Source organism: Callorhinchus milii, unplaced genomic scaffold (genome assembly GCF_018977255.1).
Source record: "Callorhinchus milii isolate IMCB2004 unplaced genomic scaffold, IMCB_Cmil_1.0 Scaffold5, whole genome shotgun sequence".
NCBI classification, from domain to species: Eukaryota; Metazoa; Chordata; class Chondrichthyes; order Chimaeriformes; family Callorhinchidae; genus Callorhinchus; species Callorhinchus milii.
In genome coordinates this window covers 68,642,302-68,784,109 of record NW_024704746.1, presented here as the reverse complement: position 1 = coordinate 68,784,109, position 141,808 = coordinate 68,642,302, and the positions used below count along the sequence as shown (strand labels likewise).

The 141,808-nt window shown below is 50.5% G+C and overlaps 6 protein-coding genes and 2 non-coding genes across 14 annotated transcripts in view; 4 read left to right on the top strand and 4 right to left on the bottom strand.

The window, feature by feature from the left end:
* Positions 1–3,555: 3,555 nt before the first annotated feature.
* On the bottom strand, positions 3,556–31,908 carry LOC103190184 (inosine-5'-monophosphate dehydrogenase 1). 6 transcript variants are annotated; one of them, XM_007910879.2, is made up of 17 exons: positions 31,607–31,908; positions 26,605–26,703; positions 16,177–16,225; positions 15,276–15,377; positions 14,028–14,102; positions 13,267–13,473; positions 12,945–13,032; positions 12,309–12,410; positions 10,374–10,573; positions 10,150–10,240; positions 9,297–9,392; positions 8,988–9,131; positions 7,159–7,303; positions 6,572–6,715; positions 6,275–6,358; positions 4,956–4,972; positions 3,556–4,141 (listed from the first exon to the last, which is right to left on the bottom strand). In XM_007910879.2, the coding sequence occupies exons 1-17, from the start codon at positions 31,813–31,815 to the stop codon at positions 4,035–4,037; spliced, it is 1,959 nt and encodes a 652-aa protein (XP_007909070.1). In that variant the 5' UTR covers positions 31,816–31,908; the 3' UTR covers positions 3,556–4,034. The 6 variants fall into 6 exon arrangements, with proteins under 6 accessions (XP_007909070.1, XP_007909074.1, XP_007909071.1 ...); XM_007910883.2 differs by lacking the exon at positions 31,607–31,908 and adding an exon at positions 27,439–27,541; XM_007910880.2 differs by lacking the exon at positions 12,309–12,410.
* Positions 31,909–72,706: 40,798 nt separating this feature from the next.
* LOC103190185 (interferon regulatory factor 6) lies at positions 72,707–82,829 on the top strand. The gene is made up of 9 exons (XM_007910885.2): positions 72,707–72,874; positions 77,001–77,201; positions 77,582–77,786; positions 78,291–78,325; positions 78,910–78,949; positions 79,318–79,626; positions 79,939–80,328; positions 81,534–81,652; positions 81,908–82,829. Exons 2-9 carry the CDS (start codon positions 77,028–77,030, stop codon positions 82,103–82,105), a joined length of 1,470 nt encoding a protein of 489 aa, XP_007909076.1. The 5' UTR covers positions 72,707–72,874; positions 77,001–77,027; the 3' UTR covers positions 82,106–82,829.
* Positions 82,830–83,845: 1,016 nt separating this feature from the next.
* Positions 83,846–107,443, bottom strand: tnpo3 (transportin 3). Its single transcript, XM_042335511.1, has 23 exons — positions 107,286–107,443; positions 102,530–102,730; positions 101,690–101,763; positions 101,110–101,266; positions 100,336–100,479; positions 99,572–99,747; positions 98,945–99,083; positions 97,952–98,098; positions 97,379–97,486; positions 96,114–96,205; positions 95,447–95,586; positions 94,937–95,128; positions 94,120–94,211; positions 93,149–93,225; positions 92,537–92,597; positions 91,846–91,986; positions 90,744–90,860; positions 90,504–90,598; positions 87,424–87,580; positions 86,790–86,957; positions 86,309–86,421; positions 84,551–84,649; positions 83,846–84,265 (listed from the first exon to the last, which is right to left on the bottom strand). The coding sequence occupies exons 1-22, from the start codon at positions 107,403–107,405 to the stop codon at positions 84,589–84,591; spliced, it is 2,772 nt and encodes a 923-aa protein (XP_042191445.1). The 5' UTR covers positions 107,406–107,443; the 3' UTR covers positions 83,846–84,265; positions 84,551–84,588.
* A 1,685-nt stretch (positions 107,444–109,128) lies between these two features.
* Positions 109,129–109,216, top strand: trnap-ugg. The gene is given in 2 exon segments: positions 109,129–109,164; positions 109,181–109,216. It is a non-coding gene; the product is annotated as a tRNA-Pro (tRNA).
* A 1,653-nt stretch (positions 109,217–110,869) lies between these two features.
* On the top strand, positions 110,870–110,957 carry trnap-agg. The gene is given in 2 exon segments: positions 110,870–110,905; positions 110,922–110,957. It is a non-coding gene; the product is annotated as a tRNA-Pro (tRNA).
* A 959-nt stretch (positions 110,958–111,916) lies between these two features.
* On the bottom strand, positions 111,917–128,013 carry LOC103190186 (calumenin). Of its 2 annotated transcripts, none has more exons than XM_007910887.2 (7): positions 127,906–128,013; positions 122,154–122,390; positions 119,341–119,534; positions 116,814–116,980; positions 116,283–116,343; positions 115,625–115,824; positions 111,917–115,404 (listed from the first exon to the last, which is right to left on the bottom strand). In XM_007910887.2, the coding sequence occupies exons 2-7, from the start codon at positions 122,375–122,377 to the stop codon at positions 115,300–115,302; spliced, it is 951 nt and encodes a 316-aa protein (XP_007909078.1). In that variant the 5' UTR covers positions 122,378–122,390; positions 127,906–128,013; the 3' UTR covers positions 111,917–115,299. The 2 variants fall into 2 exon arrangements, with proteins under 2 accessions (XP_007909078.1, XP_007909077.1); XM_007910886.2 differs by lacking the exon at positions 119,341–119,534 and adding an exon at positions 119,069–119,262.
* Positions 128,014–129,241: 1,228 nt separating this feature from the next.
* LOC103190191 (protein FAM71F2-like) lies at positions 129,242–134,795 on the bottom strand. The gene is made up of 5 exons (XM_042335471.1): positions 134,640–134,795; positions 131,874–132,043; positions 130,895–131,392; positions 129,914–129,993; positions 129,242–129,360 (listed from the first exon to the last, which is right to left on the bottom strand). Exons 1-5 carry the CDS (start codon positions 134,793–134,795, stop codon positions 129,242–129,244), a joined length of 1,023 nt encoding a protein of 340 aa, XP_042191405.1.
* A 1,934-nt stretch (positions 134,796–136,729) lies between these two features.
* The window catches only part of rbm28 (RNA binding motif protein 28), a 13,139-nt gene continuing 8,060 nt past the window's right edge, over positions 136,730–141,808 (top strand). Inside the window, exons 1-10 of the mRNA XM_042335470.1 lie at positions 136,730–136,938; positions 138,565–138,708; positions 138,974–139,068; positions 139,404–139,479; positions 139,971–140,063; positions 140,177–140,248; positions 140,408–140,570; positions 140,806–140,927; positions 141,346–141,430; positions 141,603–141,712. Of these exons, the coding sequence (XP_042191404.1) occupies positions 136,752–136,938; positions 138,565–138,708; positions 138,974–139,068; positions 139,404–139,479; positions 139,971–140,063; positions 140,177–140,248; positions 140,408–140,570; positions 140,806–140,927; positions 141,346–141,430; positions 141,603–141,712 (1,147 nt within the window). The 5' untranslated portion in view covers positions 136,730–136,751. The remainder of the gene's footprint in view (positions 136,939–138,564; positions 138,709–138,973; positions 139,069–139,403; positions 139,480–139,970; positions 140,064–140,176; positions 140,249–140,407; positions 140,571–140,805; positions 140,928–141,345; positions 141,431–141,602; positions 141,713–141,808) is intronic.

Here is a 141,808-nt window from a genome sequence, read left to right as displayed (position 1 = left end):
CCCCTCGAGCTTGTTCTGCCATTCTATTCTATTCTGCTGATCTGTACCTCAACTCCATTTACCCGCCTTTGCCCCCCGTATCCCCTGATCCCCTGACCTAACAAACATCTCTCCACCTCAGTCTTGAAAATGTGAATGGATCCGGTCATAATCCACAGCCTTTTGGGGGAGGGAGAGGGTTCCAGATACCCACTAGCCTTTGGGTGAAAACCTGCCCCTGATTTCACTCCTCAATGGTCTAACTCCGATATTAAGATGATGCCTCTTGTTCTGGATTCCCCACCAGTGGAAGTTTCTACCCTAACAAATCCCTTTATTATTTTAAAAAGCTCGAACAGGTCAGCCTCAACTTCTGAACTCCGGGGGATACAGACCAAGTTTTTGCCACCCGTCCTCAAAATGTAACCCTTTAAGTCCTGGTATCATTCTGGTGAATCTGAGGTGCACCCCCTCCAGAGCCAATATATCCTTCCTGAGATGCAGTGCCCAAATACTTTTGACCTCTTACTTCCCCGAGTGAGAGAAGTCCAGTGGGGAGGAAGCACCAGCTCAGACTTGATAAGACAAACGGCCACCCCTCATTCTGTTAGCACTCCTTGTCATTCCAGGAAATGGCTCTTTGATCAGGTGGAGTGGTGGGGCCCACACATAGCTTTAGATGTGTGTTTCACCTTTAAGAAGACTAATCTGATCTATTTATACCTTAATCAGAAGCTGAGGATTACCTTCAGCCCAAAACTACTGATTCAGCAGTTTAGACACCTGTGCAAAACCGAGCCAGCAAGGGAGACAGTGTTTGGTCAGCCGGGTGTCTGACACAGGTGGAAACCCATCATCATGCTTGAACAGTCTCCAAACCGAGCTGAGAATTCCATGCATTCCACCTACACATGGAAATCCCAGAGATAGATTGTTTGAATTGAACATACACTTTCTTCCTGCTTCCCTAATTCCAGAAAGTATTAGGCGCAGGTTGGCAAGGACCAAGGCCTGGGGACCCTCGTGTGTGCGTTGGGGTAACTGCTGGAGTCTCACCAGCTAAAACCATATAGCCTGCCATTGATATCACTGTCTGGCCAGCTTTCCCATTGCTTGTCCAGCTGGGACCACTCTAACCCTTAGGGCTTTGGCTGCAGGGTTAACAGTAGATGAGTGTGGAACCTGGAAGGGCAGGACCTGGAAAGGCAGACCAGTCACTGGGGACAGGGAGTCAACCCACTCAACATCAACAACAAAATTACATTTGTATAGCCCCTTTCACGTTGGGCGGACGTCCCAAGGCTCTGATCAGTCAGGGAATTGACCCGAGCTGGATCAATTCAACTGAAGAACATGACAAAATGCTGTAAACTCTATTCAATTTTTTTGGCTTTTTTTATTACGAAAACACTGCCAGAGGAGTACACGGTTGAGGTTCAGGTGCTACACACTGGTGCTATTAAGCGGTTGGGCAAAGGGAGTGTAAAGAGCTGGGTTTGGGCTGTAGGGGGGGGGTGGGAATCAGGGAGCCCCCAAAAGCAGCCCCTTCCCCAGCCCATCCCCTCCCAGGGATATCCTGTGCGGGTAGTTTGACTACAGGTTAGCTCAGTGCTGTTGCTTTCTGGGAGGCTTTGTGCATTACTGAAGCTAATTCAAGCTGTAAAGTTTGGTCCAAAAGCATTGAGGGGTCGACACAATTCTCCATCCACTTCCCCTCCCCTCCCCCACCCGCACCCCAATTCTCATCAGAAAGAACATTCACTGAAGATGCACTAGGGGGCTCCACCAACACAGGCGAGCGTGTCCCAGCGCCACCTGGTGGTAACAATCAGCCTCTACGCTTACGGCTCATTTTCCTCCATGTATCCAAATGGCTCCCAGGACACTGTTCACTGCAGAGAGCCAGGAATATTCTGACACTTGGTGACGCCCACTCTTCAGTCTCACTCCTTCACCGGGAACAATCCTAGCAGATGGAAGAAGCTCCGTTCTCTAAAAAAAATTCCTTGCCTTTTCCTTCAGCTCCCAGAGGGTTCCTGGTGGAACAGACCGTTCCTGGTTTGTGCGGGGGGAGGGGGTTAGACCTGTCAGCATGTTGTGGGGCTCATGCTAAGGTGGAGGTAACCACCTTGTAAACACAGCACGATCGGCGAGATGCTCTGCAGAGACAAGGTGAGGAGACACAGAGAGCAAGACAAACACAGACAGACATACATACATCACAAGGAGTTGTGCCTTTCTTCCTCTGGCTTACTCTCGCCGTGTGTATGAGTATCAAGCTTTACCAGTTCTGCTCCAGAGTCACAAACACGTCAATGTTCTCCCCACAAAGGGTGAAGCCACAAGGTAATGTCCACAGCGAGAGCCCAACAGTCAACAGCTCTGAGAGTCACACAAAGGTGAGGAGGAGGTGAAGGAAATCCATTGGACCCGTGGAGTAAACTGAAATGCTGTAATTGAGGGGGTAGGGGACAGGAACGAGGTCAGATCAGGAAGGTCTGGAGTTCGTATATGAGGAGGGAGAGAGAGAGAGGGGGAGTGGACAGGGGAGCACACGTGCGTATCACCTAATTCTGGAGAGTATTAGGTACAGTCTTAAGTAAGAGCCAAGGTTTGGGGATCCCAGAGTGTCTATTGGGTGACTGAGCACAGACAGTGACTGACTGAGCCGGGCTGACACCTCAATGGAATGTGTGTAGCACACACAGAGCACACACCTACCCTCGCTCCATACCAGCCAACTACAGAGTGTGAGTGACTGTCCACACAGCTACACAATCGTTCCTGAGCGGAGCCAATCTGTGTGCTTAGCCGCTGAGCAGCCTCTCGTTCCCCTCCTCCCCCCCACCGCCCCCAATTATAAAATCTGGGGCTTCACAATGTGGTGTGAAACCAACACCTCACAGGTGAGGCTCTGTTTTCTTTACAACTTTCACAAGGCAGCCCTGCCTCTCACACAGAGACATTGCACCTGAAACTCAGTCCACACGTTTAACACGCACCTGCCTCTTCCTGTCCCCTTGCCCCGAGTTACCCTGAGAACATACTTAACACACTCTCCTCTATTCCTCTCCCTGTTACCCTGAGAACATGCTTAACACACACCGTCCTCAGCACCCTGAGGACAGTGACAAAAGCTTCACCTCCCGTGATCCAGGAGATGGGTGGAGATTGGGGGGAAAGAGAGGAAGAGGAGGGGGAAAAGCGGGAGATGAGTGGGTACGGAGGGGAGTTTGTGGAGACCAGTCCATTTCTGGGCGGCTGTGTGTCTCAGGACTCTGATTTCTGCCGCTCCAAACCAGAGGAAAACTGCTTCAATGCAATTTAAGTGTCACAGCTCCCCCTCCCGCTCCTCTCCCCCCACTGATTATTACTCCTGCAAAGCGATCCACCAATCGACAAACAAGTGGGTTCCTTTTCAGCGCAACATTACAGGACTCCACACGAAGTACAACTCCAGACAAAGCGTTGAAAGGCTGTTAGAAGGGGCTCAGTCACTAGAGCGCTGGTGAACAGCAGGACGGGGGGACGGGGGGAGAGCGAAAGATACAAAGCAGAACAAACGTTATTCAGAATGTAACCTCTTTCCAAAACAACAAACAGCAACAAAAAACAATTCTGGCAAAAAAAATCATTAACGGAATAATCTCTGAGTATCTGAGCCGAGCCGGGACAGAGCAGCACGTTCCCAGCCTGGGCTTCAGGACTCCTGCTCCCGACCACACCGGCTTGTAGCTTCATTACCACGTTTCTCTCCTCTCCGCAGCCTCTCAGTCTCCAATGGTTTAGGTTGAGGTTAAGTGTCAGGAGCCGGTGAAGGTGAGTGGGGGGTGGCTGGTGGGTGTGGGAAGGGGGAGTTGCCCTCTATCTGTGTGTGTGTTTGTGTCTCCCCCCCCCCCGGTTGGGGAGCTCGGTGGTCAGGTGTGTGGAGTGGGGTTGATTGTCAGACACGTGAGGTGGGATTGATTGCTATTGGGATGGGGATTGTTGGTGGGAAAGAGGGTTGCCCCTTTGGGTGTGTGCATCTCCCCCCCATCCCTGGGGGGGGTGGATGGTCAGACGTGTCGTGTGTGCGTGATTGCCATGGGGGTGGGGATGCTGGGAGCCAAACACTGAGACCCTCGGCTCCCTCCTCCACCTTCAGAACAGACGCTTTTCGTAACTGAAAAGAAAACCAAGGGAAAAGAGGGGGTGAGGCATGGCTCGGGGTTCTCTCTCTCTCTCTCGCTCACTCACTCGCTCGCTCAATGACCGATCTCTGTGTTGGCTCACCCTGTCCATGCGCAACCACAGCGTGTGTGTGTGTGTGTGTGTGGTGAGGGGTGGTGGGAGAAGACCACCGGCGATGGTCTCAGTGGCACAGTGTCCAGTACAGTCACAAGCAGAGACCACCACACAGTCAGCGACCGACACCCACCGACTCCCAGTCCATCCCCACCTCTCGCTCTCATTGGGATCGGGTTCTGATGCTCTACCCTCAACCCCCAACCCCACCCCTCCCGAAACCCAGAGATCACACCGTGGGGGGGAAACTCGCTCTCTGGTAAAACACATTACTTCCTGAGATGGAGAACAGACATTGAGAGTGAGGTCGGTGGAGGGTTTGTTAACACGGTTTCTAGCTTTGGTTCTGAATGAATTTGGGTGGAAAGGATTTAGATGTGTGTTAGTATCGTTAGCCCAAACCAACAGAGACCCTACACATCAGGGCAGGGACATCCACTGACCATTGACTGGCACTGTGAGAGAGTGCATTAACTAGTTCACCATTATTCACCCCCTCCCCACCCAGTGACCCGCTCACTCCCCCACCCAGTGACCCGCTCACTCCCCCCACCCAGTGACCCGCCCACTCCCCCCCACCCAGTGACCCGCCCACTCCCCCCACACAGTGACCCGCCCACTCCCCCCACACAGTGACCCACCCACTCCCCCCACACAGTGACCCACCCACTCATGGGTATCCCAATACTTACATGGTAGAAATGTGTACCTGACAGGTGACGCAGAAGTAAAGAGAGAGAAGATTGTGGGTGAAACAACCAGTGTTTTACAGTTACTCTACACAGCACTGGCTACAGCAAAGCATAGAGATAGCAGGCGAGGACAGCACATAATAATCCTTGCATTTCATACAGCGCCTTATCACGTCTTCGAGACGTCTCAAAGAGGTTTGCAGACTGTACTGTAAAGTGAATTGACTACATATTTTGTGGGCAAAACACAGCAGCCATTTGTGTACAGCAGCGTCCCACAAACAGTCGTGGGTTGAGTGACCAAATTATTATTATTTATATAGAAAATTTTTGAAGGGATTATTACGCCCAGAAAAGCGATCCGCCAATCGACTAACAACAATCGGGTTCCTACTCACTGCTGCTAAACAGAGGAGTGTGGAGTAAGGAAACTCGCTCTGCCCGGGAATCAAACCCAGGTTCTCTCGCTTGCGAGGCCAGTCTCTAACCACCGAGCTACTGGACTCCACATGCACTGTGCTGGGTCTCTGGGTTCTACATAGTCAGGATACCCACCTCCCCCACTGGAAGCCTCTTCACATTCTGGCACCTCTCTACCTCTCTGACCTGCTCACTCCCCACTCCTCCACCCACCGCCTCCGTTCATCCAGTTCTGGCCTCCTGCACCTCCCTCATCCCTTCCGCTCCAACATTGGTGGCCATGCTTTCAGCCACTGCACCCCAAAGCTCCGCAATTCCCTGCCTCAACCCCTCCCTACCAGTCTTCAAATCCCACTTGAAGACCTTCCTCTTCAATGGTGCCTTCAGTTCCCCCTCTCCCCGCCCCTTCCAGCTCGGTGTCAAACCACACCGCTGTTAGTGCCTTGGGATATCTTTCCGATGTGAAAGGCGCTATATAAATGTAATTTGTTGTTGTTGGTTGTTAAGTGCTCAGAGACTCTCCCTGCGTGAAGGTCACTGTATAAATACAAGTTGTTGTTGTCTTCAACACCCAAACCACATGCTCGAGGCTGCCCTGCCTGGCTGAACGTGTGGGTCACAACCACTGTTAAACAGCCCTGGTGAACAGGTGGTTATAGCTGGAGGCCATCTGCATTTCAGTGCTGGGTCCTGTCAGGAATTGGGGGGAGGCTGAGTGGAAGCTGTTGTGTGAAAGAGAATTTGAAGGAACTCCCACCCCCACTGGCATTGCAGTGAGTGTCGGAGGCTGAGCTGGGAGGAGGGAGCTATTCTGCCAGAAGCTGCCCTAAGACTGTGTGTGTGGGTGGGTGAGTGGGGGCTGGGATGGCGAGTGGAGAAGGGGAAGAACAGAGACTTACGAGTGCAAACCATGTACACCTCCTTCAACCTGAGCAGAAATGGTTCGTTTCTCAAACTTGAGCTCTCCTGAGTACATCATGGACCTGAGAGAGAGGGAGACAGGACACACAGGGTCAATGCACACATACACACACAGCAACCACACACACACACACACACATCACTCCCACACAGCACTCCCACACCCCACACAGTGTAGAGGGAGCTTTACGGTGTGTCTAACCCTGAGGCAGTGTGGACGCACAGTGTAGAGTGGGGGTGAGAACATGGGTGAGGTTGCAGTCTGTGTTGCTCACCGTAGTATGGACAGGCTCTTGGCTCCGATGTCCTGGCAGCCGTGCTGGATGCCTGTGATCAGGTAAGGAGCAAACTTGTGGATGGATCCCTTGTCCTGGACCGAGCCTGAGACACCCTGCGCCACTTTCACCTTATCGCCTTCGCTGGAAAAACACAGATCCCAGAGTTCAGCCATGAGGGGCGGCGGGGGGGGGGGGTGGGGCAGAGATATGTGTGGAGGACAAGGTGGGAGGCACTTCACAGGATACACTGTAAAGTGAATTGATTGTTTTTTGTGGACGAAACATGGCAGCCAATTGTGCACAGCAGCGGCCCCACAAACAGTCATGGGTTGAGTGACCCTAATTTTTTTTGTTACCCCCAGAAAGTGATCCACCAATAAAATAACGACCAGGTTCCTACTTACTACTGGTGAACAAAAGTGTGTGGAGTAAGGAAACTTCGCCCGGGAATCGAACCCAGGTTCCTCTCGCTTGCGAGGCGAGTGCTCTAACCACTGAGCTACAGGACTTCAGATGGGGGTGTGTGTAGGTTGAGCCAATAACCGGGTGGAGGTGGGGGGGGTTTAGGGGGTCTCCATCCTCACCTGAAGTAGCGTTTCTGGCTGCTGGTGTTCCTCTCCATGGCGTCGAGTGAGCCCATCCCCCGATACTTCTTCAGCCTCACACCATCTGAGAAGAAATATTCTCCGGGGGCTTCTGTAGTGGCGGCCAGGAGAGAGCCCATCATGACTGTCCGATGGCACAGCACAGAGGGGCACAGAGAGAGACACAGGCAGGTGTCAGTACCCCATCATCCTCATACTCCACACACACACTCACATCAAACCGTCCCGCGCCCATTTTTCAGCCAAAAAATTACACATACGGAAACCCATCACTGAGCTTAACAGTCTCCAAACCCAACTGAGAATTCCCCACATCCCACCTACACATCCCAGAGATAGAATGTTGGAATGGAATGCGCTCTCTCTCTTTCCTTGGAGGGACACATCCTGATTACCCAATTCCGGAGTATTAGGCGCAGGTTTGCAAAACCCAAGGCTTGTGGGGGGGCCCAGAGTGTGTGTTGGGGTAACTGCTGGAGTCTAACCAGCTAAACCCACACAGCTTGCCAGTGAGAGAGAGAGCGCTGTCTGACAAGCTTTCCCGCTGCTTGTCCAGCTAGGACCCCCCTCCCTGTTAGTTAAGGCTTTGGCTGTGGGGTTAACAGGAGCTGAGGGGGAGGATTTCCTGCCCCCAGTGACTGGTCGGCCCTTCCAGGTCCTGCTGATGAGGAAGGCCAGGCCGGGCTGTGCTGTCATCAGCAGTGAGTGGCCTGGAATTGGCCACCACTACCACAACAACAACTTGCACAAGTCTCAGAGCGCTTGAAGGTGACGGAGCCTGACTCCGAGCCGCGGGGTGGGGGGGAGGTGGCCGAAGAGGAAGGTCTTCAGGTGGTACTTGAAAAAGGGGTGGGAGAGGGGGCAAGGCGGAGGGATTGAGGGAGAGTGTTCCAGAGTTTCGGGGTGTAGTGGCTGAAAGCGCAGCCATCGATGGTGGGGTGGAGGGTACGAGGGATAATAATAATAATAATCCTCGCATTTGATATAGCGCTGTTCACGTCGGGAGGACGTCCCAAAGCACTTCACAGAACACAGAACAGTAAAGTGAATTGACTGTATATTTGTGGGCGAACTCAGCAGCCAATTGCGCACAGCAATGTCCCACAAAGTGTCGTAGATTGAAAATGACCAATTTATTATTGTTTTTTGTTTTGGAGGGATTATTATTAGGCTCTGTGTGGAGTAAGGAAACTTGCCCGAGGTTTCGCCCTCTGCCTGGGATTGAACTCAGGTCTCTCACTTGCAAAGCGAGTGCTCTAACCACTGAGCCACAGGACTCCACATGAGCAGGAGCCGGTGCCAGTCGAGCGGAGGTGCAGGTGGTGAATTGGGGAGTGAGGAGGAGGAGGTCGGAGAGGGAGGGAGATGCCAGAGAGTGGGTACGGAGTTGGTCCGGGTAAGTTTGCGGGCGGCAGAGTTCTGAATGTGCCGATCCTTTGAATTGTGGAGCTGGGGAGACCGGCGAGGAGTGCGTTTGAATAATCCAGGGGCAGCGTGAGGCCCAGACTGGCCACCAGGGGGCAGTGCGAGAGCACGGGGCAGCGTGAGGCCCAGACTGGCCACCAGGGGGCAGTGCGAGAGCACGGGGCAGCGTGAGGCCCAGACTGGCCACCAGGGGGCAGTGCGAGGCCCAGACTGGCCACCAGGGGGCAGTGCGAGAGCACGGGGCAGCGTGAGGCCCAGACTGGCCACCAGGGGCAGTGCGAGAGCACGGGGCAGTGTGAGGCCCAGACTGGCCACCAGGGGCAGTGCGAGGCCCAGACTGGCCACCAGGGGGCAGTGCAAGAGCACATGGAGGCTCTGCTCACCTGTTGAGGCTCCCAACGCCAGCGCCTTCACCACGTGTCCCACGGTCTGGATGCCGCCGTCCGCGATCACCGGGACCCCGAACCTCCGGGCATACTCTGCCACCTTGTACACCGCTGTGCCCTGCGGTCTGCCACACGCCATGACTGTAAATAACACACCAACACATCACTGGGTACTCTACCCCCACTCCCTGCTCTCTCCCCATGGTGACTGTGCTGGGGTTCGCTCCCCCACTGGAGCTCTCTAACCCCATTCCCTGCTCACTCTCTCTCTCCCCATCGTGGCTCTCCCAACCGCTTGACACCCACCTTCCTGAGTGATGCAGATGGAGCCACAGCCCATCCCCACACGGAGCGCGTCCACTCCAGCGTCAATCAGGTTCTTGGCCTGGGCTGCTGTTACCACTGGGAGAGAGAGGGGGAGCGAGAAAGGGAGGGAGGGCATGAGGGAGGGAGGGCATGAGGGAGGGAGGGTGGGCACGAGAGAGGGAGGGAGGGAGCGAGAGGGGGAGCGAGCGAGGGAGAGAGGAAGGGCGCGAGAGAGGGAAGGAGGGCGCGAGAGAGGGAAGGAGGGCGCGAGAGAGGGAGGGAGGGCGCGAGAGAGGGAGGGAGGGAGGGTGCGAGAGAGGGAGGGAGGGTGCGAGAGAGGGAGGGAGGGCGCGAGAGAGGGAGGGAGGGCGCGAGAGAGGGAGGGAGGGCGCGAGAGAGGGCGCGAGGGAGGGCGGGAGGGAGGACGCGAGAGTAGGAGGGAGGGAGGGCGCGAGGGAGGGAGGGCGCGAGAGAGGGAGGGAGAAAGACAGAAGAGAAAGAATCAGTCATTTAACACCAACAACAACAATGTACATTTACACAGCATTCCTCACGCGTGACAGTGTCTCAGAGCCGTTGAATTCACAACTCTGTTACTGACTGAATCCATTTCTTAAACGCCCCTCTCGCTACTCTGGGAGGTCCACAGTCTGCCCCCACCTCCCCTCCCCCCTCCCGCTCCGTCAGCGACTGTGCCCCAAACCTTTGGAGCCCCCTCTCTCCGTTCCATCCATGGATGACATTAAGCTCTGCTCTGCGCTGTGTGGACACTATAAACCAGAGCCGGTGTCCATCCACACAGCGCAGAGGGCTGGAGCGAAAGACGGGGTGAAACGTGGGGCTGAGCACTCACCGTTGCCGCCCACCACTTGCAGTTCGGGGTATCTCTGTTTGATGCAATGGATCATGTTGATCTGGAACACCGAGTTTCCTTGGGATGAATCCTGGAAACCAGGGAGTCAGGAGGTCAAACCCCGGCTGGATCTTGAACGACGCTTCCCTCCTCGGCACACACAGGCCCCCCTCTCCCACATACGCGACCCCCCCCCACACACACACACACACAGACAGACTGACCAGTACGATGACGTCCACCCCCGCCTGCACCAGCAGGTCGAGCCGGTACTTGTCGTCTTCTCGGGTGCCAATGGCCGCCCCACACAGCAGCTGTTTGCGGGAATCCTTGGAGGCCAGAGGATAGTCACGGTTCTTCTTTAGGTCAGTCCTTGCGATGATGGCGATCAGTTCGTCAGCGTCATTCACTATTGGCAGCTTCCCTACCGGGGAGGGAGGCAGAGAGGTAGTGTGTGAGAGGGATGGAACAATAGGGAGAGGGAGAGAGGGAGTGTTTGTCAGGGAGAGAGAGAGAGGGAGAGGGCGAATGTGAGACGGAGAGAAAGGGAGGAGAGAGTGAGTGTGTTAGAGAGAGGGTGAGAGAGAAAGAGTGAGAACGCGAGAGAACACATAAGAGAATCAGAGCCCAAAAATGAGAGAGAACGAGAGAAACAGAGAGAGAGAAAGAGAGAGGGGCACACACCAGAGAAAGAGAATCAGGCCCCAGTTTGATGAATAATCTCCAGTCCCAGCACACAGTTAGTGTCAGGTACCGGGTGGTGGGGGGGGGGGAAGGAGGGGGTACGGCATAAGTAAACACACCAGCGAGCTGGTAAAATACAGGCAATGCAGAGCAGACATTAACCCTCAGTAACTCAGGTAACACAGCAACGCTCAGGTAAGAAATGTCTCAAAGTTTGGCTCAACCTCTCCGGTCTGTCCCACTGACAAACACCCACACACCACACCGCCACTGTCAGAGGCACAGAGCCACGCACAGAACCGTCCCATCGAGCCTGAGCTGGCGCTCTGAAGGAGTTACCAACCGGTCCCGCCCTCCTGCTCCAACCCCATAGCTCTGCACGTTTTTTCCTTTTTTTGTACATATCCAATTCCCTTTTGAAAGCTGCTATCGAATCTGCTTCCACCAGCCTTTCAGGCGGCGGTGGGTTCCAGACCGTAACAACTCTCTGGGCAAAAAATGTCCCCATGTCTTCCCTCTGGTTCTTTTGCCAATGATCTAATTAAATTTAATTTCAGCAAACCCAAACTCTGTGACAACGACTCAGCCTTACAGCACGGGGAATCAATGGGAAACCTATAATAACTAGTCCTGTAGCTCAGTGGTTAGAGCACTCGCCTCGCAAGCGTGAGGACCTGGGTTTGATTCCCGGGCGGGGTGAAACTTTGGGCAAGTTAACTTACTCCACACACCTCTGTTGGCCTAGCGGTGAGTAGGAACCCAGTTGTTAGTCGATTGGCGGATCGCTTTCTGAGGGTAATAATCCCTTAAAAAGAATTGGTCATTAAATTCATGACTGTGTGGGATGTTGCTGTGCGAAATTGGCTGCTGCGTTTTGCCTACAAAATACGCAGTCACAACACTTTACGATATATTCTGTGAAGCGCTTTGAGATGCAATAAGGCGATATATCAACTGCAAGGATTCTTATATTATTACCTCCGGAAAGCAATTCCCCATTTGACTGACAAGCGGGTTCCTACTGACTGCTGGTAAACAGGCGTGTGCGTACGGAAACTTGCCTTAGGTTTCACCCTGACCTGGGAATCAAACCCGGGTCCTCTCGCTTGTAAGGCGAGTGCTCTAACCACTGAGCTGCGGGACTTAATGTTGATCAATCGAAGATTCTTTGAACCCAACACTGGAAGGAGACTGATCAGAAATGGGCCAAGGTTTTTAATTGTATTGATAACACAAACACATGCAAGGAGGGAGGGTTAGTCCACTCGAAAGAGGAGCAACAGGGAATGAAGTAGCTCGGATGTGAGCATGTGAGATAATTAATGGGATTATTGGAAGTTATTGTATTAATAAAAACCACACACACACGAGGAGTAAACCGGCTCCTGATTACCAGGGCCGGGGGGCTGTGTAGCGTTAGGCACAGACAGCAGTGAGTGGCCCCCCCACCCATCCCGGAGCTCCGCTCCGCCTACCGGCAGTGTTGAGCGGGAAGTGCAATCCTTCTGCTGGTGGCCCGCTCCCACGCTCTATTCCACTCCGCTCCGTGCTTTGTGACTGTCCATTGTTGCTTCTTCCTGGTACCATAATCCTTACATTTGACCCAATGCCTTATCCCGTCAGCGAGACTCACAGCCCTTCACAGTGTAGTGACTGTGTGTTTGTGGGCAAAATAGATTTGGGTTGTTAAGTCAATTGTGTTCAGATCCCCAGACACAATACTACAGAGCTCTGGCCAGCCCGACTGGTCAGTGCCCGCCTGGCGAGTGCCAACCCAGCGAGGGTCCGACTGATGAGTGCCCCCCCGGCGAGTGCCAAGATGTTAAACAGGATTGAAAAAATATACTCAGAACAATACTTTGGGACACAGCAGAACAAGAGAACACAGAGGGATTCGAGGTAATTTCAGGACAGACAGACACCAGGAAGTGGTTGTTTACCCAGAGGGTAAATATTGACTGGGACAGGGTTGGCAGGAAGGGTGGTTGAGGTCAGGAAACCGGGAATTATTTACAAAGCAGCTGGATGTTGTGATGAGGAGATGGGGATTATTCCTCAATATAGAATTCCCACAGCGCCCCCCCACCCCCACACCCCGTGGCAGGCAGTACCTTTCTTGCTGCGCTGGAGGATCTCATTGGCCTCTTTCAGTGTCACACCAGCCGGGGCCACCACCAAATCTTCCCTCTTTGTCATCACCTGAGGACAAGCAACACGTTACAGACAACTCCGCTCCTCCACTGGAGCTCTCTACTCTAACCCCATTCCCTGCTCTCTCTCTCTCTCCCCCATCGTGTCTGTGCTGGGGCTCGCTCCCCCACTGGAGCTCTCTAACCCCATTCCCTGCTCTCTCTCCCCATCGTGTCTGTGCTGGAACTCCTTACGCTCTAGGTCAGGTCTGTCACTATATATAAACCTGCAACAAAGAGCTACCTCACTCAGTGCAATGTCGTAATCTTTCTCGGAGAGGAAGTCGATATCCCGGGAGGTAACGATACCCATCAGCTTGCTTCCCATCTTTCCCGTTTCCGTGATGGGAATGCCGGAGAATCCGTGGCGCATCTTGGCTTCGAAGAGGTCGGCGACCGTGTGGTGGAGACTCATGACCACGGGATCCGTGATGAACCCCTGCTCGAATTTCTGTAAGAGACCATGGCTGACAATGAGGGGAGAAGCCATGATAACAACAGCAACAAGTGACATTTACACGGCGCCTTTCACATCGGGAGGACGTCACCAGATGCCCGACAGTCAGGGATTTGGACCCGAGCTGGGAGTTGGGAACAGGAGGGGTGGAGGGTAGGGAGAGGAGGGTGGAGGGCAGAGAGGGTGGGGGTAGGAGGGTGAAGGGCAGGGAGGGTGGCGGTAAGAGGGTGAAGGGCAGGGAGGGTGGGGGCAGGAGGGTGACCGAAGGCGCAGTCGAAGATGACTGGGCCACACAGGGGCACAACTCACACAACAAGAACTTGCATTGACACAACGCCCTCCACGCAGCGTAGAGTCCCGGAGCGCTCGACGGTGGCGGAGCTCAGCACCAAGCTGGGGGGAGGTGACTGTAGGCACCGTCGAAGAGGTAGGTCTTCAGGTGCGATTTGAAGTTGGGGAAGGAAGGGGGCAAAGCGGAGGGAGGGATAGAGAAAGAGTGTTCCATAGTTTCGGGGCGTAGTGGCTGAAGCTTTCTGCTGATGCCTCACCTTCACTTTCCGTACTTCGTTGGCCTGGAACTCGGGAGTACAGTTATGGTGAATGATTCCAATGCCCCCCATCAGCTGCAGGAAACAAAGCAGTGATCAGGGCCTCCATCTTAGACAACGGACCTCCAGCTTAGACAACGGACCTCCAGCTTAGACAACGGACCTCCATCTTAGACAACCGACCTCCAGCTTAGACAACCGACCTCCAGCTTAGACAACGGACCTCCAGCTTAGACAACGGACCTCCAGCTTAGACAACGGACCTCCAGCTTAGACAACGGACCTCCAGCTTAGACAACGGACCTCCAGCTTAGACAACGGACCTCCAGCTTAGACAACGGACCTCCAGCTTAGACAACGGACCTCCAGCTTAGACAACGGACCTCCATCTTAGACAACGGACCTCCAGCTTAGACAACGGACCTCCAGCTTAGACAACGGACCTCCAGCTTAGACAACGGACCTCCAGCTTAGACAACGGACCTCCAGCTTAGACAACGGACCTCCAGCTTAGACAACGGACCTCCAGCTTAGACAACGGACCTCCAGCTTAGACAACGGACCTCCAGCTTAGACAACGGACCTCCAGCTTAGGCAACGGACCTCCAGCTTAGGCAACGGACCTCCAGCTTAGGCAACGGACCTCCAGCTTAGGCAACGGACCTCCAGCTTAGGCAACGGACCTCCAGCTTAGGCAACGGACCTCCAGCTTAGGCAACGGACCTCCAGCTTAGGCAACGGACCTCCAGCTTAGGCAACGGACCTCCAGCTTAGGCAACGGACCTCCAGCTTAGGCAACGGACCTCCAGCTTAGGCAACGGACCTCCAGCTTAGGCAACGGACCTCCAGCTTAGGCAACGGACCTCCAGCTTAGACAACGGACCTCCAGCTTAGACAACGGACCTCCAGCTTAGACAACGGACCTCCAGCTTAGACAACGGACCTCCAGCTTAGACAACGGACCTCCAGCTTAGACAACGGACCTCCAGCTTAGACAACGGACCTCCAGCTCAGACAACGGACCTCCAGCTTAGACAACGGACCTCCAGCTTAGACAACAGGTCCAAACAGCCTGTACAGCTGGATGAGGCTGGGATAATTACCCCCAGAAAAGTGATCCGCCAAACGAATAACATCTGGGTTCCTATCTACTGCTGGTAAACAGAGATGTGTGGAGTAAGGAAGCTTGTCTAAGGTTTTGCCCAGCCCAGCGAGTGCTCTAACCACTGAGTATGTGCGGTGACTTACCCCCATGGCGATGGCCATGCTGGACTCGGTCACTGTGTCCATGGGAGAGGAGATTAGTGGGGTCTTCAGAGTGATTTTTTTGGTGAGGGCAGAGGTCAGGTCCTGCAAGTGAGGGGGAGACAAACACACAGATAAACAGCCTCACATTTCCCGCTGTCTCAACAAAACCAACAACTCCCCCCAGCACACAATCTCACAGTACACGGGAGCCAAGACAAATTACTAATGGGAGGGGCATGTAACACATCCTCAGGAGTGAGTGGCTGGCTGGAATCTTATCCTGGTGGATGGGGTTACATATAGAATAACACATCCCTAGATTGAGTTACAGACTGATATCTGATCCAGAGGGTTTGTGGGTATATAATAATTATCTTTGCATTTGATACAGCGCTTTATCACAACGTTGAGACGTCTCAAAGCGCTTCACAGAATATACTGTAAAGTGCAGTGACTGTATATTTTGTGGGCGAAACATGGCAGGCAATTGCGCACAGCAGTGTCCCCACAACAGTCGTGGATTGAGTGACCGCATTATTATTTTATTTTGTTATTTATTTTAAGGGGTTAGCTGTAGAATAACACACCCCTAGAGCGAGTTGCAGGCTGGAATCTTATCCAGAGGGTTTGGGGATTATATATAGAGTAACGCAGATTAACACCACCAGGGATCACCACTAACCCGCAGAGATGTACCATGTCGAGTAAGGAAACTTGCCTAAGGTTTTGCCCTGACGTGCCCGGGAATCAGACCCAGGTCCTCTCGCTTGCGAGGCGAGTGCTTTAACCACTGAATTACATACGTGGGGGAAGGAGACACACATGCACACTATAGGAGTGGTTAGATCCTTCCCTCCCCACCACCTCAACAACGCAACAACCTGTTTCTCCGCTCACTCACCACCTCCTCGGCTGAGAAGTCAATGAACCCGGGAAGAATCAGGAAATCACTGAGAAGAGAACAGAGAGAGAGAGAGAGATTACTGGGGGGCAAGTGGACAGTTCCCCCCCTCCCCATCACACAGGAATCCCCCCATCGTCCCTGTATACAACAACAACAACAAGATTCCATTTATTGAGCGCCTTTCACGTCGGGAGGACGTCCCAAGGCGCTGTACAGTTGGGTCAGGACCCGAGCAGTGGGGAAATGGTCAGGGTGAGGGGAGGGAAGGGAGGGAGCGAGGAGGGGGTAGAGAGTCGAGAGCGGAGCTGAAGGCACAGTCAAAGAGAAAGGTCTTGAGACCGGCCTTGAAGGAGGAAAGGGAGGAGGCGGCGAAGGCACTGGGGATGGAGTTCCAGAGCCTCGGGGCTAAGAGGCTGAAGGCCACCGATGGTAGGGTGGTTGGGGCGGGGGATGTGGAGCAGACCGGAGCCGGAGGAACGGAGGGTACGGGCAGGTAGGGAGGGGGATAGTAGGTCGGAGAGGTAGGAGGGAGCGAGGCCGGGAATGGCCTTGTAGGTGAGGATCTTGAATTGTGTGTATACAGAGAGACACACACCGTCACAAAGACAGACACGCAAACACACACCCCATCACACAGAGACAGACACCCACCCCTTCGCAGGGAAATCACCCCCAGGGCAGCCAGCGGGGGGCGGGGCAGAAAGCTCCTCTTCCCACCCTCACCCCACCCACGGACATGAACCACAGCACCCCACTCACACCCCACCCCTTACCCCACCCAAGGCCACCACTCCTCCAGCCAAAATACAGGCGGAGCGGACTGCAAATAGTGTTCCTCTCCCCATATGAATCGTCCCCAGCGGAGTGTGAAAATAACACACAGCAGAAACATTTACTGGCTTGAGATAAGATAAGATAAAGGAGAGCGACAGCAGTGTCTGTGCTCTCACAGCCCGGCTCACACTGCTCTCTCTCCTCACCTCCACCCCGAGGGGCAGCTCGCATTCCCCTCTCCCTCATCTCCTAAAGGAGTGCCGGAGCGGAGTCCTGGATTGAGTGACCGGATTATTATTATTGTCTTTTTTGAAGGGATTATTCCCCCCGGAAAAGTGATCCACCACCAAATAACAACCGGGTTCCTACTCACTGCTGTGGTGTGTGGAGTAAGCAAACTTGCCCAAAGTTTCGCCCTGACCCGGGAATCAAACCCAGATCCTCTAACCACTGAGCGACAGGACTCCTGTAATCACACGGGACGTGTTTTGAATCACCGAGGTCACAAGGTGTTAAAAAGCAGAGGATTTCTCCCTTTTAAGGGATTAGTGTAATCTAGGATCTCTCTCTCACTCACTCGCTGAGCGCTAAACACTGTATCTGCTGTCTCTCTCACCATCATCCAAAACCAGCAACACAGCCACCCCTCAACCCTGAGCCACACAACCTGTTCTACCCTCAGACCCGCTCCCTCTTTCATTCACGTACTTAGATACAATATGGTATAAAGTTATAACATAGGAAGCCATTCAGGTCATCATGACTGCACTGCCACTCTAACCCCATTCCCTGCTCTCTCTCTCTCTCTCTCCCCCCATGGTGTCTGTGCTGGGGCTCGCTCCCCCACTGGAGCTCTCTACTCTAACCCCATTCCCTGCTCTCTCTCTCCCCATGGTGTCTGTGCTGGGGCTCGCTCCCCCACTGGAGCTCTCTACTCTAACCCCATTCCCTGCTCTCTCTCTCTCTCTCTCCCCCCCATGGTGTCTGTGCTGGGGCTCGCTCGCTCCGCCACTTGCTCCACAATTATAATGCACAGATTATGATAGCAGACCCTGGAATGGGCCTGAAGTAGGTGGGAGCAGATGGCAAGGTCTCCCACTCTCTTTGAGGAGGGGACGGAGGGAGAGACCTCAGTGTGTGAGTCGCTGAGAGACAATGAGTTAGACCAGACTTCAGTGAGTGGTGGCTGTGTGTGACAGCACCTTCTGTCAGCTGTCAACAACACACTGGAGAAACAGGCCCGAGTTCTCCAGTCACAGACGCTTCCGTGCCCCCACTCACCGCGCACATAGCATCACTTTCCCCCCACCCACCCAGACAGCTCCCCCCACCCCCACGGATCCGTTAATAGGCGGATGGTTTTCCTGGGGTAATAATTCCTCCAACAAAATTGTGGTCACTCAAACCACAACTGTTTGTAGGGCACGACTGTCACTACAATGTAATAATAGTAATCCTTGCATTTGACATAGCGCCTCATCACTCTGTTCAGATGATGTCTCAAATTGCTTTACAGAAAGTGTAGTGACTGTGTATTTTGTGGGCAAAACGTGGCAGCCAATTGCACACAGCAGCGTCCCCACAAACAGTCGTGGATTGAGAGACCAAATAATTTATTTTTTTTGAAAAGAGATTATTACCCCCGGAAAGCGATTTGCCAATCGACTAATAACCAGGTTCCTACTTATATTCTGTATATATTTATTATATATTATATGTGTGTGTGTATGTGCTATATATCCTGTGAAGTGCTTTGAGACGTCTCAACAACGTGATAAAGCACTGTATCAAATATAGAGATTATTATATGATGATGTTGTTGTATTTCATACCACTCCTCCTTCTGGACATCGTGGCTCACAGTAGGGGGGGCCCCATGGCTGGGGCAGAGGCCAGGGTGTGTACATGGCTCCTGGCCACAGTTCTTATCTCAGGCCCACAGCTCTGCAGTCACACAAGGTGAGGCCACAGTGTACACTAGAGCAGGAATTCTCCATATTCCACTGCCCCACCTGATAACCCAGCCACCTGCCCTACCCTGTCACACAACAACAACAACTTACACTTGTATATAGTGCCCTTCACGTTGGAAAGATGTCCCAGGGTGCTGGACAGTCAGGGATTTTTGGATTTGGACCCGAGCTGGGAGTTGGGGTCTGGAGGGGTGGAGGGCAGGGGTGTGGGGCTGGGAGGGTGCCCGAAGTCACGGTCGAAGAGGAAGGTCTTTTAGACGGCACTTGAAGGAGGCGAGAGAGGGGGTGAGGCAGAGGGATTGCGAGATAGAGTTCCAGAGTGTGGGGGAGAGATGCTGAGTGCCCGTCCACCAATGGTGGGCCGGAAAGTGTGGGGCACCTGAAGCAGCCGGTGTCCGCCGAGCGGAGGGTGGACAAGCTGACACAGCACAGCGCTCAATCACCAGAGAGTCAAAGCCGCACATTGGGATTCTGCCCACACAGTCCTGGCTGACACTACCACATCATCATAATAATAATATTCCCTGCATTTGATACAGTGCCTCATCACGTCTTCGAGATGTCTAAAAGCGCTTCACAGGATACACTGTAAAGTATTGACTGTGTATTTTGTGGGCGAAACGCAGCAGCCAATTGCACATAGCAGCGTCCCACAAGCAGTCGTGGATTAAGTGACCAAATTATTATTTTTTAAAAAAATTTTTGAAGGGGTTTTTATCGCCGGAAAAGTGATCCGCCAATCCACTAACAACCGAAAAACAGTTGAGGATTGGGTGACCACTTTTTTTTAAGGGACATAAAGGCAATTTGTTGTTGTTGATCTCAGTCAGAAATCCCTTCTCTTCTGAGTAGTGCTTAACATGGTGACCTTAACGTTCACCTGAACGGACAGACAAACGGAGCTGAGTGTCAGACACTGTGTACAGCAGTGCTAACAGGCGCTGAGTGTCAGACACACTGTGTACAGCAGCGCTAACAGGCGCTGGGTGTCAGACACTGTGTACAGCAGTGCTAACAGGCGCTGGGTGTCGGACACACTGTGTACAGCAGTGCTAACAGGCGCTGGGTGTCGGACACACTGTGTACAGCAGTGCTAACAGGCGCTGGGTGTCAGACACACCGTGTACAGCAGTGCTAACAGGCGCTGAGTGTCAGACACACTGTGTACAGCAGTGCTAACAGGCGCTGAGTGTCAGACACTGTGTACAGCAGCGCTAACAGGCGCTGGGTGTCAGACACTGTGTACAGCAGTGCTAACAGGCGCTGGGTGTCAGACACACTGTGTACAGCAGTGCTAACAGGCGCTGGGTGTCGGACACACTGTGTACAGCAGTGCTAACAGGCGCTGGGTGTCAGACACACCGTGTACAGCAGTGCTAACAGGCGCTGAGTGTCAGACACTGTGTACAGCAGCGCTAACAGGCGCTGGGTGTCAGACACACTGTGTACAGCAGTGCTAACAGGCGCTGGGTGTCAGACACTGTGTACAGCAGTGCTAACAGGCGCTGGGTGTCAGACACTGTGTACAGCAGTGCTAACAGGCGCTGAGTGTCAGACACACTATGTACAGCAGTGCTAACAGGCGCTGGGTGTCAGACACACTATGTACAGCAGTGCTAACAGGCGCTGGGTGTCAGACACACTGTGTACAGCAGTGCTAACAGGCGCTGGGTGTCAGACACACTGTGTACAGCAGTGCTAACAGGCGCTGGGTGTCAGACACACCGTGTACAGCAGCGCTAACAGGCGCTGAGTGTCAGACACACCGTGTACAGCAGTGCTAACAGGCGCTGAGTGTCAGACACACTGTGTACAGCAGTGCTAACAGGCGCTGAGTGTCAGACACTGTGTACAGCAGTGCTAACAGGCGCTGAGTGTCAGACACACTATGTACAGCAGTGCTAACAGGCGCTGGGTGTCAGACACACTATGTACAGCAGCGCTAACAGGCGCTGGGTGTCAGACACTGTGTACAGCAGTGCTAACAGGCGCTGGGTGTCAGACACACTGTGTACAGCAGTGCTAACAGGCGCTGGGTGTCAGACACACTGTGTACAGCAGCGCTAACTGGATGGCATCTCCCAGCCTGACCTCTCTGTCACTGGTTTGTGCCACTAATTGCTGAGGAACATTTGCTAATCAGATTTGTTAGAAGATCTGATTAATCTGAAACAAAATCCCTTTCAAGAGCGGCCACAATGGATGAGTCACAACCAGGAAAGGGGGAGAGTGTGTGAAGGTTAAAACTTCATTAAGGCACTTCACACTACACACACGGACGCACACTCACACGCACGCATGCAGACACACGCACGCACATACTCAAATGGTTGTAAGTGGCTGGAGACTGGGTAATGCCTACCCCTCTCGCTTGCTTTACCCACAGACACTGCCCAATGACATCCTGTAGCTCAGTGGTTAGAGCACTCGCCTCGCAAGCGAGAGACCTGGGTTCGATTCCCGGACATAACGAAACGTTGAGCAGGTTTCTTTACTCCACGCACCTCTGTTTACCAGCAGTGAGTAGGAACGCGGTTGTTATTCGCTTTTCCGGGGGTAATAATCCCTTAGAAAATTTTCTGGAGGTAACTATCCACGACTGTTTGTGGGACACTGTTGTGTGCAATTGGCTGCCTCGTTTTGGCACAAAATATAGAATCAATTAACTTCACAGTATGTTAAGGTGCTATAACAAATGCAAGGATTATTTTAATTAGTATATTACACTGGAGTGTCAGCCTAAACTGAGTTGTAAGACTTAACATGGGGGCTTGAACCCACAACCTTCTGACTCCGAGCCCAGAGTGCTGTGACTGAGTCAGGCTGACATGAGAGGCTGACAATTGTAAGTGGGATGGAAAGGAAACCTTCCAAAACCTATAATCTTATAAACAACTCTCGAGTGTTCAAGGTTAGGAAACCTCTCCTCGGAACTCAGTCCCATATGTTGAGAATCCTCTGGGAAACCTCCTCCGCACTCGCCTCGCTCCAAGTGAACAAACACTGTGTCCTTCCGTAAACAGCCAAGTCAAAACACAGTAGCATACTCAAAGCCACAAACAAGTTCACTCCAATCCTCTCACTGCCCTGATTAACCTTCCATCTCAGAGAGGAACTGAGGTGGGGAACTCTCGAGATAATCAGGGAGCTGACAGGAAGCACTCGCCTGGTCCCTTCCACATGCTTCAAAGTGCTTCACAATTACTGTCAGGTGTTGGAGCTGGTTTTGCAGCTAGTGTACTAGTGTAATAATAATAATCCTTGCATTTGATATAGCGCCTTATCATGTCTTTGTGATGTCTCAAAGTGCTTCACAGGACATAAAGTGAATTCACTGTATGTTTTGTGAGCGAATCGCAGCAGCCAATTGCGCACAGCAGCGTCCCACACACAGCCGTGGATTGAGAGACCAAATCTCATCAGTCGCACCATTCAAATTGTTAGGACCAGGAGGAGGCCAGTCACTTCTCTTCACAGCAGAAGCATCTGGTCTCTCTTTGTAAACAATGGCATGAGATCTTTAACTCTCACTGTCAACAGCCAGGCCAGACCTGAGGTCAAATGAAAATGGGGAAAAGACTAGAGATTAAGATTAAAATACATAATTATAGTGGAGAAGATGGTATTAGCACAGACACGATGGGGAGAGAGAGAGCAGGGAATGGGGTTAGATTAGAGAGCTCCAGTGGGGGAGCGAGCCCCAGCACAGACACGATGGTGAGAGAGAGAGCAGGGAATGGGGTTAGAGTAGAGAGCTCCAGTGGGGGAGCGAGCCCCAGCACAGACACGATGGTGAGAGAGAGAGCAGGGGATGGGGTGAGAGTTGAGAGCTCCAGTGGGGGAGTGAGCACCAATGTAAGCCTGATGGTTAACAGTTCCATGTCTGGTTCCTGTGACAATCCCCCCTGCCCACATGTCACACACAGCTCTGGGACACGGGATTCTCCTCAGAGACACTGACTGCAGATGATGCTGATTAGACACTCACATGACACACACCCAACACAGTTATTGAGTTACACGCTTCAGAGAAACTCAATTAACATTAACATTCCAGTACTCAGCTCAACTTCACCAGCAGGAACCTTTAAACCCAAGTCAGATGGTGAGAATTAGGATCAACTTCAATAATAATCCTTGCATTTGACACAGCGCCTCCAGATGTTTGAGACGTATATATACTGTAAAGTGAATTGATCGTGTATTTTATGGGTGAAACAGTCAATCGCGCACAGCAGCGTCCCACAAAAATCGTGGATTGAATAACCAAACTATTATTTACTGTGGAGTCAGTCCTGCAGCTCAGTGGTTACAGCACTCGCCTCGCAAGCGAGAGGATCCGGGTTTGATTCCCGGGCGGGGCGAAATGTTGGGCAAGTTTCCTTACTCCACAAACCTCTGTTTACCAGCAGTCAGTAGGAACCCAGTTGTTATTCGATTAGCGGATCACTTTTCCGGGGGTAACAATCCCTTAAAAAATATAATAATTTGGTCACTCAACCCACGACTGTTTGTGGGGACGCTGCTGTGCCCAATTGGCTGCCGTGTTTTGCCCACAAAGTATACAGTCAATTCACTTTGCTGTATATCCTGTGAAGCGCTTTGAGATGTCTCGAAGACATGATAAGGCGCTATAGCAAATGCCAGGATTATTATATAATTATTATTATCATTGTGCCAGGCAGTCTGAGACGCTATACGGGAATGGTATTGTGCGATTGCAAACTGTTGTACGAGTCACTGATTTCAGGAGACCAGAAACACGAGCACGGCCACAGGGCAGGGAGAAAGGCCATTTACCCCAACCAGTTGCTGCTGGTATTGATTTACTAACAGCCTTCAAACCGCAGCCTTTCTAGATTGGGCTCTGCTATTATACTGTATTTCCCAACATTGCATCATCTCACTGACCATTTTTGTCAGTGTGACATTTATCACCATTTATTTTGATAGAAACACACACAGGAAGGAACAGTTTCTAAGACAGAGACGCAGACCCCACACAGACACAGCCCCTCCCCTCCCCCACCAGTAGGAATGGGCTGGAGATGCAAAGCTGTCCCTTTAAATCCATGTTCACAGCCTCACACACCACATCTCACACACGGAGTTAACTTCACAGCGTGAACTGTGGTTATCGACAATAATAATAATTCTTGCATTTGATACAGTGCATTATCGCGTATTCTAGACGTCTCAAAGCACTCCACAGAGTATACTGTAAAGTGTAGTGACTGTGTGTTTTGTGGGTGAAAGCGGCAGCCGATTGCACACAGTAGTGTCCCACAAACTGTCGTGGATTAAGTGAGCATATATTTTTCGAAGGGATAATTATCCCCAGAAAGTGATCCACCAATCGACTAACAGCCAAGTTCCTACTTACTGCTGGTAAACAGGTGGACACACACACACACACAGCCAGATACAGACAGACACACACACACACACAGCCAGATACAGACAGACACACACACACACACAGCCAGATACAGACAGACACACAGCCAGAAACCCAGACACATGGACACACACACACAAACAGAAACCCAGACACGTGGACACACACACACAGCCAGATACAGACACACACACACAGAAACCCAGACACGTGGACACACACACACAGCCAGATACAGACAGACACACACACACACAGAAACCCAGACACATGGGAGCACACATACACACAGCCAGATACAGACACACACACACAGAAACCCAGACACGTAGACACACACATACACACAGCCAGATACAGACAGACAGACACACACAGAAACCCAGACACGTGGACACACGCACACGCACACACACATAGCCAGGCACACACATGCACACAGCCACACACACACACACACACACAGAAACCCAGACACGTGGACACACGCAGACATAGTCAGACACACACACAGCCAGATACACACACAGATACACACATACACAGCCAGATACATACACACACACACACAGCCAGATACATACACACATACACAGCCAGATACATACACACATACACAGCCAGATACATACACACATACACAGCCAGATACATACACACATACACAGCCAGATACACACACAGATACACACACACACAGCCAGATACACACACAGATACACACACACAGCCAGATATATACACACATACACAGCCAGATACGCACACACAGCCAGATACACACACACACACAGCCAGATACACACACACACAGCCAGATACACACACACACAGCCAGATATATACACAGATACACACACACACAGCCAGATATATACACACACACAGCCAGATACACACATACACAGCCAGATACACACACACACAGCCAGATACACACATACACAGCCAGATACATACACACACAGCCAGATACACACACACACAGCCAGATACATACACAGATACACACACAGATACACACACACACAGCCAGATACACACACAGATACACACACAGATACACACACACACAGCCAGATACACACACACACAGCCAGATACATACACAGATACACACACAGATATACACACACACAGCCAGATACACACATACACAGCCAGATACACACACACACACAGCCAGATACACACATACATAGCCAGATACACACACAGATACACACACAGATACACACATACACAGCCAGATACATACACACACAGCCAGATACACACACACACACAGCCAGATACATACACAGATACACACACAGATACACACACACACAGCCAGATACACACACAGATACACACACAGATACACACACACACAGCCAGATACACACACACACAGCCAGATACACACACAGATACACACACAGATACACACACACACAGCCAGATATATACACAGATACACACACACACAGCCAGATATATACACACACACAGCCAGATACACACACACACAGCCAGATACACACACACACACAGCCAGATACATACACACACACACAGCCAGATACATACACACACACACACACACAGCCAGATACATACACAGATACACACACAGATACACACACACACAGCCAGATACACACATACACAGCCAGATACACACACACACAGCCAGATACACACACACACAGCCAGATACACACACACACAGCCAGATACACACACACACACACACACACAGCCAGATACACACACACACAGCCAGATACACACACAGATACACACACACACAGCCAGATACATACACAGATACACACACAGATACACACACACACAGCCAGATACACACACACACAGCCAGATACACACACACACACCCAGATACACACACACACACACACACACAGCCAGATACACCACACACAGCCAGATACACACACACACAGCCAGATACACACACAGATACACACACAGATACACACACACAGATACACATACACAGCCAGACACACACACACAGAAACACAGACACGTGGACACACATACAGACAGTCACTGATGGAGCATTTTCATGGCAGTTTCCTGGAGACGATAGTCTTGGGGTTTGGTACCCGGGACAGAGACAGAGACACTCCCGACCCTCAGGACCCGTCTCCTCTCCATCACAGCCACTCAACCCGACCTCCCTCACACCCACACCCCACCCCCAGGTCCAAGCCTCTCTAACCCCCCCCCCCCGGGCCTGTGGCGGCCCCCGGGCCTGTAGTAGACACTTACTTGTAGGTGAGGCCATCGGCGCAGGCGAAGAGCTGCTGAGCTGTGAGGCCATCCTCAGGAACATAACCTGTCCCTCCGCTAATCAGGTAGTCAGCCATACTGTGGGGCACAGACACAGAGTGAGACACAGAGAGAGATACACAGAGAGAGACAGAGAGAGACACAGAGTGAGATACAGAGAGACACAGAGAGAGACACAGAGAGAGACACAGAGAGAGAGACACAGAGAGAGAGACACAGAGAGTGAGACACAGAGAGAGAGACACAGAGAGAGATACAGAGAGAGAGAGACACAGAGAGAGACAGAGAGAGATACAGAGAGACACAGAGAGAGATACAGAGAGAGACACAGAGTGAGACACAGAGAGAGAGACACAGAGAGAGATACAGAGAGACACAGAGAGAGACACAGAGAGAGATACACAGAGAGAGACAGAGAGAGATACAGAGACACAGAGAGAGACACAGAGAGATACAGAGAGAGAGAGACACAGAGAGAGACAGAGAGAGATACAGAGAGACACAGAGAGAGATACAGAGAGAGACACAGAGTGAGACACAGAGTGAGACACAGAGAGTGAGACACAGAGAGAGATACACAGAGAGATACAGAGAGACAGAGAGAGACACACAGAGAGAGACAGAGAGACACACAGAGAGAGACAGAGAGAGAGAGACACAGAGAGAGAGACAGAGAGAGAGAGACACAGAGTGAGACACAGAGAGAGAGAGAGAGAGAGACAGAGTGAGAGACAGAGAGACACAGAGAGACAGAGACACAGAGTGAGAGACAGAGAGTACAGTGTATATATACACACATCAGTGAGTACATACACAGTAATAATCACCACCGCACACTGTGAGTGTGAGACACAGAGAGAACAGTGTATACACAGTAATAATCAGCAGCTAATCAGTCCCTCCGCTAATCAGCTCCTCAGCCATACTGAGAGGGGGGGGAGAGAGGGGGGGGGGGAGAGAGGGGGGGGGGGGGTGAGAGAGAGAGAGGGGGTGAGAGAGAGAGGGGGGGAGAGTGTGTGAGAGAGAGAGGGGGGGGAGTGTGTGAGAGAGAGAGAGGGGGGGGGTGAGAGAGAGAGAGAGGGGGGTGGGGGAGTGTGAGAGAGAGAGAGAGAGAGGTGGGGTGTGAGAGAGAGGGGGGAGTGTGTGAGAGAGAGAGGGGGGAGTGTGTGAGAGAGAGAGAGAGGGGGGAGTGTGTGAGAGAGAGAGGGGGGAGTGTGTGTGAGAGAGAGAGAGGTGGGGTGTGAGAGAGGGGGGGGAGTGTGTGATAGAGAGAGGAGGAGTGTGTGTGAGAGAGGGGGGGGGTGAGGAGAGGGGGGGAGTGTGTATGAGAGAGAGAGGGGTGTGTGTGTGAGAGATAGAGGGGGAGTGTGTGAGAGGGGGGGCGTGGAGAGAGAGGGGGGGGAGTGTGTATGAGAGATAGAGGGGGAGTGTGTGAGAGGGGGGGCGTGGAGAGAGAGGGGGGGAGTGTGTATGAGAGAGAGAGGGGTGTGTGTGTGAGAGAGAGAGGGGGGGGAGTGTGTGAGAGAGGGGGAGTGTATGAGAGAGAGGGGAGTGTGTGTGAGAGGGGGGAGTATGTGAGGGAGATGGAGGGGGAGGGTTTGTATGGGGAGAGCTGCATTATCGGAGGTGCTGTCCTTTAGATGAGATGTTAAACCAAGGTCCCGTTCGGGTGGATGTTAAAGATCCTGTGGCGCTATTCTAGAAGAGAAGGGACTGTGGGATGGAGATCTGAAGGGGGGGCAGAGAGGCTGAAGGCAGCGATGGTGTGGTGGGCCGGTTGGGGGACGTGGAGCAGGCCCCTGAGCAGAGGGAGCGGTCCTGGTGTCCTGGGGGATACCTGGGAGATAGCAGTGGACATCAATGGAGCACTAAGAGTGAACTTTCTCCTGGTGTTCTGGCCGACAATCCCTGGCCAACTCTGTCAATGGCCTCCTGCCTGGCTGACTCTCTCTGCACATTCACTTCTATCTTCCTCCCAAGATAGTTCTTACACTTGACACTTGACACTTGAGTCATGTTGATATGTCATTAAAGTATGAGAGAAATCAACATCAAATCACTACCTAATCAAATGAAAGTCAATGGCTAACAGATCTGTCCGGTCGCGCTCTTTCCAACCCCCCCCTCCCCGACCTCTGCCTTCTCCCAGCCCAAACCCTTTCACTCTGGTCACTGCTCATTCCTCCCTCCATCTGTTGGTGTCCCTGCTCTCTGCCCTTTCCCCACACCCCTGGAGCTGACTCTGTTTAAGGTATCTGTCTCGTTCCCTCTTGAATCCTTCTGCTGTGCGCAATTGGCATGCTGCGGTTCGCCCACAAAATATACAATCAATTCACTTTACCATATATCCTGTGAGGCGCTTTGAGACGTCTCAAAGTTGTGAATAAGGCGTTCTATCAAATGCAAGGATTATTATTGTTATTATTAATATGGATTCTGTCTCAATCACTGCTCCCGGCAGAGCATTCCACATCCTAACCACTCTGTGTGTGAAAACATCTCTCCTCATTTGCTCGTTTACTATCTTAAGTTCATGCCCTCTAGTTACTGACTCACTGACCAGTGAAAATAATGTCTCCCTATTGACTATCAAACCCTCATCATTTTAAAGCCCTCGATCAGGTCACCCCTCGGCCTGCTTTGTTGCAATGCAAGAATCCCAGTTTCTCCAGTCTTCGCTCATAAGCCAAACCCCTCATGCCTTGTGCCATACTTGTAAATCATCTCCTCTGTGCCCCCTCTGTCACCTTGATATCCTTCCTAAAATGGGGTGATCAAAAGAGGACACAATATTCTAGCTGTGGTCTAACTAATGATTTATATAAGTGAAGCTTTTCCTCTTTGTTTTTATATTCTCTATCCCTATTTATAAACCCAAGATCCCATTAGCTTTTTTGACAGCTTTGTCCACCTGCTTTAAAGGTTTATGTACATTGACCCCCAAATCCCTCTGCTGTTCCTCTTCCTTTTAATATTTTACCCCAACATACACTGTTCTCCTTATTCTTCCTCCCGAAGTGTAGAACCTCACATTTGTCCACATTGAATTTTATTTGCCATTTCTCTGCCCAATAAACTCATCTGTCTGTGTTCCCTTGATGTTTCTCACAATCTTCATTGTTGGCAGCACTCCCTATTGCCATGCCATCTTCCCCTTATACCAGAATCCAGATCATCATCCATATAAATAGAGAAAAGCAATGATCCTAACACTGGCCCCTTGGAGAAGATCCCAGAGGGAGGGCAGGACAAGGCCATTAAGAGCTTTAATAGTGAGGACGAGGATTTTGAACTGTATTCTATGAGGGATGGGGAGCCAGTAGAGCCGGGCAAGGATAGGGGTGATGGAGTCTCGGAGCTTAGTGTGGGAGAGGACACGAGTTGCAGAGTTCTGAATAATCCGCAGTTTGTGGAGGGAAGAGTTGGGAAGTCCAGTGAGTAGGGAATTATCATAATTAAGGCATGGATAGGGGAGAGGCAATGGCTGAGGCGGGTAATATTATGGAGGTGGGTGAAGGCAGAGAGGGTCATGGCACGGATAGAGTTGGGGGTTATCTGCATTTACCCATAAAACACAGTCACTACACTTTACAGTATATCCTGTGAAGCTCTTTGAGACGTCTCAACCACATGATCTGGTGCAATATCAAATGCAAAGATTATTATTATAAACATGTGGAAGTTAACGGTCAGTTAATCAGTTAGTTAGAATGAATGTTGGTGAAAAGATGCGACTAGTTAATTAGTAGGTCTTAAATACTCTACAGACACACCCATAAATATACCTGTAAAGTATGCATATATATATATATACTCTACAGACACACTTTCTCATCACTAGTTGCTAGCTGCACTGTAGTCCTTAATTCATTATCTTATGGTGATGAGGCTGAGACCTGGTGAGTGTGAGCTCTGGGATGAGCTGCCTTTAACCTCCCTGTTATCTGATGTCCCTTCTTCTCCCACTCCTCTCCCGCTGCTTGTGCTGTGACTTCCCCTTGCTGGGACTAGGGAGAGAACATTACAGACCTACAGCAACTCACAAGTTCTAACTAACTAACTAACTAACTAACTAACTAACTAACTAACTAACTAACTAACTAACTAACTAACTAACTAACTAACTAACTAACTAACTAACTAACTCACCCACCCACCCACCCACCCACCCACCCACTCACTCACTCACTCACTTCCCAACCCACTACCCGCTGCCTCCGCTCGCCTGGCTCCAGCGCTGTGCTTTGTACCCTCACACCCTCCGCGCTATCAGCCACTACACCCCGAGACTCTGGAACACTCTCCCTCTATCTCTCTGCCTTGCCCCTTCTGTCCCCATCTTCAGTTCACGCCTGGAGACCTTCCTCTTTGACCGTGGTTACGGTTACCTTCCCCTCCCCCTGGCTCGGTGTCTCGCTCCACCACTGTCAAGGGCTCCGGGGACCTGCCCCGCGTGTGGGACGCAGTGTAAATGCAAGTTGTTGTTGTTTTCAAATCTCAAGCTAATCATTGCCAACACAAGAACCGGCATTTTTACAGCATCTAAAATGTCGTAACGTCAAGCGAGTTACTGTCTGGTGTAGTGACTGTGTGTTTTGGAAGGCGAACGCGGCAGCCAATTTGCACACAACAACGTCCCACAAACAGCCGTGAAGTAAGTGATTTTATCTCATGAGGATTGTTGACCAGGATAGAGAGAGAGAGAGACTCCCTTCTCTTTCCCAACCACGCCGCTGGGAAATCTTTAAATGTCCACCTTAACAGGGCCCAGGCGGGGAGGGACGTTCAACATCTTATCTGAAGGACATCGTCTCTGACAATGGGGCGCTCTCTCTCCCCACTCCCACATGGAGCGTCAGTCAGCCTGGACTGTGAGTGCAAAGTCTCTGACGTGGGGGGGGGAATTAAACACCCCACACGCACACCCACACACTCACTCTCCCACACATGAATGAACTGAGCTTGAGCCGCTGTCGCTCACCTCTCTGGCTCGTACCCAGCCTGTATCCTGGTGGCACTGTAGCGCTGGGCAGCAGTCTCGTGTCCGTGAAGGTGGTGATGGGCTCCGCTGATTGGGCTGTGAAGCAGCTGCTCGGTGCAGGCCTTCAGGCTCTCCATATCCCCCACGATGGTGCTGTAGTCAATGCCGTTCCCGTCTCGATCCAAACCCCCAAACCCCTGCCCGTCCATACCCCCCTTGGAGCAGACCCTTCACAGGTAACCTGCCCGTCCAGCATTCAAACTCCCCGCTCACCCCCTTCCTCCCTCCCTTTACCTTACCGTTCCCTCCCACCCCCCCACCCTGTATTAACGGGGCCTCACTCCCCCTCTCCCGCCCACCCGCCCGCTCGCAAGCAAATCCACACCCTCACAGCACTGCCCCAAACTTTCACTGGAAATTCATGCCCAAAATTCCCTCCTTGACCTCTCCCACTCCCTTTGCGAATTCCTGAGCCTCGGACACTCACTGACAACTCTTCGCCTAAAAAAAAACTCCCGGCCAAAAAATTTGCAAATTTGCCAGTGAAATAGAGATCTATAAATAGAAGGTCGTCAGTGACATGGAATAGAGACTGCTCTTTCTTGCTCTCCTCCACCCTCTCTCGTTTTCTCTCTCTGTCTCACTCTTATCGCTCTTATCTGTCTCTCTCTTTCACTTTCTCGCTCTCGGTCTGTCTCTCTGGAGCTCTCAACTCTCATTTTCACTCTCTCTCACTCTGTCCATCTCTCTGGAGATCTCTCTCTCTCTCTTTCTCTCTCTCTCTCTCTCGGGGGCTCTCAGCTGGTGCTCTGAGATTACTGTGTGCCTTTGCTGCCAAAGCACTCCAGCCCAGAGGAGATTAGCCTTATTCTGACATAACCAGACGTCACCTCACAAGTGGATTGGGGGAGCGGAGGGCAGGGCTGCCTACAGCCACCTCCCAACACACAGCCACGTATGACCTCCTTCAGACCCCCAACGCCCCCCACCCGACTCACGCTGCCCTCAGCGACCACCACTCTATTTCCTTCCCTCACTCCCCGCGCCCAGGAAACTAACAGCACCTCATGTCTCAGCCTGGCTCAGTCACTCACACTCTCGCTTCGCAATCGAAAAACTGTGGGTTCAAGCCCCACCTCAGGACTTGTATGGCCCACGCTGACTCCCCAGCTCAGGTATGGGGGAGCTGCATTGTCTCACTAATAGATAATCATATTCCTTGCATTTGATCAGCTCCCTATCACGTCTTTTTGATGTCTCAAAGCGCTTCACAGGATACACTGTAAAGTGAATTGACTATATATTTTGTCGGTGAAACGCAGCAGCCAATTGTGCACAGCAGCGTCCCACAAACAGCCGTGGATTGAGGGATCAATTTATTATTATTTGTTTGAAGGATTTATTATCCCCGGAAAGGTGACATGCCAATTGACTAACAAACGGGTTCCTACTTACTGCTAGGCATGTGTGGACTAAGGAAACTTGGCCAAGGTTTCGCTCAGCCCAGGTCCTCTCGCTTGCGAGGTGTGTGCTCTAACCTCTCAGATACAGGACTCCACATAAATCTGAAATAATTGAGATGCTTGCGATTGGCTTTGATTCTCCTTAGTGCAGTCAGGGCGGCCGGTGTCACTGTCTCTCAATCTCGGACTGGCCACAGGACGGATATTGGTCTCTCTCACTCACTCACTCTCTCTCTCTCTCTCTCACTCACTCTCTATCTTGGTGTGTGGTTCCCACCTCAGCTGCAAGAGATTGACTTGTGCTGACAGCAGCTCAGATTAACTGTGAAAGCCTCTTACTGACAGCAGCGTGTCTGTGGGCAGCCAGCTGAGCAACTGTGTGTGTATTTGTGTGTGTGTGTGTTTGTGTGCGTGTATCTATGTGTTCGTGTGTGTGTGTATATGTGTGCGCGTGTGCATATCTATGTGTGTGTGTATGTATGAGTATGTGTATATATGTTTGTGTGGTATGTATAATTGCATTTATCGTTATGTGATTATATATATATGTGTGCACATGTATGCACTAGGCATGTATACATGTATGTAGTTGTCTGAATGGATGTGAACACACACATACCCACACATATACATATATTCACACAGGTACACACATGTAGACATGCACATCCATGCACAAGGATGCATTTGATATTGTCCAAACATCACACGCACACAGGGACAGACACGCACATTTGCATGCACACACACACACACACGCACGCCCACACTCAGCAGTCATGGAGGCATTTGGTTGATAGAGGAGCTGGGAATGGATGAGGAGTCAGGCAGCCCTGGGGGCCCACACGGGTCCTGACATGTCTGAGCGGTAGTGACAATAACAGCCTGTGCCTCGCGAGACACCACAGGATTAGTTTTCTCTCAGAAACAAACCAGTGCAGAGTGTCATACTGCCACATCTCACAGCGCTTCACAGGACTCACTGTAAAGTGTAGTGACTGTGTTTTGTGGGCAAACACGGCTACTAATTTGCGCACAGAGAAGTCCCGCAAAGAGCCATTAAACGAATGAATTTACACCTAAAAGAGCTTTCAATAAAATAATCAGCACAATAACCTGCAATAGTTTTTTCAAAGCAAAAGCTGGGTGGCCAACTCACGTGGACACCCATCACCGTGACCAGTCGGGTGTCTGACACACACGGAAACCCGTCACCGTGACCAGCCGGGTGTCTGACACACACGGAAACCCGTCACCGTGACCAGCCGGGTGTCTGACACACACGGAAACCCATCACCGTGACCAGCCGGGTGTCTGACACACACGGAAACCCGTCACCGTGACCGGCCGGGTGTCTGTCACACACGGAAACCTGTCACCGTTGCTTAAGAGTCTCCAAACCTCACTGAGAATTCCCTGCATCCCACTTACACCTGGAAATCCCAGAGATAGACTGTTGGAATGGAATGTGCTCTCTCCCTGGAGGGATGCACCCTGTTTAGCTAATTCCAGAGAGCATTAGGCACGGTTTGGCGAGAGCCAAGGTTTGGGGACCCGAGAGTGTGTGTTGGGGTTAACTGCTGGTGGTGTGTGGGCTGAGGAGCATACGATGTGACTGGTTACCGGGTGTAATATAGCTAGTCACCGGGCAGGGTGAGGTGATGGGTTACCAGGTGTGAGGTGCGGAGCTGTTGATGTTACACTCAGTTTCCAATCACGTTAGTGTCCTACAATGGACGTGGGTGGACAGTTTTGCTAATCTCTTAAAGCCAACCTGCTAATCTGTGCGGTCGGCTAGTCACACACTGTCCAGCTCACACAGCGGGGGTGGGGGGGAAAGAGGGCAAAAGTGCTCAGTCTCACTGGTCAAAGAGGAGGCAGTGGGTGGGGGGGTGATAACATCACTGAAACTGGGTGGTTAAGGCCAGGTTCTGCGGTGGGGACTCTGAGCTCACAGCTCCAGTCCAGCGCAGTGTTGGGGGGGGAGAGAATGCTGCATTGTCAGAGACACCATCCTTCATATAAGCCATTAAAGCAAAGTTCCATCCGTGTTAAAGATCCCATTGGGAAAAGAGAAAGGGGTTAGTTTCTCTCTCTCTGCCCCCCCACCCGGGTTTCCTGGCCAACAATTCCCCAGATACAATCACTCACTCACTTCACGACTGTTAGTGAGACGTTGCTGTGCACAAATTGCCTGCCACGTTCACCCAGCAAAATACGCAGTCACAGCACTTTACAGTGAATCCTTTGGGACGTTTTGGGTGATGTGATATTATTATAAGCAGCATTTCTGTACTCACTGCTCATCCACTGCTCCCCAGTGGCCAAGAGCTGGTCACTGCAACACTCTCACTGCACCTGTGTGTCTAGAGTTTGTGTGAGTGATCCCCCCCCCCTCTCGCTTTAAATCCTGTCTCCTTTTTGAACACTTATGGTCACCTCCACCCCCTTACCAGCCCCGTATCTGACTCCCAACGTGTGGGAACTCACTCACTCTCTCACACACAAACACACACTCTGACACCAAGTCACTCACACCGAGACACACTCTCACACTCATTCTCACACACACACACATTGAGCCAAATGCACTCTCATTCTCACACTCACTTTCACCTGTTGAGCTGAATGATCGGGGGGGGGGGGGGGGGGGCGCGGGGGCATGCTGAGTGCTGCAGGAGCTCACACTCCCCACCAGGTGATGCACTAACCTGGCTGAGCTGCCCTCATTGATGGCTCCCACTCTCACAGCCAATCTCATCCCCACTTCATTTGCTCTGAGCTGTGAACCTGAGCCTCTTTCCCATCGCTGTAGGTCAGGGGACACAGGACATGGCCAGGCCTGGATTAACACGCTCACATCCAGCAAATCGCATTACAGTCACAGCAGCTTAGGTTGAAACAAGGCCACCTCACACACTTACCAGACTCCACTCCACTAGCTCTGAGACCTTGTTCTCACCTTCAAATTCCTCCATGGGGTCTGTGGTCAACTCACACCTCACAAACCTGGCTTCTCCCACCACTCAGCAGGCACCGGCCTGCTTCACGTCCCCTCTCCCCTTGACCGTACCCTCTATCAGTCATTCCACCCTAGAACTCCATCCCGGAGTCTCTCCACTTCACTCCCTCCCACCCTCTCCGCATTCAACACGCAACTCAAGACTCACGTCTTTAACTACACTTTCAGACATCTTGGAGTCCCGTAGCGTAGTGGTTAGAGCACTCACCTCGCAAGCGAGAGGACCTGGGCTCGATTCCTTACTCCACATGCCTTTGATTACCTAGCAAGAAGTGGGAACCTGGTAGTCTTGTCGATTAGCGGATCATTTTTTCGGGGGGTAAGAATACCTTCAAAAAAAAATAATTTAGTCACTTCAATCCACGACTGTTTGTGGGACACTGCTGAGTGCAATGGCTGCTGAGTTTTGCCCACAAAAATACACAGTCACTTCACTTTACAATACATTCTGTGAAGCGCTTTGAGAAGTCTCAATGACGTGATAAGGCGCTGTATCAAATGCAAGGATTATTGTTATCTTTTCCCCCTCCCCACTCCAATAGCCTGGCCCTGCCAGCAGTGTGAAGCATGTTGCAATGTCTCCCAGTGTGAAACGTGCTTTACAGAATATACTGTAAAATGGAGTGACTGTGTATTTTGTGGCGAAACGCGGCAGCCAATTACACACAGCGGCGTCCCCACATACAGTGCATTTCTGTCAGGCCGTCAACACTTGTCAATGTCACAAACGACATTCTCTCTATCTGTGACCAGGGCTCCCTCTGCCTCCTCGTCCTCCTGGATCTCTCTGCCGGGTTCGACACAGTCGACCACTCCATCCTTCTCCATCGGCTCTCCTCCCTCATCCACCTTAGTGGGACCACACTCGCGTGGTTCATGTCCTACTTAACCAACCGCCTCCATTTCATCTCGGCCAATGGTTTCTCCTCCCACCCCTGTATGGTCACCTGTGGGGTATCCCAGGGCTCCATCCTTGGCCTCTTCTTTTCCTTATCTATATACTCCCTCTGAGCGATGTCATCTGCAGACACGGGGGAAACTTCCACATGGTTGCGGATGACACACAAATCTACTTTGCCTCCAGCACCAACTCCAGGTCCCCGATGTTTTATCAGCTTGTCCAGCAGATATCAAGGCCTGGATGAGTGTAAGCTTCCTGCAGCTGAATATGGACAACATGGAAGCCATACTCTTTGGCTCCTGTCAACATCTTCACTCCTGTGGATCTAAACTCCTCAACCTCCTCCCTGGACTCTCCTTCACACTCACCGAACCAGTGTGCAATCTAGGCGTCCGGTTCGACCCTCAGCTGTCCTTCCCCCCTCATATCCGAAACTCTGGAACACTCTCGCTCAATCCCTTCACCTTGCCCCCTTTCTCCCCTTTTTCAAGTCCCGTCTGAAGACCTTCCTCTTCAACCATTCTTACAGCCACCTCCCCCTCCCCCGGCTCGGAGTCAGGCGCTCTAAGACACTAGCCTGTCTAGAGGATGCTATAAAGTGCAAGTTGTTTTTGTTTCAATGATATGGCGCTGTATCAAATGCAAGGATTATTACCGTTATTATTACTATTATTATTAATATTTATCACTCATTGCTACCGTTGCTATTGGCTGTCGCGCTTGCCTAAAAATACACAATAATAATCCTTGCATTTGATAAAGCACCTTATCACGACGTCAAAGTCTCAAAGTGCTTCACAGGATATACTTAAACCTTAGGCAAGTTTCCTTATCCACATGACTCTGTTCACCGAGCAGTAAGTAGGAACCCAGTTAGTCAATTGGCAGATTACTTTCCGGGGGTAATAATCTAAAATGAATAATCATGTGGTCACTCAATCCACGACTATTTATTATTATCCATTACTATTATTTATTATATTATATTATTATTTATTATATTATTATTTGTGGGACGCTGCTGCGCGCAATTAACTGCTGTGTCTCACTCACAAAATATACAGTCACTCCACTTTACGATATATTCTGTGAAGTGCTTTGAGACGTCTCGAAGACGTGATAAGGCAACAAGAACAAATGCATTTATATAGTGCCCTTCATGACGGATGGCGTCTTGGAGTGCTTGCATTTCCTTACTCCACACGCCTCTGTTTACCAAGCAGTAAGTATAAGGCGCTATATCAAATGCAAGGTTTATTATTATAGGATTATTATTACTGTAAAGTGTAGTGACTGTGTGTTTTGTGTGCAAAACACAATTACAACAGTGGGCAGCAATTGCTTGTGAAGCACTTTGAGAGTTTTGGGATATTGTAGACAGTGTATAAACACATGGATTATTGTAATGAAATGCTGATCTCTGCCCAGGACAGCCTCCCCTATAGCCTTTCATGCTATAGTAAATTCCTGCTAAGCCTCTCTCTCTCTCTCCCCAGACATGTGACAGGTTTGGTGAGGCAGGAGACACAGGACAGATTATTCATAAACACTCGATGGATTCATTGGTGCGAGAGAGGAAATGCTGTTAAACACACAGGAGATCACTACACCTCCATTTCAGTCCACAATTAGTCAGGAACAGTAGTTACGTCCAGCAATATCCTCCCAGGTAAGTGCTACAGCCCCGGGTTTAACACTAACATTAATACTAACAGTAACAATAGCAGTAATACTCACACTATCTGCACTCCCACTACCCACACATTATACACACTCACACAGTACACACACTACACATATTTAGACACAGTCATTATACATACACACACCCACAGTACACACACTCACGCATACACACAGAACACACATGTATACATAATACACATATACTCACACACACACAAGTACAGATTCATACACGCTTACATGTGCACACAAGGTGCTATATCAAATGCAAAGATTATTATATATACACACTATTCATGTACACACTCACACACACGCATAATACAGGTATCCACATGCATGTGCACACACCATACAACTGTCTGTGGGCCTTTGGCATGCACAAAATGGCTGTTGAGTTTTCCACAACAAAAACAGTCACTACACAAGACAGGAATCACTGGGAAATGCTTTGACAAATATTCTTAACAAATAGTTCTGTGTTGCCAGTCTATGAACTCCACCCACCCCCAGCAATGTGTCTAATCTAAAGTCTCCGGGAGGAGTGGGTGTGGTGGGCACGAATGAGGGTGTCTCCGCCTCTTACATGCCAACAACATGCTGAAAGCGTGTATGATCGTCTTGAGTCTGGTGGTGATTGGCTTTTCACACTTGTCGGCGTTCACAGCAGGTAATGTCACACTCACCTCCTCACACACCAGTGTGGACTAGTGTGAACACCCCAACTCCACTCTGCTCTCACACTCACTGCGGTCACTGCAGTCTCTGTTCATCTGCAAATTCACAGTCACTACACGTTACAGCAGGTCCTGGTTGGCACTTTCATAGAATCAGAAACATTCACAGAGCAGAAGTTGCTCCAGCTCTGTCTATTCAATCCCACTGCCCTGCCCTCTCCCCACTGCCCTGCCCTCTCCCCACTGCCCTGCCCTCTCACCCACTGCCCTGCCCTCTCACCCACTGCCCTGCCCTCTCACCCACTGCCCTGCCCTCTCCCCACTGCCCTGCCCTCTCACCCACTGCCCTGCCCTCTCACCCACTGCCCTGCCCTCTCACCCACTGCCCTGCCCTCTCACCCACTGCCCTGCCCTCTCACCCACTGCCCTGCCCTCTCCCCACTGCCCTGCCCTCTCACCCACTGCCCTGCCCTCTCACCCACTGCCCTGCCCTCTCACCCACTGCCCTGCCCTCTCACCCACTGCCCTGCCCTCTCACCCACTGCCCTGCCCTCTCACCCACTGCCCTGCCCTCTCACCCACTGCCCTGCCCTCTCACCCACTGCCCTGCCCTCTCACCCACTGCCCTGCCCTCTCACCCACTGCCCTGCCCTCTCACCCACTGCCCTGCCCTCTCACCCACTGCCCTGCCCTCTCACCCACTGCCCTGCCCTCTCACCCACTGCCCTGCCCTCTCACCCACTGCCCTGCCCTCTCACCCACTGCCCTGCCCTCTCACCCACTGCCCTGCCCTCTCACCCACTGCCCTGCCCTCTCACCCACTGCCCTGCCCTCTCACCCACTGCCCCTGCCCTCTCACCCACTGCCCTGCCCTCTCACCCACTGCCCTGCCCTCTCACCCACTGCCCTGCCCTCTCACCCACTGCCCTGCCCTCTCACCCACTGCCCTGCCCTCTCACCCACTGCCCTGCCCTCTCACCCACTGCCCTGCCCTCTCACCCACTGCCCTGCCCTCTCACCCACTGCCCTGCCCTCTCACCCACTGCCCTGCCCTCTCACCCACTGCCCTGCCCTCTCACCCACTGCCCTCTCCCCCACTGCCCTGCCCTCTCACCCACTGCCCTGCCCTCTCACCCACTGCCCTGCCCTCTCACCCACTGCCCTGCCCTCTCACCCACTGCCCTGCCCTCTCACCCACTGCCCTGCCCTCTCACCCACTGCCCTGCCCTCTCACCCACTGCCCTGCCCTCTCACCCACTGCCCTGTCATCTCCCAACACCCCATCAAGCCTTGATCCTTCACACACCTGACCATGTCCCTCTTCAAGCCCAGAACGGGGGGAGCTTTGAGGCTCTGACTGCAAATGCCTGGATTATTTTTCTTCCAAACCTAGAAAGGTGGCAGCTGAGCTCGCTCTCTCTTCCCTCTGGTCTCTTGGCTTGAGATGGCCCCCATCACTGACTGAAAACCAGGAACCAATTGGTTATGGTCATGAGCAACAAACCCCACAGATAAAATCACTCATTCACTTCCTGGCTGTTTGTGGTATGTCACTGTGCGCAAAACTGGCTGCTGTGTTCGCCTACAAAACACACAGTCACTACACGACAGTGAGTCAGGTTGAGCACTTTGAGATGACTCATAGCAATATGAAGAGCAGGCTAGGGTTGCTGAGTTAGGGTATGACCAGCCTTCTCTTTGTTAGGAGATCTGTGCTCGAGTGCGGGTGACCTGTACGTTGATGTTAAAGAGAACAGTCCTGATGGGACGTTCATCGCCAACCTCACTGTGATCGGGGAGCCCTCCCAGGGCCAGATCCACCTGGTACTGAATGGAACCCATCTTGAGTGGTTCCGGCTGGAGGACAAAGTGGTGAGGCTGAACGTATCGCCTGGCAGACAACTGGATCGAGAGGTACAGAGCTGGGGAGAGGGGGGAGCGGACAGGAGCCTGGGGGAGGGGGGGGGTCAGGATGGGAGGTCAGTTTCTGTCCCTCACAAAAACCCATCACCGTGACCAGCCGGGTGTCCAACACATACAGAAACCCATCACCGTGATCAGCCAGATGTCCAACTCACACAGAAACCCATCACTGTGACCAGCCGGGTGTCCAACACACACAGAAACCCATCACCGTAACGAGCCGGGTGTCCAACACACACAAAAACCCGTCACCGTGACCAGCCGGGTGTCTGACACACACACAAACCCGTCACCGTGACCAGCCGGGTGTCTGACACACACAGAAACCCATCACCATGACCGGCCGGGTGTCTGACACACACAGAAACCCATCACCATGACCGGCCTGATACTTGGTCTCTCTGACTCACCCTTCCTCTTTGTCAGGTGCTGCCTTCGCCTCTCCTCTTCCTCACCGTCTCCTGCACTGAAGTTGTATCTTCACTTCAGGTACACTAAGATCATTGCAGTTTACGTTCAGCTTCCGACCTTTCCGGAATATTCCGTACATGCCGTTGTCAGCGTGGCTCGGTCTCCTCTTTGACTCAGGAAGATTCAAGTTACCTCCCCCTCCTACCCCCACGCTACACACACACACACGGATCGCTTTTCGGGGGTAATAATCCCTTAAAAAAACGCGATCACCACAATCCACGACTGTTTGTGGGACGCTGCTGTGGTGTCACATTTCACCCACAAAATATAGTTAATTCACTTTACAATATGTTGTGTGAAGCGCTTTGAGACGTCCGAATGACGTGATAAGGCGTGTATCAAAAGCAAGGATTATTATTATTGTTATTATTATTATACTTAGCTGCTGGCTGCTCAGGCTCTATCACTAACCTGCTGCCTGTGTTTATCTAAGTCCAGGTTGATCACAGGTTGGTGGTGCAGGTCCTGAACGTCAATGATAATTCACCCAAGTTCCTGGAGGAGACAGTCCGACCACGAGCCATCAGTGAGGTGAGAGACTCAACTCCTCGTTGTGTGTGGGGAGGAGAGAGGGACTTGCTCCCACCTCTGACAACGCTCAGTCTGGTTCAGTCACCCTCGCTCTCCTCTTTGGTCTCAAAGGGTTGTGGGTTGGAGCCCCCTTTCCCACCACCTCCACATCAGGGACTTTGAGCTCACAGTCCAGACTGACACTCCAGTGCAGCGCTGGGGAAGGGAGCAATACATTGTCAGAGACACCAGCCTTTGGATGAGATGTTAAACCTCACTCCCCATCTGTACCCTGTTCAGGTGGAGTTAAAGATCTCGCAGCGCTGTCAGGAAAACAGCAGGGAGTTTTTCTCTCTCTCTCTCGGTGTCCTGGGGGCCAATCCCCCAGATAAAATCGCTTGTTCACTTCACGGCTGTTTGTGGGAAGTTGCTGTGCGCAAAGCGGTAGCCTGCAAAACACACAGTCACTACACTTGACAGTAAATATTCTGCAGCAATTGTGAAATTTCAATTAGTACCGTAAATCCTGTGAAGCGCTTTGAAACGCCTCGACAACATGATAAGGCGCCTGTATCAAATGCAAGGATAACTGATATAAAAATGAAATTCAAGTTAACCCGGTGTGTTTCAGTGAACAGTCTCATGACTTTGGTGGGGGGTGGTCTTGCCCCCACAGCTGACAGCTTTGGGAGAGGCGCTCTTCACCCTGAGGGCAATTGATGGAGATGGAGATGACCTGATCTATGTGATTGACAGCTCGTCGGTAGGTGGACAATTGAGTAGAAATGCTGAGTCCTGTAGTGTAATGGTTAGCACACTCGCCTCGCAAGCGAGTGGACCTGGGTTCGATTCCCAGCCAGGCAGGGCGAAACCTTAGGCAAGTTTCCTTACTCCACATACCTCTGTTTACCTAGTAAGTAGGAACCCGAGAGGAGGCATAGCGGGGGCAGAGAGACATACATCAGTGGGGAGAAAGTGAGAAAATGACAGTAAATTGTAAAGGAGAGAAGTTGATGTGAGTGGCTGTGTCTCTCTTGTCCTGCAGAGCGGAGCGGAGATGTTCAGTATTGAGCTGCCAAGCAGTGGGACAGTGCTGCTGGCCCAGCCCCTGGATTACGAGAGCTGGGAGCAGGTGGAGCTGGTGATCTTCGCTGTGGTAACGGAGACTTTTATATTTAACGAATACGGCAAAAAGGTCCTCTCACTCCCCCATCCTCTCTCACCATTAGCCGGGTGTCCGACACACACGGAAACCCGTCACTGTGACCAGCCGGGTGTCTGACACACACGGAAACCCGTCACCGTGACCAGCCGGGTGTCTGACACACACGGAAACCCGTCACCGTGACCAGCCGGGTGTCTTGACACACACGGAAACCCATCACCGTGACCGGCCGGGTGTCTGACACACACGGAAACCCATCATCGTGTTTAAGAGTTTCCAAACCATATCTTAGAAATGCCTGGCACCTACACATGAAATTTCCCTGAGTCTGGAATGGAATGCTCTCCCTCTCTCTCTGAAGGGACACACCCTGCTCACCCAACAGAGTATTAGGGTCAGTACCGCCAATTAGTAATGGGCAAGAGTAGACCTATTCAGCTACCCAGGTGACATCCCGAGGGATTCCAATAGCCTTGCCACTGTGCCAATCTTACACTGGCCTTCCAATCGATGATCTTTCACACAGGAAATAAATACTGAGGAGAGGCACAACGCCACAGCGCACATGAGCATCACTGTGCAGGATGGGGATGATCAGTACCCACAATTCCTGCCATGTCACTTCCTGTCACTAGACAAGAACATCATCTGTGTCAACCCAACATACACAGGAAACGTGACGGAGACACAGCTACCGGTAACAACAACAACACATTACATTTACACAGTGGGAGGACAGTCAAGGGTTTGCACCCGAGCTGGGGGCTGGAGTCAAGAGGGGTGGAGTGCAAGTTGGGGTGGGGGGTGGGGAGATGGCCGAAGACATGGTAGAAGAGGAGGGTCTTGAGATGGGCCTTGAAGAAGGCGAGGGAGGCGGTGAGGCAGAGTGGCTCTGGGAGGGAGTCCCAGACGATGGGGGCAGAGAGGCTGAAGGCCTAACCGCTAATGGAGGAGTGGGCACTACGGGCAGCAGTGAGCTAGCTCCTGGTCTGTCACTGCCCCAGTGGCCTCACATCTCAGCAATTACCTGTCAAATCGCAGGGTTACAGGCGCTGGATGAAACCTGATGATTATTATTATTGTTGTTTCTGTGTTTCAGCCGGGTTCCCTCCAGCTCTCTCCGGGCTCCATCCATGCAGAAGATGGTGATCGTGGGCTTTGCACACCCGTCACCTACACTATCCTCACAGGTCTGAGCTGCAACAACAACTTGCACTTATACAGCGCACTTCTCGTGGGGTAGCGCTTAACAAAGGCAGAGCACGATGCCGAGCCATGGGGGGGTGGCTGTAAGCGCGGTATAAAAGGAAAGTGTTCAGGTGTGATCTGAAGATAGGGAAGGAAGGGACGAGACTGATGGGATGGAGGAAGAGGGTTCCAGAGTTTCGGGGAGTAGTGGCTGAAAATGCAGCCACCGATGATGGAGTGAAGGGCACAAGGGACAAGCAGGAGGCCGGAGCCAGCCGAGCGGAGGACTGGTGTGATGGGGGGATGGAGTTCAGAGCGGGTGGGCATACGGGCAGTAGTTCTGCATCAGTTGTATTTTGTGGATAGTGGAGTTGGGGAGACCAGCGAGGAGGGCATTGGAATAGTCGAGACTGGAGGTGACAAAGGCATGGATGAGAGTTTTGTCTGCGTTCGGGGTGAAATATGGCCGGAGTCTGAGTCTCACCTCTAGTTCACTCTACGTCTCCCACAGGTGCAGACGGCGGCAGGTTTGAGATGGACAATATGAGCGGATCTCTGACCATGACACGGCCGGTGAGGAGCCGCCTGATGACGCCGGCGTTCACTCTGACCGTGATGGTAAAGACACGAAAGCAACTGACAGACAACAACAACACATAACATTTACGTCGGGAGGACGTCTCAAGGCGCTGAACAGTCAGGGATTTGGACCCGAGCTGGGGGTTGGGATCAGGAGGGGTGTAGAACAGGGAGGGTGGGGGTAGGAAGATGGTCGAAGGCGCGGTCCAAGTGGAGGGTCTTGAGACGTGCCTTGAAGGAGGCAAGTGCGGGAGCGAGGCGAACGGACTGTGGGTTGGAGTTCCAAAGGGTAGGGGCAGCAAAGAGGCTGAAGGCCTGACCAACCACGGTGGAGAGGGCCGGCCCGGGGACATGGAGCTGGCCGGAGCCCGCTGAGCGGAGGGAGCGAACAGGTGGGCATGGACACTGTACTAAACACACTTATTATTGCATTGAGTATGGTGGATTAAGAACACTTAACACATCTAGAACACTTCCTCTAGCTCTCCGCCTTGCCCCTTCTTTCCCCATTCTTCAGATCGCGCCTGAAGACCTTCCTCTGTAACCAAGCCTACAGTCACCTCCCTCCTGCCCCTGGCTCGATGTTGTGCTCCGCCACTGCCAAGAGTGCTATGGAAATGTAAGTTGCTGATGTTGGGTTACCTGTGTTTCTCTCCCAGGCCTCGCAGGTGGACGATCCCAGTAAATACACGATGACGACAGTGCTGATCCATGTCCTGGCTTTGAACCTCCATCCTCCACGCTTTAACAGCACCGGATACACGGGATTCGTGCAGGAACATCGAAACCCCATCGCTGTGGTCGTCACATTTGGGAACAAACCTCTGTTGGTGCAGGCCGTGGACTATGACTTTAGAACCGTGAGTTTAAATGGACAATAGTAATAATAATTCTTGCAGTTGACACAGCGCCTTATCAAATCTTAGACGTCTCAAAGCGCTTCACAGAATATACTGTAAAGTGAATTGACTATATTTTGTGGGCGAAACGTGGCAGCCGATTGCGCACAGCAGCGTCCCACAAACAGTCATGAGTTGAATGACGAAATTATTATTATGATTTTTTTTGAAGGGATTATGACCTTATCATTATTAAGAAAAGAATGTGGTTATTTACACTGCAGAACTCCTTATCCGCACTCAACACCCTGCTCATTGTGGATATGACATCACTGTGATAGTGTCGCTCTCTGCCCTCTGTGCGCGAGTGTCTCTTGTGTGTATCTGTTTCTCTAACACGGTATGTCTTTCTCTCTCTCGCTACCTCTCTATCTGTGCGAGTGAATGTCATTATCACAGGGTCCTCTCGTTGGTGAGGCGAGTGTGCTAACCGCTATGCTATGGGACCCCTCAATTTCTGGCTTCGGAGGGGAAGGTAGGAGGTGTGGGGACTGATGCGAGTGCTTGTGTTTGATTGCACGCTCCTGTCCTCCCCCAGGGCAGAAACCCAAACATTGTCTACCGCCTGGCTGGTCAGCACAACCACACGCAGCTCTTCCAGGTCACGCAGGATGGCCTTCTCCTGGCTCAGTGTAATCGTCTGCGAGCCCCGGACACGTACCTATTGGAGGTGAGGTCGGACATTGGGCTTTGGGGGCAGCTAGTGTGAAGAGCAGGTTCATGTTATTGACAAAGGAAGGTCTCAGAGTCTTACTGTGTTCTAGCGCCAGTCACACTGTCCGAGCTTCACAGGGGAGAGCTGGGAGGGGGTGGGTGGGGGATGGAAATGTTACGTTAATGAATATCTGAGATCATGATTATGGCATATTGACCTGGGAGTGTGGACACACAGTGTAGAGGGAGCTTTACTGTGTCTCTAACCCTGACCTGGGAGTGTGGACGGACGCACAGTGTAGAGGAGCTTTACTGTGTCTCTAACCCTGACCTGGGACTGTGGACGCACAGTGTGGAGGAGCGTTACGCTAACCCTGACCTGGGAGTGTGGACACACAGTGTAGAGGAGCTTTACTGTGTCTCTAACCCTGACCTGGGAGTGTGGACACACAGTGTAGAGGAGCTTTACTGTGTCTCTAACCCTGACCTGGGAGTGTGGACGCACAGTGTAGAGGAGCTTTACTGTGTCTCTAACCCTGACCTGGGAGTGTGGACGGACGCACAGTGTAGAGGAGCTTTACTGTGTCTCTAACCCTGACCTGGGAGTGTGGACACACAGTGTAGAGGGAGCTTTACTGCGTCTCTAACCCTGACCTGGCAGTGTGGACGGACGCACAGTGTAGAGGAGCTTTACTGTGTCTCTAACCCTGACCTGGGAGTGTTGACGGACCTGTAGATGTATTTATTATTATTTTATAATAATAATAATCCTTGCATTTGATATAGCACCTTATCACATCTTCGAGACGTCTCAAAGAGCTTCACAGGATATACTCTAAAGTGAATTGACTGTCTATTTTATAAATGATATAACCAGGTGTTTGGGACAGATGAAGAATCAGGAGAGATCTTCAGCACCAGGGTGAAGATTGATGTGTTATACCCGGGTCAGGAAGGTATGTGTATTGATCGAGATTTCCCTAACCATTCCCACTCACACTAGCTTTTCCCTAACCATTCCCACTCACACTAACCACACATCCTGATATCTCCACAGTGTCAATGCCCAGTGACGCCAAGCTAAAGACGTGGGTGGTTAATTCACGAGCAGTGAAACCATCTTGCAATGTTATAATAATAATAATGATCCTTACATTTGATATAGCACCTTATAATGACATTGAGACATCTTAAAAAACTCTTGATAGAATATACTTTAAAGTGGATTCACTGTATATTTTGTGGGTGAAACGCAGCAGCCAATTGTGCACAGCAGCGTCCCACAAAGTCGTGGATTGAGTGACCGCATTTTTTTGCATGATTGTTACCCCCGGAAAATGATCCACCAATCAACTAACAACTGGGTTCATACTTACTGCTGGGTAAGCAGAGGCGTGTGGAGGAAGGAAACTTGCCTAAGGTTTCGCCCTGCCCGGGAATCAAATCCGGTCCCCCTTGCGAGACGAGCGGTCTAACTACTACATAATGGGACTCCACAAGAGAATAGCAGCCCCTGTGTGTATTATACTGAATATCTGCCCCGAGTGCGTATTGCACAATAGTGAGTCTGGTTTAAAGAGACAACAGTGTTATAACTTTAATTAGTTTGCAGAATTGTGTAAGAAGATTTGAGGTTTGCCTCTAGAACCCACTGTGGCTGAGAGCAGAGGTGGAGTGAAGGGGAAGTGATACATTTGCTGTGAGTGCCATTCCCCAGAGCTTCAAATGGAGGTTTCTAATCTGCACCAAAGCTGTTTAGTTATGTTAATCTCCAAGCAGGTGGCTTGCTTTACCATTTTATTTATACTCAACTGACTGGAAACTGACCAATGAGAGAGTTGACGTGGGTCGGAGCTGGTGCCTGCCGTAATTGGTGATTAGATAGTACAGTTTAAGCAGGACAATGGAGTTAGAATTAATAACTTCTCCATACTGACCAACTCTGGGACACTGCTGTGCGCAATTGGTTGCCACGTTTTTACCCACAAAATACACATTCGATTCACTTTATATCTATATGTCAAGCACTTTCGAAGACTTGATAAGGCTCTATATCAAATACAAGGATTATTATTATTACTATCTCCAGTGCTTCAATATACCAATTCTCCAAAAAACACACTCCCTGCTCTTAATGTCCTCTGTATTAGGCAGATCTCAACTAAAAGCAGAATTCCCTCCACCCAAACAAATTCTAAATCAAAGTAAAATTCACCCTTGTTAATCAATGTGATTGAACGCTTACCTTTGTCCAATTGCAGTTCCATCCAGACTTCCTAAAGCCGGGAGGAAGTTCAGCTCCAAGGAAATGGGATTGCTGGCAGGAATCTTGGGAATCCTGCTCCTTCTCCTTATGGTGGCCGTCATTCTATTAATGTGTACCCTGAGGAGGAGACACAGACAGCAAAGGCACAGGGGTACAGTGGCAGCAGAACGGAATACCAATGTGGTAGGTTAGGTGGAATTCAATGTGACTGTGAGCTTGGGGTGGGTGTGGGGTGAGAAAATTGGATGGGTGAATTGGTTGTGTGGATGGGTGATGTGTGTATATGTTGGATTGATGGGGAGCGCTAGCATTTGTTAAATAATAATTTTAGATTAGTTCTGGCAATGACTGACTCACTCACCTTTCTCTCCCCCATGTCTGGTTGCCTTTCCTGTGCTCAGAGCTTAAAGTGGTTCCAGTTGGTGAGTTTAAAAATTGTGTGCCATCTTGGCTGTTGTGTTGACAGTGTTTAAGATTGTTGAGGAGGTAAATAGGGAAAAATTATTTCCTTTAGTTTGGGAATCTATGACAGTCAGGATTGTTAGCAGTGGAGTGAGGGAAGAGGAACAGTTCTGTTGGGGTGTGGGATTGAATTCTTTGATTGAACACTTACTAGGAATTAGAAGGAACCAATATAAAATCACCGCAAAAAAGGGAGAGGCTAGGAAGGTTATTGGGGTGTGGAATGTCCAACCAAAAATGCCCAAATCTATAATAATCATTGCATATGATATAGCACCTTATCAGGTCGTCAAAATGTCTCAGAGGATTTACTATAAAGTGCAATGATGGTATATTTAATAAGCAGATGTAACAGCCAATTGCGCACAGCAGTGTCCCACAAATGTTGTGGATTGAAGTGATTTTATCCGGAGGAGGATTGTTGGCCAGGACACCAGGGATACTCCTTTCTCTAGTCAAATGGTGACACGTGTTCTTCAGTTTCCACCTGAACAGACAGAACATAGGGACAGGAGTAGGCTATTCAGCCCCTCGAGCCTCTTCTGCCATTTATAAGATCATGGCTGATTTGTACCTCAACTCCAGACAGACAGAGCTTTGGTTTGAAGTCTCATCTGAGAGACAGCAGCTCTGACAATGCAGGGCTTCTCCAGCACTTTATGCCATAAATCAAGATCTATTCAATCAACAATAATCTGGAAACATACTAGTGATTGAATGAACATGGGCTTAGCTAGACTTGGGGGGCGCTTCTTGACATCCCTGTGGGCCATAGTTTATCTAGCACCAGCCTAGACCATGAGCTGAACATCCCAATGTGGGGCTTGAACTCACATCCTTCTGACTCAAGAAGTGAAAGTGCTACCAACTGAACCAGCTAATAGTGTTTAAAAGGAATTGTACAAATATTTGAACAAGGAAAGTATAAATGGGGATAGGGTGAAAGGTGGAGTGAATAGAGAGCTTGTTCAGAGACCTGACACAGACACAATGGGCCCAAGTAGTCTTGGATTCTATGATACTCAAACCAGACCATTGTGACCTAACAATGTCTGACCAACAACCCCATGTTACCCAACAAAGTCGGTCTGGGCTTCGCCAACCAGTTATAGTTGCTCAGCAGAGCATTGGAATATATTTTGGGGAGTTGGATGCCAGCGAAGGCTGGGCTGAGTGTACGAGGTGTGAGGGAGGAACCGTGGCCTGCAGTTTAGCCCTAATTGTCAGTCTTGAAGGCCAACAAGGATGTCTGGTGAGGGAAAAGGGACTATCAGGATGGTGAAGTGACTCAACTTTGTTGAGAGGTTGAAGGAAGAATGGTGTGTTTGCCTAATTCTAACACAGTATATGGGACAGTATAGAGAAGCCCTTACTCTATATATTTTAGCCATACTTCACCTGACCTATCCTTGGCACAGGGAATGGGAAGGAGAGGGGAGAGAGTAGAGAGGAAAACTGCGTGCCTTTGGGATTGAGCTGGCTCCACTCCAGGTAATAAGGGATGGGAATCGAGTCAATTCTCTGTGGTAGTCCTAGTCTGAACTGGGCAGGTCTGCAGGACTCCAGGGCACTGCTGGAGATAGACCAGCCAGCCACAATAGCAAGACTTGAAAGAGCAGATTAATCACCGAGAGCTGGGATTCCTTCTATTCAGCTTCTATTAACCCTGTATATCCTTAATGTGTAGAGAGATCTTTGCTGGATAATGAGTTAAAATGCCTCCCTAACCATTACCTTTCTCTGTCCCTTCACTGACATTGCTACTGTGCTTTGTGTCCCCTTGCAAAAGGTTAACACCAGTAAACATCCAGGCACACCTTACCCTGATCTGACCTATGTAAATAAAGGATACAGTATCTGTGGAGAGGAGGTAAAGATCGACAGCGTTGGCAGTTATCCTGAGAATGTTAGGAAAGCTCTTGATGTCCCATCCTTGATAGAGCCCAATTGCAGTGTGCAACCCATTCTATCCAATGGAAAGACAACTGGTATCTCCAAGTCCGAATCGGTGGGTTTTGATGATCACAAGGCAGCGGGGATCAGTCCTGACACCAGCCATCAAGGTTCAGAGAGTCAGAGAGAGCAACTACCCAGGAATATGGGTGAGCCTCTGAGGAGCAATCCAGATTCTACTGAGCTTGTTGTGTGGTCAGAGATTAAGCAAGCAGAGAGTGAGCCGGGGGACGAGAGCCAGGCCACAGCTTCTGAAGCAGTGAGTGGGTGGGCTGAGCCCACAGCCACTACACTCAGAGTCAGAAAGCGCTCCTTGTCCGCGGTTGGAGAGTACGAGTGCTCGGCGAGAGCGAGGGGTGGACGGAGACGTTCGGTATCTGAAGCAGGAGAGCAAGCGAGATGGCCACATCCACTGGCAGCGCCTTCGACTTGTTCAGTGACTGGAATGGTTACTGCAACCAAGCAGTTGCCTATCAGAGCGCGTGCAGCCTCGAAGAATCCAGTGAAGAGGAGCAGGACAGCTGGGGGAGATACGGATTGGATGGTCGGCTGGACTGTGGGAGGTCAGGGTCCTCCCACAGAAAGTCCAATCGGAACCCTAATGCAGCCAGGGCCAGGAGGGACGGCCACAGACGGTCAAGTGGCAGGAAGCAGAAAAGCAGAGGAACTAGTGCCAGGCCAGATGACCGCGGACAGCTCTTTTACAGGACAGACAGCTGCACAGGCATGCATTGCCAAGTGTTTGGTCACAGACCAGATGCCTACAAAGGGCTGTATGTGGGAACAGACATGTATGGCCGAGCAGATGGCAATGAAGACTTACATGGCAATACAGACAATTACGAAGGGTTACATGGCAAATGGCTCAAATATAGAGAGTCAGACAGCAGAAAGCCTGATGGAGGAGGGGCAGGGGGAGAGGCGGACAGTTATGAACTGTATGGGGGAAGAAGGGCCACTTATGTCGAGTCCAGTAGCAGTGATGATGACCTGTACGGGTGGATCAGCCGAGGCAGGTCTGGTGTCAGAAAGGGCAGAAGTGGGAAGCCAGGGGGTAAGAAGAAAAGCCACCGAGAGTCCAAGTGTAACAGTCGGAGAGGCTCTGACAGCAGTGTATGTGGACAGAGAGGATCTGGTGACAGTACTAGAGGGTTCAGTGACAACAGGCATGGCCGGAGAGGAGCCAGTAGGAAGAGAGATTCCTACAGAAGGTCCCAAAGCAAGAAACATAGACACCGAGACTCCAGCAAGAAGGGGCACCATCATAGAGAGTCCCGAAGCAAGAAACACAGACATAGGAAGTCTCGGGACAAGGAAGGTGGCCATAGGGAGTCCAGCAGGAATAGAGAATGCCATAAGGAATCCCGGAGCAAGAAACATGGGCATAGAGAATCCAGCAGGAAGAGAGACGAGCATAGAGAGCCCAAGAGCAAGGAATGTGACTGCAGAAAGTCTCGGAGCAAGAAACGCCATGGACATAGAGAGTCCAGTAAGGTGCGGGAGTGCATCGCAGAGTGCCGGTCAAAGAGACATGGTCATAGAGAGTCCAAGAGCAAGGAACACGGGCACAGAAAGTCCGGAAGCAAGTGTGCCCTCCGAGAGGCCAGTAAGAAGTGGGATTGTGACAATTGCAACAAGAAGTCTCGGAGCAAGAGACATGGCCACAGAGAGTGCAGTAAGAAAAGGTGTGAGGAGGGAATACTCAGCCACCAGTCCAGGGAGAGGGAGTTCTAACACTGGAGTACATGGGCGTTCAGAAATAGAGTACTTAGCAGGAACCTGTGAGGCTCCAGCGATGAGAAAGGATGAGACATCTCAGAACCAAATGCCAACCCAAGGAGGTCAATTATCAGCAAGTCCAGAGTCTTCAATGGAGCCATTTGACTCCATGTCATCTAGCCAGCTATTCTGTGAAGAGGACTATGTAGAATTCTACTGATAAAGTGATAAAACATACCATGAGCACTCAATAACTCTGACCTTATTTTGTTTTTCTCTGACATCTTTGAGTAAGAGCTTTCTCCAGACTCCTCGCGAGAGGAAATAGTGGTCTGGATGAAGATGGACTTTTGGCCAATTTTATAATAATAATAATTCTTGCATTTGATATAGCGCCTTATCACGTCTTTTACAAGTCTCAAAGAGCTTCATAGAATACACTGCAAAGTGAATTGAATGTATATTTCGTGGGTGAAATGCGGCAGCCAATTGTGCACAGCAGTGTCCCACAAACAGTCATGGATTGAGTGACCAACTTATTATTAATTTTAATTATAAATTGACTCTCAAGAGATCAGTTTAATTCGGTTGTTCATTTACAACTAAACCATCTTCCAAATCAACACTGAATTTAAGAATTGGGCATTATTCCGCACGATCCGAAATGGAAAAATAACCATCTTAAAGCTAAAAAAAACAAGTGACATTTTAGGGCTCACACTTGGCAATGTGGAATGATATGAGTGCCACACAGTGGCAACAGCTGTGTATTGCACAGGAATACTGAGCTCATTCCCTTTACTGAGACTGTCACTGACTGGGTCAGGTTTTAAATTTTAAAAAAAATTATAATAATCCTTGCATTTTATGTAACGCCTTATCACGTCTTCGAGACGTCTCAGAGCGCTTCACAATAAACTGTAAAGTGAATTGACTGTACATTCCCAAAGATGTCTCCTCACATCACATACTAATGCAAATACCAGGATTATTATTGTTGCATATTATACCCTCTACAGGCAGGTTTGACTTGTCCTGAGGAACACTCTTCCCCTATTGGGTGCCAAGGCATGCCCCAATGGGCCATGTTTTCTGTAGGTAACCCATTGTAATGTAAAACTAATTTGTTGCTACCCATTCACTGTATCCTATTAGCAGTTTCAGATTTAATAAGACGATAGAATGTTCTTCATCAATGGTAGACACTAAAACACTCAATTTTAATATTGTTTCAGTGTACATCCACAAATCACTCTCTTTCCTTGTTCTCTTTCTTTTGCTTCCATGAACTCAATTAATCTATCTTTGCTCCACATCATTCTTCACCTCCTCTTCTGAAGAAGACCCGGTGAGAGCAAGGGAATATCCCAGGGACTGGGAGGGTTTAGAGTAGTGAGCTCCAGTGAGGTAAGATAGCACTGGTACTGACACTACGGGGAAAGAGAAGCGGAATAGGATTAGAGGTAAAATGCAACAGTGGGGAACTACCACCACGGCAGTTACGATGGGGTAAATGGCCTCTTTTGTGCTTAATTGCTAAGAATTCTATGATAAAGAAGTTATGTGCGGAGTTATGGTTCCAAGGATGTGGGCAGGCCATTGTTGACTTGTCCTTCAGTGAGCCTAGACAGAGAGTGTCAGCAGGACTGTGTGAGAGCAACACGCAGTGCCTGATCCCACCTCCACCAAATGGCCCCACCTGCCTATTTTCCAGCAGGTTCTTGTTACTAGCCTTGCCTGCCTGACTCAGCAACATATCAGGAAGTGCATTAATAATAATAATAATAATCCTTGCATTTGATATAGCGCTTTTCACGTCAGGAGGACGTCCCAAAGCGCTTCACAGAACACATTGTAAAGTGAATTGACTGTATATTTGTGGGCGAACGCGGCAGCCAATTGCGCACAGCAATGTCCCACAAACAGTCGTAGATTGAAAATGACCAATTTATTATTGTTGTTTTTTGGAGGGATTATTATTAGGCTCTGTGTGGAGTATGGAAACTTGCCCAAGGTTTCGCCCTCTGCCTGGAATTGAACTCAGGTCTCTCACTTACAAAGCGAGTGCTCTAACCACTGAGCTACAGGACTCCGCATTAACAAAGAGTCCTCAAATGACCCCAGTACTAACAGTGTGTGTTCCTGAGGAACATCAGAAAAACCACCCACCACCCACATAACATCCACGTCACTTTCACTTCACTAAAAGCAACAGCCAGAATGACTTTGCTCTCTCTCTCTATCTGTCTGTCTGTCTGTCTGTCTCTCTTTCCCCTTGCCTCAGAGCTCAGAGTAACACCCAGTGAGACCTACACAGCATAATTTTGTCAACCATATCAACCACAGGCCTGATATTCCATTTGCAAGTCATTTTGACTGAAAATGTAAGGTCACATAGAATTGTGGAAGATTGTTAAATTCAATCTAAATTTGGAAGCTAGTTTTCAGATATTCTTAAGCACCAACTTCTAAATTGAGGGAACTTTTAAAAAGACGAGAGCTCATTTAAAACGCACCCGATGTTAGAAAATGTAACATTGGCAATTGTGTTGGTAAGTCAATAGGGGAGAGTATAAATATACACGTGAATTGGCCAGAAATGGCAATATAGGCAGCAATCCAGCACAGTGTCTCAACAACAATTTGCACCCTTCACGCTGGGTAGCATCCTGGAGCGTCTCCTCATCCCCCACTGATACTCCCCTCATGTTGTTGCAGTACTTTAGGTCTTGTTCTCTCTCTCTTTCTCTCTATGGTCCTCTAACAAAGGCTCGGCTACACATCCCAACAGTAGGACGTGGCTGGTCTGGAGTGCACGTCCACCAGCCTGAATGCCCTCAGGAGCAGTGCCACTTGCAGCACCAGCCGCCTCACTATGTCAATCAGGGGGTCCAGGAGTGTCCTCAGGCTAACACCCACGTTCAGCAGGAAGATGATCAGGGGCTGCAGGAGGCTATTGAAGAGAGACACCAGGAGTGGCTTTAGTAGGTGGTCACCGAGGGCAGACAGCAGCCCCACCACCAGCGCCCGGATGACTGAGTGGGCCACAAAATTCATCAGCTCGATCACAAACATCAAGACCACATTTACCAGTATCCTCAGCAATACAAAGAGCTCCTTCCAACACTGGCGAATGATGTCATCCACCCTGAAAAATAATAATAATCCTTGCATTTGGTATATATTTCACCCACAAAATACAGTCACTACACTTTACAGTCTATTCTGTGAAGCGCTTTGAGATGTCTTGAAAACGTGAAGGCGCTATATCAAATGCAAGAATTATTATTAATTATTAGTAGTAGTATAGCACCTTATCATGTTTTCAAGACCCTTCAAAGTGCTTCACAGAATATACTGTAAAATGCTGTGACTATATTTTGTGGGCGAAACGTGGTAGCTAATTGCTCACAGCAGTGTCCCATAAACAGTTGTGGATTGAGGGATCAAATTATTATTATTATTTATTCATTTATTTTTTTGAAGGGATTATTAACTCCAGAAAGCGATCCGCCAATCGACTAACAAAAGGTGGCTGGCATAACTGAGAAATTTAGGTTTGAAAAATAGAACAAACTCCTTACCAGTCTGCCATGTTGCTCATGATGGCATCATTGTATTCCTTCCTAGCCTGGAAGAAGCACTGCTGCCCATGGTCAAAGTGGTACAGGTGCCTGTGGAACCCACAATGGATAGAGGTAACTGAGAGACACGTACTGTAGAGCGTCCTAGTCTCTGGGATCTCATCCCCACCATGGGCAATGAAAACAATGTAGGTAACACATCATCAAGCAAAATACAATTACAGTGCTAGCCAAAGACCAGCTGCAAAAAATTTGCTGTCACACAACAAATGCAAAAAAATCCTTGCAGTGATTGTTTTGTGGAGGGGAACACAGCAGCTAATTTGTGTACAACAATGTCCCAAACCGACAGCCATTAAGGAGAATGACCAACTTTATCAGGGGAATTGTCAACCAGGATAACAGGAGAAACTTCCTTCTCTTCAATTAACGCAATGGGATCGTTTACATCCACCTGGACAGGCAGACAGGAGCTCAATTTAATGTCTCAATCAAAGACATGCATTGGTAACCCCAAGGTTTGGTAACCCCAATGCATTGGTAACTGGAGTATTGGACTAGACAATGCGTCAAAGTCCAGCTTTTATGACTCAAGGGGTGAGAGTGCTACTAACTGAGTCAGGCTGAGATGTGAAGAAGACATTGTAAGGTAAGTCAGCTGGTTAGGCTGCGTGCTGTAAGTGATCAGTATAACCCTGGAAATCCTGCTCCATTCAGATGGGATCTACAGACTGTATATTCTGGCAAAGTATCTAATCTACTCACTTGTCATCTTTACGGTTAGAAATGTCGTTCATGATCCCAATGACCACATTTTCCTCTGAGATGACACAGCTTTCTGTAGACTCAGTGTTTTCCAAGGCAAAATCATGATGTCTCTTTCTATACTGCACAAGAAAAGCATCATCACAGGAGTTCAAAAAGCAATGCCACACTTTCACTAGCAAAATCCATTGCTTCTCCATCAAGTACTAAATATACTGGGCCATCATTGCATTAGAGACACTTGTATGGTCTCTGCCCCTTTAAGAGCCTTTCCCCTTTGAATAAAGAAATTGCCTTCTCCAACCCTAAACACTAAATCCTCTTATTCTGCTGTCTCAGTACATCCAAAAGTATTAATAAGAATAACCCTTGCATTTGATATAATGCCTTATCAGAGATGTCTCAGAGCATTTTACAGAATATGCTGTAAAGTGAATTGAATGTGTATTTTGTGAGCAAAATGCGGCAGCCAATTGCGCAGCATCCCATAAACAGTCGTGTTGGACTGTTTATGGGATGCTGTTTATGCGCAGCATCCCATAAACAGTCGTAGGATTAATTAAATTAATTTTTATTAATTAAATTAATTTTTATTAATTAAATTAATTTTTTTAATTACAATTTTTATTATCAATTAATTTTTGAAGGGATTGTTATCCCTGGAAAAGTGATCCACCAATAGACTAACAACTGGGTTCCTACTTACTACCAGGTAAACAGAGGCGTGTGGAATAAGGAAACTTGCCTAACGGTTCACCCTGCCTGGGAATTAAACCCAGGTCCTCTTGTTGCAATGCGAGTCCTCTAACCATTACACTAAGGGACTCTTCTCTTAAGACGGAAAAGCCTTATCTTGTTTACTTCTGCTCATTGCTCCGTCCTCTATCACTGGAGATCAGCCTTTTTGCTCTCCTTTGCATTGCCGCCCAAGCCTGAACAGCCCCTTTACCTCTCTATAATCAGTACTGTATAGAATACTCCAGGTGTAACCTGACCAATGCACTAAAGCTTTCAGTATGACTTGTGGGGATGTGAATCCAGTTGATTTGGCAATGAATTCTGTTTGCCTTGTTTATTACTGCCTCGTTTTGTCTTGACAATGAGTCGACTAACACTCTTATATAATAATCCCTCCAAAACAAAACAATAATAAATTGGTCATTTTTCAATCCACGACTGTTTGTGGGACATTGCTGTGCGCAATTGGCCGCCGCGTTTCACCCACAAATATACGGTCAATTCACTTTACAGTCAATTCTGTGAAGCGCTTTGAGATGTTGAGAAGAAGTGAAAAGCGCGAAATCAAATGCAAGGATTATTATTATATTTCTCTCAGCTTCCCCCCTGGTACGTTCTATCCCATCCATGGGGTACTTGTCCCTCCTGTTTTTACTTCCTATATGCAGTTCCTTGCATTTATCTGTCAGTCATCAGTCACATGCTTACCCTATCAAGCTCTCTCTACACAGATTTACATAGAGTACCCCAAAATCTTCAAGACTTCAACGAACCTTTCACCACTGAGCTATATGTCTCACATAGGACAACAAAGGATCACACTCACACATTTTGATAGATGCGGAGTCAACAACATTGGCTGAGAATACTATAATAATAATCCTTGCATTCGATTTAGGCCTTATCACTTCATTGAGAAGTCTCAAAGCGCCTCACAAAATATACTGTAAAGTGGAGTGACTGTATATTTTGTGGGCGAAACTCCTAGTTGCCTCCAGAGGTGTGGTATAAAAGTGGTGTGTAAGAGGGGTGTCATAGGCTGTGTTCTTCTGAGGTTGGAGCCAAAACACATGAGGGAAACAGATGAAGGGTGTATCATGGGCCAGTTTCTAACACAAGATGATTTCTAGTATTAGAGATCAATGCAGAATAGACTGCCATTGCTGGACACCTCAGCCCTGCATGGGAATATAGGAACAGGAGTAGGCCATTCAGCCTCTCAAGCCTGTTCGATCATTCATGGCTGATCTGTATCTCAACTCCACTTACCTAGCCTTACCCCATATCCCTTGATATCCTGACCTAACAGAAATCTATCCACTTTAGTCTTGAAGATGTGAATGGATCCAACATCCACAGCCTTTTGGAGGAGAGAGTTCCAGATTTCCACTGCCCTTTGGATGAAAAACTGCCTCCTGATTTCACTCCTAAATAGCTTAGCTCTAATTTTAAGACTATGTTCCCTGCATCTACCCGCATAATGCTTTATGTCTTTCCGACGTGAAAGGCACTATACAAATGTAATTTTTTAAAATTTGGTTAGCTAGGAGGGCTGAACTCTTTTGATGCTTGAGTTGGGAAAAGCTTCCGTTTACTAGCTTTGAAACCTTTCATATTATTTTTCATATTATGAATATTATTTCACATTGCCAAGCAAAATAATCACATAGAATTTTTTTTTGATCATCTGGGTGCCTGACACATGCTGAAACCCATCACCATGCTTAAGAGTCTCCAAACCAAACTGAGAATTCCATGTATCCCACCTAAACATGTATATCCCAGAGATAGATTGTTGGAATGGACTCTCTCTCCCTAGAGGGACACATCCTGCTTACCTAATTCTGGAAAGTATTAGGCGCAGGTTGGCAAGAGCCAAGGCTTGGGGACCCCAGAGAGTGCACTGGGATAACTACTAGAGTCTAACCAACTAAAACCACATAGCTTGTCATTGATAGTGGAGTCCTGTAGCTCAGTGGTTAGAGCACTCGCTTTGCAAGTGAGAGACCTGAGTTCAATTCCAGGCAGAGGGCGAAACCTTGGGCAAGTTTCCTTACTCCACACAGAGCCTAATAATAATCCCTCCAAAACAAAAAAACAATAATAAATTGGTCATTTTCAATCTACGACTGTTTGTGGGACATCGCTGTGCGCAATTGGCTGCCGCGTTCGCCCACAAATATACAGTCAATTCACTTTACAGTCTATTCTGTGAAGCGCTTTGGAACGTCCTCCCGACGTGAAAAGCGCTATATCAAATGCAAGGATTATTATTATTATTATTATTATATTGCTGTCGGGAAAGCTTTCCAGCTGCTTGTCCAGTTAGGACCACCTTACCCTACGTTAGGCTTGCAGGGTTAACAGGAGCTGAGTAGGGTAACTCCCTGCCCCCAGAAACATACATAGAAACTGTGGAGTAATGGAATACGGACTGATCTCACATTGTCCTCTGACTCAGGTTTATCCGACCTCTTCCTTCTCTTCTCCCATCTCTTACTGCTAGCAGGTTTCTCTGAGCAGGGCTGCACGCACATGGGTAGAGGTTCTTTTGAGCTTTCTAAATAGCATTCAGAAAAGATGAAGAAATGAGGAACTGAGTTCAGGGTAATCGGTCACAAGACTGGGGTGGGTGATGTAAACCTCTTGGGCCATAGATTAAAATAATCATGTGTGTTGTGTTTTCTGTGACGTACAGCGTATGGAATCAATGTGATGTAATTTGTGGTGCTTCGATGGGACATTCTCCCGACATGAAAGGCGCTATACAAATGCGATTTTGTTGTTGTTGTTTGCTGTATCGATGGGTTAAGAAATGTCGCAAACTTCATACTTAACATTGCGTCAGTGATAAATCAATACTCAAACAGGCCCAATTCACAAAAGTCCCCTGAAGCTATCAGCTCCGTTAGGCCAACACCCACTGCTGTTTCTGCTGATACTGGAGTCTTGTAGCTCAATGGTTAGAGCACTCACCTCGCAAGCGAGAGACCTAGGTTCGGTTCTCAGGCAGGGCAAAACCTTAAGCAAATTTCCTTACTCTACACACCTCTGTTTACCTAGCATTAAGTAGGAACCTGGTTGTTAGTTGATTAGCGGATCGCTTTCCAGTGGTAATGATCCCTTGGGAAAAAAATGCGGTCACTCAATCCACGGCTGTTTGTGGGACACTACTGTGCGCAATTGGCTGCTGCGTTTTGCCCACAAAATACACAGTCAATCCAATTTACGATATATTCTGTGAAGCGCTTTGCGATGTCTCGACGACGTGATAAGGCTGTGTATCAAATGCAAGCATTATTATTATTATTATATTGGGAATGAGCTCCGCAGTTAAAATCTAAACTTAATTCTTAAATCTACATCTGGGTGAATTCCCCTAAAAATACCTCACCAAGATGTTACCAAACTGGAACTTGAATCTAGCTTCACTTCCTGTTTTAAGTTATGGCGATTTTTCTTTTTAATCAGAATATAAAAGAGACCATGCCCAGGTCTTTAACTACCCGATGTAGTGCAAGCATGTTCAAAAATCCCAAAGGCAATTGCTGTCAAATGTAGTGACAGTGTATTTGTAGATAAACACAGCAGCTGATGGTGTCAACGTGCACCATTGTTAAACACTCCGAAGCACTATCCCGTGTGAAGGGCGCAATGTAAATAATAATAATCCTTACATTTGATCCAGTGTCTTATCACCTCTTCAAGCATCTCAAAGCGCTTCACAGAATATAATAATAATAATCCTTGCATTTGATATAGTGCTTTTCACGTCGGGAGAACGTCCCAAAGCGCTTCACAGAACACACTGTAAAGTGAATTGACTGTATTTGTGGGCGAACGCGGCAGCCAATTGCGCACAGCAATGTCCCACAAACAGCCGTCGATTGAATATGACCAATTTATTATTGTTTTTGGAGGGATTATTATTAGGCTTTGTGTGGAGTAAGGAAACTTGCCCAAGGTTTGGCCCTGACCTGCTGGGGATTGAACTCAGGTCTCACACTTGCAAAGCAAGTGCTCTAACCACTGAGCTACAGGACTCCACGACTGTTATACTGTAAAGTGTTATACTGTTATACTGTAAATATACTGTAAAGCGAAGTGACTGAATATTTTGTGGGGGCAATGTGGTAGCCAATTGCCCACAGCAGTATCCCACACACAGTCGTGGATTAAGCAACCCAATTTTTTTTTAAGGGATTATTACCCCGGAAAAGCGATCCACCAATCGACTAACAACTGGGTTCCTACTTACTGCTAGGTAAACAGAGTCATGTGGAATAAGGAAACTAGCTTAAGGTTTCGCCCTGCCTGGGAATCAAACCCAGGTCGTCTCACTTGCGATGTTTTGATGTAATAAGGCACTATAAAAAGTTCTTCCTTTTACCTTACCTGTACCTTTAGCTCCCTTGTTCTGTTGTTTCCTTATATTCCTGTGGGGTTCTCCAGTTTGACTTTGGATTTCGGAAACGTCTCCTTGAAGGTTAGACATAGCCTCCGTCTCGCTGGAGGAATCCGTCCTTACAGAATCGTCTGCAGAGAGCAGGAGAGAGAAAGAAAATGCTGGTATGAGTTACACCATACAGCGGGAAAGCATTCTGAAAAATACTTTGCTTTCTCAGATCATTTCTGAAGACATACAGTCACCCTGACCCATGCCTTCGGTCAGTGCTGCTCTGGAACCAGAATGATTCTCATGGTCTCAGAAGGCACTGAGAAGAGATATCACTCATCTTCAACAACAATAATAATAATACTTACACTTGATGTCGAGGTTTATCACATAACATCGCGAACGCTTCACAGAATATACTGTCAAGTGAATTGACTGTATGGTTTTTGGGCAAATCGCAGCAGCCAATTGCATATAGCAGTGTCCCACAAACAGTCATGGTTCACAAAGGGTATTGGGAGTGAGCAGCAGGAGAGTGGGATTAGATTAGATGGCTCAAGTACAGACTTGATGGTCTAAATGGCCTATTTGTATGGTGCAATATTCTGAGGATTCTATATGCAAAAAGATCACCTTTTGAAATGTCTTTAACATCCTGGTTGGGAGGGAATGTCGCCATGGATGGTGTAGGTGGACATCTCTGAACAGAAGGTTCGTCAAGCTTCTTCGTATAAAGTTGTGAGTCAGTGAAATGTACGGACACTCGGGCCCTGTCAACACTAGAGAAACAATTCACACTATGCATCGAAACAACCGCCTTTGTCTATCAAGTGACTGGGGACAAGAGGCAATGATGGACTGGCTTCCCCAAAGGGCTGGGTAAAATGGGGGAGTTAAGTCAGCACAAAACCTCTGCATGGTTAAAAGCTTTGTTGTGGTTTAAACAGGAGGGTGAGCTCTGGGTGTTGATTGACTATCGTAGCTGTCACTCATCAGGAAGGGCTCTTTTTCCTTCTTGGATGATGAGCCAGAGCTCGGTGTCTAACTCAGCATCAGAATTCGCCACCTTGCATTGAGTCTACAGATCAAATCTTATTTAAAGGACTCACAAGGCGAGTCAAAAAAACTAATCCATACAGAATGACTCGCTATCAACATCTCCATTACTGCAGCAAATGACTATCAGGATGGAAGAAAGCGAACTAGATGGACCTTGGTCTTTTTTTATCTAGCAATTCCTATGTTCCTACCCAAACTATATAGGTTTCATTTTTTTTATTCAATCATACTTACCTGCTGTGTTTACTGGCCTTGCTGTGTTTAGACAGCGTCTCTTCATCACTGTCCCATGGACTCGAGTCAGCAACAATTTCCTAAAGCAATCACACACAGGAAGGCTATAAATACCATCATGAGCACCTTAAGCACTCTCAATCCATCAATTTGTTAAAAATGCATCATGAGTGTTAGTCTTTCACCTTTATTGCTCCCACTCTCTTTAAACGTTTCAACTGTGCCTTTCGTCAACATCCTTGAATGACCCTGCTCGGGCAAATCCACTGCCCTTGTGAAGTGCTTTGAGATGTTCATACTACATGTAAGGTGGGTCCTGCATAAGTGCAAGTTGTTGTAAGAGTAATGTTCTGCACCCCAGTTTAATAAAGCTCTCTGTTCTAATCTATCCATTACATACCCATTGTAAGTGGCTCATTAAACCAGGTTCTCCATTCTATCCCAATTTCCTACTCACTATGTTCCCCATCCTGTACCCTTCTACATTGTTGCTCTTCAAATGTCTATCTAATTCCCTTTCAAATGAATGGTAAAGAACAACAGGACAGACTGGTACGACTGTTTATCAACGGCTGAGTTTACTGTGGCTGCTGTTTACTTTTCATACCCGAAAACCAGTGACTTTTTCGTTCATTAGTGCCTTTTCCCGTATGCTGGAGATGGGACTGTCCCATGGACTGCTCTCTCCTTCACTGTCCTGCTGTGAAAAGATACAGTGATAACAACCTACATTTGATATAAAGCCTATAAAAAAAGATTTTTAAAAAAAAATTTGTTCACTTAATCCACAACAGTTTGCGGGGACGCTGCTGTGCGCAATTGACTGCCGCGTTTCGCCCACAAAACACACAAGGAATTCACTTTACAGTCTATCCTGCGAAGCGCTTTGAGACGTCTAGAAGATAATAAGGTGATAAGGCGCTGTGTCAAAAGCCGGGATTATTATTATTATTGTTGTTATTATAACTACAAAACATCCCGAATCCCTTCACCGATAACTGCTGTGAAGCGTAGTGACTGTATTTGTAGATGATCCAATTCGCAGCCAATTTGCACACAGTATTGGGGCCCACAAACAGTGAGGATGTGAATGACCGGGTGCTGACCGCCGCTTGTCCAGCGAGGACCCCCCTCCCCGGCAGTTAGTCGGGGCTTTGGCTGTGGGGTTACCAGGAGCTGAGGGGGAGGGGGAGGGGGAGGGGGATTCCCTGCCCCCAGGGATTGGTCAGCCCTTCCAGGTCCTGCTGATGGGCCGGGCCGGGCCGCCATCGCCAGTGTCCGGTACTCCATTGACAAACAGGTCCCCTCGGAGCCACTTCAGCCCTGAGGAGCGACCCCGACCCCCAGCCCCGTGAGGGCAAACCCACCATTGGGACCTCCCTCAAGTGAGGCACGAGCCCTCCCGACGCCCAGCTTCAGGCGGGAAGGTTTGAACGAGGCACGTGGGGCGGGGCGCACGCGCACTGGGGCGGCGGCCCAACGGTCACTCAGACCCCGCCCCCTCCGGCCAATCAGCGCGCGAGGAATGGGGGCACGTGATACGGCGGCGGCCAATGGGTGAGCCCACAACCAGGGGAGCCCAAGACACCTCGGAGAACCTTCTGGTCCTGGTCTGAGTCTGATCTTGGGATTGGGTCTGGGATTGGGTCTGGGTTTGGGTTTGGGTCTGGGATTGGGTCTGGGATTGGGTCTGGGATTGGGTTTGGGTCTGGGATTGGGTCTGGGTTTGGGTCTGGGATTGGGTCTGGGATTGGGTCTGGGATTGGGTTTGGGTCTGGGATTGGGTCTGGGATTGGGTCTGGGATTGGGTCTGGGTTTGGGTCTGGGATTGGGTCTGGGTCTGGGATTGGGTCTGGGTTTGGGTTTGGGTCTGGGATTGGGTCTGGGTCCGGGTCTGGGTTTGTGTGCGCTGGGATTTGGCAATAATAATAATAATACAAAATGATAATTATTATAATAATCGTGAGGTTTGGAAGTGAGTTGGGCCTCAAATGTATTGAGTTTGTGTTGTGGTTTCTTACACAGCGTTTGGGGTGAGGGTTACCGGGAGCTGTGGGGGGGTTTGGGGAGAGGGTTACTGGGGGCTGTGGGAGGGTTTGGGATGAGGGTTACTGGGGGTTTGGGGTGAGGGTTACTGGGGGCTGTGGGGGGGGTTGGGGAGAGGGTTACTGGGGGGGGTGGGAGGGTTTGGGATGAGGGTTACTGGGGGCTATGGGAGGGTTTGGGGTGAGGGTTACTGGGGGCTGTGGGAGGGTTTAGGGAGAGGGTTACTGGGGGCTGTGGGAGGGTTTGGGATGAGGGTTACTGGGGGCTATGGGAGGGTTTGGGGTGAGGGTTACCGGGTGCTCTGGGAGGCTTTGGGGAGAGGGTTACTGGGGGCTATCACCACCATATCCTCCATGAAGCCCACCACATGCTCCCTGGGCCCCATCCTCACCCCTCTCCTTAAATCCCAGCTCAACCTCCTTGCCCCAATACTCGCCAACATCATCAACCAACCTTCCTTTTCTGTCCATGGTCCTTGAGAGAGCCGTCGCCTCCCAGCTTCGCACTTTCTTCTCCTCCCATTCCCTCCATGAGCCCCTCCAATCTGGTTTCCATGCTGCCCACTGCATGGAAACTGCTCTGGTCAAGGTCACAAATGACATCCTGACCATGTGTGACCTCCTTGTGCCTCCTCGTCCTCCTCGATCTCTCTGTCGCTTTTGACACTGGATCATTCAATCCTCCTCCACCACCTCTTCTCCCACCTCAACCTCCAAGGTTCTGTCGTTGATTGGTTCAGGTCCTACCTTTCACACCGCCTCCACTTTGTCTCAGCTAACCGCGTCTCCTCCAGCCCCCGCACCGTCTCGTGTGGTGTTCCTCAGGGCTCTGTCCTCGGTCCTCTCCTCTTCACCCTCTATATGCTCCCACTTGGTGACATCATCCGCAGACATGGGGTAAATTTCCACATGTATGCGGATGACACTCAACTCTATCTCTCTGCTTCCACCCTCCAGGACAACTGGCGTCCTGATCGACTGCCTGTCCGACATCAAGTCCTGGTCGAGGGACAGTTTTTTCCAGCTGAACGTCAGCAAGACCGAGGCCCTCCTGATTAGCTCGTGCCAGCGCCTCTGCACCTCAGGCACTGGCAGCGTCAGCAACCACGGCTGCACACTCAATCTCACTGAGCCAGTCAGGACCCTGTGTCTTGTTTGACCATGAACTGCCTTTCTCCCCCACATCCGCACCATGACTGGCACGGCCTACCACCACCTCCGCAACATTGCCAGACTCCGCCACTGCCTCACCCCTCAGGCCCCCAAACCCTCACCCACGCATTCGTCACATCAAGGCTCGATTATGGAAACTCCCTCCTCATCGGCCTTCCCGACTCTTCCCTTCACAAGCTGTAGATCATCCAAAACTCTGCAGCTCGTGTACTCTCGTGCACCAGCCTCCATGACACCATCACTCCCACCCTCGCCCGACTCCACTGGCTCCCCATCCCCCAGAGGATCAAACTCAAGATCCTCGTCCTCCCCGTTAAGGCCATCCATGGCCTTGCCCCCTCCTACCTCTCTGACCTGCTGACTCCCTACCAACTTGCCCGTTCCCTCCATTCAGCGGGCTCCGGTCTGCTCCATGTCTCCCTACCATCGGTGGCCGGGCTTTCAACCTCTCTGCCCCCACACCCTGGAACTCCATCCCACAGTTTCTTCGCCTCACTTCCTCCCTTGCTTCAAGACCAGTCCTCTTCGATCATGCCTTCAGTCGCCCTCCCACCTCTCTGCCTTCCCTCCCCCTACCCCACCTCTCCCCCATGCTCGGGTCCTAGCCCCTGATTGTCCAGCGCCTTGGGACGTCCTCCCAATGCGAAAAGTGCTCTTTAAATGTAATTTTATTGTTGTTTATTACATTGGGGTTGAGATTGGTTGTATGGGAGTCAATGATGTACTTGGTTTAATTTGTTTGGACTGTGTTTGTTAGATCCCTAGGTTAGGTTTGGAGAGAGGGATAAAGCGCATACAGTTTGCCTACAGTCACTACATCTCACAACACTGTGAAGCTGTTCTCTGTTAAGACGTTTCATGTTATAGCAAATGCAATATTCTGACTATTTTACACATCCATTGTGTATTAGAAGTGGATTGCAATAGGAATAGAGGAAAACAGGAATAGGAGGAAGTTACTCAGCTCATTGAACCTGTTTCACAAGTTTGTTAGATCTTGTAATCCCAATGCTCTGCCCAACAATGCCCCGAATAAAAAAAAATGGTAATTCGCGTCATGGCTGTTCGTGGGACATTGCTATGTGTAAATTGGCTGCCACATTTGCTGCAATATATAGTCAATACACCTGACATATATCCTGTGAAATTCTTCGAGACATTCAACAATGTGATAAGGGGCATTAGAGTATAAATGCAAAATTACATTTTGGGATTTGGACCTGGCATCAGATATAAGGATTATTATTATTATTATTATCTAGCACAGGAACCCAACCACCCTCCTCTGTGTTTGATGGGCGGCTATCTGCACAGTACACTGGGCTTACTCATAACTTTATTCTGTTGCAATGTACTGAAAGCCACAAACACTCATTTACCAGGACTTGCTGAGACAGGCACAGAGTCAGAGTGCTGCCAGGAACTATTTCATTGTCATTGTTCCTCTGAGCAAACACCTTTTCTATCACTTTTTCCGGTAACACCTGTTGTCAATTCTCTCCACTCGTCTACTTCCTGATGGCCTGTACTCTTCCCAATGAGGTCTACTGTTCACGCTCACTCCGTCCCTCCATGGGTCTCTGAGTGTTCAGCCATTGTGCTCCCGCTCTCTGGAATGCTGTCCTAAAATTAATTTGTCTTGTCATCGTCTCCCCAGAACCCGTCTTACAAACATACTTCATTGTGCACTTGGCCAACACCCTGAAATTCGCCTTCCTTTACCTTTTCGAGCAATCCGGCACACTACCCAACGTGAAGGGCGCTATATAAATGCAAGTTGGTTTGCTACACTCCCTGCTGGGTGCTGTTGGGCAACATTGGACAAGTTTCCTTACTCCACAAGCCTCTGTTTACTTAGCAGCAAGTTGGAACGCAGTTGTTAGTCAATTGCCGGATTGCTTTTCCGGGGATAATAATCCCTTAAAAAAAAAGTCACTCAATCTACGACTGTTTGTGGGATACTGCTATGTGCAATTAGCTGCCGTGTTTCACCACGCTATATCAAATGCAAGGATTATTATTACAAGACAGGTTACCATACCTTAGACTGACCACAGCATTTAAAAGCAAATTTGGATGAACGTTTAAAGAGGAAGAATATCAAAAGAAATTAGCTGCAGTGAACAAGGGTAATGTGAAGACGACAGTAGAAAAATATTTTGTTACACACAGGGTGATTAACAACTGGGACGGGTTACTAGGAAATGTGGTTCAGGTCAAGACACTGGACTCGTTTAAAAAGTAGCTTGACATTGGCATAGGAGGATGGTATGTTGGTAGATTTCTGGGAGGATAATAATACGTGCAATTTGATGTAAATCTTTCACAGAAAGAGAACATCTCAAAGAGCTTCACAGCATTTTACTATAGTGTAGTGACTGTATTTTGTAGGCGATTGCAACCAATTTACACGTAGCAATGTCCCACAGAATGGGGGAGGAGGAGGGACTTGTTGGACAGGTCAACAGGAGTAACTCCCTTTTCTTATTGAACTGTTCCATGGGATTTTGAATGTCCACTTGGGCAGTCAGACAGGACATTGGTTTAACAATTCATCCAAAAGAAAGCATCTCTGAGCACTATAATAATTGAGTGTCAGACTTGACTGTGAGTTCAACGTCCTGATGTGCTTGAATTAAAAAAAAGTTTTGACTTGTAGGCAAGAATATCACTGAGCCAGGATGAGATCAAATGGCCTGAAGGGTTGTCTTCATCCAAATCTCCTATTAGTCAAAAACCCAAAGGGCTGAATGACCTCCTCCTGTGCTGTCATTTCTAGGATTCAAAGGAACTCGGTGTGTGAAGGGCTTTGAAACTTTCACAATAAAGCTGAATACCAAAGGCTTCAGCTTTACTTCTCAGATTTGCATTGAATGTTTGGTCAAAAGAGGAATTCTTTGTGACTTGTCCTGTTCCTTTCCAATGACAGTATAAATGGAACAGTTCCTGTTCCCAATCATACCGGGGTGACTATTGTAAAAGCTGTGGTCCCAGCTAATGGTAAATTGACTACAAGTTCAGCAGTTTCACAAAGGATAGTGGACTAGTGGAGTGCCACAAGGATCAGTGCTTGGGCCTCAATTATTTACTGTCTATATCAATGATTTAGATGAGGAAATAGAACTTAACATATCTAAATTCGCAGATGATACGAAGATAGGTGGGAAACTAAGCTGTGAGGATGACACACAAAGAATGCAAAGAGAAATAGACAGTCCAGGTGAGTGGGTAAGAAGGTGGCAGATGGAGTATAACGTGGGGAAGCGTGAAGTTATTCGCCTACGTAGTAAAAATAGAAAAGCGGATTATTTTCTAGAGGGAGAGAGACTGGGTAGTGTTAGTGTTCAGAGAGATTTGGGTGTCCTTGTACACCAGTCACAAAACGTTAGTATGCAGGTACAGCAAGCAACTAGGAAGGCTAATGCCATGTTGGCGTTCGTTGCAAAAGGGTTAGAGTACAAGCGTAGAGAAGTCTTGCTGCAGTTGTATAAGGCCTTGGTGAGACCACATCTAGAATATTGTGTGCAGTTTTGGTCTCCTTATTTAAGAAAGGACATTCTCACCTTAGAGGAGGTGCAGTGTAGACTCACCTGGGATGAGGGGGTTGACTTATGAGAAGAGGTTGAGTCAACTAGGCCAATATTCCCTAGAATATAGAAGAATTAGAGGTGATCTTATAGAAACCTATAAGATTCTTAAGGGTCTTGACAGGGTAGATGCCATGAGACTGTGTCCCCTGGTTGGACAATCTAAAACTAGGGGGTCATTGTCATAAGATTAAGGGTCAGTCTTTTCGAACTGAGTTGAGGCAACATTTTTTCACTCAGAGGGTAGTGAATTTGTGGATTTCTCTACCCCAGAAGGCTGTGGATGCTCAGTCCTTGAACATATTCAAGACTGAGGTTGATAGATTTTTAAAGAATAGAGGGATTAAGGGATACTGGGATAGGGTGGGTAAACGGAATTAGGTTAGAAGATCGGCCATGATCTTATTAAATGGTGGGGCAGACTTGAGGGGCCGAATGGCCTACTCCTGCTCCTACGTCTTATGGTCTTATGATAAGGAAGCATCTAAAACATCAATACAATTTCAAAACATAAATATAGGAACATACAGGCAGTATACTGTATATTTTGTGAAGCGCTTTGAGATGTCTTGAAGTGGTAAGGTGCAATATTAAATGCGAGGATTAGTATAGAATGGCAAACCCGGCTCAAGTGGCTGCGTGACTGAATTCCTATATTCCATTGTGAATTCCAGATTTTGTCAGTCTGTCTCTGAATCATCCTTTCCTGTGTAGTATTTATTTCAGGTCAGGTTTTTTTTAGAGACACAGATTTTTATAGGAAGGAACTGCTTGCACAGAAGGGGAGGAGGAAAGAGAAGTATATCACAGAATCGGCTATAAATTCAGACACTGAAAACAGCGGACAGTGTGAACACAAAGAATTAAGAGACGACCGCAAAAAAAAACCTTGGTTTGGTGAATGACAGTGCTGAAAAAAATAAAAAGTCACTGTTGCTAAGGATTGACCCAGAGATGAAGAATGGTGCCAACGAAAACCATATTCCCTTTCATTCTTTTTCACTCACTCACTCAATGTGGTAAGTCCATAAAGTCCTGATACCCCCATGTTTTCTCTCTCTGGTGCACTGACCAACAAATGAAACATGTAGAATGATAATAATAATAATCCTTGTATTTGATACAGCGCCTTATCATGTCTTTGAGACATCCCAAACCGTTTAACAGAATATGCCATAAAGTGTAGTGACTGTGTATTTTGTAGATGAAAAGTGGCAGCCAATTGTGCTCAGCAGTGCCCCACCAACAGTTCCAGATCCTCTCTCTTTCCCTCTCACTCTTTCCCTTTCATCTTTCTCTTTTACTGTCTCCTTTTTCTCCCTTCCCTTTCTCCCCTCTCTCTATCTTTCCTTTTCTCCTCTCTTTTTTTCCCTTTCTCTCCCTCCTCTCTTTCCCTTTTTCCTGTGGTTCCTGTTCTTTCACCCTCCCTGTGCTGCTCTGCCCCCCCTGGGCGGGGAGTGAGTGGGGCTGTGGGACCCGGAAGGGTGTGGGGGGTGTGGGGGTGAGGACAGCTGAGCTGCGCTGATACTGTCAAAGCTGTGAATATCAGGAAGTCAAATGGGATCTCTCACATCCTCTATTTGGTGCTGAGAGACAGAGAGGAAAGTTTTCAGTGTGAGTGCCCGACTCACTGCCTGTCTGCCTGTCTGCCTTACTGCCTGTCTGCCTCACTGCCTGTCTTCCTGCCTCACTGCCTGTCTGCCTGTCTGCCTCACTGCCTGTCTGCCTGCCTGCCTCACTGCCTGTCTGCCTGCCTCACTGCCTGTCTGCCTGCCTGCCTGTCTGCCTCACTGCCTGCCTGCCTGTCTGCCTCACTGCCTGCCTGCCTGTCTGCCTGCCTCACTGCCTGTCTGCCTGCCTGCCTGCCTGTCTGCCTCACTGCCTGCCTGCCTGCCTGCCTGCCTGTCTGCCTGCCTGCCTGCCTCACTGCCTGCCTCACTGCCTGCCTGCCTGTCTGCCTGTCTGCCTCACTGCCTGCCTGCCTGCCTGCCTGCCTGCCTGCCTCACTGCCTGGTTTGCTGTGGGGGGAGTGCATTCTGATAGCACCCAAAAAGGGGAGAGAAATCCGAGAACCTCAGCACTGACACAAGTCAGAAAGGAGAGAGTGAGGACTGTGTCAGTCTCAGCGCCACTACTGCACCGGAGGGTAAGTACAGACCCGATCCGCACTCACCTGGTGCGGGAGCAGCTGCTGTGTGAGTGTGACTGTGTGTGTGTGTGAGTGTGACTGTGTGTGTGTGAGTGTGAGTGAGTGTGAGTGACTGCTGTCAGGGGCTGCGCTGCTTGTGTTCAGAGGGCTACAGAAAAGAGGGAGAGGGGAGTGCAACTGATCTTCCTACCGAGGTCTAACCCTTACCCATTGCTCTAGTCATGTCCTCCATGTGTGAGTGTGTGTGTGTGTGAGTTTGTGTGAGTGAGTGTGTGTGAGTGTGTGTGTGAGTTTGTGTGTGTGAGTTTGTGTGTGTGTGTGAGTGTGTGTGTGTGTGTGTGAGTGAGTGTGTGTGTGAGTGTGTGGGTGTGTGAGTTTGTGTGTGTGAGTGTGTGTGTGTGTGAGTGTGAGTGTGAGTTTGTGTGAGTGTGTGTATGTGTGTGTGTGTGTGAGTGTGTGTGTGTGAGTGTGAGAGAGAGAGAGCCTGGCAGTCACTCTCTCGCTCCCTGGCTGTTCATGGGGGGGGGGGGGGGGTTTGCTTGTACCACAGACTGACCAAACTGTAGTGGTATCATTACAATGTCTAATAAGTCTTAAGGAAATTATGATATATATTTTTAGATAATCAGAGATCACGAACTTGTATTTTTTTGGTTGAAGGGGCGGTGGGAGGTAAACTCTCAAATCCGCTTAATGGGAGGGTCCCCAGGCCTCAAATTCCACCTTGTCTTTAGCTTGTGAGACCTTTTATTGGAGTTTTCTTTTAGTCAGCCAGGTGTCTAACCCACGTGGAAATACGTCAACATGATCAGGCGGGTGTCTTGACACACACGGAAACCCATTACCGTGATCAGCCTGACACACCGTTGCTTAAGAGTCTCCAACCCAAACTGAGATTTTCGTGCATCCCACCTACACATGGAAATCCCAGAGATAAGATTGTTGGAATGGAATGCGCGCTCCCTCTCCCTGGAGGGATGCATCTGCTTACCTAATTCCGGAAAGTATTAGGCAAAGGATAAGTTATATCACTAATAATCCCTTAAAAAAATAATAATAATGTGGTCACTCAATTCACGGCTGTTTGTGGGACTCTGCCGTGCACGATTGGCTGCTGCCTTTCGCCCACGCAATATGCAGTTTTTCAATATATTCAGTTTCTATATCACTTTACAGTGTAAAGTATATATACTTTATACTATATATAAAGTATACTATATATAAAGTATATAAGTATATACTATATACTTTTTAAAGTATATATACTGTGAAGCTCTTTGAGACATCTCAAGATATAAGGTATCAATTGCAAGGATTGTTATAATTCTCTGGTCTAAAGTCTGAATACTTCATAGCACAGTAGAAACCCGGTTTGCAGTCACCTCACAATTGTGGGCACATTTTCACGATCTCTTTCATCGGCAATATTAAAAGATAGGCTGCAGGCTGTCTGTTTGCTTCAGTAAGCCGGGCACCTCACTATTCAGTACAGCGGTCATTGATTGCGGACGCTACAGCACCCTCCTCCTCTTCATACGCGGTACAAACACCCCCACTTGCATTCAGAGCACATGGTTTGTGTACATTGTTTTGATTTACTGACTGTTGACAAGTGCTGTAAACATGCCAACACGCAAGGAGTTATCCTTACATGAGAGAGGGGACTTAATCAAAAACAGTGAGGGCAAAAGTCATACACAATTGGCTGTGATCTGTGGCACTGGTAAGAACACAAGTTGGATGCATTCACAAAAGGAGCGCTGAATACAGGACAGCTTTTTTAAATGTGGTAATGCCTTTATTTTAATGAGATTGCAAAGTCTGGTTGTTGAACGTTGATCACCCCTGCCCATTACTAATGCCCTTAACATTATATCAGTGACCTGAATCACTCGACCTGTTTTCGTAATCAGGTCACCTTATTAAGTAGATCACTTTTGCCCAGTTCCTTGAGTGACCGAATTAGTGAAGTTCTACTGTTAATTCCTGTCACGTGCGCTGACTGCTTTTGTGGTGTTGTGGGGGGGCTGAGCACTGATCCTGGAAGGGGGAAGGGTCTTTAACAAAATTAGAAGACACTGGGAACACTCAGCGGGTCAGGCAGCATCTATGGAGAGAGGAAAGTGAGTCAACGTTTTGGGTCTACGACCCTTCGTTAGAACTGGAGGGACTTTGGCTGTTATAATGTATTGTTAAACGCTCCGAGCCACTACCTTGCATGAAGGGTGCAATATACATGCAAGTTTTTCATAGATTCATAGATTGCACTGCTCAGAAACAGGCCGTTTGGCCCATCAGTCTGACTGCTGTTTACACTTCATACAAGTGCCTATCCCCAGATCCATATCCCAGCTTTTCCCATTGTCCCTCAGCTTTGTTTGTTGTTGAACAGTGGAATGAGATACGCTCAGGACAACTGAACTCATTCCATTGTTTTAATAATAACAACAATATTCACATTGGAACAGCATCTTTCACATCAGGAGGATGCCTCAAAGCGCTTCACAAGGTTCACTGTAAAATGTGGACGGAGCTTTATTCTGTCTCTAAACCTGACGTACTGAATCTCTAACCCGCACTGTCACTGAACTGGGAGTGTGGATAGAACTTTTTCTTGCTGAGCTGTTCAGGTCATCAGCTTTACTGGAGTAAGTGAGACTCCCTCGTATTTACCCTCCCTTCACTCTACTCCTCAAAGAGTGCTCTTAGGTAGTTGCGCACTATTTGAAGAACAAGAATCAGTCTTGTTCTCTGTGTGACACAGAGATTTTTCATAGAAATTCCACCACACAGAGGAGCCATTTGGAGCATTGAGCCTGTATTGATGCTCACATACTCGCAAGCGCGCACACACGCTGATGTGTGAGAGCAGACATGTGGTCACACGCATGCACATGCATTGTGCGTGGAATAACCCCTGCCCACATGCACAGTCAAACAAGAACTTGCATTTACACATGGGGCGTCTCAGTGCGCTTAACAGTGACGGAGCCTGACGCCGAGCCAAGGGGAGGAAGGAGGTGACGAGGGTGTTTGTGCCTCACACATCTGCTTGGAGGCCAAACTGATCAGCACAGAAATGTTTCCAGTTAAAAACAAACCCTCTTTGCACCATCACTGCCTGACGTGAGCATGTCCAAACACAGGCTGGAATTTGCAAGTTGGATGATGATGGACAAACTCTCTGTGTGCGGTTTCTCTTTTGTGTCAAGGGACTGGTTTTAATTGACTGAGTTCCTGGCTGGTTGGTTGGTTAGTCGATTGTCGGATCACTTTCTGGGGATAACATTCCCTTAAAAAAAATAATAATTTGGTCACTCAATCCACAGCTATTTGTGGGACACTGCTGTGTGCAATTGGCTGCCGGTTTCGTCCATATAATACAGTCGGTTTACTTACAGTATATTTGAGGAAGTCTCAAAGACGTGAAAAGGTGCTGTATGTAATGCAAGGATTATTATTGTTATTGGTTGTCTTGCTCGCCGGCTGAGACTGTATACTCAGGATTGCTGAGGGGGTTGAAGCTGGGAGAAACTTTGGGCTAGGATTGTGTAATCTATGTTATTTTTAAATTGTTGCCCAATTGGTATTAAAAACTTCATCCAACACTGCTATTCCACTCGCACGATAGGTCATCCCCGGGTTAGGGAACGTCAGCATCAGTCCTGGCACACTCCTCCTTGTGGGTGAAACCCAGCCACCAATTGCACATCGCAGTGTCCCACAGCAGTCGTGGATTTGAGTGCCCACTTCTTTTTCTGGAGGGATTATTACCCCCAGAAAGCGACCCACCAATCTACTGACAATCCAACTGAGCTCCTACTTACTACTAGATAAACAGAGGCGTGTGGAGTAAGGAAACTTGATCCATGACTGTCTGTAGGACATTGCTTTACGCAATTGGCTGCCGTGTTTCGCCCCAAAAATGCACAGTCATTGCACTTTACAGTATATTCTGTGAAGCGCTTTGAGTCCTCTTGAAAACATAATAAGGCGTTGTATCAAATGTAGGGATTATTATTATATTTTACCAAAGGTTTCACCCTGCCCGGGAATTGAACCAGGGCCCTCTGGCTTGTGAGGCGAGTGCTCTAACCACTAAGCTCTGAGACATTGTTTGCAGAGTGGGGGGACGGGAACGGGCAGTGTGATGGCCCTATACCCACGCCGGATCAGGTTGAAGCCGTGGCTGGTGGCACAGGTAGAGAGCGGGCAGTACCCGGGACTGCACTGGCTGGACGAGCAGAGGAAACACTTCCAGATCCCCTGGCGACACGCCACCCGCCACCTCCCCTCCCAGGAGGACGAGAACACCATCTTCAAGGTAACCATTTGCCCGCCTCCAATCACAGTCACTACACCGCACGGCAAAACCGTGGGAAGCACTTTGAGATGTGACAGGCACTGGATCGAACTCGAGGATTATGATCAGTTATTACTGTTTCTTTCACTCTCTCTCATTTTTGTTCCCTCTCATATTCTTACATTCTTTCACTCTCTCACATTTTTTCTTTCATGCTCTTTCTTACTCTCTCTTATCACTCTTTCTCTTGACATACTTGTCTCTCTATCTTATTTTCTCTCACCTCTCTCTCCCTCTATGTCACTGTCACACTCTCTTGTCTGTCTCTCTTACACTCTGTGTTTCTCTCGCCTCTCACACTGTCCGCTATCTGTCTCTCTTACGTGCTCTCTCTGTCACAGGCCTGGGCAGTGGAGACAGGGAAATACCACAATGGTGTTGATGACCCGGACCCAGCCAAGTGGAAAGCTAACCTGCGCTGTGCCCTGAACAAGAGCCGCGAGTTCAAGCTCATTTATGACGGCACCAAAGAGACTCCCATGCAGCCATTCAAGATCTATGAAGTGTGTGACTTGCTGCCAGCCAACAGCGGTGACATGACCCCTGGTGAGTGCCAGCCAGCACCCAGCCTGGCCCCCAGCCCCCAGGTGTGATTAGTAAGGTTACAGGGTTAAAAGGTGTCAATCTGGCTTGGTTGGTCGTCCCATCTGGGGTCCTGTAGCTCAGTGGTTAGAGCACTAGCCTCACAATCGAGAGGACCTGGGTTTACTTCCCAGGCATGGCTAAACATTGGGCAAGTTTCCTTACTCCACGCGCCTCTGTTTACCAGCAGTAACTGGGAACCTGGTGTTAGGCAATTGGCGGATCGCTTTCCAATTAATAATGTGGTCACTCAATCCACGGCTGTTTGTGGGACGCTGCTGTGCACAAATGGCTGCCGTGTTTCACCCACAAAACATGCAGTCAATTCACTTTACAGTATAATCTGTGAAGCGCTTTGAGATGTCGCGAAGACCTGGTAAGGCACTGTATCAAATGCAAGGAATATTATCATTATTATTTTATAGTTGATTGATTATGAATGTATCTGACGCCTCTCTTTCTTTCCAGATAACCACGAGTATGAATGGGATGAGGAGGATGAGGTAAGTGGTGTGAAGGGCACGGCGTTCCGAGGTAAAGGACAGGAGAGGGGAAGGCAGTGGGACTGACAGACTCTGGCTGAATGGCCTCCTTGTGTGCTGTAACACTCTGTGACTTTGCCCCCTCCCCCCAGGCCTTCGATTGAGTGGTGGTCTCGCTGAGTTGGGTTCAGAATAGCGTCCCTCAGCATGACTGGGAGGATGGCGGGGGTGGGCATAGGGTCTACTTGAGCAGGACATCCTGCCCTGTAGAGGTGTGGGTTACAGAGAGACCCTCACGCTCACAATGGAGTGAGCAACGAGCACTGAGCAAGGCTGCCAGCAGCTGAGGTTGGAGGTGACGAGTTGGGTGGTGTCCAGTGGAGCGGAGGATGTTGAGGGTCTGATGGAGGGTTTTGGTTGACGGCTGGTATGAGAGGATAAAGGGAGAGGTACACCCACCCACTGGCCTGTGAGTGATGAGAGACAAACACTGCTCGTGCCGGAGAGGAGAGGTTAGTTAGGCTGTGTTTATCCCAAGAGTGTAGGGCTGTCTCAGCACAAAGCTGGTGTGGGCGGGCGAGTCACGTCTCTGCTTCTCTCCACAGCGACAGCTACACGACATGATGCCAACCATGAGCCTAGATGGTGAGTGCACTGACTACCCCCTCAGCCCCACCCACCCCTTCACGCTTTGTGCCCAATCTCCTGCCAGCAGGCAGTGCCAAGCTCCAAGTCCCCCTCCCCTAAACACTCCACACACCCAACCCCCTAAACACTGTATGGCCAACCTCCTCCCAGCGCCTAGTTCACCCCCAGCCCCCTCCTCACTCTCCGCACCAATCCCATCCCAGCATCCAAGTGCCCAGCCTCTTCTTACACCCCTGCCCATCACTCCCCCTGCCCCACCCCACCTTCCCTGCTGAGCTTTGATTCATAAACGTGTAGGGCTGTCAGTGACGGGCTGCCATGGTTTGACAATTCTCATGTTGCGTTTGTCTGTTTACCTGTTACAGAGGGGCCGATGGTGGCGCTGCCCCCTTACCCACTGCACACGTGGCCCAAACAGGAGCTGGTGATTCCCAACACTTGTATGAATGGAGGCGTGACTCACCCAGCTCTCCGGCCAGCCGAACTCTCACACACAAACCTGGCTCACACAGACCTCCAACATCCCAGCCTCATCCACACCAATCTGGACCCCAACACTGCTCCTGTGGGGGACATCACCCATAGCAACATGGATCTGCTCCCCCCCCACTGCCAGCCCACCGACCATTTCCCTGACTTCATGACGCCAGAGATGTTCATCAGCTCTCTGCCCCGTGAGTTTCTCCAATAGTTAGTGAGCAGGGAATGGGGTTGGACTAGAGAGCTCCAGTGGGAGAGCGAGCCCCAGCATAGACACGATGGGGAGAGAGAGAGAAGGGATTGGGGTTAGAGTAGAGAGCTCCAGTGGGGGAGCGAGCCCAGCACAGACACGATGGGGAGAGAGAGAGAGCAGGGAATGGGGTTAGAGAGTTCCAGTGGGGGAGCGAGCCCCAGCACAGACACGATGGGGAGGGAGCAGTGAATGGGATTGTGGTAGAGAGCTCCAGTGGACTCATACTCTCTCTCTCTCTCTTATTGTGAGGCAGTGACTGACCTGGATGTGAAGTTCCATTACCGCGGCAGGCAGTTGGGTTCAGTAACGGTCAGTAACCCTCACGGTTGCCGGCTGTACTATGGTGACCTGGGACCCCTCCCAGACCAGGTGGAGCTGTTCGGGCCAGTCACACTGGAGCAGGTCCGCTTTCCCAGCACGGAGGGGCTCCCCAACGAGAAGCAGCGTTTCTACACCAACCATCTGCTGGACGTGATGGACCGCGGACTGATCCTGGAGATCCACGGGCAGGACATCTACGCCATCCGCCTGTGCCAGTGTAAGGTTTTCTGGTCAGGACCCTGCCTCGACGGCCCTGCCCGACCCACCCCCATCGAGAGGGAGAAGAAAGTCAAGCTGTTCAGCCTAGAGAACTTCTTGAGCGGTGAGGAGAGGCTGAGTCTGTTTGTGAGGGGGTGTGAGAGGTTGTGTCTGTAGTTGATTGGTGAGTAGTCATTGGTGTGTGGTGATGGATTGATTGGATGGGTGTTGGTGGTGAATAGTGTGTATTGATTGGCAGGTGGTGATTGTTGTGTTGTTGTTGTCCTCATCTCTGCGCCCCCCCCACCGCCCCCCCAGCAGCTCCCACCTTTTGTTCAGGTGACAGTATAGGACTGTCAATCACTCAACATGACTTGGTGTTGTGTTTTGTGTTTGTTGAGTTTCCTGTGGGAGATAATGGGTCAGACCTTGGGGTGGGGGGGATGTTTAGATGGCTGCTGAGTCTCGACACTCCAGCACAGTGCAGTGCCGGGGGGAGGGCGATGCCATCCTTTGGGTGCGATATTAAACCCAGCTCTCCTCTGTGCCCTCTTCAGGATGTTGAAGATTGCAGCGCTGTTGGGAAAGAGAAGGGAGTTTCTCTCTCCCTCCCCGTGTCCTGGCTGACAATTCCCCAGATACAATCACTTATTTTCTTCATGGCTATTTGTCGGGATGTCACTGTGCGCAAATTGGCTGTAGCGATCGCTTACAAAATACGCAGTCATTACATTTTATAGTAAACTCAGTGAAGTGCTTTGAGGAGTTTCAATGAGGCTGTATGAAATGTGAGAATTGTAAATGTGTCTGCCGTGGCTGTGCTGATGTGTGTGTGAGACTGTGGTAATGCCAGTGTAAGGCTGTGTGTTAATGTCCCGCGCTGAGGCTGTGTGTTAATGTCCCGCGCTGAGGCTGTGTGTTAATGTCCCGCGCTGAGGCTGTGTGTTAATGTCCCGCGCTGAGGCTGTGTGTTAATGTCCCGCGCTGAGGCTGTGTGTTAATGTCCCGCGCTGAGGCTGTGTGTTAATGTCCCGCGCTGAGGCTGTGTGTTAATGTCCCGCGCTGAGGCTGTGTGTTAATGTCCCGCGCTGAGGCTGTGTGTTAATGTCCCGCGCTGAGGCTGTGTGTTAATGTCCCGCGCTGAGGCTGTGTGTTAATGTCCCGCGCTGAGGCTGTGTGTTAATGTCCCGCGCTGAGGCTGTGTGTTAATGTCCCGCGCTGAGGCTGTGTGTTAATGTCCCGCGCTGAGGCTGTGTGTTAATGTCAGTGTAAGGCTGAGGCTGTGTGAGAGTTTTCCAGCTGACAGTGGCCTCTGTGCTGGGTTCCCAGAGTTGATCCTGTACCAGAAAGGCCAGGCCAGTGTAGCCCCGCTGTACGAGATACACCTGTGCTTCGGGGAGGAGTGGCCGGATGGCAAACCCAGGGAGAAGAAGCTCATCATGGTGCAGGTAACGATGCTCCGCCCGGGGGGGTGGGTTTCCCCCATGACGCTTTGCCCTGGGGGTGGGTCTCGCAACACCCTGCCCAGGAGCGTGGGTTCCCCACAACACTCCACCGGGGGGCGGGGGGGGGGGGGGAGATAGGGGAGGGAATGATTCCCTGCTCCTCCCTGCCTTGGGGGTCCCTGGCAATGAGCCCCGGGGGAGGGAGGTATTTCTCTGCCCTGCTGGTCTGTGCCTCTGATGCTGCTCTCTCTATGGCAGGTGGTCCCGGTGGTTGCCCGCATGATGTCGGAGATGTTCTCGGGGGAGCTGTCCTTTGACAGTGGCAGTGTGAGGCTGCAGATCTCTAACCCTGACCTCAAGGACAACGTGGTCCTGCAGTTCAAGGAGCTTCACCGGCTGCTGCAGTCACAGCACGAACCCGGCCAGTGGCCAGTCCAGCCTCTGCCCCCCTGCTAACCTGCCGTGAGAGACTCCATGATAGAGAGACACAGAGAGAAGAGACTCAGAGAGAGAAACACCGCCACTGAGAGACAGAGAACGTGAGCGTGAGGAGCCCAGCCATTGCCACCCACCAACCTGCAGTGAGGGACACTTGAGAGACAGAGAGCGCGGGCGTGAGGAGCCTGGACACTGCCACCCACCGACCTGCAGTGAGAGACACCATCATCAAGAGAGAGAGACGGAGACACAAAGAGAGATACAGAGACACATAGAGTGACTGTGAGGAGCGCAGACACAGCCCTGGAAAACAAGGACATCCCATTCTTCTGCCGAAGTGGCCAACACTGATTCTATTGGGAATGTCGCCTCTCACTTTCCCGAGGATGGATTTTGTCGGGAGATTTGATTCCCTGTCGTATTACATTCTGTAAATAGTAAGACTGCTTCCCGCACACTCACATTCCCAATAAACCCAGAACAGAGAGAGCGGTCGTTGCTTCTGTTCCTAACTGAGTGAGGACAATCCCAGGACAGCCCAGCAACTCCCCCACACAGTGGCCATGTGTTTTTTCTCCCCCCCCACGGTTTAAGCAGTGGGATTGTCAGCCAGGACACTGGAGGGTGGGAGAGAGAGAACTTCCTTCTCATAAATACCTCAAATCATCAGACCTCAATGGAATGGAAACAGAAATGGAATCCATTTTTCTTTTATGAATAATAATATAATTCTTGCATTTGATACAGTGTCTTATCACGTCTTTGAGACATCTCAAAGTGGGGGGTGAACGGGGAAGTGGGGGGTTGTTATCTCAAGGGGATGGAAACGAGAAAGGAATGATGGGAAGGAAGCGATCTGAGGAGGGAGACAACGGAGGAAGGGTTGGAGACAGGAAACATCCTCAGAACAAAATGTGAATATAGTTTAATTGTTCTCGCGATGGCTACACCAGCCGGAACAGCACCTGCCCTTGAACCCTCCCCCCCACTCCCCTCCCACCCGTAACAGCAGGTACAGCACTGCAAAGGGCAGCCGGTTGCCAATTTCCCCCCAAATGCGTTGGCGATGCCAGGCCAGTAAACTGCTCACAGACACACACTGGGGGGGCAATGTTTACCCAGTGGAGGGTCTCCCACACTCCGAAGGGCAGGTTCCTCCCAGAGACCTCCGGCTCCGCCTCCAGCATCAACCAACACTGGAACCCCACCCTATAGAGCAGTGTGGCCCATGGGCCGGAAGTGGCCCCCTCCCCCCCGAACATGCTCACGGGTTATGTGCTCGATGGGTCATGTGTTTTAGGGTATTTTCGTGATTGAATAAATCTTGATTTATGACTTAAACCGAGAACTATTCAGTCAAGAACATTTTTCTTGTCGGCCGACCATAAAAGTTGCCCACCACTGCTGTAGACTTTCTCTCTCCCCATATATATATATATATAAAGATATATCTCCTTATATAATGTGTGTATATATGATACACATATATATATATATATATATATTCACACATTATATATACATATACACATATATATATAGAGGTTCTTACCCAGCTGATGCCAAGTACAATAATTAAATCTTTCCTGTCCATTAAAAAGTTAACAGTTTATGATTTTCCTCCGCCCTCTTCCCCCCACAAAAAAAAAGTTCAATCAGTTCCTGATGCTTTAAGCACGGTGCGTTTTCCCTCAAATTCCCTTTCCCTCCCTTCCTCCCAAACCCATCCCACGCTCCCCCCCCAAAAAAGCCAAATAATAAAAACAAACAAAAAATTATTAATATCCCTCCATGAAGGAAGGGATCTCAGCTGTTTCCAGGTTGTTACATTCCAGATTCTGGGATTGACAGCCCAGCTTTGAGGCAGTGACTGTGTCCCACACCCCATTCGCACGCGCGCCATTGTGGGCTTGTTGAGGGGAGGGGTTCTGCGTTCCCCCCTCCCCGCCCTGAAATCCCCCCCCTCCCCCACCCTGAGGGCCTGACGCACAAAGCCAGGGAAGCGGGTGCTGGGTGCCGGTACGCAGTCGGTAGGTTTGGCACTTCTCTCTCTCTCTCTCTCCCAGACTACGGACCTTCATTCCTGCGTTCGGATATCTCGGAAATTCCTACTGCGATCCGGCCATGGCATCTACTATTGATTTGATTCACAATTTCCGGTCTTTTTTGTTTGATCCTCTGTGAGTGGGGAGAGACGAGGGAGAGAGAGAGAAAACACAGCACGTTATCCTGGGGTTACACTAAGTCTTTATCTTATCTCAAGGGCAAAGTGAGATCACACACCTCACCTCCAACACGGTCACCACACTTCACAGTAAAATCCGGTGAAGCCGATTTCTCACACACACCACACACAGAGTACATGTCTCACACACACACACACAGTACGTGTCTTCTCTCTCTCACACACACACTGTACATGTCTCACAGACACACACACACACGTGTGTATGAGAGCCTTACCTGAGAAACAGATGCGAGTCTTGGGTTTGTGAGCACAGCTATCGGAAGAGTCGTGTGAAGTCTCTCAGAGCCCAGCAAACCTTCTTACATTCATCAGCGCTGTAACAGGGAGGAAAGAGCGTCAGCGAGAGGTGAGGATGGGGGGGGGGGGGGGAGAGTGGGGCCGTGTCAGTCAGCCCCCAGCGAAGAGAAAGTGTCATTCCCCAGTCCCTACACAGAACCTGATTAATAACAACAATAATAATAATCCTTGCATTTGATATAGAGCCTCATCATGTCTTCAAGGTGTATCAAAAGCTCTTCACAGGGAGTTACTGTCAGGTGTAGTGACTGTGTATTTGTAGACGAACATGGCTGACATTTGGCACACAGTATGGCCCACAAACTGCTGTGAGCGATTAGGAGGAGAGCAGAGCCGTTTGATCCCGGGGTTAGACTCCCCCACTGGAGCTCTCTACTCTCACCCCATCCCCTGCTCTCTCTCCCCATGGTGTCTGTGCTGGGGCTCGCTCCCCCACTGGAGCTCTCTACTCTAATCTTTGACTGTTCAGTGCTTGGGAGGTCCTCCCGATGTGAAAGGCGCTGTGTAAATATAACTTGTGTGTAAACTCTCTGCATATCAATTCAGCCATCAGAAAACAATGCAAGTGTGGATACCAATCAGAGGCATTAGGAACATAGGAACAGGAGGAGGACATTCAGTCCCTCGAGCCTGTTCTGCCATTCCATTAGATCATGGCTGATCTGTACCTCAACTCCATTTACCCGTCTTTGCCCCATATCCCCTGACCTGACAAACATCTCTCCACCTCAGTCTTGAAAATTTGAATGGATCCAACATTCAACTTCCCCCCACAAACAGCTACATTCAAACCAGAACCGAAAGCACAGCCATCGCCTCCCAGTTCCTCATAAACTAGTTAGTTAACTTGCTGAAACCACCCCAGTCATACCAGTAAACAGGCCGTGCTGAGCAACATTGCCAATACGCCCGCAGCAAGGCTTGCAGCCTTGGTAGGTGACATCCACATTCACAGCTCAAGCCAGGACTTGTACAGATCGGCCTCCACACTCCACACAGCACCTGTCAGCAGTCTGTCCGTTTGTCTGTGCAGGTGTCTGTCTCCTCTCCCCACCCTCCCCACACCCAGCGGCCAATTAGTCATGAGAGGAACATCTACCACAGCCAGGAGCACGTCAGGACGTCCAACAGCACAGATTAAGACTATTAGACACACAATTAATATCACGCCGTATAAACTGGCTTCACTGGAGTCCTGTAGCTCAGTGGTTAGAGCACTCGCTTTGCAAGTGAGAGACCTGAGTTCAATTCCAGGCAGAGGGCCAAACCTTGGGCAAGTTTCCTTACTCCACACAGAGCCTAATAATAATCCCTCCAAAACAAAAAACAATAATAAATTGGTCATTTTCAATCTACGACTGTTTGTAGGACATTGCTGTGCGTTCGCCCACAAATATACAGTCAATTCACTTTACAGTGTGTTCTGTGAAGCGCTTTGGGAAGTTCTCCCGACGTGAAAAGCGCTATATCAAATGCAAGGATTATTATTATTATTCACTGGCACAGACAGAGCGAAGAGAGGGAATTAATGCGATAGTCCGTAGTTATTCTTGCTGGGAGCGACAAGCACAGGGTCTGAATGGGGATGTGGTTGAAGAGCTAGCACGGGGAGATCTCAGCTCCCACACCTCCCCCAGCCTCGCCTGATCTCGCCTCACCAGCCCCCCACCGCTCACCTTGTGACTTGTTTGTGAAAGTCAGTCAGCTGTTTGTGTGTCACTGTAACAGCTCCCCCTGCCGTCTCCTTCGGTAAAGATTTAAGTGATGTTTCAAGCCACCGGCAAAAGATCTGAGGGAGAAGTGAGAGGTCACAGCCCTGGCCACAGGCACAGCCCCAGCTACAGCCCCCACCCCCAGACTCAGCTCCCGGCCAAAGCCACAGCCCCCAGTACCGGTCAGTCACCAGGCTCTTTGAAGAACAAATTAGATGGATTTCTGCTAGTAAGTAATATCTGGGGAGAGATACAGTATATAGTTTGGGACACGAATGTCAAGCAGCTGCCAGGATGGTGGAAGGTGAACGAGATGGACCTTGGTCTACTTTCGTCCAGCAAATTCTTACGTTCTAGGTTTGGTTGAAGAGGAAGGTCTTCAGGCTCGACCTGAAGGAGTTGACGAGGTGATGAGATGGAGGGACAGAGGGAGCGAGTGACTTACCGCACGGTCGATCTGCATGATCTCCCAGATGACCTCGGCCAGGTCGGGCAGGGTGTAGGGAGGCAGGCAGAAGCACACGGCCTGTAGGAGCTGGTTGACCAGATGCTGTCCATGTTGTGCCATCACCTCCTTGATCAGCCCCTTCCTCAGCTCAAAGTCATCTTCGTGCTGCAGTGACAACAACAATAATAATCCTGACATTTGATACGGCGCCTTATCACGTTGTTGAGACGTCTCAAAGCGCTTCACAAGATATATTGTAAAGTGAATTGACTGTGTATTTTGTGGGTGAAACACGGCAGCCAAATGCGCACAGCAGTGTCCCACAAACAGTCGTGGGTCGAGTGACCAAATTATTATTTATTATTATTCGGGGGAGGGATTATTACCAGTGGAAAGTGATCCAACAATTGACTAACCGGGTTCCTACTTACTGCTGGTGACTCAAACCCAGGTCCTGTAGCTTGCGAGGCGAGTGCTCTAACCACTGAGTTACAGGTTATTGGACTATATGATGATTGCTACGAGACTCACTGGGGCCAAACATCCTCCTCCTGTGCTGTAACTCTCCCTGACTGTGTGATGGTGCAGGGAGGTTCCCTGGGGAGCGAGCGAGGACGGTCGGCTGACTCACGTCTTTGGAAACGCCAGTGTGGATAAGGTCTCTGAGGAACTTCATGATGCTGCAGTTGGCGTCCCTGTGGTCCAGGATGACAGCAGCGATGGCACAGTTCAGGATGTGGACAATGATCTGGCTCTGCAGCAGGGTGGCCGGGCTCCGCTGGATAAACCTGGGGAACAGCGAGGGCTCAATCAGCCGCCCAACCCAGCCCAGCCAACCGCCCAGCCCAGCCAACCGCCCAGCCCAGCCAGCTAGCCCGGCCAGCCAACCGCCCAGCCCAGCCAGCCATCCGCCCAGCCCAGCCAGCCAACCGCCCAGCCCAGCCAGCCAACCGCCCGGCCCAGCCAACCGCCCAGCCCAGCCCAGCCAGCCAACCGCCCAGCCCAGCCAGCCAACCGCCCAGCCAGCCCAGCCCAGCCAGCCCGGCTCAGCCAGCCCGACCCAGCCGCCCAGCCCAGCACAGCCAGCCGCCCAGCCCGGCTCAGCCAGCCAGCCGCCGCCCAGCCCAGTCCAGCCAGCCAGCCCTCCACCCCGCTTGGCTCTCATCTCCCCTCCCTCCCACATGATCAGCTCCCACAACAAGCCCCCCGCCCCCCATGTTCTAAGCACGTTTAAAACACACGTGTTATATATGACATCCCAAGGCTCCTTATAACAGAGTCGCTCTGTGCTGTTTCAAGGAGTCGAGGCGCTGCGACAAAGTGACCTCTCCCACTCTCTCTCCCTCTCACTCGTTTTGTTGCTCCCATTCCTCATCCCTCCCTCACTGTCATTCCCTCGCTCCCCCTCCCTCCCTCGCTCCCCCTCCCTCTCGCTTGCCCCGCCCAGTCACTGACCCCTCTTCTGCTCTCACCCTCCTCCACAACACCCTCTCCTCCACACTTGACACTCTTGCCCCCATCACCTCCCGTACTGTCTCCTACTCTCGCTCCTCCCCCTGGTTCACCACCCACCTCCGCTCACTAAAGAGCCAGGTGCGGGCCGCTGAACGCACCTGGGTCAAATCTGGCCTAACGGTCCACCGACAAATCTGGCTGGACCTCCTCAAAACCTACCGCTCCACTCTAGCCTCGGCCAAGTCGTCCTTCTACTCCAGGATAATCCTGGAGGCGAAGAACAACCCCAGGCTACTGTTCTCTACCACATCCCAACTCCTCCGTCCCCCCGCCCCCCCGCGCAGGTCATCTCCTCCAACCTTCACTGCGAGGAGATGCTGGATTTCCTTGAATCCAAAATCAAGGGAATCCGCTCCGCGGTCACTTCCCCTCCAACATCCACCCACCACCCACCCCTTCCCTCCCACACTCCGACTCCTACCCATCCTCCCCTACACACTTTCGTACCCGTTTCCCCACCCTCTGTCACCAAACTCATCCTATCCCTGAAACCCACCACCTGCTCCCTTGACCCCATCCCCACTCCACTCCTTATCTCCCAGCTCCACCTCCTTGCCCCACATATCACAGACATCGTCAACCTGTCCCTCTCCTGTGGCTCTGTTCCCATTCCCTTAAAAACTGCCACCATCACTCCCACCTTGAAAAAACCCTCCCTTGATGCGTCGCAGCTATCAAGCTACCGGCCCATCTCCAACCTCCCCTTCCTGTCCAAGGTCCTGGAACGAGTTGTCGCCTCACAGCTGCGCTCTTTCCTCTCCACCCATTCATTATTCGAACCCCTTCAGTCAGGTTTCCGTGCTGCCCATAGCACAGAAACTGCCCTGGTCAAGGTCACCAATGACATCCTGACCATCTGTGACCAGGGCTCCCTCTGCCTCCTCGTCCTCCTCGACCTATCGGCAGCATTCGATACGGTCGACCACACTATCCTCCTCCACCGCTTGTCCTCCCACCTCAACCTTCAAGGCACTGTCCTTGAGTGGTTTAGGTCATACCTCTCCCACCGTCTTCACTTTGTCTCCACGAATGTTTTTTTCTCCACCCCCCGCACTGTCTCGTGCGGTGTCCCTCAGGGCTCTGTCCTCGGTCCCCTCCTCTTCACCCTCTATATGCTCCCCCTGTGGTGACATCATCCGCAGACATGGGGTTAACTTCCACATGTATGCGGATGACACCCAACTCTACCTTTCCTCCTCTACCCTCAACTCCACGACCCCCGATGTCCTGACAGCTGCCTGTCCGACATCGAGTCCTGGACGAGAGACAACTTTCTTCAGCTCAACGTGCGAAAAACCGAGGCCCTCCTGATTGGCTCACGTCAGCGCCTCCGCACCTCAGGCGCTGACACCATCAGCATCCAAGGCTGCACTCTCCACCTCTCAAAGCCATCAGGAACCTCGGGGTTTTGTTCGACTCTGAGCTGTCCTTTCTCCCTCATATCCGCTCCACAACTGGCACCGCCTTCCATCACCTCCGGAATGTCGCCAGACTACGGCACTACCTCACCCCTCACGCGGCTGAAACTCTGGTCCACACCTTTATCACCTCAAGGCTGGACTATGGGAACTCTCTCCTCGCCGGCCTTCCCGGCCTTCCCTCCACACTGCAGGTCATTCAGAACTCTGCAGCTCGTGTACTGTACCGCACCAGACACCGCGCCCACATCACTCCCACCCTCACCCTCACCCTCACCCTCGCCCTCGCTCGCCTCCACTGGCTCCCCATCCCCCAGAGGATCGAATTCAAGATCCTCATCCTCACCTACAAGGCCATTCACGGCCTCGCTCCCTCCTACCTCTCCGACCTGCTATCCCCCTACCAACCTGCCCGTACCCTCCGTTCCTCCGGCTCCGGTCTGCTCCACATCCCCCGCCCCAACCGCCCTACCATCGATGGCCTTCAGCCTCTCAGCCCCGAGGCTCTGGAACTCCATCCCCAGTGCCTTCGCCGCTTCCTCCCTTTCCTCCTTCAAGGCCGGTCTCAAAACCTTTCTCTTTGACCTTCAGCCTTCAGCTCCCCTCTCGACTCTCTACCCCCTCCTCGCTCCCTCCCTTCCCTCCCCTCCCCCTGACCATTTCTCCACAGCTCTGGTCCTGACCCAACAGTACAGCGCCTTGGGACGTCCTCCCGACGTGAAAGGCGCTCAATAAATGGAATCTTGTTGCTGTTGTTGTTGCTCCCTCTCCCTCTCACCTGGTCGCCAGGCGGAAGAGGTCGTCCACAGTGTCGGGATGATCCCGAAGGCCATTTGGCTGCTCCAGCAGCTGGAATGTCGGCATACACAGCGCCTGGGGATTAACATGGGATCAGCACCTCCTGCCAACAATAACCCCTCAGCCCTCACTGCCCCGTCTAACCCCACTCTCCCCCCAGTCTAACCCCACTCTCTCCCCCCAGTCCAGCCCTGCTCTCCCCTCATTGGGGAGCACTGACCTGCACCATGTCCAGCAACCCCTGCCGACAGCCCTCCTCCATCCCGTACTCGTCCACCAGGATACTGCCCAGGTACAGGAAACAGGAGTGAGGGTGAACCCGGTACACATTCACCATCTGTGTCAGGAGCAACAGAGAGAGAGAGTGTGTGAGAGAGAGGATGAGGGGAAGGAAAGAGGGAGGGAGGGAGGCTCTATATAAATGCAAGTTGTTGCTGCTGTACCCCCCACAGCCTTTGTTTATCCCAACACCATCCCTGTGAAGGGCTCCGAGAGAAGTTAGTGTGAGGGTCTCGGAGACGTTAGTGTGAGGGTCTTGGAGACGTTAGTGTGAGGGTCTCGGAGACGTTAGTGTGAGGGTCTCGGAGACGTTAGTGTGAGGGTCTCGGAGACGTTAGTGTGAGGGTCTCGGAGACGTTAGTGTGAGGGTCTCGGAGACGTTAGTGTGAGGGTCTCGGAGACGTTAGTGTGAGGGTCTCGGAGACGTTAGTGTGAGGGTCTCGGAGACGTTAGTGTGAGGGTCTCGGAGACGTTAGTGTGAGGGTCTCGGAGACGTTAGTGTGAGGGTCTCGGAGACGTTAGTGTGAGGGTCTCGGAGACGTTAGTGTGAGGGTCTCGGAGACGTTAGTGTGAGGGTCTCGGAGACGTTAGTGTGAGGGTCTCGGAGACGTTAGTGTGAGGGTCTCGGAGACGTTAGTGTGAGGGTCTCGGAGACGTTAGTGTGAGGGTCTCGGAGACGTTAGTGTGAGGGGTTTGTGCTCTGAAGGAATTGTACATGGCCCTAGTGCTCGCTGTCACCCTCTGGTGGCAGGAGACACGTACTGCAAGAGGTTCCCCGTTCACATCAACTGTCCTCCGTGAGGGGGGGGTAACAGGGACTCCTTGGAACTGAAGTTACCCCAACCCACACTCAAGCCTTGGCTTTTGCCAACCTGCACCTAACAGCGCCTTGGGACGTCCACCACCCCTCTCCCCTGGATCATCTCTCTCCCCCTCCCAAACCCCAGGCCGCTCTCTCCCCCCCAGACCCCCTCTCTCGCCCCCAGACCCCATCTCTCCCCCCCGCCTCCCTCCTCGCCCCCTCGCGTTGTGGGACCACCTGCCTGTGTGACCAGGGGCTGGAGCAGAGCGGCTGACCCTTTGCCCACACAGCGCACAGCAAACCGCAGGCAACGACAGCAACGCTCCACAATCCGGTTGTCCCCCTGGTGCTTGTTTAGGGTCTCGGAAAGAACAGGCCAGATCTGTGCCAGGAGGGAGAGAGGGAGGGCGGGCGGGCGGGCGGGAGGGAGGGAGGGAGGGAGGGAGGGCAAGAGAGAGGGGGAGAGGGAACACGAGTGAGGATTAGAGACAGCGACATAATAATAATAATCTTTGTATTTGACACAGCGCCTCATCACGTCTTCGAGACGTCTCAAAGCACTTCACAGGATAAAGTGAATTGACTGTATGTTTTGTGGGCGAAACGCAGCAGCCAATTGCGCACAGCAGCGTCCCCACAAACAGCCGTGGGTTCAGTGACCAAATTATTATTATTTTTTTTTTGAAGAGATGATTACCCCTTGAAAGTGAGCCGCCAATCAACTAACAACCGGGTTCCTACTCACTGCTGGTCAACAGGTGTGTGGAGTAAGGAAACTTACCCATTCTGCCCAGGAATCAAACCCAGGTCCTCCGGCTTGCGAGGCGAGAGCTCTAACCACAGGTAACCAGTGTGGAGGCAGTAAATCACAAATCACTCCCTCCCCACTGAACCCCTCCCCCGGCCCCTCACCATCACACACACACACTTACTTCATGTATGACCTTCTGACACGGGTGTGTTTGTCCGTTTTCCACAATAGGGTTTGTGTGTCTGAAACGGGACAGAGTTAAACATTAGGGTCACCTGTTCTGCACCCAAACCCACGACACTGTCCATCTCCATCACATTCCCCCGGACACACAGCCTGGGAATCACACTCAGTGTGTCCACAGCTCAGGTCAGCCACACCTGGAGCTAATAATAATAATAATCCTTGCATTTAATATAGCGCCTTATCACATCTTCGAGACGTCTCAAAGCGCTTCACAGAATATACTATAAAGTGAATTTTGTGGGCGAAACGTGGCAGCCACAGAGTGTCCCACAAACAGTTGTGAAGGGATTGTGCCTGAAGACCTTCCGTTTTGACTGTATCTACAGTCACCTCCCCCTCCCCCCAGCTCGGTGTCGTGTCAAGCTATCAAGCGCTCTGGGACGCTATCCTGCGTGAGGGGTGCTGTGTAAATGCAAGTTGTTGTTGTTGTACGATTTATACAGATCAGAATTATGTGTATTTTACCGGACAGAGAGATAGAGAGATAGAGGGAGAGAGAGAGAGAGAGAGAGAGAGAGAGAGCCTGCGCTGGCTCAGGCTGACTGACCTGAAGATGACGGCCAGCCGATCCAGCCAGATGGTGGGGTCCGTGGCTAATCCGTTCCCCGGCTCCTGGGCCAGAAGCTGGAAGCAAAGCAGGTGTCAGTCCGCTCCCTCGCCCCCATTCCCACCTCGCTCTCACACTCACTCGCTCCCACTGTAGGTTCAGGCCCATCTCAGGGACCTGGAGCTCACATTCCCGCCCCCCACTCCCCCCCACCACCCATGCACAGACATGTTCTAACCTCCCCTTTCACTCCCTGGTTCTGACTCTCCGAAATTTGTGCCATCCGCCCAAAATGGTCATTCCCTGTGTACGTATGTGTGTCACTCACTCAGTGTGTGTGTGTGTGTCACTCACTCAGTATGTGTGTGTGTGTGTCTCTCACTCACTGTGTGTGTGTCTCACTCACTGTGTGTGTGTGTGTGTGTGTGTGTGTCTCACTCACTGTGTGTGTGTGTGTGTGTGTCTCACTCACTGTGTGTGTGTGTGTGTGTGTCTCTCTCTCTCTCTCTCTGACTTTCTCTCTGCCTCCTCCTGAAGTCAACACCAACAAACAGAGCGAGCATTGATGAGAGAGAGTAGCTGCCCTTCCAGATGGGAGCTACGGGTCGGTGGGGGGGTCAGATTATGGACGGACAGGTTATGGGGGGGGCAGGTTATGGGGGGGCAGGTTATGGGGGGGGCCAGGTTATGGGGGGGGCAGGTTATGGGGGGGGCAGGTTATGGGGGGGCAGGTTATGGGGGGCAGGTTATGGGGGGCAGGTTATGGGGGGGCAGGTTATGGGGGGCAGGTTATGGGGGGCAGGTTATGGGGGGCAGGTTATGGGGGGCAGGTTATGGGGGGCAGGTTATGGGGGGCAGGTTATGGGGGGGCAGGTTATGGGGGCAGGTTATGGGGGCAGGTTATGGGGGGCAGGTTATGGGGGGCAGGTTATGGGGGGCAGGTTATGGGGGGGGCAGGTTCTCAGAGGTACCTTTTTGAGGGCGAGCACTTGCACGGCACACAGCTCACTGAGGCATTTGGTGATCTTGTCAAGTGGAAGGCGACAGAGAACTAGGGCCGTGCCTGAGGAGACAACAGTCACAGTGAGACCCCCCACCACATAGAGGTCACAGCACCCCCTCACCCCCCTCACCGGCCACACACCACCCTATTGTTCACAACAACAACTTGCATATATATATATACATACACAACACACACACCCACCCCCCAGGCAGAGGGTGTCGTCCCAGACTGCTCGACAATAACAAGTACAGGTTTGGCACCTGAGCAAAGACTGTACCAATAAACCTCTCACTGTAGTCAATCCATTTTACAATGTATTCTGCGAAGCGCTTTGAGACATCTTGAAGACATAAGGCGCTGTATCAAATCCAAAAATTATTATTATTATTGTTCTTATCAAGTCTTAAAGCGCTTCACAGAATATATTCTGAAGGGTAGTATTTTGGGGGTGAAACGCAGCAGCCAATTGCGCACAGTGTCCCACAAACAGTCGTGAATTGAGTGACCAAATTATTATTATTTCTTGGAGGGATTATTACCCCCAAGAAAGTGATCCACCAATCGACTAACAACTGGGTTCCTACTCACTGCTGGTAAACAGGGGAGCGTGTGTGTGTGTGTGGAGTAAGGAAACTTGCCTAAGGTTTTGCCCCCTTGCTCAGGAATCAAACCCAGGTCCTCTTGTTAGTGAGGTGAGTGCTCTAACCACTGAGCTACAGGACTCCACAGGTTCTCCTCCAACCCCCTCCCCGTGCCTCTCTGGGGAATAACTCCACAAGTACCTTTCAGCAGGCCAATGGCAGCTTCGTGGGACAGGCTGAAGGTGTCGAGGGAGCGGGCGATCTCCAGCAGTCCCTCAAAGTGCTGGGTCATGTGGTCTCGGCAGGACGAGCAGATACTCTGGATGGCTTTGGCCGAGGCTGAGGCCAGAACCTTCTCCCGAAGCCCCTTCATCAGGTAATGCAGCACCGGGTCTGCACATGACACACGGGCAGCACGTGATAATACAGCAGTCACAGTGTGTGCGAGACAGTGACACAGAGAGAGAGAGGAGAGAGAGATGGCAAGCGTGAGAGAGAGACAGTGAGTGAGAGAAAGATAGTGAGTGAGAGAGAGATAGTGAGTGAGAGAGAGATGGTGAGAGTGAGAGAGAGCGAGAGAGAGTGAGTGAGAGAGAGCGAGAGAGTGAGAGAGAGCGATAGAGTGATGGTGAGAGATAGCGAGAGAGAGATGGTGAGAGAGATAGCCAGAGAGCTCGAGTGCTCTGAGATGTCGTTGCTCGCGGACCTTACCTAAGAACCTGGGGTTCCTGTCGACCACCTCGTTGAGTTCCCCCACCAGCTCGATGCTGGTGTAACGCACGGCCAGGTTCACATTGTCTGGGAGCTGCACCACAGCCTCCAGCACCTCAGCCAGGGTGGGGTTATTGTCACTGCGGGGGGGGGGGGGGGGTACAGACACAGAGTGAGCCTCTCTCTCTGACCCCCCCGCCAATGCCACCCCCACCACCGGCGAAGGGGGAAGGGCGCAAGAGAACTGGCATTTTTATGGCACTTTTTCACATCAAAATGTTTCAAAGGGCTTCACAGAAATTACCGACTGTAGTGACTGTGTGTTATGTAGGTCAACGCGACATGTGCGTACAGCAGTGTCCGCCTGCGCACAGGTATAAAGTGAGTGATTTTATCTGTAATAATAATCCTGGCATTTGATACAGCGCCTTATCACGTCTTCGAGGCGTCTCAAAGCGCTTCACAGAATGTACTGTAAAGTGTAGTGACTGTGTATTTTGTGGGTGAAACACTGCAGCCAATTGTGCACAGCAGCGTCCCCACAAACAGTCGTATGGGGTGGGGGGGGGGGGGGGGGGGCTGGACCATGTAAGCGACCCCTTCGGCTGTGTGTGTGTGAGGGGGGGAGGGAGGGAGTTGGGGGATGGGGGAGAGAGACATTACTTACGGATCCACGCTCTTCGCTATGGCGGCCATGATAAACAGCACGGCCTCTGTGACCTCCCACGATGGGCCGCTGTCTTTCAGGGTGGAGTAGAGCTGGGAAGAGGAGACGGCCATCAGTGTTCCCGTGTTTCAAACCAGGAAAACAACAACTTGCATTTACAGTGCACCCCTCACTCAGGGGAGCCTCCCCCGAGCACTTAACCAGATCACAGCAAGGTCCCAAGAGAGTACTTATTTTAAAGACACATCACAGGCACTGAAAAGTGCTGTAACAGGAAAACTGTGGCAAACAACAGCACCCGCAGGCTGGGCCGAACGGCCTGTTTACCTTCTGTGTTGCACAGTAATAATAATAATAATAATCCTTGCATTTGATATAGCGCTTTTCACGTCGGGAGGACGTCCCAAAGCGCTTCACAGAACACACTGTAAAGTGAATTGACTGTATATTTGTGGGCGAACGCGGCAGCCAATTGCGCACAGCAATGTCCCACAGACAGTCGTAGATTGAAAATGACCAATTTATTATTGTTTTTGGTTTTGGAGGTTTATTATTAGGCTCTGTGTGGAGTAAGGAAACTTGCCCGAGGTTTCGCCCTCTGCCTGGAATTGAACTCAGGTCTCTCACTTGCAAAGCGAGTGCTCTAACCACTGAGCTACAGGGACTCCACGAAAGTGAATTAATAATAATAATAGTAATAATAATATTATTATTGTTGTAAAGTGAATTGACTGTATATTTTGTGGGTGAAACACGGCAGCCAATTGCACACAGGAGCGTCCCCACAAACAGTCGTGGATTGAGTGACCATTTTTTTTCTGGAGGGATTATTACCCACGGAAAGTGATCCACCAATCGACGAACAACCAGGTTCCTACTTACTACTGGGTGAACAGAGGCGTGGGGAGTAAGGAAACTTGCCGAAGGTTTTGCCCTGCCCGGGAATCAAGGCCATGTCTCTCGCTTGCGAGGCGAGGGCTCTAACCGCTGAGTTACAGACCATGAACACATTAAACTTCCCGGTTTAAAATCCCGTTACAAGTTCCCAAATCTGTCGGCCTTATTTTTTCCAATTTTCTCCAAATTGAGGAGGATGAGTTCCCAGGTGAAAAGATTATTATTATTTTAAATTGTTCCGAGGCAGGTCTCCAGACTGGGGTAGAGTGACACCAGACCCTGTTAAACACACACGGCACCTCACTGGGGTTCCCGGGCTGGGGGGCGGTGGGGGTTAGGGTTGGGGGGGGGGGGGAGGAAGCAGATACCTGTGTAAAACACTCCATGGATCCCACCAGGAAAATCACGTCCTTTACCAGGTCCGACACCCTCATCCGGAACTCCCCAAAGTCATCCGAGTCCTCCGGGATTCCTTCCTGTGGGAGGGAGGTCATAACCTTTACACTAACACCAGCCTTAACCCCACACTGCCCTCACCACCACCTCAACCTTCTGCGTGTACACAGCGACCTGCGCGCGGGGCAGCCTCTCGGAGCGCTTGAGTTGCGATGTTCCAGCCCGTTGCTGGGGGAACGCTGTGATTGTCAGGACACAGGAACTGATGGGAGTTTCTCTCAGCCATTTTCACACAGCGATGTCCCCACAAACAGCCATGGAGCGAGGGACCAACAGCATCTGGAGGATTGTCAGCCAGGACACTGAGAGAGAGAGAGACTCCCTTCTCTTTTCCGACAGCGCTTTTCAACAGGATCTTTAACGTCCACCTGAACAGGGCACAGACAGGGAGTGAGGTTTACTGTCTCATCTGAAGGACGGCGTCTCTGACAATACAGCGCACCCCAGCACTGCAGCAGAGCAGGTGGTGTGTGTCAGAGACTCACGTGGTCTGGCTCGAGCTGGCAGTGTCTGGCCAGTGCGTGCAGCAGCCGCTGGATGTAGGGACGGAAGACGGCGTGACGGGAGGGGTCGCTCATCTTGTACAGGTGCTCGCCCAGCCGGTACCAGAAGTTAAAGCTGATCTCGGCCACCTGGGGAGAGAGGAATAATAATATTACACTAATAATACATCATAATCCTTACATTTGATTTCAGCGCTTTGGGAGGTCATCCGGACTTGAAAGGCGCTCTATAATGTCATTTTGTTGTTGTTGTTGATACAGTGCCTTATCACGCCTTCCAGACGCCTCAAAGCACTTCACAGAATATAATGTAAAGTGTAATTGTATATTTTGTGGGCGAAACATGGCAGCCAATTGCGCACAGCAGCGTCCCACAAACAGTCCACATTTTTTTCTTTCACTTCCTTTTTTTTGGAAGAATTATTTCCCCCGGAAAGCGATCCAACAGTCGACTAACAACCAGGTTCCTACTTACTGCCGGTAAACAGAGGCGTGGAGTAAGGAAACTTGCCTAAGGTTTTGCCCTGGCCGGGAACCGAACCCAGGTCCTCTCGCTTGCGAGGAGAGTGCTCTAACCACTGAGCTACAGGACTCCACATGTAAGGAATGGTGGAGACTGGTGTGGAGTATAAACAATGTATTGGATGGACCAGTTGTGTTGTGGGACTTGTTTCCGTGCTGTACACTCTATGAATAATAATAGTCCTTGCATTTGATACAGTGCCTTTTATCACTGAGACGTCTCAAAGCATAGACTGTAAAGTGAATTGACTGTATATTTTGTGGGTGAAAGGCGGCAGCCAATTGCGCACAGCAGCGTCCCACAACAGCTGTGGGTTGAGTGATTATTATTATTATTTCACCGCTGTGTGCAATTGGCTGTCGTGTTTCACTCACAAAACATCATAGTCAGTGGGCTCTCTCTCTCTCTCTCTCTCTCTGCGCTGTGAGCATCCTCGCCACTCGGGCTCCTACCTCGTACTGCGGGTGTCCCACACAGATCAGCAGCAGCTCAAGTGTCCGCAGATCTCCCAGACCTTGCCCTGGGGTCTGCACGATCATCTCCAAGAAGGTCTCGCACAGCTCCGTAAATATCCGGCAGTAATTCAGGATCCTGGCACAGGAGGGGAATAGGGAGGAAAGGAGTTTACTGTATGTGGGAATATAATAATAATCCTGGCATTTGATATAACGCCTTATTACTATATCAGGAAGTCTGGCCTCATTATACAAGGCAGTGGGGGGTCAGGGGAAGCAGTTCCACACTACGACATCAACAACCTATGATTACACAGTGGACAACTTCACAGGATATACTGTAAAGTGTAGTGACTGTGTATTTTGTGGGCAGAACGCGGCAGCTTTTTTAGACCAATCGCCTAACAAGCGGGTTCCTACTGACTGCGAGATAAACAGAAACGTGTGTGTGTATGTGCGTGTGCATGGAGTAAGGAAACTTGCCTAAGGTTTCATCCCGGGGGGGGGGTGTGTGAGAGGGATGGGAGAAGAGCTATTTGTGGTGCGCGATTGTGAAGACAACAACTTTTATACAGTGCCCCTCGCGCTGTGTAGCACCACCCACCCACCCACCCCCTCGCTCACTTGTCCAGGTCCTCGCGAGCCACTGCCATGTGATACGCGGACTCCAGTGTGAGCACACCCTGAAAGAGGTGCAGAGCCAGGGGCAGGGTGGACTCCACGTTCTCGATGGCGTACAGCGCTGAGCAGATACAGTCACACGCTGCCTCGTGCAGGTTGGTTGAGGTATTGTCACGTTGCTGAGACACAGGGAGGGAGGGAAGGAGAGAGAATTAAACCACTGGTGCAGCTGGGAAACAACCCCCCCCCCCCTCTGCCCCCCAAACCACTTTGGGGGGGGAGGAGGTGCGGGGCGTGGGGGGAGGGAAGAAACACCTTGTTCTGCTTACAAACAATGAGGTACAGGACTGCACATGAGCTGCTACAACTGGGAACCATTTCCCCCCTTTCTCGGATATCAAAGCCCGACCTGCCATCAAAGCCCCCCCCATCCCATCACTCAGCTATCCCTCGCTCACCTGGAAGCCCCCCCACCCCACCAACAATCTCCCTCGGAACCCCCCACTCTGCCTCACCCTGAGAGCCATCCCTCGCCTGCCCTGGAGACTCCCCCCTTCCCCAGCCCCAATCGCCCCCAGAACTCTTCCCAAAACCTTTCGCCCTCGGAACCCCCGGCCCCTGATCGCCCCTTGGAGCACACCCTCCCCACCATCGCCCTTGGAGGCCCCTCCATCATCCACCCTGTAGCCCACCCCCTCGTTCACTCGCTCTTGGAGCCCCCCACACCCCACCCACAGCCACCTCACCCACCACACACACTGACTGACCAGAGCCTGGAAAAGGTTGAGCAGCAGGCGGTTGTTGGCCATGAAGCTGCTGTCCAGGACACCGAGGTTGAACCAGCTCCCCAGGCAGCGGAAAACTCTGATCAGGGTCTTCTCCTCACTCCCCGCTTGCTCTGCACAGGCGGTCTGAGGATAGAGAGAGAGAGCGAGAGAGAGACCCCCACTAGCATAGGGCAGCATGGCAGCACGTCACAGCCCCCTGCCTCCCTACTACACTTTACAGTATATTCCGTGAAGTGCCTTGAGACGTCTCAACCACATGATGAGGCGCTGCATCAAATGCAAGGATTACTTTTACTGTAACACAACCCCAGAGCCTTCTTTATAAAATAGTGATCCTCGCATCTGATATGGCACCTGATCACGTCTTCGAGACGTCTCAAAGTGCTTCACAGGATACACTGTAAAGTGGAGTGACTGTATTTTGTAGGTGAAACGTGGCAGCCAATTGCACACAGAGTGTCCCACAGACAGTCAGGTTGTGAGGATGTGTACATCACGTGTGTTGTGACAGTATGTAGATCACGTGTGCTGTGACGTTTGTAGATCACGTATGTTGTGACGGTGGATAGATCACGTGTTCTGTGACAGTGTGTAGATCACGTGTGCTGTGACAGTGTGTAGATCACGTGTGCTGTGACAGTGTGTAGATCACGTGTGCTGTGACAGTGTGTAGATCACGTGTGCTGTGACAGTGTGTACATCACGTGTATTATGATGGTGTGCACATCATGCGTGTTCCCCGGTTACACGTACAAGCAGTGAGACGACGGTGCTGGAGGAGTAGGCCAGGTCCTCGATGATCTCAGTGCGACGATTGGCTCCGATGCGGAGCGAGCGGCTGTGGACCTCCTCGGGCAACACCGTCAGGATCTCCAACAGGAAGCACAGCGAGGCTGGGTCATTACCATATCTGGGGAGAGGGAGGGGGGGGAGGGAGTGTGGGGGTGAAAGAGGGGGTGGAGAGGGGGGGGAGAGAGAGAGGGAGGGTGACAGAGTGGGGGGAGAGTGGGGGGGGGGGTGGGGAGAGTGGGGGAGGAGAGAGGTGGGTGGGGGAAGAGAGAGGTTAGTCACTTTGCTCCGCTGCACAACTTCCTCAGCCCCAAAGTCAAGCAAACAACAACAACTTGCATGTATATAGCCCCCACACACACACAGGAGAGTGTCCCAGAGCTTCCCAAACAGCTCCCCTCCCTATACATTCAATCCTTCTCACACTCAATGTCTGACTCCAAATTCCTCGCCCACCTCTGTGGAAGCCACTTACAGAGCAGGGACACCCCCTCCCTCCCTCTCTCCCGAGTGTACAAACCACGTCAAGTGAAGGGACACGCACTTTTCAATTAGCATCTGGACACATCCCTTCCACGAGGCCATTTGCAGAGCCAGATCAGCGATAGCCAGAGCCAGCTACAGGGGAGGAAGCACAGAATGTCACACACTGCAAACCAGCTCCAGCTCTCGAACCTCTCCGCTCAACCCCCCACCCCCTTCCCCCACACAATGGGGATTGAGGGGAGATGAGAAATTATATTATCATGTCGTTGGGACGTCTCAAAGCGATTCACAGGATTTTACTGTAAAGTGTAGTGACTGTGTGTTTTTGGAGACGGACGCGGCAGCCAATTTATCCACAGCAACTTCCCCACAGTCATAAAAGTGAACAACTGATTGTATCTGAGGGATTGTTAGGCAGGACACCGAGAGAGAGAGAGAGAGAGAGAGAGAGAGGGAAAGAGAAAGAGAGAGGGAAAGAGAGAGAGAGAGAGAAAAACTCCCTTTTCTTTTACAGCAGTGCCACGGGATCTTTAACGTCGACCTGAACAGGTAAACGGGACCACAGTTTGAACGTCTAATCCGAAGGAAGGAAGGTGTAGTGACTGGGTGTTTTTTTTGTATTGGTGAACGCTCAGCTGAGTGCGGGCAGATTTGAGAGGGATGTGGGGAAAGAGGGAAGTAGGAACTTTACTGCAATTCGCAGACGCCCCCTGATTTTGGAGGTAATTTTTAAATGGAAATAAATCCGTGTTTCAGATCTGATCGAACGCAAGGGAGAAGGGAATAGAGAGAGGGGAGTACGGCAGTGAGCAGTATAAAGACCGGCACAGACTGGTGGGGCTGTGTTTCTGGGGTGCCGCTGTGTAAGGTGGGCAGACGGATGGGGTGAAGCACTGACCTGTGTGACGATGACAGGGGAGATGTCCTTGAGGTTCTGGATGTGTGTGAGCAGTGAGTCACGGAGTGCCAGGTGGGTTTCAGGGGGAAGCTCGTTGAACGAGGTCTGTATCTTCATCTTCATGGTCTGAGCCGCAAAGTAACACAGCTCCACCTCCTGCTGCATCTGTAACAGTTGGTCTGAGATCTCCCAGGCGTACATCTGCAACCATCATCATCATCACCACCATCATCAATAATCCTTGCATTTGATACAGCGCATATCACGTCTTCAAGATGTCTCAAAGCGCTTCACACAATATACTGTAAAGTGAATTGTCTATATTTTGTGGGTGAAACACTTTTGTCATCGTCATAATAACAGACAGACAGACAGACAGACAGACAGACAGACAGACAGACAGACAGACAGACAGACAGACAGACAGACAGACAGACAGACAGACAGACAGACATGCACGCACACACACACACAGAACTGGGGACAGAGAAGAAATATAAAGACATCTCAATTTTCTCTACAGTAAAAAAACAGTGAATTATTTCCCAGTGTTGGGCTGCAGTTTCACCGTTGCTTCCTGTCATCCTCTCAAAGGTGCAAAACTTCATTAAAAAGGTGTCAGGCAGCAAAAGCTCAGCTCGTCAGAGAAACAAAATACCAGCATCAAAGAAGATCCGTGAGTCCCTGCGCTACAACACACGACATTTACACAGTGGCTTTCACGTCAAGAGGACGTCCCAAGGCCCTGCACACTCAGGGAAAATGGGGGTTGGGATCAAGAGGGGTGGAGGGCAGGGAGGGTAGGGGTAGGAGGGTGGACAGAGGCACGATCGAAGACGAGAGTCTTGGGCCAGGCCTTGAAGGAGGCGAGGGAGGGAGCGAGGCGAAGGGACTGTGGGATGTAGTTCCAAAGGGTGGGGGCAGAGAGTTTGAAGGCCTGACCGATGATGGTGGAATGGGGTGGGCCGGGCTGGGGACCTGGAACAGGCCGGAGCCCGCTGAGCGCACAGATCTCTATGGAATTCATCCCACAATTGTAGAATAAAGTAAATAGAACTGAAGGAAAGAGAGAATGAGTGAAAGAGAGAGAGGGGGAAGAGTGTGAGAGAGAACAACTTTCATTTTTATAGTGCCCCTCGCGCAGTGTTGCAGGGTTTCGGGGCGTGGTGGCTGAAGGCACGGTCACCGATGGCGGAGCGGAGGGGACGAGGGACAAGCAGGAGGCCGGAGCCAGTCGAGCGGAGGCAGCGGGTGGTGGAGTGGGGGGTAAGCAGGCCGGAGAGGTAGGGAGGTGCCAGGGCGTGAAGGGATCTGAAGACGAGTGAGAGATTGAGAATCTCTCTCTCCTTCGCCCTCAAAATACAAACAAGTATTAATTTTGTGACAGTGACAATCAGGAACGCCAGTTAATCGCCAACAACCTGCCTGTGCAGCGATGACTCATAAAGCCACAGAGACAGGTTATTGTAACAACTGATCAGACAGCAGGAAAGCAGATAACAGCCCACACCTAAAGCAAACACTGTGAACAGAAGATCCTTCTGGTGCCAACCCTTCACCCCTCACACAGAAACCTGACCACTTCCTGGGCAAATCAGGCCCAGTCTGTTCCCTGTTCAGGCGGACACTAAAGATCTTGCGGTGCTGTTGGAAAAGAGAAGGGAGTTTCCTTCCACATGTATGCAGATGACACCCAACTCTCCCTCTCTGCCCCCCCCCCCCCGACTCCAGGACCCACTGCTGTCCTGACAGAATGTCTGTGTCAGACGTCAAGTCCTGGAGGAGAGCCAACTTCCTTCAGTTGAACGTCAACAAGACCGAGGCTCCTGATTGGCTCCCGTCAGTGCGTCCTCACCTCAGGCTGACAGATCACCATCCATGGGGCTCACTCCCTCTCACTGAGCCAGTCCCGACTTGGGACCTTGGGGTCTTGTTTGACCCTCAACTATCCTTTCTACCCCACATCTGTGCCATGACCCGCTCTGCCTTCCCCCACCCCGTCCTCGCCCGACCCCACTGTCCCCCCATCACACAGAGGATTCAGTTCAAGATCCTGGTCCTCACCTTCAAAGCCCTCCATGGTCTCGCTCCCCCTTACCATGTCGCCCGCCTCGCTTGTACCACTATTGGTGGGCGGGCCATCCGCCACTCTGCCCTCACCCTCTGAAACTCCATCCCGCAGTCCCTCTGCCTCGCCCCCTCCCTCGCCTCTTTCAAGACCCACCTCAAGACCCTCCTCTTCGACCGTACTTTCGATCTCCCTGCTTCCCCCCCTTGCCCTCCCCCCTCCCCCACCCAGACCTCAGCTCGGGTCCGTAACTCTGCCTGTCCAGGGCCTCGGGATGTCCTCCCGATGTGAAAGGCGTCATTTTGTTGTTGTTGTTCTTGCTCTCCCCCGGTGTCCTGGCTGACAATCCCCCAGATACAATCACTCATTCGGTCACCTCACGGCTGTCTACTGTGCACAAATCAGCTGTAGCCTTCACCCCACAAAACACGACAGTCACTACACTTTACAGTGAATCCCTGTGAAGATTTTTGAGATGTTTTGACGAGGCGATAAGGCACTGGGTCACATACGGGGATCATTATTTATAAATTACGAGCATCATAAATGGCTCCGGCACGTAGCCGGGCGACATCAAAACAAGACAAGCTCAGAGGACATTGCTCAGCCACTAACCGGCCGGGGCTGGGGGTTTCACCATTGCCAAATCTGTGGGGAAATCAAAAAGAATTTGAAACCTCTTTCTTCCATTCTCCCCACCACCCCCACCTTCTCCAAATCAGGGCTCTGGCACTGGGGGGTGGGTGGGGGGGGGGGGGGGGGTGATGGATCCCAGCTTTAGTGGCGTAAAGGGCATTACTCACGTTACAGTCAGGACATTGAAGAGAATTCAACAGCTTGTGTTTATGCACAGCCAGTGTGTCACGTGGGGTGGTGTCCCAGAGGGGATTGAATTTCCACCCCCAACCCCCCATCCCCCCCACCCCCCACGCACACTCTCCGAGAGTCACACACACACACTCACAGCCAGAGAGAGACACACACACTTCCCCTCACACACAGAGACAGAGAGACACACACACACTTCTCCTCACACACAGAGACAAACACCCTCACACACGTTAATCCCCCCCACCCCCACACACACAGACAGACACATTTAACCCCTCACACACACACACCACCCACCCCCCAAGGGCAATGACCCTGGGGAGTCTCTCTGTTTTCTTCCTGGTTTTAATTCATTACAAAATATTTAAAATATTTAAAAATCTGATTTTTTTAAAAAAAATACGTAAACACAGAAATAGAGCAGCAGATTCCAGCCCTGGACACTGACCCTCACACACTCCCCCCACCCCCCACACATCCAGACAAACACAGAGAGTCACACCCTCACACGCCCACACACATTCTTCCCACCTCTCACACACACACCCACAGGAGACGAACACCCTCACAAATCCCCACAAATTCCCCCTACCCCTCACTCACACATACCCACAAACACCCTCACACACTCTCCCCTCCCCTAACACACACACACACAGACAAAACACCCTCACACACTCTCCCCTCCCCTAACACACACATAGACAAACACCCTCACACACTCTCCCCTCCCCTAACACACACACACACAGACAAACACCCTCACACACTCTCCCCTCCCCTAACACACACATAGACAAACACCCTCACACACTCTCCCCTCCCCTAACACACACATAGACAAACACCCTCACACACTCTCCCCTCCCCTAACACACACACACACAGACAAACACCCTCACACACTCTCCCCTCCCCTAACCAACACAGAGACAAACACCCTCACACACTCTCCCCTCCCCTAACACACACATAGACAAACACCCTCACACACTCTCCCCTCCCCTAACACACACATAGACAAACACCCTCACACACTCTCCCCTCCCCTAACACACACACACACAGACAAACACCCTCACACACTCTCCCCTCCCCTAACACACACACACAGAGACAAACACCCTCACACACTCTCCCCTCCCCTAACACACACAGAGAGACAAACACCCTCACACACTCTCCCCTCCCCTAACACACACACAGAGACAAACACCCTCACACACTCTCCCCTCCCCTAACACACACACAGAGACAAACACCCTCACACACTCTCCCCTCCCCTAACACACACACACACAGACAAACACCCTCACACACTCTCCCCTCCCCTAACACACACAGAGACAAACACCCTCACACACTCTCCCCTCCCCTAACACACACACACACACAGACAAACACCCTCACACACTCTCCCCTCCCCTAACACACACACACACAACCCCCCTCACAGATACCCTCACACACTCTCCCCACCCCTCACACACAACCCCCTCACAGATACCCTCACACACTCTCCCCACCCCTCACACACACACACACACACAACCCCCCTCACAGATACCCTCACACACTCTCCCCACCCCTCACACACACACACACACACACCCCCACAGACACAAACCCGCCTGACAGTTACCCCCCTCGGTCCTTTCTCTCTCTCTCACACACACACACACACGCACAGAGAGAGAGAGAGAGAGAGACACATACAGTGACACAGACCCTCACACACTCCCCCTCCCCCCGCGGGTGAGGGCCGCGGCTGAAGCCTGGGCCTGGGGTGGGTGGGTGGGTGAGTGGGTGGGTGGGCCCCCGCCCCTCCCCCCGCGGCCCTCCCCCCGCGGCCCTCACCGATCTCTGGAACTCCCCGAGCCAGAGCGACGCGCGCTCCTTTCCCGCGGGGTCGGGGTCGTGGTACAGCGCCTTCACCGCCTGGTAAACGACCGGCAGCGAGGGCCGCGCCGCCGCCATGTCCCCTCCTCACCGCGGCGCCGCCATGCACCGGAAGCCAGGGCCGAGGGGAGCGGAGAGGCGGTGACACCCGCCGCCCGCCGCCGCGCCCACTCCCCCCCGGAGCGCACAACTCCCCGCACAAAGGTTCCGGGGCCGAGGGGGGGAACACCTCCCAAACTGGTCCCACCTTTAATATCTGCCTGAGACCCCCTTCCCCCCCCACACACAGGTTGGGGGGTGGGGGGAGTGGGGGGTGGGAGTGTGGGGGGTGTGGAGTGGGGGTGTGGGGGGAGTGGGGGGGGGGGGGGAGTGGGGAGGAGTGGGGAGTGGGGGGGGAGGGGGTTTGGGGGGAGTGTGGGGGGAGTGGGGGTGTGTGGGGAAGGGGGGAGTGGGGGTGTGTGGGGGAGTGGGTGTGTGGGGGTGTGGGGGGAGGGGTGTGGGAGTGTGGGGGGTGTGGAGTGGGGTGGGGGGAGGAGTGTGGGGGAGGGAGTGTGGGGGGAGGGGGTGTGGAGTGGGGGTGTGGGGGAGTGTAGTTTTGGGGTATTTTGATTAGATAAATAATACTCATTATTAATAATTATTAATAAAGGTCATCAATAATAATAATGGCTCATTATTTACCGGTGGAAGCGCTTTGAGGCGTCTCGACAGCATAATAAGCTGCTGCATCAAATGGCACCGATTGTTATCATTATAATAATAATAATAATAATACACCAATAGCAACAGTTTGTGTTTATAGAGAACCTTTCACGCGGCGCAGAGTCTCAATAATAATAACAGTGATAACGATGCAGTTCAAGCTCTCTGAGACGCTGCCCGGCATGAAGGGCACCAGATACACATGCAAGTTGTTGTTGTTGACATTGTAATGTCTAAATGCACCTCCCAGGGAACCAGCATCTAGTGTAGTGACTGTCTGGTGGTGATAAGGCGCTGTATCAAATGCAGGATTATTATTATTTTAAAATCCTGACCTGGGAGTGTGGACACACAGTGTAGAGGAGCGTTACTGTGTCTCTAACCCTGACCTGGGAGTGTGGACACACAGTGTAGAGGAGCGTTACTGTGTCTGTATCACCCACAAAATACACAGTCACTACACTTTACAGTGTAAGTGAAGCGCTTTGAGGCGTCCCAATGAAGTGATAAGGTGCTATGTCAAATGCAAGGATTATTATTATTATTACTACGTCAAAACAATACACAGCACATACTGTACAGAGTGTAGTGACTGTGTGTTTGACGGTGAATTATAATGGAATTTTTCCCCCCAAACGCCCACAATGTACTGTGTAATAATAATCCCGGCATTTGATACAGCGCCTTATCACGTTTTCGAGGCATCTCAAAGCGCTTCACAGAATAGACTGTAAAGTGAATTGACTGTATTTTGTGGGCGAAACGCGGCAGCCGATTACACACAACAGTTGTGGATTGAGCGATGGTGTTGTGTGTGTGTGTGTGTGTGCGAGAGTTTGAGTTCCCATCTGAACTCTTTGTCTACTTCAAAGGCTGTGAGTTGGGAGCGGGAGCGAGGGAGGGAATAGAGACGGGAGGGAGGGAGCGAGGGAGGGAGGGAGGGAGGGAGCGAGGGAGGGGTCTCTGTGTGTAACCTGAGACCAGTAGCCTGTGAGCTCTGAGGCTGAGGCTGTGGAGACGTGGCGGTGGGAGAGAGAAGACAAACATTTGGCTGCGTACAATAGGGAGGGAGGGAAGGAGGGAGGGAGAGCAGGAGACAGGCTCGTTGGTCTAGGGGTATGATTCTCGCTTTGGGAGCTTCACTGTAAACTTGCGAGAGGTCCCGGGTTCAAATCCCGGACGAGCCCGGCTTTTGTTGTTTTGTGTCGCCACAGAGAAATAAAACAATACGTTTTAAACCCACAACAACAACAACAAATTGCATTTATACAGCGCCCTCCAATCCTGGGCAGCGTCTCAGAGCACTTAACAATGGTGGAGCCCGAGTCAGGGGGAGGGGGAGGTGACCGTAGTCGCGGTCGATGAGGAAGGTCTTCAGGTGTGACCTGCAGATGGGGAAGGAAGGGACGAGGCCAAGGGGTTGAGGGACAAAGTTTTGGGGTGTTGTGGCTGAAGGCACGGCCGCCGATGGTGGAGCGGAGGATTCGGGGGACGCGGAGGACACCGGACCCAGTAGAGCCGAGGCAGCGGGTACTGCTGTGGGGAGAGAGGTTAACAACAACAACAATATGATGTGTATAGCTGTGTGCTGTGTTTTACCTGCTGGGATGGTCTTACCAACATGTGTGGAGTCCTGTAGTGTAGAGGTCAGAGCCTCACCTCACAATGAGAGGACCTGAGTTTGATTTCCGGGCAGGTCGGAGGCGAAACCTTTGGCAACACGAACAACTTACATATGTCTAGCGCTTTCACGTCAGGAGAACGTCCCGAGGAGCTGGATAGATTAGGGATATGCACTCAAGCTGGGGGTTGGGATCAGGAGTTGTGGAGGGCAAGGACCGTGGGGATAGAAGGATGACTGAACGCATGGTCAAAGATGAGGGTCTTGAAGGAGGCAAGCGAGGGGGCGAGGTGGAGGGACTGCGGGATGGAGTTCCAGAAGGGTTGGGGGCCGAGTGGCAGAAGGCCCGCCCGCCAAGAGTGGGGCAAGCGAGGCGGGGGACATGAATAAGCCCGGAGCCCGCTGAGCGGAGGGAGTGAGCAGGATGGTAGGGGGTTAGGAGGTCGGAGAGATTGGGGGGAGCAAGACCATGGAGGGCTTTGAAGGTGAGGACCAGGATCTTGAACTGTATCCTCTGTGTGATGGGAAGCCAGTGGGGTCGGGCGAAGATGGGGGTAATGGGGGTCACGGAGCCTGGTGCGGGAGAGGACACGGGCTGCAGAGTTCTGGATGACCTGCAGCCTGTGGAGGGAGGAGTTGGAGTTTGTGTATTCGAGTCTGGATGCGATGAACGCATGAATGAGGGTCTCGGTGGGCTGCGGTGTGAGACAGTGGTGGAGCAAGTTTCCTTACTCCACACGCCTCTGTTTACGCAGCAGTAACTAGTAACCTGGTTAGTCGATTGGCGGATCGCTTTTTTGAGAGTAACAATCCCTCCAAAAAAAAAAATGTGATTACTCGATCCTCGACTCTTTGTGAGACGCTGCTGTGTGTAATTGGCTGCTGTGTTTCACCCACAAAGTATACAGTCACTACACTCTACAGTATATTCCGTGAAGCGCTTTGAGACGTCTCGAAGACGTGATAAGGCGCTGTATCAAATGCCAGGATTATTATCATTATTTATTATTGATAAGGAAGGGAGGTGAAGAGGGAGAGGGGGATGGAGGGAGGGAGGGGACACTTGGGTTGGAGAGAGGGAGGAGTGTGTGTGTGTGTAACCTGAGACCAGCAGTCTGTGAGCTCTGAGGCTGAAGCTGTGGAGACGTGGCGGTGGGAGAGAGAAGATAAACATCTGGCTGAGGGAGGGAGGGAGGGAGAGAGAGAGAGAGAGGAGACAGGCTCGTTGGTCTAGGGGTATGATTCTCGCTTAGGGAGTTTCCCCCCGAAAATGCGAGAGGTCCCGGGTTCAAATCCCGGACGAGCCCTGCTTTTAATTTTTTCTTCCTGAATAAACCTGGTCGTTCAGCCTTCCCTTTTGGTGTAAAACTCTGTCCCAGAAGGTCTCAGCTTCCAGTTACAGCCCTGGTCAGTAACATAAATAAATATCTCAATTATTAATGGCAACCAGGACACCAGGAAAGACTCCTTGGTCTTTTCCAACTTGATCTTTAACGTTCACCTGAACAGGTCACAGACAGGACTTAGGTTTAAGTCTGAGCTGAATGACAACGCGAGCTCTCTCCCCCCAGCACCGCACTGGAGCGTTAGCCCCCAATGTGACCTGTAACCCCAGAGCCCCCGACCTCGCACTGCTCCCCTCCCCTCTTTCACATGAAATATTCTGGGCAATGAACAGATTCTCGGAAACCTCTCATCCCACTCTCCTGCCTGGATATCACCCAGGAATTGTGGGGTCCTGGAGCTCATTAGCTCAAGTTTAGTTGATTGGCGGATCACTTTCCAGGGTAATAATCCCTCCAAATACAAATTTGGTCACTCAATCCACGACTGTTTGTGGGACACTGCTGTGCGCAATTGGCTGCTGCGTATCCTGTGAAGCGAACCTTTGAGACATCTCAACAACGTGATAAGGCGCTATTTCAAATGCAAGGATTATTATATTTTCCTTAAAAAAAAATTTTATTTAGCCTTGAAAATCAGTTAAAAGGACTTTAATGGTTCCTCTTTGGTGTACCACAGGCATGTCAGTCTACAATATAGTCACTCCACTTTTACAGCAAATCATGTGAAGCGCTTTGAGACGTCTCAATGACATTATAAGGCGCTGTATCAAACTCAAGGATAATTATTATTCTGATCCTGTGAAACGCTTAGAAATGTCCTCTCGGTGTGAAAGGCGCTGTGTCAAATGTAAGGACTGTTATCACTCAAAGCACCAATACAATCCGACCACTAACAAAGGACAGATAAACACGGTGAGAGATTCTTTTTTAAAAAAATTTATTAAGAGTATTTGGAATCAAAGTTGAAGTGGTCACATGATAACACGTCACATAGTTAAGACTGGTTATCGATCTGTAGTGTTCAGAGATTGGAAAGTTGTGTGATTTACTGACTGACGCCTCATGTTCACGTGAGGCTGGACTCAGAGGGTCTCGCACACAAGGAAACAATGCTGGAACTGGTTAGCAAGGCCACTACACACACACACACACACACCGACGCTGACTGACACCTGCCCCCACAGGATGGTCTCGAATGAGCCGAACAGTCCCGTGACCATCACAAAGTGAGCTCGCTCCCTCCCAACACTCACATCATGTAGTAAAACATGGGATCGTGAACTCACACCGTGATATGCGCCCCCCCCCCTCTCTTCCTAAACATAGACACTCAAACTAGCTCAGGTCCTCCTGTGCATTGTGTGTGTGTGTGTGTGTGACTGAGCAGTACTGTGGGTGGGTGGGGGGCTGCACTGTCGGAGGTGCAGTCCTTCAGATAAACATTGAACCAAGCTCCTGTTTGCCTGTTCTGGTGGACGTTACAGATCCCAGACCAGAAAAGGGGTCATTCAGTCCTTTTAGTGTGTTCCATGTCCCTGTTGCTGACATTCACACACAGGGACCAGCTGAGACCCTCCCTCAATTCCCCCTCCACCCACACAGGGACCAGCTCAGACGCCCCATTCCCCCTCCGGACATTGCCACACTCTTTGGCCTGAATCACCAACTGTCTCAACCACAAACCCTCGACTGGGAGGGTTAGCAGTGGGCCTGCTCCTCCCTCACCAGCCTTCAACGTACATACGGCAGTGAGCTCCCCTCGTGCGAAACGAGCACGATCACGGCCTCGCTCCAGCACCAGCACAGACACCCTCCCCCATCAGCCCTCACAGGTGTGAAGGGGAAGTGACCATTCCTCAAACACACAGCAACACAAGAGTCTGTTGGTGTTGCCCCTCAGGGTGATTTCTATACTGCGGGTTTCACACCAATCCTTCACACACACAAATCACGTCCTCCACACTAGCCGGGGGGGATGGGGGGAGAAGATAACAGGGAGTTTTTGTTCGTTAGCATTTTATGGTGAGTTTCCTGGACACTCGCTGTGCAATTAACACCTCCCGTTCGCTTCCTCTAACCCTCATCTCAACCGCTCTTCATTCAATATGAACATCAAGCTGTTATCAGAGCTTCCACTGTCTGAACTGACACCCCCGCCCCCAGCTCTCCATTCTATATCACCTTTATAAGTGGATTAGACCCCAGGCTGTAACTCACTCCCAACTGGGCTGGGGTTTCAGGAATGGGTTATTATACTTTTGCAGGGATGGGAGAAACCAGGAATGGCTTCCAGAGGCTTTGGAAAACCTCTTCCACACAGATTACACTGTGTGTGTGTGTGAGAGTGTGAGAGTGTGAGCACGCAGGTGTGCCACTGGATAAATTGCCTCACTCGGCGTGACAAGTTTGAAGTGTCTCTGTATCTAACACTCAGTGACGGGGGAATTGTTCACAAACAGACACAAAGCTCCAACCATTAGTTCACCCTGGTTTAAAATAAAATGTAGTAATACAATTTACTTTTGAGAAACACAGTCGCAAACCTGGTTCAAACGTTTCTTTAATTATATATTTTTTTTAAACCGCCCGGGAGAGTGATCGGCAAAATGCACGTGTGAGACCGAGCTAAGTTTGAGAGCCTGTGGCCAGCAACAGATCAATAGCTGCAGCAGGAAGCGGTGGTGAAGTGGGACTCACTAACCACACAGCAGCACATCGATGTGTGGTGTGAATAACAGACCACACAAACACACACTCTCCCTGGCACCCAGATGACAAGCAGTGGAACCATTTACTCAGCACCTAGAACTCTGACATTAAAAATGACAAATTAAAATGGCAACGAACGCTCTCAATCGCCATATTAATTAAAATGACAGCTCAAACCTCCAACTCTGGGCTCCTCCACAGAGCTCCAGGCATTGCCAACCCCTTCCCCGTGTGTGTGAATGATTCCTTCACCCCCACCCCCCCCACATTTCCTCCCCAAAAGCACTTCAGTCAGTGACAGGTTCCACACCACACAGTGTGTGTTCATACTATCCCTTACACCTAGATTACACATACAAATATAATACTGATTCTTTTTAAGTAGTAACTGGATACAGTGTAAATGTGAAGTTACTTTTATTGTGAATTTATATTAAAATAATCGCTCCACAAATATATTTTTCTCACACGGGCGGGTGAGGGGGGGCAGACGGGGGGAATGTGGGGTTGGTGATGACGGGGAGCGAGTACTGCGGTCTGTCATACAGAGAAACTTGCACAAATTCACAAGTTCACTCCACCTCTCCCCCCCGCCCACCACCACCCCAACTTGACTGCGAGCCACATTAGGTTAGTCTCTGTGAGAGAGATGGTGTGTAGTTTCTTACTGCATAAGCTGTTTTATTTCTGGTCAGTTAGGTGTCTGACATACGCACATCCAGCTTCAGAGCGTCCAAACTCCATGCAGCCCACCCACACGTGGAAATTCCCGTATGCCTGTGTCAGTGTTTAAGGTGTCGCAGGATTGTAGGCGATAAATTCTTAAACAAAGTCTTCATTTGAGACAATAAGTCCTGCAGGAAGAGGTTGAGGCCACAATTCTGCACCACCATAAAGCTTAAAGGCAAAACGGTCTCACAGACTAAGATTGGCAGTGCCTCAGTGAGTTGAGACTGCACCATGTAACAGGCTGTTGGGTGGGGAGCGGGGATTTAATACTGCCTGCTGCTCAGTGGGTCAGCCCCACAGGGAAGGTGCCTGACCCTGTACACAGTACACACCTCCTATTGCGACTCCACCCCTCCCCTTATTGTTCTAGTTACACACAAACCAGGGTTAGTTAGTAAAGCCTAAACAAGACACTTTCAGGATCAAACCATCATTTAGCTGCACAGAGCCTATCAGCCAGTCCGGACACACACGCACACACACTTACACTTACACCCACCCACCGCTCGGGGAGGTTCATTCAGGGATTATCTATGCATTGAATTAGAAACACTTTATCTTGTCGATTGTGTGTTTCGGTGGCTTACAAGAAAGAAACAAGACCTAGACAAATACAAAAATCAAACACACTTGTTTTACAGCTATGTGGCAACTAATCTAAAAGGGGGTAAGTGACACCGCATTCTGCCCCCACCCTCTCCCCCACTCCCACCCCCCAGATGTATCCGTTGCTTGCATGGAGTCTGGGATAACAGTCCCAGGACACAAAACACCTCATGTTGAAGAGAAAGTTGTAAAAAATAAATTAGCCTTTCTTTTTGTGAATTGGTTTCTCTTCTGTTTCTGACCTGCCCGATCTGCTAACCTAAAACTCATCGTGTCTCACTAAGGCCTCGCCGAAGTCGGTGGCCTGGCTGCCCACGAACAGGTCGTACTTGCTGATGATCTCTTCCTTAGACAGCTTGCCATCCTGTAACACACACATAGACACACAGCGTTAGCACAAACCAGCCCCAGCCCCGCACCAGCAAGCAGAGTGTTTTACAGCTATGTGGGAACTAATCTAAAAGCGGGTAAGTGACACTGCATTCTTGGTCTTCTTTCACCAGCAAATTCTTGTGTCCTTATGAGGTAAACGAGAAGGACATGACAGGCCCGACTAGTGACAGTGCTGTGCTGCCCTCACACACCTTGTTCTCATCAGACTCGTACACCAGGTGCCGGGCTTCGGCCTCAGCGTGATCGTAGTCAGCAGGCAGGATCCAGTCCTTGGTCTCCTCCTTGTCCATCTTGCCGTCCTTGTTCTTGTCCCGGAACTCTGTAAACTGCTCCCGCTCAGACTTCACCCAATCCGGCTCGTGGCCTTCACTGTCAGCCGTGTACATGTCACCTGCAATCAGCACACGGAGGTGACGCAGACAGCAGCAACAACGACATTTACACGGTGCCCCTCATGTCAGGAGGACGACCCAAGGCGCTGGAGTCAGGGGTTTGGACCCGAGCTGGGGGATGGGATCAGGAGGGGTGGAGGGCAGGGAGGGTACAGGTAGGAAGGTGAGTGAAGGCGCATTTGGTCGAAGAGAAGGGTCTTGAGACAGGTCAGGGATGGAGTGAGGTGAAGGGACTGTGGGATGGAGTTCCAAAGGGTGGGGCAATGAGGCTGAAGGCCCGACTGCTGATGGTGAGGCGAGAAAGGCAGGGGACATGGAGCAGCCTGCTGAGTGGAGGGAGCGGACATTTTGGTACGCAGTTAGCAGGTCACAGAGGTAGGAAGGTTAGATAAACCCGCTTTCCCCTTGCTCCACAGTGAGACTAAAGTGCGATGTCTCACAGATGGGATTCACTCACCAATGTACTCGTCCAAGTCAATGAAACCATCGCTGTTCTTGTCAATGTCCTCCATTGTCTCCTGTAGAGGAGAGAAACAGGTCATTGCTGGGAGAAGCTTTGACAGGGAGATCAAGACTGGAATTCACCCCAGCCCTGGCACCAACAACAACTTGCATTTATATAGCACGCCTCATGCAGGGTAGTGTCCCAGAGCGCTTAAATAACCACCACACAGAATGCCGAGTGCCTCAGACTCCTCATACCAGCACGTGAAAGGACAGCGGTCCATCAAACCCACTCACAGGAACAGGAGGAGACCATTCAGCCCCTCAAGTCCGTTCCACCATTCTATTAGATCCACCATCGACTAACAAGTGGGCTCCTACTTACCGTTAGGTAAACAGATTCCTGACCAACGCTTTTTTCCCTGTCCGGGAATTGAACCCGGGCCCTCTCGCTTGCGCTAAGCGTTAAAAGCTACAGCTTCACACATTTGCACACCACCCACTGTGGGTAAACTGCCCGTAGCCGAGGCTGGGAGTCACTCACCAGCACCACGATGTTCTTCATGTGATCGTACTCCTCAGGGTGCAGGAAGGCGGTGAACTCCTCCTTTGTGGCCAGTTTGTCCTGGTTTTCGTCGGCCATGTTGAACCGTCTCTCGTCCCGCGCCATCATCTGCTTGTAGTTGTAGCCATCCTCGGGGTCCGGGTCCTCTGATGCCCCCAAACAGAGAAGAGGTGTTAAGGGGGAGAGCAATAAGCCAGTCATCAGTCACCCGCCCCCAAAGACGTTCAGATCCCCACAAACCAACAACAACTTACACAGCGCCCCTCACTCAGGGTAACGTCCCAGAGCGCTCGACAGTGGCGGAGCACGATGCCGAGCCGGGGGGAGGGGGAGGGGACCGTAGGCACTGACAAACTGGAAGGTCTTCAGGCGCGACCTGAAGATGAGGAAGGAGGGAGCAAGGTGGAGAGATAGAGGAAGAGTGTTCCAGAGCTTTGCGGTACAGTGGCTGAAAGTGCGCTCGATAAGCAACCAGAGCAGAGGGAAACAAGAGGAATGAGCTGCGAGGAACAATCTCCCAATAAAGCAGGTGAATATGTTAGAAACACAGCCTTCACTGAGAAACTTGGTACAAGTTGGTGTAGCAGTGAGTCTGACACCAGTGCAATTAACACTAAGAGTGACTGACAGCACTGGGTTCCTGAACGTGTTTGGGTAAAAAAACACACCGGCTCCCACAGGTGAGGATCAATGCTGATTGGAGTGGCAGGATTTGGGAACAGACCAGTCACTGGGGGAGCTGCAGAACCAAGGAATCTTCCCATCTTGGTTGCTGGAAGCCAAAGCCTTAGTGAGTTGGTAGAGTGGACCTTGCTGGACCCACAATGGGAAACTTGCCAGAGAAAACATCCAGACAGGCATGGAAAACACAGACGACACTAAGTCCCTTTATAATAACAATAATCCCGGCATTTGATACAGCGCCTTATCACGTCTTCGAGACGTCTCAAAGCGCTTCACAGGATACACTAAAATGAATTGACTGTATATTTTGTGGGCAAAACTTTCATCAATGCTAAATACTGTACCATTACCCTTCACACCTGAACATGAAGTATAAGGCACTTTACACTGTACAGTTCACTACATGCGTGAGTGAACAAGTCATTAAGTTTCATGAACTTTGGAAGCACTTGGGTAGCAAACCCGAAACGGGAGGCAACACACGCTGCTCACTGCAGTGAACTGCCCTGGCCGGCCGGCTGACTGCACGTAATGTTAAAAGTCTGTTACAACAATCACACCAAGTACCAGGATCCTTTAATGTTTTATTAAACTGCACTTACCTTTGCAGATGGAGGAAAGCGAGTTTACAATAGCGTGACTACATTCTACCAGCACCAGGCGAGAGAGAAGCTTGTGTAAGCGATGGTGTGTGTAAGCGATGGTGTGTGTAAGTGATGGTGTGTAAGTGATGGTGTGTAAGTGATGGTGTGTGTGTGTGTGAGACAGATTTACAATTGCTACAATTTTTTTCAAAACTAGTGGACAGTGGGACGGGGATTCTGCAAGGATGAGGCCAGAATGGACTAAAGGGCCTTCTCACCTAACCTGTTTGTTAGCCCCGGTGTGAAACTATTTGCTATTGAGCAGTCATAGGAACAGGAGGAGGCCATTCAGCCCCTAGAGTCTGTTCTGCCATTCTATAAGATCATGACTGATCTGTACCTCAGCTCCAATTACCTGCCCTTGCCCCGTATCCCTTGATTCCCTGACCTAACAAATATGTCTCCACCTCAGTCTTGTGAATGGTTCCAGAATTCGCTCTGGAACTCTCTATCCCAACCTTTTTGGGGAAGAGTTCCAGATTTCCACTACCTTTGTATAAAAATAATAACAATCTTTGCATATGATACAGGGCATATCACATCTTCAAGATGTCCCAAAGGGCTTCACAGAATATGCTGTAAAGTGGATGACTGTATTTTGTGGGTGAAACTGAGAGGCCAATTATTCACAGTAGTGTCCCACAAATCAGTCGCGGATTGAATGACCAAATTATTTCCCCCAGAAAAGTAATCCGCCAATCAGCTAACAACCGGGTTCCTACTTCCTGCTGGTAAACAGATGTGTGGAATAAGGAAACTTGCCCAGTGTTTCGTCCCGGCCGGGAATCAAACCCAGGTCCTCTCGCTTGCAAGGTGAATTCTCTGAGCTACAGGACTGTGTGAATGTTGTGTATGACTTTGCCCAGGTCCCTGGCACCCTGCTGGCTGGTGCCCGCTTCTCCTTACCCAGGTAGTAGCTGTACGTTACATTCCTGTACTCCTCCCAGGAGATGTACCCGTCCTGGTTAGTGTCGAAATCTGGCCACTGGCGCTCAACATTCTGGAAGATATACCTCTTCTGCGCGCGTTTTATCCAGGCTTTCAGTTCCTCCTCGGTCACAGAGCCATCTTTATTCTCATCTATTTTATCTACTATCATTCTACAGAGAGAGACAAAGAGGGTGGGGGTCAGAGGCTGGGCCGAGCTTTGCTGGCCGCGCGCACATTCAGACACCTACCCAACAAGAACCCGTAGGTCGCGTTTTTGTACTCGTCCCAGGACATCACGCCGTCGTTGTTCAGGTCGTGGCCCTTCCACTGACGGTCAACGTCCTCGTAGACCCAGCGCTTCTGGGAGAACTTAATCCACGCCCTAAGTTCTTCCTCAGTCACAAAGCCGTCTTTGTCACCGTCGATTTTACCTACAATCTTTCTGTTGGAAGAGGCCGGGCGGGCGGGCAGTGGGAGGGGGAAGACAAAAACCCGGGAAGAGGTTAGGCAAAGACGCTCGCAAAAGCAGGGCTAGGATGAGGCGGCTAGGTCCACTGCAAGCGATCTAAATTCAGAGGAAATACAGATTTAATAATAATAATCCTTGCATTTGATATAGCGCCTTATCAGTGCCTCAAAGTGCTTCGCAGAATATACTGTAAAGTTAAGTGACTGTATGTTTTGTGGGCGAAATGTGATAAGGCGCTAAATCAAATGCAAGGATTATTATTATGATTTATCTAAATCCCAGCCTTAAAAGTAGTAGTTTGCAGTACTCCAGGGCTCCCTGTACAGTCACAAACCCTTCCTCAGGAGGAGGACATGGGTCCACAGCACTTACTGTTATCTGGTGGCACTACTGTGTGGTGGTCGGAAAGCCAAGACCAATCTTTGCTAACAATATGCCTACTGCAGCTCAGAGAGGCTGTGATCAGGCTGGGGATCAACCCATGGCTTCTCCTACTCTTCATTGCTAACCATCAGAGTGGGAGGGGGCTGGGTTTTGCTATGTGTCAGCACAATGTACTTTCACTGGGTTCAAAACCAGCCCGAGAGGATGGGATGAAAGAATGAAAGTTCCAGCTAATTAGTACCAAACAACACGTTTAAATAGCAGAGGCTGTCCTGTCCAAGTGTAACAAGGAGACGCCAGTGAGTCTGGGGCCAGGGACAGGTACGAGCACACGGAGGCCATTAGGAGACAGTCAGTCGAGGTTGAAGCTGTGACAATTATTGAGAGAGTGGAGTTTACTGTGAACATTAACTGTCCTAAACAGTCACCACCCAGTGAACCGTTCAATAGCTGGTGCAACCCCTCACCCTGTTCTGAGGGAGTTAACTATCCTGTTACCCTCACTGTCTGAGCACAAACTAAACCAATCAACTCAACCCAGATACCAGGTACCAGTGGAGCCATGTCATATAAAGAGCCAACTGCTTCCAGTGGAGTGAGAATTGGCAAACTCTCTGAGTGTGTAGACATATTATACATTGTATATATATATCTCAGATTAATATGATTATCGCACATATTAATGCAAACAGCAACAATGCACAAAGCCCTTCATTATATCTGCCCTACAACCGGAAACATTTATGCAGTGCCTTTCATGTCAAAAAAGTTCCCAAACAATAATGATGAGTAGCCAATTAATGTGGAACATGTGGGATGAAGTTATAATAATTAGGGTGAGGAAGGAATGTACAGAAGGATAAATGGGGGTGAAAAACATCACCTAGTTTTTAAATCGAAGCCAGGGAGGGAGTTGGGAATATCCCTTCGTATTCACGTTACTCACAAGTCAGATGAACCTAAATAAATTCTACAGGAAAGGCACTTTATACCTGCAGGTTGTAGTCACAGGTGTAATTTTCACCTGTGAAACATAGCATCTCAAACGTGAATGAGCTTGACAGCAAAGACATTAGCATACACAGCGGCCTTTGTGTCATCAGATGATCCAAAACACTGGATTTCAGTCACAAGCCAAGAGTAAGCCCATGCTCTATCAGAAGGTGAGTGAAACAGCTGAGAATCAGAGACAATGTTAAGCATGTCCAGAGCTTTTAAACAGCAGTGAAAAACGCTGCTTCCAAGTCATGTTTTTACACCGCAAATTTAAAGGCAAAAGATTTCTCACAGTCGAGTGGATCAACATGCAATGCCCGGGCGAGAAAGTTTTACAAAGGGTCTGATAACTGGCCCACAGTCCCAGCTCTCTCTGACACTCACTGACACGGGGCCCTTCTTAACAAACAATTTGAGCAGGAAGGAAACCTTCAGTGATTATCAGGTAACAGACGGTTATAGAGTACAAGTGTGAACAATCCCAACCCCACAACCCATTCTGAGGGTAAATGCAATTATCTGCCTTGATTTTCACAATGTAACTTTAAATTGCCCAGTGCTAAGGTCAGCGGCTGCTGGGTAATCTGGGTTGTGATGTGTAAGGGTTTTACCATCTCCACATAAATATACACACGCACACACTATCAGGATACCTCACACACACACACAAGACATCACATCACACTGTTTCTGGAGAAACACTGATTGGAAGTGATATACATTTTTTGTGTCAGTTTTTTTTGTCCATCTCCCCTCATGAGGACATCCAACTTTTTTTGCTTCCACCGGGTGCCAGGCACCCTCCAGTACCTCGCTTGAGTGGCAACTGTTCACGTACCAGCCTCGAGCTACTTTGGGGCAGGATATTTGATGGTCGGATGTATTACAGCCCAATTCTATCCTCTTTCAAGTTCCACATTCTTGGACCTTCCAGCTGGGATCTCTGGACAGCAATCAGGACTGGGGGTGTGGTGGTGAGTAACACTCTGGTTTATTCCACCCCCTCTCTAACCTGGAGCATTCAGACCATTTGTTGTCCTAACTGCTGCCTATGCCAAAATCATTAACAACACAGTCCGGATTCAAACTCCTGACCTACTGAACCGCAGAGAGCATGACTGCGTGGTAAGATTTTATAGGAACAGGAAGAGGCCATTCAGCCCCTTGAGCTTGTTCCACCATTCTATAAAATCATGGCTGATCTCTACCCACCCAAGTCTCTCCTTGCTCTCCTCAGGTGTGAGCTGATCAAAGCTCTTGGCCTCCTCGGCTCCCAGGAAGGCGTCGTGGTCGTAGTCGAAGTTCTGCGAGTCATCGTGCACCTTGTCGCTCAGCTCCTTGTCGTGGAGGACGCGCTCTTTCTTTTCGGTGGGCTTGCTCAAGGCATAGGCCCCGCACACCGTCAGGTACAGCACCATCTTCGTCAAGCACATCATCTTCTCACTTTCTCTGAGGGGACAGAGGAGGAAAGAACCTGCATGTTTAAAAGCACATCCTCATTTAATAACAACAATCATTTTATTATAGCGCCTGATCACATCTTAAAGAGTCTCAAAGCGCTTCACAGAATATAATGTAAGAATATAATACTCCTTACATTTGAAACAGCGCCATATCACACCTCCGAGACATCTCAAAGCACTTCAGAGTGAATTCACGTTTTCAAATTGAATTGACTGTAATGTCTGTACATGTTGTGGGTGAAATGTGGTTAGCAACTGCGCACAGTAGTGTTCCAGACACAGTCATGGATTGAGTGACCAATTTTTTTAAATCTATCTTTTTATTTAAAGGGATTATAACCCCCAGAAAAGCGACTGCCAATCAACAACAAAAAATACATTTGTTAAAGAATCAAATTACTGTGAAGTGCACAGACTATTTGTAGGTGAACCTGGGCTCTGCTTAGCAGAGTAAGTTCCCACACACGGCCATGAGACCAATTAATGCGGAGGCCAAGATACAGAACAAACTCCCTTATCAGATAGCAGCAATCTCTGCTTCCGATTTACTCTCCCACAAACGCCAACAGCCTGAGTGTTACCTGTACCCTATTCCAATCTAACCTCAGGGAACCCAATCAAAAGTCAATTTAGCACAAAAACAGAATCCATTTGACAATTCTGAAGCCCTTTTGTAGACACTGAATGCATTGAGGGTGTGTTCCACTCATGCATTTAAGTCAAGCAAGAGGCTGAAAGCCTATTCTCTGATGGATTGCTCCTTTGTAATAATCCCTTCGAATTTTTTTTAAAAAAAATAATAATTTGGTTACTCACTCCGTGACTGTTTGTGGGACACTGCTGTGCGCAATTGGCTGCCGCGTTTTGCTGACAAAATATACAGTCAATTCACTTTACAGTATATTCTGTGTAATGATTTGAGACGTCTTGAAGACGTGATAAGGCGCGGTATCAAATGCAAGGATTATTGTTATTATTTTATTTCAAATTCCCAAAAGATTGCTTTTCCTCTTTAACGCTATTTAAAATCTAGAAAAAAACAGCCCATTTTTATTCTCACATTCTGAGAAATCAAATGATGAAACACATAAGGAAACTGGCATTCAGAACACTCTTAAGCATAAACACACTGTCCAGACATAGCAAATTACTAACAGAAGCAGCTTCAGGATTTCAATGTCACCAGACAATTTACCCTCAATTATTACTGCAGCTCCACAGACCGTGACTGCATTTTTGAACTCTCCCCCTCCCCTTTGCCATATAGAGACACACACGTCTTTCTCTGACTCCACTCCCACTGAGTTGTGGACGTTTCCTTAAGGGCTTCCGCCTCTCCTGCACACACTTCCTCTGTGTCCTGCACACTCCCATCAGTGCCACGAATACCAACTCTCTCTTTCCTTCCGTTGCATCAGCTGCACTGAGACGCTGGCCTGATCTCCCACCCCCACTTCATTTACACCACAGCAAACAATAATAATCCTTGCATTTGATATAGCCCCTTATCACGTCTGCGAGAGGTCTCTCAAAGTGTTTCACAGGATATACTGTAAAGTGAATTGACGGTATATTTTGTGGGCGAAACACAGCAGCCAATTGCGCACAGCAGTGTCTCACAGTCAGTCGTGGGTTGAGTGATCAAATTATTGTTGTTTTTTGAAGGGATTATACCCCAGAAAAATGATCTGCCAATTGACTAACAACTGGGTTCCTACTTACTGCTAGTTAAACAGAGGCTTATGGACACTTGCCCAACATTTTGCGCTGCCCGGGAATCGAACCCAGCTCCTCTGGCCTGCGAGACAAGTGCTTTAACCACTGAGCTACAGGACTCCACAATTCCAGTTTATAAACCCCTCACTAGCCTCCAATGTACAATATACAACTTGATGAGCTTCAGCGACCCGGTGATAACACAATGACTTGAGCTTAAACCCAACCCTCTGGTAAACCAAATACGGCAAAAACAGCCATCTTCTGTGTTCTCAACTGAGTCCTTACTTCACAAAGTGACGATTGCTGTTGAATAGTGCACAATGTGCAGATGATGTCTGCAGTAAAGTAACAATGCAGAGGAGAAGGCAGTCAATGGTGTTAGCACCAGAAACCAGCCAGTCAACCCTGCGGCCAGGTGTACTGTGCTCCAATAATAATTATTATTATCAAGCCAAGAGGCCCATTGGTAGCCCTACTCTCTAAGTGAGCCCCTGCTCAGCCAGGGAAGCTTGTCACAGGGTTGCCCCAGTGTACAGTTCTGCAAAAGTTTCCAGTAAATCACCTCTATATATATATATATATATGCATACAGCAAATAATTGTTTTCAGTGACCCCTGCTGCTGGTCAAGGTTAGGTTGGGCAGAGAGCACAAAATATCTCCAACAGTGGCTTATACACGTGCAAGTTTCAGTTTCATCCCAAAACATATACTTCCACTCTATTCATCTTCTCTGTTGAATCAGATCTACAACACACGGTAGAAATGGGAGATGTGACAGACATGGGTTTCAGGAGACCTGACACATGGAAACAACACTATTTACCTCCAGAGGCAAACCCCTCCTGTTGGCATAAACTCAACACTCACATACTCCTAACTCCCTCCCTATATTGTCATTATATAGCACCCGTCACGCAGAGTATAGTGTCTCGGGGTATTTAACAGTGCAGACTGGCGCTGAACCGGGTGGAGGGAGGAAGTGACCGTCAGCACGGTTGAAGAGGAACTTCAGATTGATCTGAAAATGGGGAAGATGGGGACAGGGCAGGGGGATTGAGGGAGAGAATCCCAAAGTTTCGGGGTGTTGTGGCTGAAAGTAGTCACCGAAGGTGGGGTGGAGGGCATGAAGGGCAAGCAGGAGGCTGGAGCCAGCCGAGCAGAGGTAATGGAGTGGGGAATAAGCAGAGGAAGCGAGAGGTAAGGAGGTGCCACCATGTGTAGACGAGCGTGAGGATTTTGAAGTTGATCTGTGCTGTGAGAGGGAGCCGGTGGAGCCTGGTGTGATGAGGGTACTGAGATTAGAGCGGGTGAGTTCTGAATTAGTTGGATTTTGTGGATAGTGGAGCTGGCAATCTTCCAAACTGTGACTCCCTCGGGGAAATTGTGCCCCTTTCACTCATCTTTTGTGGTGTACATAGAAGAGTTCAACCTAATTGTGCTACTGATAGCGAACATGTCACCCAATACTCCTATTTACAAGTTCCTCATTGTGACTCGTCTTTAAGCTCAGTTGCACCTATTGAAACACGTCACTTTAAGAGTTCTCAAACCCAAACCATCCCAAACCAGTTGCAAAAAAGCCACCATCTAAATCATCAATCCTTTTTGACCATTTTTATTAGATGTAATGGATATTTAATTCATTTTCCCACCTTTTCTCTATAGTGTACTTCCTTCCCAAATGCAGCACTCTGCATGCTATCCCTTTGGGGCAGCCCTCTCTATCCCTCTTACTCTCTTTTTCCTCTCCCCCCAGCTCTCCCTATCCCTCTTACTCTCTTTTTCCTCTCCCCCCAGCTCTCCCTATCCCTCTTACTCTCTTTTTCCTCTCCCCCAGCTCTCCCTATCCCTCTTACTCTCTTTTCCTCTCCCCCAGCTCTCCCTATCCCTCTTACTCTCTTTTTCCTCTCCCCACTCTTACTCTCTTTTCCTCTCCCCCCAGCTCTCCCTATCCCTCTTACTCTCTTTTTCCTCTCCCCCCAGCTCTCCCTATCCCTCTCACTCTCTTTTTCCTCTCCCCCCAGCTCTCCCTATCCCTCTCACTCTCTTTTTCCTCTCCCCCCAGCTCTCCCTATCCCTCTCACTCTCTTTTTCCTCTCCCCCAGCTCTCCCTATCCCTCTCACTCTCTTTTTCCTCTCCCCCCAGCTCTCCCTATCCCTCTTACTCTCTTTTTCCTCTCCCCCCAGCTCTCTCCCCTACATTCTAACCACCTCTGTGTGAAAAATCATTTCATTTTTTAAATTTTTGGTTGAAAGTTTGTGGGACGCCGCTGTGCACAATTGGCTGCCACGTTTCGTCCACAAAATACACAGTCACTAGACTTTATAATATCCCGCGAAGCGCTTTGAGACGTCTCAACAACGTGATAAAGCGCTGTATCAAATGCAAAGATCATTATTATGTTTTTTTTTTAAATCGCGCTGCCCAATGCCCTCCTTGTTTAGTAATTCCAATATATCTTACAGATGTTTCCAACAGGTGAAATGTTAGGTGGGAATAATCCCCAATCGACCCCCCACCCCATTAACCTCCCACCTCACTCCCTCTCTTTCCCTACTATCCCCCCTCCACCTCAGTTACCCTCTGCTCCAATCTCCATCATCCCACTGCATCTGCCCTTCAGCAAAGCACGGCTACCTCTCCCCCACTCTTTACCTTTCTCTCTCACTCTCAACCACCCCACCACCCACGGCTCGCTTACGCCTCTCTCCCCTCACACTTCTCCTCCCTCACTGGCGCACTCTTTTCTCCTCTTCTTCCCCCAGTCTTTCCCCTTTTCCCATCTCTCTCCCCCTCCCTCTCTTTTCCCCCTCTTCCCCTTCCTACCCCCTCTCTCACTCTCTTTCCCCATCTCTCGCCATTTCCCCCTCCCTCTCTATTTCCCCTCTCTCCGCATCCCTCTCTCTCTTTCCCCTCTCTCCGCTCTCCCCATTCCTCTCTCTTTTTCCCACTCTCTCTCTACTCTCCCCATCCTCCTCTCTTTACCCTCCCTCCCTCCCCACTCTCTCTCCCCCCCGCTCTCTTTTCCCCTCCCCGCTCTCTCTCTTGCGCACTCTCCCCTCTCTCTTTCCCCGTCTCACTCTCCCTCTTCTCCACTCCCTCTCTTTGCCCTTCCCCGCTCTCTCCAGCCCCCTCCCTCTCTCCCCCACCCCGCTCTCTCTCCCCCCCTCCTCCACCCACCCCTCTCCTCTCCCCCTCTCTCTCTCCCCTCTCCCCCCACCCCATTCTCTCTCCTCTCCCACCCCCACACTCCCCTCTCCTCTCTCCCTCCACTCCCCCTCCTCTCTCCCCTCACTCCCCCTCCTCTCTCCCCTCACTCCCCCTCCTCTCCCCCCCTCCTCTCCCCTCACTCCCCCTCCTCTCTCCCCTCACTCCCCCCTCCTCTCTCCCCGACTCTCTCCCCCTCTCTCTCTCCTCTCCCCCACTCCTCTCCCCCCACACTCCCCCCTCCTCACTCCCCCCCACATTCCCCCCCCACACTCCCCCCCTCCTCACTCCCCCCCCCACACTCCTCCCACACTCCCCCCCCCTCCTCACTCCCCCCCCCTCCTCACTCCCCCCCCCTCCTCACTCCCCCCCTCTCTCACCTCTCCCTACTCTCTCCCCCCCTCTCTCCTCTCCCCCCTCTCCTCCCCCCCCACTCCCTCCCTCCTCAATCCCCCCCCACTCCCTCCCGACTCTCTCCCCCCCCCACACTCCCCCCCCTCTCTCTCCCCCCCCACACTCCCCCCCTCTCTCTCCCCCCCGCTCTCTCCCTCCTCCCCTGACGCCTCTCTTACCTTCTCCGCCGCCGTCTCTGTGTCTGAAACACTCCCGCGAACCCTCAGCCCTTCTCTGGCCTCTCGTCCGCCCCGTTACCGGAAACACGTGGCCTCCCCGCCAGCCCCCAGCCAATCAGCGCCGCGCTCTCCCATTGGCCGGTCCGCCATGGCGCCAAACCATTGGTCAGCTCATGGCGCCCTCTCATTGGCCAGCCATGGCGCTCTCCCATTGGCCCACCGTGGCGCTCTCCCATTGGCCCGTCCGGCGCGGCGCTCTCCCATTGGCCAGAAACCGCCACGTCGCGAGCCCCGTCGGTTGGTCGCGAGCTCAGGGCCGGGATGGGAGCGGTTTGAGCGTGCGTGCCTTTGCGTCGACGCTCTACGTCACCGCGCACACGTCGGCTGGCTTTTTTTTTCATGAATGAATCAATTGAATGAATGAAGCCGATTCCCGCCAATTACCCTTCCTTGACACCAGCACTGGGTCAAGTGAGGATCATTACTACCACTGCTGCTGCCGAACCCTCCTACCGTTGACATAGCGCCTCAGCGCGGCATCGAGACGTCTCAGAGCGCTCCACAGAACATGCTGTAAAGTGGAGTGACTGTGTATTTTGTGGGTGAAAAGCAGCAGCCAATTGCGCACAGCAGCGTCCCCACAAACAGCCGTGGGCTGAGTGACTAAATTATTGTTAACTTTTTTTTAAAGAGGGATGTATTACCCTTGGAAAGTGAGCCACCAATTGACTTGACAACCGGGATCCTACTTACTGCTTTATAAATGGAATCTTGTTGTTGTTGTTGTTGTTGTTGCTGGGTAAACCGAGACATTTGTGTGGATAAGGAGACTTGCCGAACTTTATGCTCTGCCTGGGAATCGAACTCAGGCCCTCTCGCCTGCTCTATAGCCAATACTCTACAAATTGCAATACAAATTCACATTTAGGTAGTGCCTTTCATGTCAGGAGGATGTCTCAAAGTGCTTCAACCGGTTCTATTGGGGGGAAGTGCCATATTATCAGAGATACCGTCCTTGAATGAAATGTTAAAACCCGGTCCATGTCTGTGACCGTTCCTTTAGGTGGACGGTAAAGATCCTATGAGTTTCTCTCTCCCGGTGTCCCAGCCCAAAAATACCCCCCAGATAAAATCGCTTATTCACTACAAGGCTGTTTGTGGGACATCGCTGCGTGCAATTTACTCAAAATGCAGTAGCTTAAAAGAGAAACATACCAATTTTTATTTATATTTACCNAAAAAAAGGAATATCACAGATGTAAACCAGCACTTTGTATTAATATAAAGTACAATGGAAACACTCTTGAATTCGCAAAAACAAATTAAAATACAAATATCATCGGAGTCCCACAGCCACGAGGCTACTGAGCCTGGAGAGAGGCATGAGTGTGGGTCTATCGCGCTCCCATAGACCGAAGTAGGTTCTCTCTGGGTCTCTTGACTCATAGGCTTTGACTTCTCCATTGGTGTTCTGCTCGCTGCTCTCCTTCTCTCCCTTTAGCTCTTCCTTCCCTTCTCTCTTCTCCCCATAAGGCATGGTGTGTAGAGATAGCACCTGGTTACACATCTTGCAGTGGTCACAGGAGCAGATCTCAGTGATTTCATTCCACTCGTCTCCTACACACAAAACGGACTAGTTTTCAACAGGAGACGGTCGGGTGTCAATATCATTTCCCTCACCTCACATTTAATGAACAATAATAATCCTTGCATTTGATGCAGCGCCTTATCACTATCCATTCATTATTCCCAAGTCAGCGACTGCACAGGTCAGATACATAATAAAGTTCCCTCTAATAATAATAATCCTTGCTTTTGATAGAGCGCCTTATCATGTCGTTGATGCATCTCAAAGCGCTTCACAGAATATACTGTAACGTGTAGTGACTCTATTTTGTGGGCAAAACACGGCAGCCAATTGTGCCCAGCAATGTCCCACAAACATGGATTGATTTGGCAAGGGGGGAGGGACCCTTTATCCTAATCCATGGATCTCTTTACTACATACCTGGACTATTTTCTTCCTTCACATTTAACAGTCGCTCAGGTCTGGTTCGTGCCTTTTGGAGATCGGTGCTGTCTGGAACCCTGGGGAGAAAGTCTTACATCAGTGTTGGGACAACAAGATGTTTGGGAGAGAATGTCAATCTTACAAGCATTGGGACCTCCTCATGGCTGGACTCAATGAGAATGTGGCAGATCTGTGGCGAAATGCGCACAGCAGTGTCCCTCACAAAGTTGTGGATTAAGTGACCAAATTTTATCATTTTTTTATACAGTGAGAGACATAGCACATCCAAACTGCAGGTAATAGAGAGCTGTAGCATTCCGAGATGCATTGTAATACACAACAATAACAACACCAACAACAAATTACATTTATATAGTGCCATTCACATTGGGAGGACGTCCCAAGTGACCGTGCACCAATTCCCTTTCATCCATTCTCCTCTAACTCATTCCTTCCAAGGTCCTTAAGATCACACCTCACTTCCTTCATTCTTCCCCTCCTCCTTCAATCTGCACGTCTCCTCAGTCACTTACTTTTCTCATCCTCCTGCACTCGGCCAACAAATTAAAATGTTCTTGATTGAATATTTCTTGATTAATGCCATAAAATCAAGAAATATTCACTCAAGNAAAAATAGCATCCTACCAACAACAGCGAGGCTCGATCAGTCACCATCACAGACAAACCACATTCACGCAAATGTAAGACTCAGACAAGTTTTATAACAATAATAATCAAACACAGACTTACCTAGATTTGTGCAAATCGGGGGGAGGATTATTACTCCTGGAAAACATGTGGAGTAAGGAAACTTGCCTAAGGTTTCACCCTGCCCAGGAATCAAACCTGGGTCTTCTCGCTTGCGAGGCGAGTGCTCTAACCACTAAGCTACAGGACTCCAATACAAACCATGAACAGCTATGTATCCCTTAGGTTGTAGAATGCACACAAGGGCCGGTGCGCTTCGCAGTGACTTACCACTCTTTCTTGAAGATATGGACGCTGCCCTTGACTAGAGATGGATGTAAAGCCCTGGATGTCCCTGGTGGGACTTCAGTGGAAACTCCGCTCTTCCCGAGGACCTGCCCCAAGGCCCGAGACCCTTTGTCCAGAGACTCCTCATCTTCTTTGGATGACCCATTGGGCTGCTGCTTGGCTCTGGCCTGCTCGCTGCTCAGGTAGGAGCTCCTCAGCTCTGGCCCCTCGTGAGTTCCTTTTTCAGAGCTGACCCCCGAGGATGAGGAGCTCACTGAGTCACACATGGAGGTTTTGGGCAGGTTGATGTCCGTGTCTTTGAAGGTGATGGAGAGACCAGAGTAGATGATGTTGATGAGCTCCTCCCACAGGCGGAACACATGGTTGGGGTGCTTGTCCTGCAACTGGAGGTAGAATGTGCTCCTGTTGGCCAAACCCAACTTCAAACACCGGCTGCTCTTCTTGTGGACACTCAGCCTGACCAGCTTCATTGGCAGCATCCTACCAACAACAGCGAGGCTCCATCAGTCAGCATCACAGACAAAATATACTCACTCACGTGTGAGGCCCAGACAAATGTTTATAACAATAAAATGATAATCTTTGCATTTGATATAGCTGATTATCATGTTGTTGAGGCGTCTCAAAGCGCTTCACAGGATATACTGTAAAGTGAATTGACCGTGTATTTTGGGGGCAAATCTCAGCAGCCAATTGCACACAGAAGCGATCTGACAAACAATCATGGATTGAATGAGTAAATTATTTTTTATAGGGATTATTAGGATTATTACCCTCGGAAAGTGAACTGCCAATTGACTAACAGTTGAGTTCCGACTTACTGCTAGGCAAACAGAGGTGTGTGAAGCAAGTAAAATTAGCTAAGGTTTTCCCTACCCAGGAATCAAACCCAGGTCCTTTCGCTTGCGAGGTGAGTGCTCTAACCACTGAGCTGTGTGGATGGTTTGTTCACCACTGTTACCTGGTGATCTTCATGCTGGGAGCTTCATCAGCCGTCTCCTCAGACTCGGGGTCTTTGGTGGCGACGATGAGAATGTTCGGGAGGGGGAGGAAGGGCACAGAGGCTGTTATACCCAGTGTCAGGGGAGTCGGCACATTGTGGATGTCCACTAGATTCCCCCGTCTGGTCACCTGCAGCAAAATCAAATCAAAATTGTCAAAAGGCCATCTTTATTCTACCTCCCAATCGTTCCCCAACCAACTCCTGGCATGCATCAGCTGGGCTCAGTCATTCTCTCTCTCTCTCTCTCTGCTCCTCTTAAGGAGGTTGTGGGTTCAAGTCCCACATTAGGGACTTTGAGCTCGCAGTGCAAGTTGACACTGCAGTGCAGTTTTGAGGGGAGCGCTGCATTGTCAGAGGTGCCATCCATCAGATGAGACGTTAAATTACATGAGACTTTTCACCCACGAACACATGCACAGTCACTCCACTTCACAGTATATCCTGTGAAGTACTTTGAGATGTCTTGATCTGATAAGGCGCTATATCGAATACAGGGATTATTATATAATTATAAATCAACAACAACAACAACAACAAGATTCCACTTATAGAGCGCCTTTCACGTCAGGAGGACGTCCCAAGGCGCTGCACAGTTGGGTCATGACCCGAGCAGGGGGGAAATGGTCAGGGTGAGGGGAGGGAAGGGAGGGAGAGAGGAGGGGGGAAATGGTCAGGGTGAGGGGAGGGAAGGGAGGGAGCGAGGAGGAGGAAGAGAGTCGAGAGGGGAGCTGAAGGCACGGTCAAAGAGAAAGGTTTTGAGACCGGCCTTGAAGGAGGAAAGGGAGGAAGCGGCGAAGGCACTGGGGGATGGAGTTCCAGAGCCTGGGGGCTGAGAGGGGGCCGACCACCGATAGTAGGGCGGTGGGGGGGGGGGGCGTGGAGCAGACCGGGGCCAGAGGAACGGAGGGTACGGGGGGGGGGGGTGGAGAGGTAGGAGGGAGCAAGGCCGTGAGTGGCCTTGTAGGTGAGGATGAGGATATTGAAATCAATCCTCTGGGGGATGGGGAGCCAGTGGAGGCGAGCGAGGGTGGGAGTGATGTGATCGCGAAGCCTGGTGCGGGACCCACTTGTGCCTTGTCAGGTGGATGTTAATGATTTTGCGTTACGACCGAACAGGGAATTTTCCCAGCTGTCTGTTTGTGGGACACAGCGCATGTAGATTGGGTCCATGTGTTCAAGTACACAGTCACTGCGTTTGCAGAATAATTCTGTGAAGCACTTTGAAACGTTCAACGCGGTAAGGAATGGTATCAAATACAAGATTATTATTATTATTACATGTCACGTCAACATTCCTCCAGATAAATCCATCATTCGCCTGTTGTGTTTGCGAACAAAAAACAGTCACTAAAACAGGCGCGAGTTTAATAGTAGAAAATTCTGTACATTAGCCAGATTGGTAGCCCGTGTGTTTCATAGTGAATAGCATTCCCCTGTATGTATTATGGGAATAGCAGGCTGTGTGTGTATAGTAGAGAATAGCAGCCTCTATGTGTGTTAGAAAGAGCACCTCCTCGGTGTATTTGTGTGACTAGCAGTTGCCGTGCGTGTTGCAGCAGAGCCTGTATCACACTGTCAGCTCTGTTAATTACAGGGGGAGAGTTTTCTCTGTACTGAATGCCTCTGAGCTGCTTTATGATGTCAGGAAACAGTGTGACACCTTAACCATCGTGAAAAGCTCGGTGATAAACAGCTGGGGAGCAGGTTGGAGCTGAGTGGATTATGACTGAATTCATAGAAATTTGGCCCATCAAGTCATAACTGGCGCTCAGTCCTCAATGGAGATATCAACCCCTAACCTGGGAGCACTGCGTGCAACAGTGTGTGTGTAAAAAAAATGTGGTCAATCAATCTTCGACTGTTTGTGGGACACTCCTGTACTGTAGCTGACCTGGGAATGATAGATGAACAGTGTAGAGGAGACCACTCTGTATCTAACCTATGTACCTGTTACGAGGAAAAGGCAATAAAGGGATTTTTTGAAGACCTTCCTCTTTGACCATGCCAGCTCGGCATTCTACTCCACCCGTCAAGAGCTCTACCCTGCGTGAGGGGCGCTATATAAATGCAAGTTGTTACGGGAGAGGGGATCATGGGGAGATGAAAAAAATGTGTGGACGAATTGGTTCTGTTTCTGTGCTGTAACAGTCTATATAATCCCATGATGTCAGGTTGGTTACTTTACCAAGTCATGGAATTTCACCCTCAAACTAGAAAGGAATGGGGAAAAAACATTTGCTCTCTCATCCCGGGTTTTAGATGTCTCCAAACATCAAATAGTAACTCTAGTGCCAGTCCGGCTTAATTGCTAGAACTTTCACTTTCAAGTTAGATGGTTCTAGGTTCAAAACCTCACTTTGGGACTTTTAGTCTAGACTACCACAATATAGTCCTGTACTGGGGAGCACTACATTGTCAGAGGTGTTTTCCTTCAGATGTGATGTAATACCAAGGTCCCTTTTGCCCATCAGAAGGATCCTATAGCAATACTCAAATAGAGAAATGAGTTTCTCCCACTATCCCGGCCAACAATCCTTCAGATATAATGATCATTTTTCATGCCTGTTTGCTGAGCGCAATTGGCTGCCATGTTCACCTACAGTATTTACCCAGTCACTGCACAGCCAATCATGTGAAGCACTTTGAGACACACAACAATGTGATATAAAATGTAATGTTACGATTATTGTAATATTCAACAACTGAACACCTTCTACATTGTACCTGGATGAAATCGCTTTCAAAGACAGCAGAATGGGAGAAGAGATCATATTCCTTGGACCGCAGGAGTTTGTGTAGAGAACCGCCCTCCACCCCGAGCTGGGTGGGATTGGGATCCTGAGATGGTACATCAGGAGTGAAGCCTTTGGGTTCATCCATTGTTTGGTCGGGATATTTCCAATTGGTCCATCCAATACTCTTGTTTTTACCAACTCTACCCAACTGAACCCACCTCAACCCAACCCACCCACTTCAACCCAACTCAACCCAATCCTGTTCCATCCAACTCAACTAAGATCAACACAACTAATCGCAATGCAACCCAACTCCTCACAATTGAACACCTCAACCTAATCCAATGTAACCCAACTCAACCTGTCTTAACCAACTCAACTCAACCCAGCATAACCCAGAGCAACTATCTCAATCCAATTCAACTCATCCCAATGTTAACCTATCCAACTCAATCCAACCCAATTCAGACCACCTCAACCCAACTTAAATCAACTCAATTCAACTCAGCCCAAACCAACTGACCCCAACACTATCCAACCATTCTATATCCTCTGGTTAAATCTCTTTGCTGGATCATTCAAGCATTGTCTGTGCTGGTTTCATGGAAGGCGGGGAAAGCATTTCATTTCTGTTTCCCAATGTTCCAAATAATAATCCACTGGGGATGATGGACTTCACCTCACAGTATCAGATTAGGACACAAGGTATGGTGTGTAGGGGGTGTCAGATTGGTGCTTGTGGATGAGGTGTTAGGAGAGAGAGATGTCACAATGGTTGTCAGGGAGGGTTCGTTGTTGTCCTCAGTGAATTCATGAACCTGTAAGGCAGGGAGGTGGGTAGAAATGAGAATCAACACCCAGGTGGCCTGAAGTGAAAGCTCACAGGAACTAAATAAATCATTACTGTGATTGAGCCTCTAAGGCCCAGAATTCCACATAGTCTTAGCCTGCAAGACCCATTTTATTTTAAAATTTAAATTTGCCCCAAATTCCAGACAATTCTTAAAATTAGTCTAAGTTTGGAAGCTGGATTCTTTTTAAGATTGGCTGCCGCGTTTTGCTCCAAAAGTACACAGTCACTGCACTTTACAGTATATCCTGTATAGTGCTTTGAGACATCTTGAAAATATAATGTGCTGTGTCAAATACAAGGATTATTATTATATAGCAGCTTATCAAATCGTCGAGATGTCTCAAAGTGCTTCACATGATGTTTCTGTAAAGTGTAGTGACTGTATTTGTAGGCAAACGCCTATTTGTGCACAGCAATATCCCACAAATATCCATGAAGTGAATGACCAATTTTACCTGGGGGATTGTTGGCCAGGACACAAGGAGAAACAACAAACCCCCTATAGTGCATTGAATGAGCTCAAAATCCAGACATGGGGCTTATTTAAAGCCACAACTTTCTGAATACAGTACAACCAATTAGGCCAGGCTGCAACAACAACAACAACATTACGTTTATAGAGAGCTTTTCATGTCGGGAGGACATCCCAAGCGGACATCAGGTGTCGGGGCCCGAGCATGGGGGAGGGGTGGTGTAGGGGTGCGGGAAGGCAGAGAGGTGGGAGGGAGACCAAAGGCACGATTGAAGAGAAGGGTCTTGAGACCGGCCTTGAAGGAGGCGAGGGAGGAAGCGAGGCCAAGGGACCGTGGGATGGAGTGCCAGACTGTGGGGGCAGAGAGGCTGAAATCCCGGCCACCGATGGTAGGGCGGGTCAGGCGGGAGACATGGAGCAGCCGGAGCCCGATGGACGGAGGGTGCGGGCAGGTTGGTAGGGGGTCAGCAGGTCAGAGGGGGGAGGAGGGGATGGTCTTAAAGGTGAGGACGAGGATCTTGTCCAGAGAATGTCCAGAAAAATTTGCCCAGAAACATAACGAGAGTCTTTGGTAACAATTTTTCAAAAGCCAACAACAACAACAACAACAACAATAATCGTTGACCTAGGGGGTCAACTGTTTCTGAACTGGGGGGCGACTTTCAACCGGTGCACACCCTCCCACACTGGAGGTAGGAACTTTTATCCGAGGGCGGAACCTTTCTTCGGCGGTTGCGGCGCTCCAGCCGGAGGGGTTTGAAGGGCGCGCGGAGAAGATGGCGGCGCCCGGAGGGGCGGCGGAGGAGCGCGAGGAGAAGAGCGGCGGCGCGGCCGAGGGCGCGGCCAAGGTGACGGGGACGGTGTTTGTGAGGAACCTCCCGGTCTCGGCGGCGGGGGAGCAGCTGCGGGAGGTCTTCAGTGACCTCGGACCCGTCAAACACTGCTTCGTGGTGAGGGAGCGAGGTGAGAGCACGTGATCCCCGCACACCACGTGGTCACCTCAGCCCAGACACCAGAGCAGCTTCTGGGTTCATCCCCTCTCCTCCTCCTCCTCCTCTCCCCCTCCTCCTCCATCTCCCTCTCCTCCTCCTCTCCCCCTCCTCCTCCATCCCCCTCCTCCCCTCCCTCCTCCTCTCCCCCTCCTCCCCCCCCCCCCCCCCCCTCCCTCCTCCTCTCCCCTCCTCTCCTCCTCCTCTCCTCTCCTCCCCTCCCCTCCTCCTCTCCCCTCCCCTCCTCCTCCCTCCTCCTCCTCTCCCCCTCCTCCTCCCCTCCTCCTCCCCCCTCCCTCCCTCCTCCTCCTCTCCCCCTCCTCCTCCTCTCCCCTCCCCCCTCCCCTCCTCCTCTCCCTCCTCCCTCCTCCCTCCTCCCCCTCCTCCTCCTCTCCCCTCCTCCTCCTCTCCTCCTCCTCTCCCCCCCTCCTCCTCCTCTCCCCCCTCCTCCATCTCCCTCTCCCCTCCTCCTCCTCCCCTCCTCCTCCATCTCCCTCTCCCCTCCTCTCCCCTCCCTCCCCCTCCCCCCCTCCTCCTCCATCCTCCCCCCTCTCCTCCCTCCTCTCCTCCATCTCCCTCTCCCCTCCCCCCTCCCCTTCCTTCCCCCTCTCCTCCATCCCCCCCCCTCTCCCCTCCATACTCCCCTCCATCCTCCTCCCCTCTCCTCCATCCTCCTCCCCCTCTCTCCTCTCCCCCCTCTTCCCTCCTCCATCCTCCCCCTCTCTCCTTCCTCCCTCCCCCCCCCTCTCCTCCCCCCACCCTCCTCTCTCTCCCCCCCCCCCAACACTGTGTCAGGGACTCTGAGCTCACAGTCCAGGCTGACGCTCCAGCGCAGCGCTGGAGGGAGCACCACATTGTCGGAGTCGCCGTCCCTCGGATGAGACGTTAAACTGCGCTCCGGTCTGTGCCTTTGCCTCCTTCAAGTCCCTCCTCTGTGACTGCGCCATCGGTCATCCTCCTACCCCCACCCTCCATACCTCCTGATCCCAACCACCAGCTTGGGTGCGGATCCCTGACTGTCCAGCACATTGGGACGTCCTCCTGACGTGAAAGGATGTACAGGTGTCATTTGTTGTTGTTGTTGCCCTGTTCCGGTGGGTGTTAAAGATCCTGCGGTGCTGTTGGAAAAGAGAAGGCAGTTCCTCTCTCTCTCTCTCTCCCGGTGTCCTGGCCGACAATCCCCCGGATACAATCGCTCACTCGCTCTATGGCTGTTTGTGGGGACGTTGCTGTCTGCAAAATTGTCCGCTGCATTCGCCATTCATAAAGCAAACAGTGAAAGGTGCTATATAAATGCAAGTTGTTGTTGTTGATACACTTCAGTTTAATAAGGTATGATATGAAATGTATGGATAATTCTTACTCCCAACAGAGGAAATTCTGGGGCGATTGCAGTTTGCATGTGGACGAGACAATTCTACACAATGTCAGTGCACATAACCGGCTCCTTACTGTACGTGCAAACGTAGCGTGGGGCTGAGGAACTGTATGATGTTTAATTGTGTGTCCTACGGTTGAGCTACAGTGCTGTGGTGCGTAGGGATGACTGGGGCTGTGGGGTGGGTTAGCGGAAAATGTAACATGTGATCTTGTGCTGCAGGGAGTGATGTCTGTCGTGGGTTTGGCTATGTGACCTTCTCGCTATCGGAGGACGCACAGCGAGCGCTGCGGGAGCCCAAGTACTACGATGGACGGAAGCTCAGCGTCTCGCTCGCCAAGAAGAAACTTCACCAAAAGAAAGAGGGTGAGTGTCAGGTGCACGGGGGTTGGGGGGGGGGGGGTGCGGGAGAGGCGCTGAGGCGGAGGTGGGTGGGGGAGCTGGTAGGGGTTGTGACCCGGCACAAGAGATTAGACAGTGTGTACGTGAGACTTCATTTCCCCCTTTCCCACCCTCCCCCAAACTTGTTATCACCCAACATCCGCACATCAACATACTCACATCTTTCAGCAAATGTTGTGGGGGGAATCTCTGGGCAGAACCGATTGTGAAGTGTTTGTCATGTTTGCAGTTTCCAAGCCGCCTCCCGAGAAAAAACCCAAAACAGACACGCTGAAGAAATCCCGCAGGAAAGCTCGACTCATCATCCGCAATCTGAGCTTCAAGGTATCATCGTGTCTGTGCTGGGGCTCACTCCCCCACTGGAGCTCTCTAACCCCATTCCCTGCTCTCTCTCTTTCTCTCCCCATGGTGTCTGTGCTGGGGCTCGCTCCCCACTGGAGCTCTCTAACCCCATTCCCTGCTCTCTCTCTTTCTCTCCCCATGGTGTCTGTGCTGGGGCTCGCTCCCCCACTGGAGCTCTCTAACCCCATTCCCTGCTCTCTCTCTTTCTCTCCCCATCGTGTCTGTGCTGGGGCTCGCTCCCCCACTGGAGCTCTCCACTCTACCCCCATTCCCTTGTGCTAAACACTGCGCAATAAACATGTTTCTGTCTTTTTCAGTGTTCAGAAGATGACCTGAAGCAAATATTTTCGCAGTATGGGACTGTGCTCGAGATGAACATCCCAACAAAAGAAGGTTTGTGGCAACAGGATCCGAGTCCTGTGCTCTATAATAGAATAGAAACTAATAATAATCCCATAGAATATAATAATCCTTACATTTGATGCAGCAGTAAGTAAGAAACTGGTTGTTAGTCGATTGGTGCAATGCTTTCTAGGGCTAATAAACCCTTCCAAAAAATAATAATTTGGTCACTTCAATCCACGACTGTGTGTGGGACGCTGCTGTCCGCAATTGGCTGCCGCGTTTCGACCACAGAATACACAGTCACTACAATTTACAGTATGTTCTGTGAAGCGCTGAGACGTCTCGAAGACTTCATAAGCGCTGTATCAAATGCCAGGATTATTATTATGATTATTATTGTTATCATTATGTGTACTCACAGTGTGCTGGGCTGATACCTGTCTGTCTCACACTGGGTTGTGGGAAGTCGGCATTGCCAGTGACTCTGTGTCCCGCGGAGTGGGGAGAGAGAGCTAATCCTGTTCCGTTTCCCTCTGCAGACGGGAAGATGCGAGGATTCGCCTTCGTGCAGTTCCGAAATGTTCTGGAGGCGGGAAGAGCCCTGAAGGGGATGAATCTGAAGGAGATTAAAGGTAACAGAGAGAAAATGAGGACAGAGTGAGGTGGGAGGAAGCGAGGGAGGTTGGGGGAAGAGTGGGGCTGGGGTGGGAGTGAGAGCGGGGTCTGACCCTGGTGTGTGTTACAGGCCGCCCTGTGGCTGTGGACTGGGCGGTGGCGAAGGACAAATACAAGACGACAGTGGATCCCAGTCAGATAGGTACTGGGGCGGGGCCTGGGCGCGATGTGGGGCGGGGCCTGGGTGCGGTGTGGGGCGGGGCCTGGGCGCTGTGTGGGGCGGGGCCTGGGAAGGGGAGGAGTTTGGGCTGTGCCATACTCCGCTGTTTGATTGGCTGTAAATCTGTGTGTTTGGGAGCAGCCATGGAAAAGAAACCCAGTCAGGGCCAGAGGGAGGAAGAGGAAGGTGAGACGAAGGAGGAGGAAGAGGAAGGTGAGGGTGAGACGAAGGAGGAAGAGGAAGGTGAGACTGAGGAGGAGGAGGAAGAATTGGAAACCATGTCCCAGCCACCAGCCAAGAAGAGGTAACCTCAAGAAGGTTCTCCATCCGCCTCTCACTCCCCTCTCCCCCCCCTCTCTCTCCACCTTACTTGCTGCCTCACTCTCCTCCTCTCTCTCTCTCTTCCCTCCGCCTCGCTCCCTCCATCTCCCCTCTCTCTGTCTCTCTCCATTCTCGTCTCAATGCGCTCCACCAAATGCAAGGATTATTATTATTATTATCATAATAAATCAAATCTTATTCAGAGTACCTCGTTTCAGATCATTGACAACTGAGGAAGAGGAGTCAAGTGATGATGAAGATGGCAGTGAGCAGCAGGAAGACAGCTCTGATGAAGGTGGCTCTGAAGAGAGTGACCTGGGCTCAGAGGAAGATGAAGATGGTGAGTGGGAGTTTGAAATCTTTGTAACGTTTTATATGTGTAAATATAAATATATTTACATAACGCACACTCTGGGACCCAAAGCCTTGGCTCTCACCATCTGGGCCTAATACTCCGGGATTAGACAATCAGGCTGCGTCCCTCCAGGGAGAGAGAGAGAGGGGGAGAGTGTACAATTAAATTAATAATCCTTGCATTTGATACAACGCCTTATAACATCTCTGAGACGTCTCAAAAGCGCTTCACAGAATATACTGTAAAATGTAGTGACTGTAGTTTGGGGCAAATCGCGGCAGCCAGTTGCGCACGGCAGCAAAGATGTCGTCTCAAAGATGCGATAAGGCACTGTATCAAATGCAAGGATTAAAAAAAATCCTTGCTCTCTCTCTCAGTGTTTCCCTCTGTCTCTCTGTCACAGGTGAGGAGCCAGTGAAGAAGAAGAAGAAACAGAGGAAGACGAAGCTGTTGACAGATGTCCACGAGGGGCGGACTGTCTTCATCAGGTCAGCCTGAAACCTCCCTCCCTCCCTCCCTCCCTCCCTGTGTGTGTGTGTAAGCACTGCACACAGGAGTCAAACTATCCTCCTTCACACACACACACACACTCACAGCTCTGCTCAGGCCACAGCTGGGCCGCTGGTACCAGCCCAGGCTGACACTGAGTCTCTGCTGCAGGAATCTATCGTTTGACAGTGAGGAGGAGTCGCTGGAGGAGCTGCTGCTGAGCTTTGGGGAACTGAATTACGTGCGGATTGTCCTGCACCCCGACACCGAGCACTCTAAAGGTGAGGGCTGGGGGAGGGAGGACACTGTCCCTCTACACTGTGCGTCCGTCTACACTCCCAGGTCAGGGTTAGAGACACGGTAAAGCTCCTCTACAC

Excerpts from the sequence above, each read along its gene's own strand:
- LOC103190186 (XM_007910887.2), bottom strand. The coding sequence starts at position 122,377 with ATGATGTGCTTGACGAAGATGGTGCTGTACCTGACGGTGTGCGGGGCC. Across the intron at positions 119,535-122,153 it reads GAGAGCAAGGAGAGACTTGG|AAAGATTGTAGGTAAAATCG; the intron begins GTGGGTAGAGAT and ends CTCTTCCAACAG. Across the intron at positions 116,981-119,340 it reads GACCTACGGGTTCTTGTTGG|AGGACCCGGACCCCGAGGAT; the intron begins GTAGGTGTCTGA and ends TGGGGGCATCAG.
- LOC103190185 (XM_007910885.2), top strand. The coding sequence starts at position 77,028 with ATGGCCCTATACCCACGCCGGATCAGGTTGAAGCCGTGGCTGGTGGCA. Across the intron at positions 77,202-77,581 it reads ACGAGAACACCATCTTCAAG|GCCTGGGCAGTGGAGACAGG; the intron begins GTAACCATTTGC and ends TCTCTGTCACAG. Across the intron at positions 80,329-81,533 it reads CCTAGAGAACTTCTTGAGCG|AGTTGATCCTGTACCAGAAA; the intron begins GTGAGGAGAGGC and ends CTGGGTTCCCAG.
- LOC103190191 (XM_042335471.1), bottom strand. The coding sequence starts at position 134,795 with ATGGATGAACCCAAAGGCTTCACTCCTGATGTACCATCTCAGGATCCC. Across the intron at positions 132,044-134,639 it reads TTGAAAGCGATTTCATCCAG|GTGACCAGACGGGGGAATCT; the intron begins GTACAATGTAGA and ends ATTTTGCTGCAG. Across the intron at positions 131,393-131,873 it reads CCCAGCATGAAGATCACCAG|GATGCTGCCAATGAAGCTGG; the intron begins GTAACAGTGGTG and ends TGTTGTTGGTAG.
- tnpo3 (XM_042335511.1), bottom strand. The coding sequence starts at position 107,405 with ATGGCGGCGGCGCGGCCCTCGCTGCCGGTCGTTTACCAGGCGGTGAAG. Across the intron at positions 100,480-101,109 it reads GCACCGTCGTCTCACTGCTT|ACCGCCTGTGCAGAGCAAGC; the intron begins GTACGTGTAACC and ends CTCTATCCTCAG. Across the intron at positions 97,487-97,951 it reads GCCAGCTCGAGCCAGACCAC|GAAGGAATCCCGGAGGACTC; the intron begins GTGAGTCTCTGA and ends TCCCTCCCACAG.
- LOC103190184 (XM_007910879.2), bottom strand. The coding sequence starts at position 31,815 with ATGGACGGGCAGGGGTTTGGGGGTTTGGATCGAGACGGGAACGGCATT. Across the intron at positions 9,132-9,296 it reads CATCTGCATCACTCAGGAAG|TCATGGCGTGTGGCAGACCG; the intron begins GTGGGTGTCAAG and ends TGTTATTTACAG. Across the intron at positions 6,716-7,158 it reads AGCCAGAAACGCTACTTCAG|CGAAGGCGATAAGGTGAAAG; the intron begins GTGAGGATGGAG and ends GTGTTTTTCCAG.